We start from the raw sequence: 144,179 nt of genomic DNA, 5'->3' as shown, positions 1-144,179 counted from the left end.
TGACAAGGTTGAATATCAATGGTTCATCAAGGTGTGCTAGAAAACATTGCAAAAATCGCTCTGATTGGTTGTGAAGCACTTGATAGATACACTTCTGTAGAAACAGGAACAGAATGTCTTGGAGCAGCATCTGTGTTAAAATATACAACTTTGGTTGTAATATCCATGCAAAGAATGGGAATATACTATAATATTTAGAATGGGTGATGCTATCTGAGATTTTAAATGTTATGAAAAAAGTAGCAAATCCGTGTTATTAGTGATGTCGCTGTACTTTACAACTTGCAGAATTGTTATACTCTTACTGTAAATATCAAATCAGTGGCCAAGGAAATTTAAATGAAAGAAGTATATAATTTCCATGTTGTATAATTAACTCAAAACTAAGTGGGGCAGGATAGTGCAACACAAAGACACATGGCATGTAAACCAGGTAAGCCCACAGCAAATACACCAATGTCCACATGTGAACCAAAACTTTTAATTCATTAAATGGAATGGGAGAGTGATTAAGTTGATTGAACTACTCTCCAGATTCAATGACTGAATGCGGACTCTGTACCTTGGGTCATAATTATAGCATAGACATCATAAGACAATGCACGAGTAACAGCATGCTGAAAATGTTTCTGCTTGCAACAAACATAGCAAATCTGACCATGTAATATAAATACTTCCTATACACCTTATGAAATCACTTTACGAATAGGTGATACCTACAGATAACCCGAATAATCTGAACCATCTCACCAAAACTGCCAGCCTGCAGCGCCACATGCAACACACCACCGAGAACATCTCCATACCATACAGAGCCAGTAACAACAGCGAAGTCTGAAAAGCTCCGACACCGTGTGTTAGTGTACCAGCTAAAATCCTCATTGGCAAAGATGCTTGGAAGCGTCTGAGGTGGTGATGATTCCCCCCCCCCCCCTCAGTCCCCACCCACAAACTTCACAAGGAGAACTCTTCAAAGATTATAGCTGTCTGGTAGAGAATCAGCTTTGCAAAGTTTCTACAATGACTATTTCACTAAATAAAGTAATAATGTAATAGAAAATTGGACATGACTATTTAACATGCCACTTTCAAACTGCTTCATGGTCTTCAGTCAAGGATGACATTATCATTGATCTGTCAATAAATAGAGGAAACAAAGACGAAGAAAGGTTCAGAGTTTCAAATTGGTGAGCAAGTGTATGCCAAAAAATTCTCAAACAGTTTGTCAGTTGGATAAACGTGGATTATTGGCAGTCTAATCAAACAGATGGGAAATATGCTGTACATCATGAAACTGTCTTGTGGGACTGTCAAAAGGCGTCACAACCAACTCAGAAATTGCAGTGTCTTGAAAAATATTGACTAATACAGAACTGAAGATGAAAGACACTTCATTCAACTTTCTCCTGCGCCAACACTAGAGCGGAATGGAAATGAATCCCATGATACTACTTTAGAGACTGAGCCACAAAGTATACAGATTGAGAAGACATCTGTCGAACTTAAGAGATCAACAAGGATTTGACAAAATGTGGTACGCTACAGACCATCCTCAAACTACCTGGGGAGACAGGAAGGGGAATGCTGGATCTAAACTTTTCTACATTTTAATAGAACTTGTACAAAAGTGCCAAAATTGTCTGTTCCAAGTTCAGTTTTTAATTTGTCACATTCATGTATGTCACAATATAATCGTACAGACTTGCTGTTTTGAGTTCTATGTTAACAAATATGTATAGCAATATATTACAGTACTGGGCCAAAGAGAGAGCTGGTGCAGTTTGACTGCTATGTCACTGGTAAGATATGGGCTCACTGCTCCTTTTTCAGGCAATCAGGTGGACCAGTATATAATATCACAAGGTGGATGTCCAAAAAAAATGGTGTCAGAAAAGATGGCTGATTGTTACTTGCTTATCGCAAGCCTATATTTGAGCTCTGTACACCATTAGCTAATTATGCTACGACAGTGTAACTGTATTACAATGCAAGTGAAAAAATAGTAACCAAGTTGTAACGTTTGGAAAAGTGTGCAAAGCCTGACTGATAGCACCACTCACGTTCTGTACTCTGTTGTGAGAGCACTAGCAGCCACCATCTAGACAAACCCACAATTACGTCGATTCTTTGATTAACAACAGCAAAGCTGGGCTCTAAACATAACATGTAAAACTACATCAAGAATGTATTACTTTAAAAACGATTCCAAAAATTTTTATTTCCCTTCATTAGACATGTTAACCAGACAGAATAATTTTTTCTTACTAAAATATAGAGTGAGTAATGCTTTTTGCCTTTCAAAATGTAGTAGCCCTGTTGTTTGTAGAGAGAAATATAGCACAGTATGACATAAAAAAAACTCACATATTACACTGGTTAATGAGCACTTTAGCTGGGGTGTAATTACAAAGTTCTTACTACGCAAAGAAGAATTATTCATAAGCGCAATTTCACTGTTTAACAAGTTTTCGTTCACACTTCTAGCTGAGCAAACGGGGTGTTGCAGTTACATTTATCCCACAAATCATTACAATGCAAACACTCCAGAGACAGCTTGACAGCCATAACAAGCACCTACACATGCACACGTGCACCACTCTCGCTATGGAACACATACAATGCTAGCCCCTGCCGTCAGATGCTGTGGGCGTAGGACAAAGCAAGATAGCAAACATGTCGTTATTAAGGGATATCACACTTAAGAAAAGCCGCGCGGGGTAGCCCGTGGTCCCAGGCGCCTTGCCACGGTTCGCGGCTCTCCCCCGTCGGAGGTTCGAGTCCTCCTTTGGTCATGGGTGCGTGTGTTGTCCTTAGCGTAAGCTAGTTTACTCTCTTCAGAACCGAATTTTTTCTTGAGGGTGGATAAGTTTTCTTTATGTTGTAATGCTCTTAGGTGATTTATTAATCATTTTAGATGCAAGATTTATACAAAAATATACACCCGTTTTCAAAACCTACTTTGTACATTTGTCTTCATTGTATGTAGTAAAATAACTAGCTACGAAATAGTCTGCATTTTAATAAATAGTAAAACAATCATTCAATAATTACCATGAAAAATAATATTCTGTTATACAGAAGAATATAGCGAACCAGTCACATTCACGTTTTCTGGTGATCACGGGCTGCTGCGCACTGCTACATTGACTTGCTGGTATTTACATAATGGTGCCCAATAGTTGGCATCACTTGGACATGACGAAAAGGCGGAAGATTAACAAATATGTACCTCGGGCTTCCACTGCGAAAAATGCTTGTAATGCAGCTAAGACACAATTGTAGTCGCCGGCCGATGTGGCCAAGCGGTTCTAGGCGCTTCAATCCGGAACCGCGCTGCTGCTACGATCGCAGGTTCGAATCCTGCCTCGGGCATGGTGTGTGTGATGTCCTTAGGTTAGTTAGGTTTAAGTAGTTCTAAGTATAGGGGAGTGATGACCTCAGATGTTAAGTCCCATAGTGCTCAGAGCCAATTGTAGCCAGAGGGTCTGAAAGGGTTAAGTTAGATTTAATAGTGTGTGAGCCTAGCGACCGATTACCTAAACAGTTTGGTCCCATAGGAACATACCAGAAGGTTCCAATTTTTCCTTAAGAAACACGACCGCTACTCTGAAAGCTATGTACCAGGGGCTGTGAGCAGTCCACCGTAGCCGGCCGGCGCGGCCGTGCGGTTCTAGGCGCTTCTGTCTGGAACCGCGTGACCGCTATGGTCGTAGGTTCGAATCCTGCCTCGGGCATGGATGTGTGTGATGTCCTTAAGTTAGTTAGGTTTAAGTAGTTCTAAGTTCTAGGGGACTGATGACCACAATTGTTAAGTCTCATAGTGCTCAGAGCCATTTGAACCATTTTTTTTTTTTTTGAGTCCCCGTAGTACTTACTTACAGATGTCCAGCACTAATTCGTAACCCAGCCACTAGCGTCACCTGACACTTCCCGCTGATCACAGGTACTTTAGTGACAGATAGCATCCCCGTGGCTCTCGAGCCACGGCTTGATCTCTGTGCGATGTATTAGATTCAGTTTCAACAACCCTCTAGTGATAAATGAAAAAACTTGTGTGAAATTCTATTAAAATACAATTACGGGATCTCATTTATCTCGTTGCAAATTCTGATTATTTCCACTGTGTAACGCTTATTTCCCTAGGTGTCTATAAAATCATTCTAATATTACTAAACACGAAAAAACGCACTTGAAAATTGGAATCATTTTTGGTAATACGTCATGAAGACCTTGAATATAACGTTATTTTTGGTTATGGATTACACCTGAGTACAGAAAGAGGCAATCAGTTCTCTTCCAAACAATTCAGAGAGACTCTTTTCGTGAGACATTGTTGACAAAAGGTTGGAGAACATAACATTTACGACAGACTGCAGATTCAAGGAAACTGAACTTAATATGCCGCCCCCCCACCCCCCCTCCAAATCATTCCGTGAGACAGTCACCTCTGCAGTTACTACAGTTACCACAAACACTACATTTACTACTTTTTATCCACCTGGGTTTATTGTCTGTCTTTCTTCATATTGTAAATAGCTTTTCCAGCGGCTTATATCTAACCTGTGGCAATCACATCCACATAGTCATTTTTGTAATATCACAGTTTGTAGCATAGCATAATAAGCAGGAAAGTCTTTCATGTCATACTGTATCTCTAATTATACATTTCTTCATACAACCATATATTCTCGCTAGACGTAGCACACAATGCACAAGTACTTTAAAAGTACTGGAAGATTTTACATTTCAATTTTCTGAGAATTCAATAATGATACTGCAGTACCAAATCCCTGTAACAATCACCCATCTTCTGCAATCCAACATCTCCCTATAGACAGCCTTATTAGCGATACATACGGCAAAACCCTGATCTATGTAAAACGTTTTTAATGAGCAATCCCACACAGAAATTATTGTCTGAATGGCGAAGTGTTCTGAAGGGTCTATTATCTCTTATTGCCGTGGTTTTCTGATTACAGTCATATCGTGAGACGTATGTTGTCCAGAAGGTAATCTTAAATCTCATGTTGAAGGATGAGCGAAAGACGGCGTTTCGTTGTTAGAACCACTATCTAGAAGATGCCTAAGCACTTTATAGATCATCATCAGAAGCGTTTTCTATTCTCTGCATTGTGTCACTATGTTGAGAAACTTCAGTTATATGAACTTATACACTTTGCTAGCATCTTTACATTGAAGTGAAAAAAGGCATAGGATAGCGATATGCATATATATGCAGATGGTGGTTGTATGGCGTACACAAAGGACAGTGGATTGGAGGAACTGTCATCTATACTCAGATGACTCATGTGAAAAGATTTCTGACGTGATTGTGGCTGGTCGCGGGAATTAACATACTCTGAACATAGAATAGTACTTGGAGCTATAAGCATGGGACATTCCATTTAGAAAATCGTCAGGGAATTCAATATTCCGGGATCCACAATCTCAAGAGTGTATTGAGAATACCAACTGTTAGGTTTACCTCGCGCCGCAGACAACACAGTGGCTGACAACCTTCGCTTAACGACCAGGTGGCTGTCTCTGAGCACTATGGGACTTAACAGCTGTGGTCATCAGTCCCCTAGAACTTAGAACTACTTAAACCTAACTAACCTAAGGACATCACATACATCCATGCCCGAGGCAGGATTCGAACCTGCGACCGTAGCAGTCGCACGGTTCCGGACTGCGCGCCTAGAACCACGAGACCACCGCGGCCGGCAAACGACCAGGTGGAGCAGCGCTTGTGTAGAGTTGTCAGAGTTAACAGACAAGCAACACTACATGAACTACCATATAAATTAGTGTGGGACGTACGACGAACGTATCCGTTAGGAAAGTACGGCAAAATTTGGCGTTAATGGGGTATGGCTTTGCTAACAGCACGACATTGGTTGCAGCGCCTTCCTGGGCACATGACAATGTCAGTTGGAGCCTAGACGACTGTAAAACCGTGGCCAGGAGAGATGTGTCCCGATTTCACTTGGTAAGAGCTGATGGTAGGTTCGAGTGTGGCATAGATCATACCAAGCCATTCACCCAAGTTCTCAACAAGGCACTGTGCAAGCTCGTGGTGGTTACATAATGGTTTGGGCTGTGTTTATATGGACTGGACTGAGACCTATGGCCCAACTGGACCAATGATGGAGTGGAAACGTTTATATTCGGCTACATGGAAACGATTTGCAACCATTTATGAACTTCATGTTGCGAAACAGTGATGGATTTTTTATGGATGACAATTGTCATGTCACCAGGCCACAGTAGTTCATGATTGGTTTGTAGCACATTCTGGACAATTTGAGCGAATGGTTTGGCCGTCCAGATTTCCCAACACGAACCCCATCGAATATTTATGGGACATAGTCGAGAGATCAATTCATGCACAAAATCTTGCACCAGCAACACTTTCGTAATTATGGACAGCCATAGAGCAGCATGGCTCAATATTTCTGTAGGGGCTTCCAATGACTTTTGAGTTCATGTCATGTCGAGCTGCTGCATTACGCCGGAAAAAAGGAGATGCAACATGATATTAAGAGGTATCCCAAGGATTTTGTCACCTCAGGGTAGACTGTATGGTGGAGGGTAAAACATGAGCGGCGTTCAGTATGTAACGCAACACATTATTTTTCTCGGCCAATTTCGGTTGAAAAACTGCGACATCCTGAAATATCCCCATTTCGGCCCCATATTTTGTGAACTTCCATAAGATGGCAACGCTATAAGTAGCCTTCAAAATGGCATACACGGAGGTGTGTTTCAAGAAGAGGGCTGTTACTGAGTTTCTTTTGGCGGAAAACCAGAGCATCACATGATATTCATAGGCGCTTGCAGAATATCTATGGAGACTTGTCAGTGAACAAAAGTATGCTGAGTCATTGAGTGAGGCGTCTGTCATTATCGCAACAAGGTCGTCCAAACCTGTCTAGTCTCCCACGTGCTGGCACAGCTGTGACTTCTGCAATGTTGGAACGTGCAGACACTCTGATTTGAGATTATCGACAGTTCACAATCAAACACCTCGCTACTCAACTGGATACTTCTGTTGGCAGTGGTCACAACACTTCATTGGGCTGTTGTCCCTCATCCACCCTATAGCCCCGACCTCAGACCTTCCGACTTCCATCTGTTTGTCCCAATGAAGGATGCTTTCCGCTGGAAGCAGTATGTGGATGATTGGGAGGTTATTGATGCACCAAGTCGTTGGCTCCGACATCGACCAGCAGAATGTAATCATGCAGGCATACAGGTCTTCCCAGGAAGGTGGCGTAAGGCCGTCACTTCGCGCCGAACAGAGATTGTGTTGAAAAATAGGATGTTGTAGTCAAAAGAGTGGGAAATAATATGGTTTATTGGAATCCCGAATAAAACCAACCTGCTTTCAAAAAAGAATTGTTGCATTACTTATTTAACGCCCCTTATCCAAATAATTAAATGTACATCATATTCTATTGAAAGGACTCTGTGTACTACATCACTATAAAAATACTTAAATTACCTACTTGTTCACAAGCAAGCCCTAAATTAGATTTACACTGAATATATTTTAAGCTCCTAGAGTTCCATCCTTCTCATTACCGTCTGTGTGAAACTGCATGCGAAAGTATTTTTCGTTTTCCATTGGTAGCTAGCAGCATGGAACTTGCTGTCCGCTGTGGTCAGTCTGGCCAACTTTAGGTGTTCAGTCAAAGCAAAGAGGTTTGTGCCTTCTCAGTCGTCTTTATCGACAGTGGGTAGGTTGGTACTGGAAGCAACCCCTTTGGTCCATTCTGGCTACCTGCGGAGATTCGTTGTTCTGAGGGTGGTTAAACAGTTGATGGTAGGCAGTGGGTGAGTGTAGTCGGTAGCTGAAGACTGAGCTTAGAGTGAGATGTGCAAGTCTTCAGGCTAGCTGAAGTCTTATAGTTCACTTCTTATTACAGCGATAGGTTCAGTCTATGATATACAGTTTTGCGCAGGAAGGCCATGGTGCAATTTACCAATTTTAATAAGTGTCTTCTGGTACTTTCTTTGTGCTACCAGAACTTCTAGTGAGCAAAGGTTTCCCGTATAGTGATGCTGACATTACTTTACAGTAGATTTTCCTAAGTGTGTAGGCGTGGATGGACACATTCTCGTGTGAATGTTTTCATTTATTGTTGCAGTTTGAATTCTTTCGGTTTCACCTGTGATTTGATTAGTTTGCCTTTATGCTTTGCACCACATGGCGCGAACTTGCCTTATGTGTTGTTCAGCGATAACCAATCGTGTTCCCTAGAGTGAATTTAGGTTGTATATTTTACCAGGTGAAATTTCAACTGGATAGCGTGCTTGCTTTGTTAGCCTGAACTAGGTGCTTGGACGAGCCAGTTGAGCCCTCAGCTCTCTGTGGTCACGGAGGGATAAATTTCTTGCGGTTCATTTTATCTTTCTTTGTGCGAAGCGCATGTAATTTAACCGTTTTGTGAAAATATCCAGCCACTGGTAAATGTGCTACCTTTTTGTAATCTAATTTACACGTGGTTCCCCACCCCGCCACTCCTTCCCCACCCCTCGTCCCCTTCCTCACCTTGTATCGGTTTTATTTACGTGGGAATACTTTAAGCAAATGCATTTGTTGAAAGGTTACTACTTCGGAAGGCATGAATCTGTTTCCCTGACTCTTTGGTGAAGGCATAGTGTGTCTTGAGCTTTGTTCTTTAGTATGGATCTTGCGTAAGTACGTGAATTTATCCTATCCTCTTCCCAGAATTTTCACATACATTTTCCCTTTCATGTGGTCCATCACCATTCAACCATTTGAAACAGTGTTAAACTTAACTAAGACAACGGCAAGCGTTATTACAAACTGTTTATTGTATAGTGTTTAACTTGTGATTTTGGTTAAATAAATTGTGTTTATACTTCATGAGTGTCCATCAACGTAGCCACCCCTTCCGAAATCCATCTTAGTACATCCAATCTGTCGTTACCAAAGCGCAGTATTCTTGCAGGCCCGAATTCTGAATTTTAATTAGATTCTAAAGAATTATGTTTTAATTTAACTAACTGCTCATGCTTTTGGGTAAATTAATTTCAGTGTTCATTTGATGAGAATACTGACATCTTAATGGTTACTACACAACGACTTAATAATTTCCTTAATTAATTGTAACTATTTTATTCCCAACTTCGTTGGGTGGCGACCCTAAATAATTTAATATAAAAGAGAATATCAAAGCGCTTATTTGCATTAGCAGTCGGTAGTCCAGTAAGTTTAAAAAGTCCTCCATCCCATTTCAGTAGAACCCATTTACCATTCACATATTCATATTGATGTTATTCTCATGACAGTGGCATTGTACTGGTTTCACAGCCTTCATCGATTATGGGTTCTCTATGAGAGAGAGTCAAATGAAAACCTTAAATTTGTAATAACAAATCGAAATTTCGCGCCGTTATCCTGTAAGTTGGTAAGCGTGCTACAAACAGCGTGCAGAATGGCCTGTAGGTGTCAGCATAGTGCAGATGCACGCATAGCGTCGCAGTATCAGTATAAAGATGGGCACCCCACTTCCAACTTGCACCAGGGAAGAACAGCGTTCTGCTATTCGGTTTTTACGTAGTGAAAGTGTGAAAACTATTGAAATTCATCGACAAATGAAGGTTCAGTACTGTGATGCCTGTTTGTCACAGCAGCAAGTCTAAGAATGGAGTAGGAAGTTCGCAAATGGTGTGACTTCAGTTGAAGATGCTCCTCGTCTAGGTCAGGTACTACGAGTTGTGACTCCACAGAACATTGCAGCATTTGAAGATACAGTGAAGGAAAATCGCCGAGTGACACTGAATGACATTACAGCATGTTTGCAGATTAGTCATGGGCCAGCAGACAACATTATGCATGATGTGCTCCAGTTTCACAAAGTATCTGCAAGATGGGTGTCACAGCAGCTGGCTCCTGAAATGAGAGAACGACGTGTTAATGCTTGTGGAGACCTTCTTCCGCACTTTGAACGAGGAGGTGGTGCCTTTCTTGCACGAATCGTTACTGGGGACGAAACTTGGGTTCACTTCCACCAACCGGAAACGAAGAGAGCGAGCAAGGAATGGCGCCATTCCTCATCACCAAACCCAAAGAAGTTTCGAACAGAACCATCAGCAGAGAAGATTACGCTGAGTCTCTTTTGGGACGAAAAAGGCGTCATTTTGGAGCATTACATGCCTAGAGGGACCACTGTCACTAGTGCATCATATACAGATCTGCAGCCTGCAATCAAATCAAAGTGACGTGGAATGCTGTCAGCAGGTGTCCTTTTGCAACATAACAATGCAGGGCCCCACTCTGCCCGTACAACAGTTGCAACAATCACAGACCTGTATTTTGAGTGTCTTCCACATCCACCATACTCACCAGACCTTGACCCAAGTGATTTCCGTATGTTTGGACCACTCAAAGACGCAATGACAGGAAAGATGTTCCGTTCTGATGAAGAGGTACGCCACATGGTGCATGAGTGGTTGCGTGGACTACCAAAGGAATTTTTTTTCTAAAAGAATTTATGCACTTTGTAAGTGCTGGAGGACTTGCGTTGAGCGTGGACGAGATTATGTTGAAAAGTGATACAGCTTTGTACCACTTCTGCACAATAAATAACATTTTAAAAAATATTTAAGGTTTTCATTTGACTCACCCTTGTACATCTATCCAACAGGGTTTTGTGAGTCCTACGTAGTCTTCCTTCCATGGATTCCATTTCGAGTTTACCTAACATTAGTCTTACACTTTTATATGGACTAGACTGATCAGTTTCATGAGCTCTAACAGCGCATCTCTAAATTCATTCGATGTCTCCTGTTGTTCATAATTGATTTTGGTGTTGATTAATTAGATACATTCACAACAGCATCTTGTGTATGATTTACTTTACAGATTGATTTCACTTTCCCAGAAGCTGTCCTTCAGAACTAAATCTTCCGCTTGCCTGATCTTACGCCACTGCCCGTTTTCATATCACTCCTTAGTATTATCCCAAGATGTATATATGATATGACGTGTTCAAGATATTCATGTCCAATCTTGTACTCTAATACTATAGCGGTCTTTTCATTATAATAGCCATTACCTGATTTTTTATCCAAGTTGAAAGAGATCTGTGATTCATTACATCAAGTGGAAATTTTGTCCAAGTCCCTGTACATTTATTTCGATGGTGCAATGACGATACTTTCCTGTAGACATAACAACTGTCAATGAACAATGTAATAGTGTTGCTCATGCTATTAATCTTACGAATATGTTCACAGAGAACATTTAAGATCTTCTTACAGTTTCTTTTGGCACAGTCGATGTTACTTTCGTTTCTGAAGAACATGTGTCATCCAGTATAACTTATTGGATTTTATTAAAAAAATATTCACCGAGTCAGTCATATGTTCACGAAAATGGTGTGATCAGCTGTTATTGTTATCGTGAATAAGCTCCTCTGCATCTTGAAGAGCAAAATTGTTTTGAAAGGAGAGTTTCCCATAAACTTATCAGGTGACAGGCTCTCCCTTACAAAAGTATCTATTACCATTCATCACACCTGCAGAAGAATAACTGCCTTTGTTTCGCCATTTTCCGTCAAGTCATTTATATCTCATTTAATTTTAATTCAGTCAAAAAAAAAAACCCTTTACCACGCCCCACTCAACTGTTTCCATAGAGTCTTGGGCTATTCTGCTTCTTACAGCAGACCCTCTACATCAATTCATTGTCTCTTAACAGCAGGTTCGACTGTAAGTGGCAACACATTCCTGCTGATTCAGGTGGACTACAATATGGCAGCTCTTGTAAATGGTAGACTATGGTAGGCAGTGGCGGGCTCTGGCAGACTATGATGCTATTCCCCTGCCTTACTGGGCGTCCAGCAATCATGCTCTTTACACTATAAGTTCAACATCATGTGATTTATTACTGAAATGTGGCTCAAAGAAATGGCTGTTTCCCTTCAAAATTGGGAAATGTACGGAAATTTAAAATCGTAGTTCATGCGCTGTTCATGAACAGGTTTGTGCTCCTCCCAGGAATAATTTTGTTAGGCTGTGTTTGCCTTTTGAGTTTTATGTGCAAGTGAAGAAGTAGCAAACCGTTCATCTCTTTTGATGTGCCCAGGCTCTGAGCGACGAACGCAGACAAGTGGGACGCAAACGTTCTGACAACAAATTGGGCTCTGAGCGAGGTGGCGCAGTGGTTAGACACTGGACTCGCATTCGGGAGGACGACGGTTCAATCCTGCGTCCTGCCATCCTGATTTAGGTTTTCCGTGATTTCCCTAAATCGCTCCAGGCAAATGCCGGGATGGTTCCTTTGAAAGGACACGGCCGACTTGCTTCCCCATCCTTCCCTAATCCAATGAGACCGATGACCTCACTGTCTGGTCTCCTTCCCCAAAACAACCCAACCCAACCAACAAATTGGGTTGCACTGCAACTGGAAATGCGGACCTGTGTATGCGTGCGAGGTGCAAGGACAATGGTTGGCAAAACTGTTCTTGTATACAGGCCTTGTGTGTATAAACACTGCAAGTGAGCCACCCGTCCCCCTCAAATCCATTTCAAATAATATCCTAATTACGAGATGTAATCGTAGCTAGACCCTTAGGACCACTAGAACTGATGCTCTCAAGACCCTTCCACTGCCCTACATCCGAAGTGAAGCGGGATTCTCGCGCCTTCTTGCCACTTCACTTGTAGCTGTGAGAGAATTAATTATTTACTGTGCGTTCGGTCCGTTATTTTAGCGTGTGTTATAGCGAATTTTGAGGCAACCAGTGAATACATGAAATAAAGAATCAGGTAATCTCCTTGCTCTGTGAACCCCATCAGCTTACGCAAATCTGGAGAAAACTTATACATCGAAAGGATACGTGAGCCGCAACCTACTTTAACAATGTCGCTGAGAGTTATAATGAAAGGTCGTCAATTCAATAGAAAATTTAACTCTGAACTGTACGGAAAGCATGAATTACTGTGTGGTTGTGATTTGGCAAACGCCTTATTTTGTTCTCCTTGTTTATTGTTTGCAGGAGAGCTCCACCTCCATGACAAAATTAGGAAACATGAACGTTCTTTGGTCCATGTGAATAATATTTTGAATCTGAAAAGTCTAGTCAATGTAAATATTAGACTGAGATAGGGAAGGTCCGTGTCATTATACAGCCAAAAAGTTACCAACAATAGTTACATACTAAATCTAATTATTAACTGAATTCGATTTTGTGGGGCTTTGGAACGTTCCCTCAGGTGACATGATGAGATTGAATCATTTTCCAATCCTGTCATTTTTCGTGTCCTGATAAATTTTAATGCAGAATTAGATTTGAAACTGGTATTGAAATCGCATTTAGAAAAAGAAACGTTTTTTAAAGGCATCTCTAAATCCATCCAGAACGTACATTTCCAATGCTTGCTTCAAGTCTGCCAAGAGGAAATCTGAAAGGAAATTAAGGATGTGGAGTCTTTCGCTGTAGTAGCTGATGAAACCAGTGATGTAGAAAGCGTTTTCATGGTAGTTATACTATATATGTGCATCATTAATGGAAGACGAGTTAAAAGATTTTAGGACATCATAGCACCAGAAAAACATGATGCCCAGATTTTGGCAGCTTACATCATAGTAGCATGTTGAAAATTAGGTGGACTGTTATGGTAAGGAATGAGGAGGTTCTGTGCAGAATCTGAGAGGAAAGGGATATGTGGAAAACAGTAATAGGTCGAAGGGACAGGATGATAGGACATCTGTTAAGACATGAGGGAATGACTTCCACAGTACTAGAGGGAGCTGTAGAAGGCAAAAACTTTAGAGGAAGACAGAGATTGGAATACATCCAACAAATAATTGAGAAGGGAGGTTGTAAGTGCTACTCTGAGATGAAGAGATTAGCACGAAAGAGGAATTCGTGGTGAGCTGCATCAAAACAGTCAGAAGACTGATGAACCTATCAAAAAAAAATCATAGTACAGATAAATCACCATTTGGGTAACTGCCCACATGAACTAATGGCACAAATATATGATTGTGTCACAATAATGAGAGGTTCGTCACATGGTGTGCAGGCTGGTGTTAAAGAAAAGCTTTATATTTCACTGTACATTCACTGTTATGCCCACCAGTTGAATCTGATAACGCTAATAGCCGTTTTGGTGAATACAAAAGGGCGAATATTTATCACCAAAGTAGCTCCTTTCAGCAATTCTACAAACAACAGCAGTTTCCGACGAAATAATACGAAAATGTCTGCCATGTTGAGCGTTTACTCGTTGGAATTTCCAGTCAAAGGGTGTAAATACCGTTTCGAGTATAGGGAAGACATAAAGTGCATGAATACCATGACCAACAGAGAAAAACTGTGGAATGAAAATGTTCCAGCGTAACGACAAGCGCCAGCACGAACATGAAGACCGCTAGAGCAGAGAAGGCTGTGAGACGACGTCAGCCAATAGTACGCTGACTAGGACCGCACCGCGACAGAAGTAACCTCTATCCGAAGAGAATATAAGCGCCGCTCCTGCCAGCCAGACAGTAGAAGACGCACACTAGTAGAAACCACGCACTAGAAGAGCTGTCATCCTAGCTCTTATACTGAGACTTGTGCCTTGTATTAAGTGCTTGTATGGATATTTTATATAGAAAAGGACATTGATTATTTGCATGTCGGCATTTGCTTGCGACCCAAAATTAAGTATTGTCAATCTACTTTATTGTATTAAACTCCTTTAATATGATTTGCTTGTATGTTGTCTAGCTATCTGAGAACAGCTTCCTAGGCACCCCATAAGAAACGAGTGGGCAGGACACCACATTGGCGACGAGTTATACAACGTACCCAGTGCCTGACGGCCATGGAGTTCTATTTTTCTGCGCCTTATTCTCTCGTCTTTACTTTGCAGTGACGTTTACTTGTTTTAACAGTCTCTTTTGCTAATCAGTGTTTTCAGGTGGGCATTGCAGAAATTTTCTTTGCTTTTGTGCTTATTTTTCTTGCTTACTTTGTCTGCTTCTTGCATTTGTTTCTTTCAACATGCCCACCCTGCCTATCCCACCTCCTGCTCAGGCGCTACAACCACAAGCGTTAGATGCCAAATAGCTAAAGCAGATGTTTCAGTTCCAGAGGCAGCAGATATCTACACTATTCAACAAGATTCAGCAGCTACTGGCCAACGCTTTGCGCCCAACGGAACAAGTACCACCTACAGCAACACCTACTGCTGTATCGCCTTTTCGACAGTTTCGTGAACAAGAAGAGGAATGGCTCGAGCGGTTGTTCAAAAATGTTCGAATGTGTGTTAAATCTTATGGGACTTAACTGCTAAGGTCATCAGTCCCTAAGCTTACACACTACTTAACCTAAATTATCCTAAGGAAAATTCAAAGCGTTTGACTTTATCATCGGGTGTCAGGGCTTGTAGCAATTGTAAACGGTAAGGCTTCTGCTTTAGCCTTTTCCGTAAGATTTTCCAAACCGTCGGCTGTGGTACGTTTAGCTCCCTGCTTGCTTTATTCGTCGACTTCCGCGGGCTACGCGTGTAACTTGCCCGCACGCGTTCAACCGTTTCTTCGCTCACTGCAGGCCGACCCGTTGATTTCCCCTTACAGAGGCATCCAGAAACTTTAAACTGCGCATACCATCGCCGAATGGAGTTAGCAGTTGGTGGATCTTTGTTGAACTTCGCCTGAAATGTCGTTGCACTGTTATGACTGACTGATGTGAGTGCATTTCAAGCACGACATACGCTTTCTCGGATCCTGTCGCCATTTTGTCTCACTGCGCTCTCGAGCGCTCTGGCGGCATAAACCTGAAGTGCGGCTTCAGCCGAATAAAACTTTATGAGTTTTTCTACGTATCTGTAGTGTGTCGTGACCATATGTCAATGAATGGAGCTACAGTGAATTTATGAAATCGCTTCAATCATTTGTAATAGCCCTGTATTTTGACCAACAAGTGAATGTGGTAGCAGCTAGGTATCAGTTCTTTCATTGCAAATAATGGTCGGAACAAACTTATCGCGAGTAGGTAACAGATTTGCAGGGTGTGACAAGGAAATACAAATTCAGATGTCCTTGCAGTGCTTTATATTCACATGTTATGTTGCATGATGCGATCGTGTACATGTCCCCGATGTTAAACTAAGAGAACAGATCCTGAAACAGTACGATCCATCATTCCAGCGAGTAGTGCAAAAACTAGATCAGCACGATCCCGGTGCTTTGTCAGCCGTTAAATTTGAGTAGCCAGCTATTTGTCAGGTTGAGTCCCTTGTTTGGCCAGTCGGCGGCAATTTGCGCTAGCTACGCCAAGTAAACAACGCTTCACGCCGCGTAAGCGGCTACACAGGCGAACAGAATCAAGTCTTGCCCTCAGTGTTATTCACGGCACAAACGCCAAGACTGCCCCTTCCGACAAGCTCAGTGTTACGCTTGTGGCAGGAAAGGACATGTACAATCCATATGTTTGCAACGGGGCATACATAAGAATTCAGCCCACTCACAAAAATCTAGTCACAAGACCTATGTCATTAAAGCAGTATATTCAAAGTCAGCAATAGGCATTCGCAAAACTGGCACGTGAGCAGTTTCTGTAGTGATACGCCAGTCAAACAAACTTTTTGTTCATTCAGTTCTTTGTGGGAAACGTGTGAAATTTCAGGTGCACATGGGTGCCTCTGTCACAGTGCTAAATCGTCACACTTATGAACTATTAGGGTCCCCACGCCTGTCTAAAACTAGAACGCAATCGACTGCTTATAATGGACAAGATATTCCTGTTCTCAGAAAGTGTACACTGCCTGCCATGTATCGCTCACATAAGCGAAAATGACTTTTACGGTGCTACAATCACGAGAGTGTGAGAACATGTTTGGTCTTGATTCTTTTGATTTGTTTGGCTTTAACATTCAAGACAATGTGTTGTCAGTGTCTTCATTCCATGCAAAAGACAGTGTCGCTAGCTTGCTGAAGGAATTCTTGGTACTCTTTTCTGACAGTTTAGGCTACGCTATTTTGTTACACATATTACTCTGAAAGACAATGCTCAGCCAAAATTTTGCTGGGTCAGAGCTGTTATTGCATTAAGGGACAAAGTCGCTGCTGAACTTAAAGAATTGCAAGATAGTGGAGCTATTGCACCCATGCAAGCTAGTCAATGGGCAAGTCCACTGGTATTGCTCCCCAAACCTTCAGGTCACATGCGCCTCTGTGTCGACTTGAAGGCTAGTCAACCCACAAACTATGATTGATACTTACCCATTACCACACCCAGAGGATCTCATGGACAAATTTGGCGCTGGACGCTACTTTTCAAAAATTGATTTGTGCGACGCATGTCTTCAAATACCGCTTGATGAAGAATTTCAAAAAGTGTATGTAGTAAATACTCATTTGGGCTTGTTTAAATGTTTGCGGTTGCCTTTTGGCAATGCTTCCGCAACCGCCATTTTCCAGCGGTGTTTGGAACAGCTGACTGCGCAGTACCAAATTGTTCACACTATTTGGACGATATTGTCTACATCTAAATCCATACTCCGCAAGCCACCTGACGGTGTGTGGCGGAGTGCAGCTTGAGTACCTCTATCGGTTCTCCCTTCTAAGGAAAGAAAGATTGTCGGTATGCCTCTGTGTGGGCTCTAATCTCTCTGATTTTATCCTCATGGTCTCTTCGCGAGATATAAGTAGGAGGGAGCAATATACTGCTTGACTCCTCGGTGAAGGTATGTTCTCGAAACTTCAACAAAAGCCCGTACTGAGCTACTGAGCGTCTGTCTTGCAGAGTCTTCCACTGGAGATTATCTATCATCTCCGTAACGCTTTCGCGATTACTAAATGATCCTGTAACGAAGCGCGCTGCTTTCCGTTGGATCTTCTCTCTCTCTTCTATCAACCCTATCTGGTACGGATCCCACACTGGTGAGCAGAATTCAAGCAGTGGGCGAACAAGTGTACTGTAACCTACTCCCTTTGTTTTCGGACTGCATTTCCTTAGGATTCTTCCAATGAATCTCAGTCTGGCATCTGCTTTACCGACGATTAATTTTATATGGTCATTCCATTTTAAATCACTCATAATGCCTACTCCCAGATACTTTATGGAATTAAATGCTTCCAGTTGCTGACCTATATTGTAGCTAAATGATAAAGGATCTTTCTTTCTATGTATTCGCAGCACATTACACTTGTCTACATTGAGATTCAATTGCCATTCCCTGTAACATGCGTCAATTTGTTGCAGATCCTCCTGCACTTCAGTACAATTTTCCATTGTTACAACCTCTCGATATACTACAGCATCACCCGAAAAAAGCCTCAGTGAACTTCCGATGTTATCCACAAGGCCATTTATATATACTGTGAATAGCAACGGTCCTATGACACTCCCCTGTGGCACACCTGAAATCACTCTTACTTCGGAAGACTTCTCTCCATTGAGAATGTTATCTAGGAACTCTTCAATCCAATCACACAATTGGTCTGATAGCCCATATCATCTTACTTTGTTCATTAAACGACTATGGGGAACTGTATCAAACGCCTTGCGGAAGTCAAGAAACACCGCATCTACCTGGGAACCCGTGTCTATGGTCCTCTAAGTCTCGTGGACGAATAGCGCGAGCTGGGTTTCACACGATCGTCTTTTAAAAAACCCATGCTGATTCCTACAGAGCAGGTTTCTAGTCTCCAGAAACGTCATTATACTCGAACATAATACGTGTTCCAAAATTCTACAACTGATCGACGTTAGAGATATAGGTCTATAGTTCTGCACATCTGTTCGACGTCCCTTCTTGAAAACGGGGATGACCTGTGCCCTTTTCCAATCTTGCGGAATGCTTCGCTCTTCTAGAGACCTACAGTACACTGCTGCAAGAAGGGAGGCAAGTTCCTTCGCGTACTCTGTGTAAAATCGAACTGGTATCCCATCAGGTCCAGCGGCCTTTCCTCTATTGAGCGATTTTAATTGTTTTTTGATCCCTCTGTCATATATTTCGATATCTACCATTTTGGCATCTGTGCGACAATCTAGAGAAGGAACTACAGTGCGGTCTTCTTCTGTGAAACAGCTTTGGAAACAGACATTTAATATTTCGACCTTTAATCTGTCATCCTCTGTTTCAGTACCGTTTTGGCCACAGTGTGTCTGGACATTTTGTTTTGATCCACCTACCGCTTTGACATAAGACCAAAATTTCTTAGGATTTTCTGCCAAGTCAGTACATAGAACTTTACTTTCGAATTCATCGAACGCCTCTCGCATAGCCTTCCTCACACTACAATTCGCTTCGTGTAATTTTTGTTTGTCTGCAAGGCTTTGGCTATGTTTGTGTTTGCTGTGAAGTTCCCTTTGCTTCCGTAGCAGTTTTCTAACTCAGTTTTTGTACCACGGTGGTTCTTTTCAATCTCTTACGATCTTGCTTGGCACATACTCATCTAATGCATATTGCACGATGGTTTTGAACTTTGTCCACTTATCCTCAACACTATCTGTACTTGAGATAAAACTTTTGTGTTGAGCCGTCGAGTACTCTGAAATCTGCTTTTCGTCACTTTTGCTAAACAGAAAAATCTTTCTACCTTTTTTTAACATTTCTATTTGCGGCTGAAATCATCGATGCAGTAACCGCTTTATGATCGCTGATTCCCTGTTCTGCATTAACTGTTTCAAATGGTTCGGGTGTGTTTGTCACCAGAAGGTCTAATATGTTATCGCCACGAGTCGGTTCTCAGTTTAACTGGTCAAGGTAGTTTTTAGATAATGCACTTAAAAAAATTTCACTGGATTCTTTGTCCCTGCCACCCGTTATAAACGTTTGAGTCTCCCAGTCTATATCTGGTAAATTGAAATCTCCACCCAGAACTATAACACGGTCGGGAAATTTACTCGAAATATTTTCCAAATTTTCCTTCAGGTGCTCTGCCACAACAGCTGCTGAGCCAGGGGCCTATAGAGACATCCAGTTACCATGTTTGAGCCTGCATTAACCGTGACCTTCACCCAAATTATTTCACATTCGGATCTCCGTCAATTTCCTTCGATACTATTGCACTTTTCATCGCTATAAACACGACTCCCCCTTCACTGTCCAGCCTGTCTCTGCGGTGTACATTCCAATTTGAGTTGAGACTTTCAATACTGTTTACATCAGGTTTCAGCCAGCTTTCTGTCCCTAGTACTGTGTGGGCATTGTGACCGTTTATTAATGAGAGCAGTTCTGGGACCTTTCTATAGACGCTCCTGCAGTTTACTATTACCACATTAATATTGTTATTCCCTGTTGCGTTTTCCTTACTGCTACCTTGTCGCACCTCAGGAGGCATCTTGTGTGGCCTAGGGAGGGAATTCTCTAACCTAAAAAACCCACATTTGCACTCCACACGTACTCCGCTACCCTTGTAGCCGCTTCCTGCGTGTAGTGCACGCCTGATCTATTCAGGGGGACCCTACATTTCTCCACCCCATAGCGGAGGTCGAGAAATTTGCACCCCAGGTCTCCGCAGAATCGTCTGAGCCTCTGGTTCAAGTCTTCCACTCGGCTCCAAACCAGAGGACCGCGATCGATTCTGGGAACGATACTACAAATAGTTAGCTCAGATTCCACCCCGCGAGCGAGGCTTTCCGCCTTCACCAACTCCGTCAACCGCTTTTATGAACTGAGGATGACCTCTGAACCCAGACGGCAGGAGTCATTGGTGCCGACAAGAGCAACAATTTGCTGTCGAGTGCACCCAGTGCTCTCTATCGCCGCCGGCAGGGCTTCCTCCACATCTCGGATGAGACTCCCCGGCAAGTAGACAGAGTGAACCCTGGCCTTCTTCCCCGACCTTTCCGCTATTTCCCTAAGGGGCTCCATCACCCGCCTAGCATTGGAGCTCCCAATCACTAATAAACCCCTCCCCTCATGTGCCTGCTCGGACCTTGCTCAAGGAGCGGCCACATGTCCACTCACAGGCAGAGCGGTCGATGCAACACGACCAGCCTCCATATTGACCCTCCGCCTCCTGCGACGCGAACGCCGCTGAACCCGCCACTCCCCTTGGGGAGAGGGTGGCACAACTGCGCCCGGTACCGCGAAGATCTCTCGACAGCAGGGGCCTTGGGTAAGGCGTGTAACACCTGGCTTGTACCATTCGACGCACCAGACTCCCCACTGCCGCTACACTCCGAGGCAGCAGCCTGAAGACGGCTGACCGCGGCCATCAGCACGTTCAGCTGTTCGCGAACAGTGGCCAGCTCCTCCTGCGACCGTACACAGCAGTCACACATCCTATCCATCCTAAGAAATCAATAATTTACTATAGAGAGTTAATCAACTGTTAACTAGACTGCTAATTCACTAAAGGCGGCTGATAGTTGACTAACTGTGGTTACTAGACACTTCGTGTTGGAAACAATGAAAATAAGCACTAACTGACTCTGGACTGTATTCAAAACAAACACAAAATCTATGGAACCCTATTACTAGTACTCGAAAATTAAAGTTTCCTAAAAGCAAAAACACGGGTAAAAAGAAGTGGCAAGTAACAAAAACACAGTTAATACTTCAATTCAGGGGGACCTGCACAGAAGATGTGAAGCAGACGGCAGTTGTCTTAGTAGGTTGTACACCTGAAAAACATATTGCAAATTTACGTGCTTCCTTTCATGTGTTATCCGATGCAGGACTAAAGGGTAGATTGGACAAGTGTGTTTTTTTTTTTAACCTGAATTGCAGTATCTTGTTCATGTCATAAACAGTCAAGGTGTACATCCTCTTCCTCGCAATGTCACAGAATTGCAGTCACCTTTAGGTAAAAAGAAATATTATATTCGGTTCTTACCAAATGCTGCGCAAATCACAGCTCCATTGGATCGCTTGCGTCGCAATAATGTCCCCTTTGCACGGATGCGTGCCAAGTCGCTTTTCAAAAACTTTATGATGCATTGCTCAGTGATCGATGCTTAGTTCACTTTGATCCCGACAAACCAGTAGTATTGCAAGTTGACGCTTACTCTTACGGAATCGGTGCAGTGCTTTCATACAGAACTGGTGATCAAGACAGGCTTTCGCATCAAATATGTTGTCCAAGGCTCAGTGCAACTATTCACAAATTGAGAAAGAGGCTTTGGCTATTGTGCATATCGTCACCAAATTCCACCACTATTTGTGTGGCAGAAATTCTGCTTAGTAGCTGATCACAAGTCTTTGCAGCCCTTGTTTCATCCGACGAAACCGCTTCCTGTACGAGCTGCCCAAAAATTGCAAAAATGGGCTTTGTTGTTGTCTCAATACCAGTAGGAGATTGTGTATCATCCGACGGCTCAACATGGTAACGCAGACGCACTTTCATGTCTTCCGATTGGCCCTGACACAAACTTTGACGCCTCTGCTACATCTTGTTGTCACATTGACGCTCAGGATTGCTTCAATCTTTTCCGCTGAACTACAGTTAAATTGCACAAGCCACGGCAGCTGATTCAGATCAGAACATTTTGCTAAAATACATTCGCACATCTTGGCCTCGTTCCTTGCTAAAGAAATCTGTAGTGCGCCGATATTTTGCACGTCGGCATAGCCTCTATGTACAGAAAGGTGCGATTCTTGTTAAATGACAGTGAACAGTCACCAATATTGATCCCTAAAGCTTTGCAAAAAGAAGTGTTGCAGTTAAAAATACTATGTAAATTGTTTATTACGTTAAATAATTTTCTGATGACATTTTATATTAAAAATGTATGTGTCTATAAACTGTTCATATTTATGTAAATTTGACAAATGTAAGAACTAGCGACGCTTAGGAACAATGTAAGAAATAGGTTTTATGTAAAGGCCTGGGTGCTTTTATTTGAAACGAAGGTGTCTCTGGGGAGTGGAAAAGGCGGCAAGGGCGAATTGGCGCGCTATCTAGAGCTAGTGCGAGAAGTAAGCTACACAGTCTGTAGGCAGCGGAGATTGAGGCAACACCATTGTGGAGCAGGAGAAGCTTTGCCTGCAAATTTTCACAAAATTGCCTCGGATGAAGACCGCAGACGGCATACCAGCGAGTTGATGGTATTTAAAATTGAACGACGCCAAGAGGAGAAATTGAGCCCATACAGCAAGATACTTGCAGGCCGTTCTGTGGGTAGTGTAGCCGTCATAATTGTTCGCCACACCCAAGCCTACAGCCACCAGATAAGAATTTTTTGTATTTTATTTTTGTACAGCGTGAATCATTAATTTAAACTGTGTTTTAATGATTATTCTTAAACTTTAAAGATACTGGTTCACCCCGTTATTTCATCCTAATCATACACTTATATAGGGCTCCTTCCTGGTGTTTGATTAAGCCGAGTATCCTGGTTTACAGACTTATTAAGTGCCAAGTTAATATAAAGAAGCACCATTTAAATTGTTTTTGTGTGTTCTTAACAACTGCAAAGTGTTATACTAAACGTTTGCTTTCGTAAAATTCAGAGTGTAGCCAAGTTACTAGAATCTACACAGAATAACTACACAGAGTTAGTTGAAAGATAATAGCTTTTGGAAGTAAATTCCAGTAAGAAAGAGGTTTTCTTGAAGTGAAGTATTCAGTATAAAAAGTCTGTGCTTTATTATTTAAGTATTTAAGTTTGTTGATTATGTAAAGTGCTTTTCTAAAGGTTACCCCTGGCCAAATTTATTTAGCTTCCTTGAAGTTATCTACTGGTTTTTTTTCTCTTTTAGAAACGTAATGTATAAGGGTGTAGTATAACACTGTTCACGTGGAGTAATATTTATTTGAAGAAGCAACTTAAACAGTAGCAAGAAAATAGGCAAAATTCATACTTCTGCTTTTCCAATATTTCACTGTTTCATTGCCTGGATAGGCTGGCGAGCATTAATACATGTTTTAAACCACTAAATGAACTTCGTACTGAGTTGTCCTAGCTTCAGTATAATATTATTCATACTGCGTTTCTGTCTAACCGCTGGGTAAGATCTTAGGAAAAGAAGTGAATAGTCTGATTTACTTATGCATTAGACACAACACACGGTCAAATCCTGTAAAAAGGCTAACTCTTCTCCTATCAACAGGACTATCCTCCAATAGTGGGGGCTTATGGGCGCTCAACGTCGAATTACAGTAGTAAAGGTAGGGTTATAGAACACCAGGGATCAAGCATTGCAATTGTTTCCCGCCTCCTATCGTTCGCACCCACGAGATGGACCATCGCCGGCGGAATTGCTTCACGGCCGCCGCCATCGGACAGTGCTCCATCTGCTCGAACCTCCTCAGTATCCTGCGCCGAAGGAAGGCCGCAAGTACCGCTTCACGCCGCATGATATTGTCTTTTACAGGGTTTTTAGCGGCAGCAGATGGTGGGCGCGAGGCGAAATCGTCCGTCGTATCTTATTTCAGGTCCAGGTGGCTTGCAGTGACGACATCAAAATCAGCTTCGCCTCTGTCATATGCACGATGATGTTTCAGTGTCTTTCACCCCAGATTCACGGATCCAGAGGACAGCGCGGCCACAACTGCCGCCACAGGGTGTCATCACGACATCGCGAGAAGAGCCTTCACCACCTCCGCCTTCTCTCGTCTTACGTATGGAGACCCACATCGCTGCAGTCGGCGCATTCTTCACCTGGTCTGGTTCATGGCATCAGGAGATGGACGCCTACCCTTCTAGTCTTTTCCCGGGGCACATTTCCGCCAGAGCAAAGGCTGGATGGAATGGTACGACCGGAAGCTTGACGTCCCCTGCAGCCACAGCTTCCGGTCCAGTAGTGAGCCCACACTCCTGTCTCCCCCACCGTTGTCACACTCCCTACACGACAACGGCCAGTCGCTTTGGGGCGGGGGGGAATGTTCTGGCGTAATGACAAGCGCCAGCACGAAGATGATGACCGCAAGAGCAGACGACGTCAGCCAATAGTACGCTGACTAGGACCGCACCACGACAGAAGCGGCCTCCATCCTAAGAGAATATAAGCGCCGCTCCTCGGTCGGACAGTAGAAGACGCACACTAGTAGAAACCATGCGCTAGAAGAGCTGTCATCCTAACTCTTATACTGAGACTTGTGCCTTACATTAATTGCTTGTATGGTTATTGTACATAGCGAAGGACATAGATTATTTGCATGTCGCTATTTGCTTGCGACCCAAAGTTAAGTATTGTCAGTCTACTTTATTGTAATAAACTATTTTAATATGATTTGCTTTTATGTTGTCTAGCTCTCCGAGAACAGCTTCCTAGGCACCCTATAAGACATAAGTGGGCAAGACACCATAGAAAAATATCATTGTATAGGCTTGCAGCTTAACAACGATTTTGAAGGACAACGATTCGTGTTCTAGTTCTTGTCTTTTAATAAAATTGTGATTCATGTGGATATTTTGTAAATGTACAGAAAAAGGATACTGACCCAACTTACGCACAAGATCAGCTGACAGCTTTTGATCGTTAAATTACAAACATCAGGGAAGGCATGACTAAAAAGATGTGTAAGGAACTGCAGAAGGTAAAAGAAGTACGAATGTTGTACTTTACGAGGCTAAATGACTGATTTAAACTAACTGGAGACCTAGTTGCAGCCTCTATCTTTCTACCAGTTTTTCAGAAACATCTTTCAGAACTGTTACCAGTGACGAATTTACATACATGCCCACTAGGCGCGGGCCTAGCGGCGGCTCCTTAAGGGGGGGGCGGCATTTTTTGCTCTGTACTCATTTTAACCTTTTGCGTTTTAAAATAACTGCGCTTACAAACGACAAAATTTTTTAATATTGTCAACAACTTGCTATTTTAAATAAGGCTTAAGAACGAAATTCGACAATACACGCTTGGAAATATACGTAGTTTACTTGGTGACTGAATGGAAATTTAACATTGGATTTCTGTCTAGTATCATTTTCATGATTGTTCAAAATATTTTGAAGTAACCTGTCAGGATGGCAGTGTTTAAAACGCTATTATTCCGAGAATGTTGTCGGCTTCTACTTAACCCTACCATATTTTCCCCGTGAAAATACCAGGACCCCTGAAAAGCTGTGATAAACTAATCAGCAGTTTCTTAAATACCGTAACATGTGTGGGCCTCAGTATGTAAAACTGACTCTACTTACATTTATTGTAGAAATTACAGGGAAGTATATAGCCAGCCTTCCATTACTGTATTTAATGTGAAAGCTCTGTGGTCTTTAACATCTAAGCTTCGATTTAATGACACACGTTTAACAAAACCTGTTAACAATGGCAATGTTTTACATTTTTAAACACATGTTTATACGAAAAGAACATAAGTAGAATAGCTAATAATGTGTGAAACACACTTCATAACAGTTTAAAAATTTTATTTATTTATTTATTTACTTACTTACTTACTCATTTCCTTTTTTTTTTTTTTTGGCGAAAAAAGAAGAAGACACCAACTTTCGTTTGTCTCATTTAGTGAGCTGCAGCCTGCACGATATCAAAGTTCCCACTCTGTGCAATCGAATAGTATGTGGCATTGCAAATTTTATAATAACTTCTTAACTAAGGTTTTTTTCTTCGAGGAAAGGTTATTTTTGTTTTATGTTGGAACAAAAGGTGCATTTGCGTCTAGACGTAACAGTAGTGTTCACACAAATAACAACACAACTGCCAACGAGACTACTTAAACTTTGTAGTCATCTTCTCTGCCCACAGAAACCGCTAAAATGTTGTATGAATAACTGGAATAAGAGTCGATCCAGCACAGCTCACTGCAAGAAATTGCAAAAATTATTTGCTTTTTAAATTAGAAAGACAGTGTCAAGAATATTCAGAATATATTTGCGTCCCAGCTAAAATTCTTGCGACGCGGGAAACAGAAGCCAAAAATGGGACTGTTTACGAGACAGCCGGCAGGTGTGATTCTACTGTTCAAAGACAACAGAAAAACAGGCGACAATGAAATTAAATTATTCTGCATTTTCGTTCTTTCATAGCACAGTTACGTCGAGTAATCCGAGTTGGTCGGTTCATCGCTCCGTGTTTAAAGGAAAAATCTTTGTGCTCGTGTGGTGTGTTTAAAGTAAAAAGCTTTGTGTTCATGTGCGGTGTAGTACGATTGTAGAGATGGGTCGAACTCGTTCATTCCCGTGAACTACTTCATTCATTTCACTCTTTGCCGTGAAGCGTTCAAATGAAGTAGTTCGTTCATGAAGTACGGAAGCCTGGCGAAGTTGCCCAGTTCGCCGCTCAGCTGCGGCTACGCTCGCTTCGCCTCGCTCGTACAATAAAGCTTCGTAATACTTCATAATTTTACCAACAGATGGCCGAACTATGCAGTAACGTGCACGCAACGTTTTACGCCCTTACAGCGTCTGAGTAGAGTATGGTCGAAGGGGACAAAGGAAAGATAAACAGAGAAGCCTGTCACATATAAAGAAGGTATTACATTTAATCTTGCTCGACATATTCTCACGAAGCGCCCAAATGAAACATTATTTGTTGTATTCGTGGACTGAAAACTAGGGCTACCAACGAAATGCAGTCCAATTTTATGATCCTTTAAAAATTTAATCCAATATGGAATGAGTATGTTTCCCACTGTCACAAAGTCTATATACCCACGTTAAGTAATTATTGAGAAGTTTTCCTGTAGATTTTATTTTTGTTGAGAATAACAACCTTCCAGATTCAAAACGTAAACTGTCACCTGTAGTCATTAGTACGATTTCAGGTAAAATCCCTCTTTCAGTGTTATTAACAAACCTTTTATTTTCATGTTGGCTGTGCGTGCTCACACAGCCAGCCTCTTCGTTTGTATCTTTTAATATTCATTTGTCTGCAAGCGCTGCCAACGGTAGGCTACCCGTAGACGCGAAGAATAACTGAACTGCACAAATAGTCACGGATAATGATGTCAGCACTGAAGGAAGGAGCTCCCCAACCCTTCCTAAACCTGTCGTTCCCCACGAACACCGCGCGATTCGCCGACAGGCAGTAGAGGGAGGGCTAAAGGGAAAGGAGGATGAGTGACGTAGCGTCGATGTAGTTGGAGAGGGAGAGGGGAAGAGAGTGAGTGAACTAGAAAAAAAGTGTGGAATGTGCTATCTGTGAAGAGTTTGAAGTACCAGTTCATTGTAATTGAGTGGTTAGTTCACACTTCAATGGAGTGAAGCGTTCATTTGAACGACTCATTCACGAGCTCCCCATCACTATACGATTGGAACTGGATACAGTCTTCCTTCCTTTCATTTTACAAATGTTTTTCCTTTGTTTCGAATGTTGGTTGTCAAGTTTGTAAGTGCCTTAACATTAATAACAGTGAAAAAAGCAAACGTGTAACATTAAGTGGGGCGGCAGTTCGGAAATTATCGAAGGAAACGTTCTAAAAACGCTTGGCAGAGTAGATAAATTTTTCGCAAAAAATGTTGCTGGTCCGACTTAAGAGTTCAAGTACTTCGGATGATATTTCTGGCACTGTAGCTGTTGTGAAAGAAGTAAATACAGACGAAACAAAAGTTAAAAATGAAGAAAAGCAAATTGTTCCTGATTTCGAGTTTTACGAAAAGCTAAGTGTCGAGTCAGACATTTAAAAAAAAAAACCCTAGTTTGTGATGATCCTGCGGAATGGTGTGTCAATGAATCAACAATTGACATTCTCTTACAATGTGGCATTAATCAAAATTGTAACTGCGATTTTTCTAATTCAAGAAAATGAATAGACGATAAAACCAGATATTTGAACAAAAATGAATTTCATTGTAAACTTTTAAAGGGTGAATCAACTTTGCGTGATTTTCTAGTATACTCCTGTACCACTGATGCTCTTTTTGTGCACCATGCAAAAAGCTCGGAGGTAAGGCCACGATTGCTACTAATGGTATTGCAGATTGGAAAAATATTTCTAATAGTTTATCTCATCACGAGAATTCACTTGAACACAAAAATTCTGAGTGGTCACTCTTAACAAGAAAAAAGTCACTAGGAACAATAGATAACCATTTCGAGTCATATGCTGAGACAGAAAAAATGTACTGGCGCAGTGTGTTGAAAAGGGTGTTTGCACTAGTGGAGAAGTTAACAAGTCGTGGACTTCCCCTACGTGGACATGTTGAAAGGTTCCATTCATTACACAGTGGTCAATTTATGATGTCTCTTGAACTTGTAGCAGAGTTTGATCCTTTTCTTCCAGAGCACGTTGAACGATATGGAAATCCAGGGCAGGCACATATAAGTTATCTTTCTTCAACAATCTATGATGAAATAATAGAGCTTCTTTCTGAACGAATAAAAAGAATTATCGTAAGATAAATAAAACAATCCAAATATTTCTCAATAAGAATAGATTCTACTGCGGACATTTCACATATTGATCAATTATCTTCGTATTAAGAAATGTGAACGAGAATGGTGAACCTGTTGAACGTTTCCTCCTGTTTTTTACCAAACCTGAGGCGCAAGTCCGAAAGCTTAGCTGAGGCCATACTAAAAGTCCTATCTACAAATTCCATTGAATTACTGACTGTAGAGGCCAGTCATATGACAACGCAAGCACTATGTCAGGAACCTACACTGGTTTGTAGGCACGCATGAAAGAACGAAATCGGAAAGCACATTGTCTGTCTCGTACAGCACATTCTTTGAGTTTAGTCGGCACTAGTTCTGCAAGCTGTTGTTTGGAAGTTGTTCATTTTTCTATGTAGTGCAAAACCTCTATAATTTTTTCTCTGCTTCTACAGAGCACTGAGAATTACTGATGCCACCAGTATCAAAGCACCGTCAGCCTTTTTTTTTTTACTTCTGCAGACGAGACTTTCAGCGGCAATAATCTATTTTACACTGATCAACATACTGCAATGACAACTAAATTTCGCAAAGTGCCATATATATCGTCAAATACGGAAAGACTCTTACTCATTTACACTGCTCTCCCACCGAGGACAGGAGCTTGAATATTAGCCTGTGAAACTGATCTTCAACGCAGCAATATATCACCGTGTACCGTGTCGATGTAGTAAACATACAATTCATATACTCCACCACACAAAATCATCCCTTGTACATGATTCGTACGTACACTCCTGGAAATTGAAATAAGAACACCGTGAATTCATTGTCCCAGGAAGGGGAAACTTTATTGACACATTCCTGGGGTCAGATACATCACATGATCACACTGACAGAACCACAGGCACATAGACACAGGCAACACAGCATGCACAATGTCGGCACTAGTACAGTGTATATCCACCTTTCGCAGCAATGCAGGCTGCTATTCTCCCATGGAGACGATCGTAGAGATGCTGGATGTAGTCCTGTGGAACGGCTTGCCATGCCATTTCCACCTGGCGCCTCAGTTGGACCAGCGTTCGTGCTGGACGTGCAGACCGCGTGAGACGACGCTTCATCCAGTCCCAAACATGCTCAATGGGGGACAGATCCGGAGATCTTGCTGGCCAGGGTAGTTGACTTACACCTTCTAGAGCACGTTGGGTGGCACAGGATACATGCGGACGTGCATTGTCCTGTTGGAACAGCAAGTTCCCTTGCCGGTCTAGGAATGGTAGAACGATGGGTTCGATGACGGTTTGGATGTACCGTGCACTATTCAGTGTCCCCTCGACGATCACCAGTGGTGTACGGCCAGTGTAGGAGATCGCTCCCCACACCATGATGCCGGGTGTTGGCCCTGTGTGCCTCGGTCGTATGCAGTCCTGATTGTGGCGCTCACCTGCACGGCGCCAAACACGCATACGACCATCATTGGCACCAAGGCAGAAGCGACTCTCATCGCTGAAGACGACACGTCTCCATTCGTCCCTCCATTCACGCCTGTCGCGACACCACTGGAGGCGGGCTGCACGATGTTGGGGCGTGAGCGGAAGACGGCCTGACGGTGTGCGGGACCGTAGCCCAGCTTCATGGAGACGGTTGCGAATGGTCCTCGCCGATACCCCAGGAGCAACAGTGTCCCTAATTTGCTGGGAAGTGGCGGTGCGGTCCCCTACGGCACTGCGTAGGATCCTACGGTCTTGGCGTGCATCCGTGCGTCGCTGTGGTCCGGTCCCAGGTCGACGGGCACGTGCACCTTCCGCCGACCACTGGCGACAACATCGATGTACTGTGGAGACCTCACGCCCCACGTGTTGAGCACTTCGGCGGTACGTCCACCCGGCCTCCCGCATGCCCACTATACGCCCTTGCTCAAAGTCCGTCAACTGCACATACGGTTCACGTCCACGCTGTCGCGGCATGCTACCAGTGTTAAAGACTGCGATGGAGCTCCGTATGCCACGGCAAACTGGCTGACACTGACGGCGGCGGTGCACAAATGCTGCGCAGCTAGCGCCATTCGACGGCCAACACCGCGGTTCCTGGTGTGTCCGCTGTGCCGTGCGTGTGATCATTGCTTGTACAGCCCTCTCGCAGTGTCCGGAGCAAGTATGGTGGGTCTGACACACCGGTGTCAATGTGTTCTTTTTTCCATTTCCAGGAGTGTATATCACGAAAATGGACAGTACCGTATATATACTCCTCTCAGCACTAGGGCATCTACGACCAACGGGTGCCCACAGCACCTCAGTGGGCCGAAGTCGCTCTCAGAACTGTTCTACAAATTCGGGATTGTTTCCCCTTGGCACAAATGCGCTACTGTTTCTGCTCCAAACCTGCTTCCTTGCTTGCTCGCTTTTCTTCACAGATCTCCAGACTCAGGGATTACAAGAACACATGTATTTTTTTCACATGGGCCACCATAATATTATACCATTTTCGCGGTACTTCTCGATGTCAAGCACTAGGCAGCATCCTAACGATCGCTAGCACAACATAATTCCCAAGATATAGACTGGAAATTATTTCTCTACAAACCCCATGCTTTAGCAAGGTGCAGCGTGCTGTAAGCCACTGAGTAACTACAAACAAATAGAGGAAACTTATATTTCCACTCTCGAATACCGATGTCGGCGATGTACCAGATTCCAAGTCATTCTTATAATTTACAAGCCGAGTAAGGTCTTTCTGATGTCTAGAGAACAGGCAAACGTGTCTTCCACATGCTAGATCCACACACCACAATCGATCTTCTATCAGCTAAATAAAGGCGTGAAATGTGCAGCAGTCAACCGAACAATTTACATGGGAGGGAATAACGATCCAGCACAAATATACCCAAATCTTTGAAGTATCATATAGGGAAGTGGGCTACTTAATCATTTGCATCTCTTGGAGCGAGCTATAACCACATTCTGTTTATCTTCTTATTCGTTGAAACTCTCAGAATTAATTTTTCAGGTGTTTTTATAGATGTATTAGTACAATCTGGTACTACACACTATTCCTAACTCATTTTCCGAAACGTAAAATCCAAAACACGATGTCAGTGTGAATGAGAATAAGATGACATAATGCGGCATTTACGACAATCTGCGCAACACAGTCAAATACGCTATCTTTCGATACTTCGAAGAAAAGTGCGTCTGTGTCGTCTGCTAGCCGCTTTGTGTTTGTGGCCCTGTGCGCGCTGCAGTGCGCATGCACGGATCTGTGGCCGCTTGCTTTTGATTTGCTTGCGCGATGCGAACCGACAACAGCGCTTCGGTTCTCTAGACCTGAACGGTATCGGTTCCGAAATGCATACTGAATAATGCAGGGGCTCTAATTCGAGTACTAGACAGTTCGGTGCTCTTGAGTACCGAAACGATCGGTAAAATAGCGAAAAGATACAGAATAGGCAACCAGACCGTGGGCAACATACCTTTCACCAATACTGCATTTTCGGCATCAGAGGCATCCTGCTCCACCCGCACCAATCTCCAGCTGCCGGTGCAGACTCAACATGTGTTACCAGGCAGGTTCCCTAAGCTATCTGCATTACAAAAGGACAACCCAAAAACTTGGTTCGCCTTAGTGGACCACCTCCTGGATATCCACAGCATTTCCAATGATGGTGCCCATTTTGTCTGCCTGATGAGCCATCTCCATGCACATACAGGCCTCATCAGCGACTTGCTCCTCTCACTGCCCACATCGCACAATATTTGATGGCCATTGCTCATCGAGCACCTTTGCTGCCCTCCAGCGGAAGCTATTCATCACATTACACATGAGGACCATCTTGATGACCACACCCCTTCGCAACTTGGACAGCGTCTATGTGCTTTAATCAACGACCATGGATTGCCGGACGCCACTCGTAGGACATTGTGGATGGTCAAAATGCCTTCGGATCTGCAGCTTCCTCTGATGTCTCACTTCACTGACCCACTCAAGGTTCGATTACATTTGGAGGATAAGACCTACGCCATTATTTGTCACCTATACCACCTGTCATGAATGACATCTCCACCATCCTACTCAACTGGCACACCTGTGCCTCCGGTTCAGCTCCCACCCGTCAGAGGCTGGAGCACTCTGCCTTGGTGCCTCAGCTGCCCATCAGGAGCTGCCACCTAGTGGCCTACAGGATGTACTGCCAGCAGGTTCCTGACAGCCGCTGACCTCACCCGAGCAGTGACCCGATCTGCTACTGGGCCCACCGCAGTCAGCCACTAACCCCGCCAGCACTGCACTATCCTGCCACCCAGCCTACCCACTGTGCTGCTTCGACGCTATTAACAGGGATGCTACCTGCAACTGATGCGCACCCTGTGCTAATCCGAACGAGACTGGCGTGCACGTTTAGGCACTATGCCCCACCATGTACCTTCATGGCACCTATCTTCTGATGCTGTATCACCCACTTCAGCAACGCAACACCACCCTGCCACAGATACCTCGATCGGCATCTGCTTTCTTGTCGACACTGGCGCCGACAGTGTCATCGTGGCCAAGCACACTGTAAGGGGTTCATTACTGTTCGCTAGCGCACTTGAACAGATGTAATTTCGATGGACTGCTCATGCGCTGCCTACGATATGGAATATCTATGCTACAATAGAATCGCAGGTCAGAGCAGTGTTGGCAGTAAGTCGAGTTTAGTAGCTCACAGAGAGCAGTCGTGTTTTGTAGCTTGCACAGAGCACTTGAGTTCTGAAGTTTGGACAAGGCAGTCCAGTGGTTGACTTGTGTTGGGCCAGTCGTGCAAAACAATGGTCGTGCCTGAGAGATGTAGTAAAAAAAAAATGTTCTGTGTTGGCATTCGCATATGTTAATTGCCAAACTGATTTAACCACAATTGTGATGTTAAAGTCCCATGTAATTCCTTGCAGAAATGTTTCAATAATAACTTTTGTTCTGAAGAAAACTTTTGCCAGTCATTTATCTGAGTTTAAAGATTTTACGAATTTTTCCTGTGCTTACTCATGTTGATTAAGCAAAAGAAAATCAGTTGTTTTCCTACAAATGAAAACCTAGAGGCCAGCATTGCACTGGGTTGTGTCAAATTTCTCATAGGAGCACATATATAGATAGCATTATCTGGCGACATCATTGTGAGGTCAGAATTTTTCAGTTTATTCAGGATGATTTCACAGGGCCATGATGCAGCCCTGCTGACATCAGAACTTATTAATCTCGATATGCAGTCAGTCTTTAATGGAAGGTCACATTAAAACTTGAAATTTTATTATTGGAAGGACTTTTTTCTATTGGGAACTTAAACAAGAATTTTCTGTTGGGAGGTTACACTAAATGTGAATATTATAATTAAATTTTTCTTTTGGGAGGTTACAACACTGTTGATGTGCTATTCCCCACTATCCTTGCATTGATCGCCACCAACTGTTCTCTCATTGTGGTCCTCTGCTCCATCAAGATGTCACTTCATCTCTCACCAGTTCACACCTTCCCTTGGACCTTCCACACTGCTAATGTGGATGAACCTGTGATGGGGTTGAATTTTCTACACGCAGCGCAGAGAACATTGTGGCAGACTACCTTTCCCACACCTGCGTGCTAACTGCACTGCTAAGATCAGACAACGGTACATCACTCTGCCCATATACTACCTGGTTCAGCAATCCCTGTCCTTTGTGACACTTCTACAGACACACTTCACCCCCTGGTCACCGCCGCTTTTCCCCATAGGGTCTTTACTGCCTTGTGTGGTTTACCTCACCCTGGGACATGGGCCATGATGCGGCTGGTTATGGAGAGCTTTGTCTGGCCTGGTGTCAAGCAACTGTCGTGCTTGGAGCCATGCGTGCATTCCGTGCCAGCACAGCAAGGTCGGCAGGCACGCCAAACCTCCTCTGGGCGAGTTTGACATCCCTAAGGGGTGTTTCCCACACATCCATATCGACATCGTTGGTCCCCTTCCTCCGTCAGAGCTACAGATATTCTTGTCAGTCATCGACCGTGTGGCCCACTGGGTTGAGCCAGTCCCCCTTACTGACACCACGGCCGAGACTGTTGCCCATTCCTTCATCTCGGCGTGGTTTGCTATCTTTGGCTGTCCCCTATCTCTCATTACCAACCAGGCACACTAATTTGAGTCCACACTCTTCGTATGACTGTGAGCTCTGCAGCATCGCCAAGTTCCATACCACAGCTTACCACCTGCAGGCAGTGGCCTCTTCGAGCAGTGGCACCACACTCAAGGCCCCCTTAATGTGCCACAGAGGCCTACTGTCGGAGGCCCTCCTGTGGGTCATGCTGGATGTTTGCTCGGCTCATAAGGAATATCTTAATGCCTTGCTCGCGGAGGTTCTGTACAGCGAGCTTCATTGAGGATTCACCTCCCGCTGCATCAGAGGGTCTCCCCACCCTGGTGGAGCATGTCCACACACACCTCCGCACCCCCCCTGCCCTGCTCCCATACCATACCATTCCCTTGTCCACAAAGCTATAATTGTCATGTGTACAAGTGTACAATAAATGTATATTTCATATCGAAGTGAGTTCTCTCTCGACTAATCTCCCTTGGTAACCACAGACCTATGTACTGGCAGAAGTTATTCCAAGAATGGTGGCAGCAAGCAAATCAAATCTTCAGGAATCAATCATTCTGTCGCATTACACAGCGTGTATCTCACTCAAAAACCGCATTTGAATGTTAGTTGATGCTGAGATAATCGTGTTGTGTCCTGTGCCAAAAGAAGAAAAGTCTGCCCACATTTGTTGGTATTCGACAGCAGTGACATTTATCATTCCGCGGCATTGCTACTCGTGACCCATGACTGTTGCGAAAATATGGAATTGATACATTCAGAAAACCATACTCAATACCATGCAACATCTATATCAATGTCTTCACAGGACTAGCACCTGAGAGGACAGACATACTGTTGCTTGGACATACATGACTGTACATTCTTTGAGTCAGGTAGGAGTTTTATTGTAGCACGACAAGTATCCACAGAGATAGTGGAATGATGTCTGGAACACCAGACAGTCAGTACAGTTGTGACCATTATTGCAGTTCCCTTCATGCCGATATTATCTGGAACTAAATATCACTTAATCACTCACAGCAAACTATACCCTGCTCCATTCAGACGTAAATCCAAGCTGTCTTATCGAAATACCCAATGACTTCAAACTTTTTAAGCACGCACTAGTATGACATTCGTTACCATACATCATCTCAAGATGCAAACACAAATGCTCTCTCCCATCTCCTCATGGGTCCTGACCCTTCATTTGATTCTCAGGAGCCCACGTGCTTTCAGACAGATGGTACACGCAGTGCAACTGTTGAGGGTTCAAAAATCCATAAGGAGGTCAAAACCATAGCCACTGGCAATGACCCTCTACTTCATCCAGCGTGCCATTTTGTCACTAACGGTTGACCCATATATCCACATCCAAAACCAGCAGAGTGCTTTTCACATACCTTTAATAAACAGCTTTAGCAATCACAACAAAGAGGATACCCTGATGGAATTCCACTCTTTGTAACAGACCATTCTAATTCATGGACAGTCCCAGAACGAGATACTTCATGGCTACTGCTGACACACCTTGTTAGATCTCTTGCATCCCATGATGCATTCATCAGCTCACGCATGTTACTCAGTGGTCTCACCAGCACCTATAGCCAGGTGCCAGTTTGGATCCCGGACAGTTACCGCCACCTACAGTACGGTGTATTTTGAGGTAGACCCCAATGGGATGAATCTCCAAAGCCACACCAATCAACTTCATGCCCAAATACACCCTGTTGTCTGGATTAAGACCCATCTCCCTTTCTGTCTTTACAATTCAACTTTGGACAGCACAAATCGGGAACCTATGGAAATGGAACTTTTGTGACTGCTGCCAGGCATATACATTGAGTAAACAAAATGATACTTCCCATTCCTTGGCATTACATAACTGCAATCTTTAGATTTGGAAAGATGAATTATTTCTATTTTTGTGACACGAGTCAAATAAGCCTTAGAAAATTGTTCCTTGAAACACTGAATTCCAATATGTAAAACTACAAAATAACTTCTCCAGTAATAATCATGGCCACTGGCAGAAGCACAGGGTAGTGCCATCATTCAAGTTTAGAGAAATCTTTTGAACTTTTAGAAATTTCCAATCTTCAACATCAATTTTTTAAATTCCAAGCAAGAGCTCCATACTTCATCGAAACTTTCATCAATTTGAGATAACTGCACAATTTCTCGGACACTTAATATTGTCCATGGCTTTTTGGAGCTGTGAAGAAGAATTTTGCAGAAGAGTGCTCAGAATTTCAACTGGTTCTAAAATTTTAATAAGAAATGTAGTGACAAAGATAAATTCAAGGCACAAAATTAAAGAAACTTATCTTTAGCACCAGCATCTGAGATTTTTCGAGTCCAAGTTCCTCAAAGGACAAAACTAACGATTCGTAATTCTGGAAAATAGTTCGCGATGAATTTATTCAACACCACCTAACAGGGTCAAATGACTGAAGAGCTACAGAATGAACCAAGCTAGCACCTTGGGCAGCTTGTAGAAACTCAATTATTGTTAGTCACTTGGGAGAACCGCATACAAACTTGGCCATTTCTTTCTCGTTTGAAGGATAGTCCCCAACCATGGTCTGATTTTGCATTTTCTCTTAGGCCACAAGGTTCATGGAATGGGCAAAACTGTGAACATGCAAAGCTCACAACCCAATTTCTCTGATATTTGCTTGCAACCCTGGAAAAGCACTGGTCATATTGCTCCATCAGCAGCAATATCTCGGTATGACTTGATATTTAGAGAAAAGCAGGGAGATCATCCATTATGATTGACAACAATACTTAAACTGTGGTAGATTCTGTATTATTTGATAAAATTCATTAACTTGAAAATTATCACCACTGACACACCAAAAGCAAATTCAAACCTGCTCCTGTTGACATATGTCACTAGTTTCATCCACAATTATTGAACAGTACTGAGAATACTTTACAAAATTTAGCAAATCTGTATAAGGCTTCATTAGTCATAATAGAACCTACTTTATTTGTTATGTTACGTGAATGCCATCTGCACTTTGTACGCCAAAATCAAGAGGAAAAAGCAGAGTTATCTTCAGCAACTAACTCCAACAATCCATTATAGTTAGAATGTTCATCTGTGTGACCATGGATTGCTAACCCCTGTACCATGAGATAATGCGGTGAAGATAACATTTTCAAAAGAGTTGTTCTTGTAGACTTCATATCTCCCTCCCTACCATTAGGCATTAAACACTGTACATTCACACCTTTCTCAATTGCACTTTTCCTATACACCAAGACATATGATAATTCGACTTTTTGTGACAAGCAAACCTTTCCAACACTTTGTTCGAAGCAGAAAAACAAACTTAAATGAATACTTTTGTCACAATGTCATCTTATTTAGTTTCCTTCGCAGAAGGCCTACTTGAGGAACTTGTGGTTATCATATAGAATTAATTGAGAGATAACACACACTAAGTACTCAATACACATTTCTTAATAATGCGTATATAACAAATATGGCAGTTGAACATGTTATGCGCCGAAAGTGAACACTCGAACAAAGCTGTCCAAAGAAGCAAAAGTCACAAAGATAGGGCACTCTGCGTCAGACATGCCACAGAGCCCCCCCCCCCCCCCCCAACCAACCATCAGTTGTGTGGAGCACGGCAGAGGGAAGCCTCATTTGTTATCTCGGTGCCAACGCGGCAGTTGTAGGCGACGGCTGGCGCAGGAAGTGGAGGCGTCAGTGTCGGCGGTGCAGCAGTGCCATGGTTCAAACGGCTGCACAGGCAGAGACGAATCAGCTGAAGGCAGGTTGGTTGCATCAGGAGGCAGATCGGTGAGTGACACTGCCGGTTTCAGTCAATTAACAGACACTGTCTGTGGCCATCCGTGGAGCTGGATGATGAAAGTGTTCATACCACGATGTAGCACATGGTGAGGGCCTGAATAAGGTGGCTGCAGGGCTGCTAGGACAGTGACGTACTGCAGCATAACAAAGTCGCATGTAATGAGGTCCTTGTGGATGAACACATGTGGGGTGGGGTGGGGGTGAGGTAAGGGGGTGTGGAGGTGTGCGATGTGTGTGCATACCCATTCAACCAATGCGGTGATATCCTCAGATGCGGCTGAAGGTGAATCCTTGACGAACTTGGTGGGGAGAAGGAGAGGCTCACCATATAGAACCTTGGCGTGCAAGGCATTAAGATCTTCTTTATGAGCTGAGCGAATACCTAGTAGGACCCACGGAAGAGCTTCCGACCATAGGCCTCCGTGTCACATTAGAGCAGCCTTGAGTGTGCGTTGCCATCACTTGACCAGGTTGTTCGCCTTTGGGTGGTAGGCTGCGGTATGAAATTTGGCAATGCTGCAGAGTTCGCAGAGGCTTGTGAAGAGGGCAGACTCAAACTGGCATCTGTGGTCTGCCGTGAGAGAGAAAACAGCCAAAGTGAGCAATCCACGCTGAGACGAAGGAGGGGGTGAAGGTCTCGGCCGTGATGTCAGTAAGGGGGACCACCTCGACCCAGCGGGTCACATGAGATGATCGATGAGATGTATCTGTAACCCTCGGAAGGGAGGAGGGGACCAATAATGTCAATATGGATGTGCTCGAAATGCCCCTTGGGAATTTCAAACTTGCCCAATGAAGGTTGAGCTTGCCTGCCAACCTTGCTGCGCTGGCACGGGACACACACAGGGCTCCAAGTGCGACAGTTGTGCTTCACACCAGGCCAGACAAAGTGCTCTGTAACCAGCTGCGTTGTGGCTCGTGTCCCAGGGTGAGCTATGACGTGAAAGGCAGTAAAGACCCTATGACGAAGGGTGGCAGGGACCAGGGATCGTTGAACCAGATGGTATATGGGGCTGGATGTAGAGAGACGAGTCACTGTCTGATATTATTCACTGTCTATCATCGTCGTCGACTTTTAGTCGGGTGAGCTTCTCCAGATTCAGCGGAAGCAGTTAGCACACAGATGCGGGAAAGGTAGTCTGTCACAATGTTCTCCATGCCACGGATATAACATGCATTGGAAGAGAGCTGACAGATGTAGTCCATATGGCGGATACACTTCGGCGGAAGGTTCTTAACCGGATTACGAATAGCATCCACGAGTGGCTGTAGTCTGTATAGATCGTGAAGGGTTGCCCCTCGAGGTCACTACGGAAATGTTTAATCGCCTCGTACACAGCAAAGAGCTCACAGTTGAAAGCCAACCACTTGCACTTGCTATTAGTTTCTTGGAAGAGAAGCGGAGGGGTTGGGTGGAGTCAGTGGCATCAATCGTGATCGCAACATGGGCCTCAGGGTCAGAGTGGGCGAGTGTGACGGCTTTGGTGAGGGTAGTTTTAAGGTTACCAAAAGCATCGAGCATTGGTTTGGTCCACCCAACTTGGGTTTTCCAGTTGTGTTTTTGCTGGAGAGAGTGATGGTGAGGGCCATTTGGATGGAGGCAGCTTGAGGAATATGGTGGTGATAAAAGGTTGCCATACCCAGAAAATGACGGAGTTGAGCATAATCCTCAGGGAAAGGAAGTTCAAGAATGGTTTTGACATGAGAACTCGTCGGTCGGAGGCCATCGGCAGAGACAGTATGGCCGAGGAAGGTAACATATGTGGAACAGTTGAGATTTATCATAATTGATCACCACGCTGTTGCCAGCGAGGGCCAAACGGACTGCATCAAGGTTAACTTTATGTTCCTCAGTGGAGGAGGAAAAGATAAGTATATCATAGGCAACTGGCAGAAGTAGCAAAATGGAATGAATGAATTGCTGCCAAATCTGTGCAGCATTTTTCAGTCCATAAGGCGTGTAACACTATTCAAATAGGGCGAAGGGGGTGATGATGGCCATCTTTGGAATGTCCGGTGGATGCATAGGAATCTGATGATAAGCCTTGGAAAAATCTAAAACGGAGAAAACATAGAACCATGGAGTAACTGCATGAAGTCTTGGATATATGGAATGGGGTAGTTACAGATAATGGTGCAGGCATTAAGGGACCTGTAGTCCCTGCATATATGTAAGGTGCTGTCCTTTTTGGGAACAAGGTGAGTAGGTGAAGACCAGTTGCTATCGGAAGGGTGGAGGATGCCCAAAGCCAACAGATCCTGAACATCCTCTTTGGCACACAGAAGTTTGGAAGCATTAAGGCCCCTGGCCTTATAATGAACAGACGGACTGCTGGTAGTGCGTATCCTATCCTAGTGCGATACTCCAGTAGGAGGGTTGGCAAGAAGGATCAAGAAGGTATCCGACAGGCAAGGTTGGTGAACCAGGGTGGTGTAGGTGGGACCTTGGCTGTACTCGGCGATGGAAGGCGCGATGCAGGAATGACATGATGTGAAGAATCAGGACGAGTGCATACAGATGTGTCTTGGAGATTTGTCCGCAGTGTTGCGAAAAAAACAGCAGGCTGTGGAATGCTCGACACAGTAGGAGCTTGATGAGGAGACACAGTAGCAGCTTGATGAGGAGACACAGTAGCAGCTTGATGAGGAGAGACAGTAGAGGCATGTGATGGGTCACCTCGCTGCAGGACTGCAGATAGGCAAAGTGTGGTACGCCGTCCATGTGACAATTCAGCGGAGCCAGAGGAGATGTGGGTGCACAAGGCATCATTCTGGGTGCGGAGTTCGTCTATTTGTGACATCAGCGAGCCACATGGTTATTCAGTCGACCAGGGATGCACACGTGGAAAGCGTAGCCAATGAGGCGGAGAGTGAATTCATGCTGAACTCGTGTGAGCACGGAACTGTAGAGCCAAATGTGGCGTCCTGCAGGTCTGGTGAAAGTTCATAATGGTATAGAAAATCCATACCGTTCTCAGGTTCATCCACATCGGCAGCGTAGAAGGTCCAATGGAAGGTGTGACCAGTGATAGATGAAGTGACATCTTGATGGAGCCATGGACTGCAATAGGACTACAATTGGTGGCTACCATGGTGAGGGTGGAAGGGGATAGTGCATTGACAGCATGCTTGGTTACATGCTAACATCGGCACCAGTGTAGACAAGAAAACGGATGCCCATCAATATGTCTATGGCATAGAGGCATCGCATCACTGAAGCACTTTGGCGGGATGTGGCATCTAAATGTGCCCGCCAGTCTTGTTCGGGTAAGTGCAAGGCACAAGGCAGTTGTGAGTGGCGTCCCCCTAAGTTATGTGGAACCAGCACAGCGGGTAGGTCGGCTGGCGTGGCGGTCGGTATGGGAGGGGGTTGCAGCTAACAGCTTCGGAGCCAGTAGCCGATCGGGTTGCTGCTCAGGCAAGGTCAACAGCTGTTGGCAGCCCGCTGGCAGTACGTCCAGTAGGCTGCTAGGTAGCAGCTCCTGATCGGCAGCTGAGGTGAGCGCGCTGGCCTCTGCCGACAGGGCGCAGAACCGGAGGTGGACCAACTGAGGATGATGGAGAAGACGTTCGTGACAGGTGGTGGCGGTGACAAATGATAGCATAGGCCTGATACACCGTGCGTAACTAAACCTCGAGTGGGTCGACGGTGTGAGACAGTAGATGAAGTTGCAGGTCCGAAGGCATTTTGACCATCCACAATGTACAAGTGCAGTGTCAGGTGAAACTTGATTGTCGATTTATGCAAGTACGAGTCGCTAAAGCTGCGAAGGGATACGGTCGTCGGTATGCTCCTCATGAATAATGTGATGGATAGCCTCCGCCAGAGGGTGGGAAAGGCACTTGATGAGCAGTACTTTGGACACCGAATATTTGTGCGACATGGGTGGTGAGACAAGCAAGTCACTGATAAGGTTCGTATGTGCATGTAGGTGGCTCACCAGGCAGACAAAACACGCGTTGTCGTCCGAAATGCCGTGGATGTCCAGTAGATGGTCCACTAACACGAACCAAGTTTTTGGATCGTCTCTTTGTAATGTAGGTAGCTTAGGGAACCTGCCAGGTAACACATGTTGAGGCAGCATCGGCAGATGGGGATCAGCGCAGGCACAGCAGGACGCCTCTGATGCTGGAAGTGCAGTAGCGGTGAACGGTGTGTTGTCCAAGGTCTTTTCTGGGGCAGTGGCCACATGCAGCACACGGTGTGGAGTGAATGGGCATATAAGTCAGCACAGTATGCCCAATCTGCAAGCCCAACGAAGAACGTGGCATGAGTGTAATGACTGATGCCGCTGCAACAGTGGGTGGGGTGTGGTCGCGGTGGAGCCACGGGGTGGCTGACCCAGTAACTGGCGCGTGTGGGACGGCTAGTGCAGTTACGAAGGCGAGCAGAAAGCAGTTGTGGTACAACCATTGGTGGGGGGGGGGGGGTGTTTGCTGTGACACCATGTATGTTAGAATGCGCTACCCCATGCATAGGAATGTTCGACTCACGGTTCTGGAGCTTTGTCCTTTGTCGGCACGTCAAACCATTCCGAAGGGAACGATGTACATGAAGGATAAACACAATGTCTTTAACTGTGTCATCCATGTTGTGGCCAGGCATAAATAATTGTTCACTTTTAATGAAATTCGAAGTAAGTACACTTTCCACTCTTGGTCGCAAGCGGCATAGTTAATGGGGCCCGTTACACTTGCACCAAAAGACACTGGTAGATCCACTGTGGCGGAAACAATGTGGGCTGGCACATGAAGTTCGTAAATGATGAAAACAAGCACAAAATAACTCAGGATGAGACGACGACAGCATTGGGGTCACCACTGTAGTTATCATGGAGGATTAGTTTGGAGATAACACACACTACGTATTCAATACACATTTATTAATAACTCATATATAAGAAATGTAGCAGCTGAACATGTTACACGCCGAAAGTGAACACTGGAACAAAGCAGTCCAAAGAAGCAAAAGTCACAAAGACAGGGCACTCTGTACCAGACACATCACAAACTCATTTCCTCTCATACAGGACAAAACACTATGTCATATTTCTCATTGTATAACATCCGCTTATCTTCATCTTTCTGCTGTTTTTGGGAAGAACAACCAGCACAAACATGACCAGAGCCACCAGAAATAATATCTGCATATGTTGTACCAAACCACTTTTCTTCTTTGACGAGCAAACAATGAATTTATCCATTAAAAAACCAACAACAACACAGTAATAAACAAAATAAAAAGGAATTGCAAAAATGTAAACTAAAGCTTACTGCTCCACAAAGAACGATACTGAATGAGTAAATATTTGTTCAAGCAAAGCAGGTGGTTTAAATCTCTGCTGGCCATTGCCAGTTGTGTGGGATGTTCAAAAACTTATTTGATGTTTCTGTGAAAGAGTAGAGCTGAGCAGTTGTCAGTTGTTTCTGGATGATTGAGAAGTGCTGGACCATGATGTTAAAATTGGTGTTAAGTGACAGCTTTGAATTTTTCCCCATTTTTTAAAAAACCCTATTGCATTTTTCTTCTGAGGCCGTGAATTGTGAAGAGAGCAAATATGCATAAAATCCCCTAGCTGCATAGAATGAGTGCAAGGAGAATCTCACATCTGGCCACGCTGTACCAGCCAAGAGGAAAATGGGACATAGGCAGACCCATTATGAGCTGTCAGTGAAAAGTGAAGGTGGAACAGGCACAAGTGCCTAAGCCTTGATGTGCAGAAGAAGAAGGAGGAGGAGGAGGAGGAGGAGGAGTAGTAAATTTCTTTCCCCATTTGGTATCAGTGCTGAGCATCCCAGAAAACTTTTGGGGGAGTGAGGTGGAGGGTGTGTGAGCACCGTAGCAGCCACAGTGTCGGCGCCGCTGATTAGTATACCTCTACATGTGAACCATTTGTAGTATGAAAAATATTGAGTCTCTACTCATTTCCTTGCCACATTCGCTGTCACTTAGCAATTGCATCAATGATATGACAGTGTAACATATAAATATTGTCCACTTTGATCACGTACATGCGGTCTTTCATAAAGAAATCCAGCAGGTTACTATTGGGGAAATGTGGTGGCCAGACGATGGGTCATCTGGTTCCAATTCAGTGACAGAGAACATTTGCTGATCTATGCAGCAGAGCTCCATCTTGTTGAAACATGATGCTGGGTTGCAAGTCTTGCACCTTCTCCAACATGTGCGGATACACTGTCTTGCTCACTGTGTTTTCAGCAAACAAGAATGATCCAACAATCGTGTCATGCATTAGCCCCCTCCCCTTCTCCAGGCATTCAGTTTAGGGCTATCACAACATGTTCAATGATAGAACGCGGATGTTGCGAGCCCAAAATCCGATCATCATGTCTCTTAACTGTTCCTGATACATGAAAGCTTGTCTTATCTAATAATAAACCTTCCCAGGAATGTCAATAAGCCACAGCATACCTGTAGGAAATTTTTTGTGGCATTGCTTGTCATTCAGCATCAGATGTTGCAGAAGTTGCACTTTGTAAGCATAAAAATGAAGACGCTGGTGTACTACACGATGCAGTGTGGCTTGGCATACATTGAGTTACCTAGATGCCAGCTCAACTGACAAACAGGCTTCTGAAAAATGTTTGTTGGATGTCCTCCATTGTCTCTTCCAAAACACTACGACATGCATTTCCAGAATGTTTCAGAACATTTTCAGTTGCCAGAAACTTGTGAAAACAATTAAGAAATTGTTTCTTACCAGGTGAATCAGATCCGTACAACCTACGATAATTTCTTTGCACAGTAATTGGTGATTTTGTTTCTGTAAATCACATTTCTGCTTGCGTGCACTGCTGTGGAGTCGCCATTTTCACTTCATATGATCATGCTGCATTCTGGCGGCAATGGTTGGCACATCTGACGTGGAAATATAAATTCTGTGAGATCTAGCATACAGTGCAGTTTCATTACCATATCTATTGTAGCCTTTTCTTCTGGGTCTGTGAAAAGTGGGTGGTTTGAAAGGGATACCCTATACTTCAGTAGGTGGATGAGGAAGTCCTTTAATGATCAGCTGAGTTATTTCTTGCAGTACAGAAATTTATGAGAATCCAAAAATATGTTCCTGTAAGTGGGAGAGGATTTCTGTCAGTCCAGTTTTCTAGGCAAGTGTTGGCATTAAATAAGTGTGCAGAGACACAGTATCCAGAGCAATTAGGTTATGGATCCAAGGAGCTAGCTGGATAGTGGTATTGCTTTGAAGCCAATGTATTATATTCATTTCCACAGAAATTTGAGTGTGAGGTTTTCTGTGACACTTTCCATATTGACTTTGGAATGTACGTTTTGTTGCTGTGGAGATTATCAGCAAAAGTTGCTAGGAGCCAGTTGGAGGTAGTATATGAACTGTTAGCACCGTACATATTCCATTCAGTGGTTATACCTCTTAATGTTTCTGAAAATGGATTGCTACAGAGCTTCTAAGTATTGACTTTGGAGTAATTAAAAGTTAATCACTGTCTAACAGGTCAATATGAAGCCGGAGACCATTATTTAAGCTGACTGAGTAGTGTGGCAGATGAAACCAGTAACCCATATCCACCAATAAATGCTACAGATAAAAGTTGCAGAGCACTACATCACGTTACTTGTCTTGCGCACCACACTTCACTAGTGCAATGTTTTACAAAACAGTACACAACTAACTTCAAACTCTCAAGTTCACTTTAGGAACTGAACCAATTAACATCCAGCAAAGGGGATTTTACTGCAGCAGAGAACACTGGATTAAAAGTTATTGATGTCGTAAAACTATATGGAACTTCGTTTTAGGTTATGACCACTAACGAACTCAAGTAATATACTCGAAAATAGCGGAAATTTGCGATAAATATAGGCACATTCCTGTCGAAAGGGGAAACCCAAATAGCAGTGTTTATTTTAAAGCTATGTAGTAGTCATGTATTATAAATTGAAAATACCTTAATCTATGAAATAGTTAACTATTAATAGCAAATAAACAGCAGCTATATAGTAAAACTGATGAGGAAGCTGTTATTATCAAAGTAGCAGCTTTCTTTCTAATTTATTCAGACTTATATCACTCAAGAATGATTAGTGCTAAGCAGTATAGTGATGGTTTATTATGCTGTCCAATCAAATTAATGTGACCATCTGTCAAAAGCTGAATAACCACCTATCACAGCACACTGACCATTGCGTGATGAACAGGAAGAGGTTCAGTGAGTTCTGGAAGGTACCGACACAGCTGTAGAGCCATGCCACTCCAGTGTTGTGGCCAGATGCACTACATTTCTGAGGTGAGGAGAGACTGCATGAACAGTCCAATCAAAATGGTCCAACAGATTCTCAATTAGTTCTCAATTCAGGGAGTCTGGTGGGCGGAGGAGTACAGGAAATCCATCCTGCTGTTCTTCAAACCATGCACATTCACTGCGAGTTGTGACACACATTGCACTGTTATGCTGATAGAACCCATCGTGATGAGGAAAAACAAACTGCACATAGGGGTGGACATGGTCTCCGAAGATATACGCACACTCGTATTGAATGACTGTGCCTTCCAGAATGATGAGATCACTCAGGGAATGTCAAAAGAACATTTCTCACACCATAGTACTCTCTCCTCCAGCCTGGAGCCTTCACTTTCAGAAATTTCACGCTGTAAATGCGAGTAGCCATTTATCTAATGGAATCTGTCACCACTCAGTGGACGTCCAGCTGCAGTATGGTGTGCAAATTCCAGCCTTTGTTACCAATGAACGGTAGTCGGATTGAGTCCATTTTCCAGGCACCTGCTGCGAAGGTCCACACGCAGCAACATTCGTTGAACGGTTATTGAGGAAATACTGTTGGCAGCCCCTTGGCTCATCAGGGCGGTCAGTTGCTCAACAGCTGTATATCTATTCACTCGACAGCTATTATTTACCCATTCACCCATGCACTGTGGTGCACTGCAGTTGCACCGACACCATTTTGCCACGAGTGGTATACTTCAATCACAGTGGCTCATGAGCATTTTACAGACTTGTTTGTTATGGTCTTCAGTCCTGAGACTGGTTTGATGCAGCTCTCCATGCTACTCTATCCTGTGCAAAGTTCTTCATCTCCCAATACCTACTGCAGCCTAGATCCTTCTGAATCTGCTTAGTGTATTCATCTCTTGGTCTCCCTCTACGATTTTGACCCTCCACGCTGCCCTCCAGTACTAAATTGGTGATCACTTGATGCCTCAGAACATGTCCTACCAACCGATCCCTTCTTCTAGTCAAGTTGTGCCACAAACTAATCTTCTCCCCAATTCTGTTCAATACCTCTTCATTAGTTATGTGATCTACCCATTTAATCTTCAGCATTCTTCTGTAGCACCACATTTTGAAAGCTTCTATTCTCTTCTTGTCTAAACTATTTATCGTCCATGTTTCACTTCCATACATGGCTACACTCCATACAAATACTTTCATAAACGACTTCCTGACACTTAAATCACTACTCGATGTTAACAAATTTCTCTTCTTCAGAAATGCTTTCCTTGCCATTTCCAGTCTACATATTATATCCTCTACTTCGACCATCATTAGTTATTTTGCTCCCCAAATAGCAAAACTCTTTTACTACTTTAAGTGTCTCATTTCCCAATCCAATTCCCTCAGCATCACCCGACTTAATTCGACTACTTTCCATTATCCTCGTTTTGCTTTTTTTGATGTTCATCTTAGACCCTCCTTTCAAGACATTGTCCATTCCGTTGATCTGCTCTTCCAAGTCCTTTGCTATCTCTGACAGAATTACAATGTCATCGGCGAACCTCAAAGTTTTTATTTATTCTCCATGGATTTTAATACCTACTCCTAAATGTTCTTTTGTTTCCTTTACTGCTTACTCAATATACAGATTGAATAGCATCGGGGAGAGGCTACAACCCTGTCTCACTCCCTTCCCAACCAGTGCTTCCCTTTCATGCCCCTCGACTCATAACTGCCATCTGCTTTTCGCTCCCTGTATTTTACCCCTGCTACCTTCAGAATTTGAGAGAGAGTATTCCAGTCAACATTGTCAAAAGCTTTCTCTAAGTCTACAAATGCTAGAAACGTAGGTTTGCCTTTCCTTAATCCTTCTTCTAAGATAAGTCGTAAGGTCAGTATTGCCTCACGTGTTCCAATATTTCTACGGAATCCAAACTGATCTTCCCCAAGGTCAGCTTCTACCAGTTTTTCCATTCGTCTGTAAATAATTCGCGTTAGTATTTTGCAGCTGTGACTTATTAAACTGATAGTGCGGTAATTTTCACATCTGTCAACACCTGCTTTCTTTGGGATTGGAATTATTATATTCCTCTTGAAGTCTGAGGGTATTTCACCTGTCTCATACATCTTGCTCACCAAAGAGTTTTGTCAGGACTGGCTCTCTCAAGGCCATCAGTAGTTCTAATGGAATGTTGTCTATTCCCGGGGCCTTGTTTCGACTTAGGTCTTTCAGTGCTCTGTCAAACTCTTCACGCAGTATCATATCTTTCAAAATGCTTCCAACCTTCGCCCGAAAGCCAATGATGTTGCCCTTCTGGACATCAGATAAATTTCTCCGTTTCTGCTTTAAGACAACTGCACTGATCTCCCACCCCACCCCGAACACTATAACCCTCCACTACTTATGCAGCCACCTCCGATCTGGAGTGGTTATTACACACTGGCATTGAAAATAGGTGGTGGTCACATTAAAGTGACTGGGCAATTATTAATACATTCCTGTTCCATTTGCAAATGGAGTGAGGGGAAAAACAACTGTCTAAATGCATCTGTGTAAGTCCTAATTTATTTTGTCTTGACTTATCACAGTAATTATACAAGACATATGTTGATGGAAGTACAATTGTTCTGCTATCAGTCACACATACCAGTTCTCTAAGTTTCTTGTTAATGATTTGTAAAAAGAACATTTTCTTTTCTCTGGGGAACACATTTGAGTTCATGGAAATTTTCCCTAATACTGGCCTGTTAAACCTACTGGTAACAAATCTAGCAGTAGCTGTCTGAACTGTTTCAGTATATTCCTTTAATCTGAGCTGTTGGAGATCCCAAACATTCAAGCAGTACTCAACCACACGTGTTCTTTGAGGTCTTCTTTGTAGAAGAACTACACTTTTCTAGAATTCTCCAAATAAACCAAAGCTGACCATTCATCTTCCCTTCAACCAGTCGTATATGCTCATTCCTTTTAATTTTGTTTGCAGTGTTATGTCTAGATATTTACTCAATGTGACTGTCAAGCAGCATGTCACTAATACTGTGTTAAAACATTACAGGACTTATCCCTACTCATCTACAATGACTTACATTTTTCTACATTTACAGCAAGTAACTACTCATCACATCAAATAGAAATTCAAAGTCATCATCTATCTTTTACATTCACTTAACACTTTGCTGACTATTCTTTAGTGTACAGAAAACAGATGCAGACTTGTTCACCCTAACCATCAGATCATTTATGTATATAGAGAGCTGTCCTATAAAGCTTCCCCGGGGCACACCTAACAATATCCTCATCTATGGTGAACAATCGCCATCAACATCTTAATACTGGATCCTATTACTTAAAAAGTCTGAGCTATTAACATATGAGAACCTACTCCCTATGCTCGGATCCTCATATGTGTCTGCAGTCTGGCACCGTACCAAACATTTTCTGGAAATATCGGAATATTGAATTTGCCTGCTGCCCTACAATCATGGTTTGCAAGATATTGTATGAGAAAAAGACAGGCTGTTTTGTGCAAGTGATTCTTTCTAAATCTGTGCTGATTTGTAGACAGTGGCTCATCTGTCTCAAGGCAATTTATTGTATTCAAACTTGGCATATGCTCCATAATTCTGCAACAGACCAATTTTAAGGGCATTGGCCTGTAATTTTGCAGGTTCGTTGTTTTTTCCTTTCTTATATATGGGAGTTATTTGCAGTTCCTTTGGGACATTTGAGGCTTTGCACTAAGCGAGAATTCACAATAAATACAAGTAAGGGGACGATGACGAAGAGCACTTTGGACGTGGCAACTTATTTGTTTTCAACGATTTGAGTTTCTTCTCAATGCCAGGGATACCCACTTCAAAGTCTTCCAAACAGGAATTTGCGCAACTACAAGACATTGATATTCCTGAACAATTTTTTGAATGCAAAAATTTGAAACTTCAGCAGTTCTTTTTGTCTTCTATCGCTACGCCAAACTGGCTGACAATTGACAGGATACAAGCCTTCAATGCACTTGGTGATTATGTAGAAGCAGAATTTTGTCTTGGTTTCGGCAAGATATTTTGCTAATTTATGACAGTTGTATGCTTTACACACGGAAATTTTCAAACACAAATGATTTCAACTAACTTTTGCCTGCCGAGTGTGTGTGTGTGTGTGTGTGTGTGTGTGTGTGTGTGTGTGTGTGTGTGTGTGTTTTCTTCAATTGAGAGTACAATAATCAGTTTCCTCAGCATTTTCAAAATTTTGTAATGAAACCACGGAGGATCTTTATCTTTAAGCCCGTTACTCGGCACATCCTGCTTCAGGAGAGTTATTTACAAATGGTTCAAAATTTGCTGATAAATGATGTCCTCTCACTGTCTGACAAGGGAATGGTCAGACTTGTCATTTTGAAAACTGTTGCTTTTTTTTTTTACTGCTGTGAGTTAGCACTGAGAACAGTGCGTAAACAATATTTTATCTGCTGACATGGCCTGGAAGTCTTTAAAAAACCTTTACAAAGTAAGATGTTTGTCGCATGGTTCTTGCACATTTAACTGCTTACTATACAGCCCTGACATCCCTTGTTCTGCTATGCCAGTGCCATCTACGGTGGCTTTAGCTACATGTCACACTGTTGCCACAGCAATGAGAAAGCCGATTTGCCCAGTGAAAGCAATATTAAGATAATTAAACTTTCGTTGACGAGGACAACTGCAAAGACGATGCACAACAGCCCTATGAGTCACAGACGTTAGACAAAACTAGGTCGGTGTTTGAAATGAGTCAGGCCTCATATCAGCATATTCTGAGGAGTGCCACACACATTTAATCAAATTTTGAAGCCTTTGAGAGGGAAACTGATGATGTACTGCTAGCTTGCAACTCTAGAACGTTGTCACGCTGATAGACTGGAAACTGCAGTGATGTACTCACAATAATTTCTCTGTTAGTTTTCTGTAACATTCTTTCCATTGACGGAAAAATTGTCTAACAGTTTATGTTCATTGTGCTGAGTGACATCTGAACTATCTCTGCTTTGTTGGAGCTCGAAATATTGCTTTTAATGAATCAGAACATTTTTGACCTGACCACCAATCTAGAAGAAGAGTTGTTCTCACAGAACAGAAGACAAGCATGATGCACGAGACTTTTTCATTTCCCATTTTTTATAAATTTCAATGGGTCTACCACAAGATTGTCTGCATAGAACTTTGTTGTTCTGCCACATGGTCTGAAACATTCAGTTTATTCCTTAAGACATACATATAATTTAGGCAGCAATGAAGCATCCATTCTAATTATGCACCTTTTAGTGTATGAATGGTTGAGTGCAATCGCCTCTGTTTTCCCCTTTCTTTTAGCACCTACTTTGTTTTGAAAACCAGACTAATCTGCACTTTAAACTTAAAATTCACTAAAACTAGTGATTGATCTTGTGCTTTGCATTCATTCATAAAAAGCTTTCATTTCTGTTTGAATCGCTTCATTTTGCAACCTGTTTCTCAATATGTATTTTGTTATTTTTCTTGGCACAATTTTGTGTTCTACTGAAGTGATAGCTCAAAAAGTCATACATTTGACTGTCTCAATCTCTAGTCAACTCTTATGTCATCTAGTGACTTTTTCCATCTATACAATTCACGTTCAGAATGGACAAAGCAATATGTATTTCGAACAGTACTGACATACAGCAATTTCTTACCACTTTCAACCAACCAAAACATTGCTGCTTTTTGTCTGATACGTAATTTTATTTACTGGTGTTGCTTTTGGAGATAACTAATGATTGCATGTGGCATTACTTTTGGAGATAACTGATTATACATGACACTATCACTCCAAGAGTCTTCACGAGTAAGTTTCTTTACCGTCTGCAGATTTGCAATCTGCAACATCAAGTGTTTCAGTCATTTCTAGCCACATGTCTGCACTATTTCCATGTTCGTCTAGAAATTTAACTACCATTTCACACAGTATATAATCTTCACACATGTTTTCTGTTGCTGGCTTCATTTGACATCTGATGTCTATCTCCATAGTGAGCAGAAAAATATTTGCAGTGCTTGCTGTCACCTGTGATGGTAGACTATGTTCAGCATGAAATTGCTTGTGGAGTATAGATGAAGCACAGAATTGCTTTCACAACTAGCACCAGAGCTATATTTTTCAAAATATGTACCAGGAATTGAAAACTTCTCAAAGAAACTGATATTAGTTCCCCTTTTTCTTGCAGCAATATTCCTCTTTAGTGAATGCCGCCTAGAATGAGCCAAATGAAAAGAAGCTTGGAAAATTATACAACAAAACTGACACACCAGTCACAATACAATGTTTGTTCATTCATTCATTAACCAAGCAGTGGCAGAACAACACACATGAGGATATTTAAATCTGCACGATTTTGGAGCCTGGCAGAAGGGTTGAAGGAGCAGGGCTGGTGAGGTTCAGGAAATGGGATAGTTCAGGAAAGTCTCCCAGAGCACCGGGTTAGGAGTGTAACCGCATGGGGTAAGAAGTCTGGTGACTGCCATGACCCAGGGTTCTGGGCAATTTTTACAAACTCTCCCCATTCCTCAACCTCACCCATCTTTTTCCTTCACCCTTCTTACTTCTGCTTCAACCCTCCTGCCATCACTTGGTGATTAGATTTTTTATAAATCCAGTTCCATTATAGTTTCAAAAATTGATTATTTTCATTAACATTTATTTATTGTTATATTCAATAACTTCGTGCATACTCAAGGATGCTCCACAAATTGTGTTTTACACAAATTTATTTTTCACATAAATTACAAAAGTAGAACAGTGAAATCTCCACTTACATTGTTAACATTTTTAAGACTTTGCACTCAAAGTTTATTCAACAACAATCTTTGTTGCACTTCTTTATGATGATATTACTTGAGTTGTCATCAAAGTTATATTTGTAAATAGCCAGTTTTGATCATTAAATGTGGTCACACAATATTATAACATTAACAGCAAATTCTTACTTTCAGATGGACTCTGGAGCATGCATTTTCTACTTGCCTTATAAGATCTTAGATAATTTGCCTATGGATTAAGAGAGGCTTCTGTTCCAACGATAATGACCCCATCTCATACCTCATTTCTTGAAGATATGAGCAGTGAAGTTTTACATGGACAGATTCAAGTCCCCTACATTTTGTATTCAGAACTGAAGGAACTGCAGCCATCTTGCCTACATTTTATTTACATTAATTACGAACTGCATAATTTTGTTTGAGGATAAAAATAGTAATAATAATTATTTACTGCTAGAATCAGCTTTTTTACCCTACGAGATTTAACTATTTTCAGAAGAGTGGTACGTCATCGGGGATGTCATCTTGAGGATTTGAATTAACATTATATTGAAGTGAGGCATTTATTTTCAACATGAAAATATAGAATTTTTCAGATATTCCCTACATGTTTAGGTAATGATTCGACAGTTAACAACATTTCTTAACTACAAGGTGACCTGTTGTTTATTCAGTTTGCTGAATATATCCTCAAGCACGCTTAGCTGCAGGAGGAGTCTGTTTCAACTGAAGAATAATGGAACGCATGCGGGAGACATCCTTACTGGTCTTGCTTGATTTAGGGTTGAAATCACACAGCTTTGCAATCCTCTCCCACTCAGTGCCTGGCTCAATTTCTCCTGCTTCAGCAACAAATTGTTTCTCAGCATTCCTGTAAAGTTAATGAAATGTTATTAAATCGATCTCTGCTATAGGGTGCTTAAATAAATATGATCAGCAGCTGTTAGTAATTATGCAAATTATTTTAGCAAAATATATAGCACTTACTTAGCTGCTTCCCTGTGTCAGCATTAAAAAAAAAGAAGAGAATATTTAATATTACATTTTCATTACAACTGATAGCATATTTTCAGCATAAAAGTCTTTGTGTAATGGCAAGAATAAATTACAACAGTGAGTTACACCATGTTAAATATGCAGTTGTTCCATAATCTTCCCAAGAGTGATAACGGCGGGGAGGGGGGGGGGGGGGGGGGGGAGAATGGTGGCCCACCTATTCCACAAAGGATGAACATTTTAGAGCAAGGAAGCCCTCCAAGAGGAAGCAGGTAATATAATTGCTTTTCCAAAATTAACAATAGACTCTTTAGAGCAAATCATTCCAACTTACCGATTTGCCGCCTTTGTTTTGGCTATCTGCTCCTCATGATGCTTATACCATTCTTCCAGCTCTTTCTTAGCTTGCTCCCGTAGTTCTTCCTTCCGTTTTTCTTCATTAGCATCTAAAAACAGGAATATATTGTTCTCAAAACAGACACAGAAGATTAGTACTAATAAATGATTAATTTGTCAGTGTAGTCTATCCAGTGTAGGGCTATCCACAAAGTACATTATGTTTTGGAATTAAAAATAAATAAAAAAATTGGAAATTTTTTTATTATGTACAGATGAAAGCCACACTTAAATACTACTTTTCTACATAGTTGCCATTTAAATTAAGGCACTTATCGCAGCGATGGACGAGCTTTGAAATTCCTTCATCGTAAAATTCGGCCGCCTGCGCCTTCAACCACGTGGTTACCTCTTCTTGAAGCTGTGCGTCGTCATCAAAACGCTGCATAGCCAACCGCTTCTTCATTGCTGGGAATAAGTGGAAGTCGCTCGGTGCCAGGTCGGGACTGTACGGCGCATGAGGAAACAACTCCCACTTAAAAGATTCGAGAACTTCACAAGTGGCATTTGCCGTGTGGGCCCGGGCGTTGTCGTGAATCAGCAAGATCTTTGAGCCCAACTTTCCCCTGCGCTTGTTTTGTATTGCTCTTCTGAGGTTGTGCAGAGTTTGGCAATACCTTTGAGAGTTTATTGTAGTGCCTCTTTCCAGGAAATCCACAAAAATCACACCTTTTCTGTCCCAAAAGACAGTCGCCACGTGGTTGAAGGCGCAGGCGGCCGAATTTTACGACGAAGGAATTTACAAGCCCGTCCATCGCTACGATAAGTGTGTTAATTTAAATGGCAACTATGTAGAAAAGTAGTATTTAAGTGTGGCTTTCATCTGTATATAATAAAAAAATTTCCAATACTTTATTTTTAATTCCAAAACGTGATGTACTTTGTGGATAGCCCTCGTATCTTATTTTGCAGTTGCTAAGTGTTTAGCAATACCAAACTGAATTAAAGATAATATGTTTAGTTTTTTACTGTACAGAAAAATTAGAAAAACATGTTATGAGAGCCTTACATTAGTACGTAAACAACCTTTAAATTGTGGCAGGCTCCTGCATCCAACCAGACACAGATTTTCCATGACAACTTGACATTTCAGGATGCACTGCTTATTGATATTTACTTACAAAAGCTACTTATGTTCTACTGATCTGTGTATCATATATTTCAGACAAATTCAAATGATTTAAATGCCACTACTAGAACTCCAAATACCATCAATTTTCAAGATTCTTTGCAATGAGCTTCAAGGAAAAAAGTGGAAATCAAATAACATCTTTAGTAAGAAAGGGATTCAGTGACAATTTCCTAGTCATCTATACTGATCTGTAGTGATTGAGTCAGCTGACAGAGTGATGGAATATCAACTGAAGATTTGATTATTCTTTATTACTAAGACAACAGTAACCAAAAAGGGCTACTGAACCTTTGGTAAAATCTGTCAATTTGCAGGCAATGAACTAGTGTGTATAAAATATTAGCCCCATTTCTGTGAAACTATGTTTAAACCAAACTATTATTTTTCCACAGAAAGAAAAATCTTTTGCTGTATTTGTATAAAAGACCTTTCAGTACTTTTAAGTCTGTGTCATCAGTATCACGAAATTTCAAAACAAAGAACTGTATACTAACTTTAGTACCTGCAAGTGCTACCCATACAGATATGCCAAAGGCATTTATGCAATCAGAAGCAGTATGTCTAAAGAGGATGCCACACTGCCACACAAGAACAAGGTGACAGTCACTAGCCATAGGTGATTAAGGGTCGAGGGCATGTGGGGGGGGGGGGGGGGGGAGGAGTAGTGCAGCAGTACGAGCACTCTTATTCTCTTATTACACCTATGCTATCTACAGTAACGATCTTCCACATGGACTGTGTTGCTTACGAACTGATTTCTGAATTGTGTTGATTAACACTACACAATCTAATGCACATAACATTCCATCCTGCTAAATATTTTATATCTGCAACAGCAACAACTTCACCAACTGCAGCAGCCAAAGCAGTCGAGGGAATTAATTATGCAGAAGGAATCATCCTCCACCACCAATCAACAGACGCAAGAAGCACTGCAGCAGTTTGCAAGTCCTGTTACCTGCATTACCAGCACTGAATTATGATTGAGAACTACGAATCCTGTGCCAAACGACTACCACGGCACTTTGCAGCATTTAAGGTAAACAACAAGCAGGGTCAGAAAGCATTCACTATATTTGTGTGGTTGGTTGGTTGGAGAAGGGACTAAGCTACGCAGTCATCAGTCCCTCTTATCTTAGATTAACTAAAAATGATAAAAGCCCACATAAAAAAGAGGGAACTACAATATCCATAAAACTATGACCTATTGACAGAGAAGGAAGGAAGGAAGGAAGGAAGGAAGGAAGGAAAAGGATGGAAGAAGAGGTGAGAAAGAAAGTGACTGATAGGGGCACAGGAGACAAGAGAGCAAAGGAGTGGGGAGGCAGAGGGCTGGGGTGAACCACCACGCCCACTTGAAGCCAATCCAGTCAGGATGAAGGAGGAACAAGAGGGCCTGCCATCCCTTCCACTCACCGATAAGGTGGAAGGTCCCTCCCTTAAATAAAGTGATAAAAACCCCCATCATGAATAAAACGTGAAACGAGATCCGCCATTGAGGCATTGTCAGCCAACACCAGGGATAGCGAGTCTGGAAAGCTAAAAGTCCTTCGCAGGGTGGCTAAGTTGAGGCAGTCCAATAAGATGTGAGCCAAAGTCAACATCGACCACAACAACAGAGAGGGGGGTCCTAACCATGAGTCAACCAACTATGGCCAATGTGGAGCCGGAATAGAATGACAGAGGCCTTCCGAGGAGCCCAGGAAGAGGACCGCCACGGAGTTTTAGAATCCTTAATCGCCCTGAGCTTGATCGACGAAGAAGGAGTGTGCCATTCTGAATCCCAAAGGCCCAAAACATGATGATGTAATGCCGAGTGAACATCTATTTCCGGAATGCTAATAGCAAGCGATGGCCTGGTAGTAGCTAACTTAGCCAGCCAATCAGCAAGTACATTGCCAGGAATCCCAACATGGCCTGGGGTCCAAATGAAAACCACTGAGCATCCACGTTGAGCAAGGAGAGAAAGGGAGTCCTGGATAGCGATGACCATTGGGTGGCGAGGGAAGCAATGGCCGATAGTGTGCAAACCACTCAATGAGTCACTACAGATAGTGAAGGATACTCCCGAGCAGGAGTGGATATGGTCCAGTGCGTGCAAGATGGCTACCAATTCTGCAGTAAAAACACTACAGCCTTCAGGCAAGGAACGAAGTTCTGTGCATTGTGCATATGTGTAAGCAAAACCAGTGCAGCCAGCAACCATGGAGCCATCAGTATAAATCACTTCTGAACCCTGAAATGAACTGAGGAGACAGTAGAATTGGTGGCAAAGGGCCATTGGAGGGACAGAATTCTTTGAATCTATTGAGAGATGACGACAGAGCTGTGGCCGAGAGACGCACCAAGGAGGGGTACTTGCGTGAGCAGAAAAGAGGCGGTAAAGGGAATTGCTTGAGCTCAGGAAAGAGTGACTGAATGCAGACAGCCATGATAAGCCCACATAGTGGCTGCCGCTGTGGCGGGGTGATCTCCGTGTCTGCATAAAGGAGACCATACTTAGGGTGCTTTGGGGTGCAGCAAATGCGGAGCGCATAAGATATCAGCTGTTGTTGGCGCAAAACTCGCAGTGGTGGAATCCTTGCCTCTGCGAGAAGACTAAGTACGGGGCTAGGCCGGAAGGCACCAGTCGCAAGTCAGACCCCACAGTGGTGGATGGGGTCTAGGGTCTGCAGTGTCAAAGGCGACGCAGAACCATAGACAGGACTTCCATAGTCTAAACGAGACTGGACCAACGCTTGAGAACAGAGCGGTCTGCACCCCAGGCTGTATTGCACAGACATCTAAGAACTATGAGATGGGACCAGCATGTTCTCTTTAGCTGGCGAAGATGAGGGAGCCATGTCAACCAGGCATCAAAGACCAGACCCAAGAAGTGAATGGTGTCCACTACCTTGAGGGGCTGGCCATCAAGGAACAGTTCCAGATGGGGGTGGACTGTACGGCGACAGTAGAAACACATGACACGTCTTGGCTGCCGAAAACTGAAAGCCATGGGAGAGAGCCCATGAGTGCACCCGGCAGATTGCCCCCTGTAGATGGCGTTCTGCAGTGCCCATTACAGAGGAAGAGAGTTAGATACAAAAATAATCAGCATACAAAGAGGGGGACACTATCGGACAGCTGTCACCAGACCATTAATGGCTAAGAGAAGGAGAGGGACACTCGGCACGGAACCCTGTGGAACCCCGTTTCCTTGCCAATGGGGAGTGCTGTAGAAGCACCTAACTTGGACCCGAAAAGAGAAAGTTCTGTGCACCACACTAAGTGTGTGGGAGTGCCTGTGTTTAGTAAACAGAGGTCAAGCCCTGCCAGAACAGCTTCAACTGTCCTGCCGAAGGCAGTAGTCATATGACTACTCCAAAGAGGGTTGTGAGCATTAAAGTCCCCTAATAGCAGGAAGGCAGAAGGGAGTAGTAGTTGAAGGGTGGTGAGGGTATGGAATGTGGGCGGCCTGTCAGGTGGGAGGTAGAGATTACAGATCATGATTTGAGTCGCCAGATGGACCCTGACAGCAATAGCTTCCAGAGTGGTAGGAGGGGAACCCATTTACTAACAATGTCCTTGCGGACCAAGGTGCAACCACCACCAGAAGCCTGCAAAGGGCCAATTCGGTTCTCACCCACGAAGGGCGCGTGAGTAAGAATTGACAAAATGGGGCTCCTGGAGCGTAATACAAGTGGCAGAGTAGAAGGAAAAAAGGGGCTGCAGCTCTGGAAGGTGATGCAAATAACCATTACAATTCCACGGGAGGATTCTCAAGCCGTAGTCCAAAGGGGAATCGAAGGGAGCAGAGGCTGTCACGCCACCGAGTCGCCATCTGTCACCGGTAAGGATGGGATAATATCCATATAGGTGGGGGTCAGACTGTTGGTTCATTGACTGGAGGGGGGAAAGACTGCACCTCACAGGGTACCCGAGGGGCCTTACCCTTATACTTGCGTTTCTGCTTGTTCTCTTGGGAAGGAAGAGAAAGGCAGTCTTCAGACAGGGCGGGCACGACATTACACTGGGCAATCTTGGTGCCCACCGGCCACAGATTTCAGAGGGGTGCCTGGAAGACGAGTCCCAGGAGGGAGCTCCAGTACCGGCAGCTGCCGAAGGAGGGGAACACTTCTTCGGTGGGGGAAGGGGGAGCAGCACCCGAAGGTGTGGGTATGGGTACTGACAGGGAGGGAGTGGGGGGGGGGGGAGTGGGAGAGGAGGCTGAAAGTATGGGGCGAATGGGGAGGGGCTGGGAAGAGGGGGGGGTAGGAGGGGGGAATGGATGCAATGGAAGCAAAAGTAGAAGACGTAGACACGGGATGGAGCCAGTCATACTTTCGACAAGCCTCAGTGTAGGTGACCGATCTAAGGTTTTGTACTCTTGAATCTTTCCTTCTTTCACAAACACCGGGCATACAGGCGAGCATGAAGAATGCTGTCCATGACAATTTACACACATTGGTGGGGGAGCACAGGCACTCCCCTCATGGAGAGGGTGCCCAGTCACTGCAGAGGGGATCAGTGGTGCAGCGGGAAGACGTGTCTAAACCGTAAGCATTTAAAGCATCTCATTGGTGTAGGAATATAAGGTTTTACATCACACTGATACACCATTACCTTGACCTTCTCCGAGAGTACATCCCCCTCGAAGGCCAGGATAAAGGAACCCATAGCAGTGCGATTGTTTGGATGGCCTCGCTGCACACGGCGGATAAAATGAACCCCTCGCCGCTCGAGGTTAGCACGGAGTTCCTCGTCAGTTTGGACACGAAGATCTCAGTGGAAAATAATGCCCTGTACCGAGTTCAAAGATTGGTGGGGCGTGACACAGACTGGGACGTCACCGAGACTGTCACAGGCACGCAGGGCGTCTCATTGGGCAGCAGAACATATCTTTATGAGCAAAGCACCGGATCGCATTTTATTCATCGATTCCACTTCGCCATACTTATTTTCAATCGTCTCCACAAAAAACATAGGCTTGGTCATGGCAAAACTTCCACCATCCTGTCCTGGCACAAGCCAGGTACCAAGGGAAAGGTTTCAACCCAAGCCAGTGAGCTTGACCCTCCTCCCAGGGGGTGGCCAGGGAGGGGAAGGCCGAAGGATCAGAAGGAGTGTCACATCTGCTACCACTCAGACACAGCCACAGAATGGCCAGGATGGTGAAACTTTTGTCGCTTCATGTGCATGGCGTCCGCCCTAATACCACCCACTCCGATCAGGGGCTCGTCCCATGGGCGCCACCCAGCCACAGCAAGGGCCATCTGGCACAGCAGCCACTGCTGGGAGTTCTGGTGCCCCATAGTGATGAGCATCTACTCCTGGGCATACATGAGGCGTTAACAGCTCAGGTACTAGCAGTGTGATCCCTGTGGTTTCAGGGGGCTCAGCCAAGATGGTAGTTAATAGCCTCACCACATGGACCGGCTACCATGCTGGTGACCTAGCAGAAGGACGGGCGGGAGGGGGGGGGAGGGGGGGGGGGGCGGGGGGGGGGCAGGGTGCAAAGGGAAAGAGGAGGGGAGGGGGAGAGGAACCTTCACCATGGAAGCTAAGTAGGGAGTTCATCCCCAAATGGCTCACAATGAATGGAAAATTTTGGGAATGGAAGTCAAACCCCAAGGGGGCCAAAAATGCTGAAAAGGAGATGGAAACAGCAAACTAGACAATAGCACAGACCAAAACAAAGCCAGGAGGGTAGCCAGGCCGACGTGAAGTCCAGTAAGAGGAAAAAGAGTGGGCAGGGACAAAGGAGTAAGGATAAGGAGGGAGAGGAACAGGGATGGTAATGCAGCCTGGAAAGGAAAGGAGACTGCAATAGCTCGGGGCCCCGTGCACGCCATACACGTACCCACAAAAGGACTGTGGGCCCCCTGGGGGGTGTATCTGTGTGGTCCAAATATCTTTCAACTCCTTGCAAGCTGGCCTCAGCAGCAGAACCCTAGTCATTTTCATTTTGTAATGACACACAAATTGATAACCACATTTTATACGAGGGTTGGAACTTTAATAGTGGCAACCATTTATTTACAGCTCGTACAAAACAGACATATGTTTCAAAGTTTTACTGACCTTCAAAGTAGTCACTAGCATTGTTTATAACTCGTTGCCAGCAATGTGGAAGTCTTAGGATACTCTTAGCAGTGCGTTATGTTGACAGTTCAAATGGTGCGGTCTATTGCCCGACGAATTTGTAGCAGTTCTGAAGCGAATGCTGTGAAGTGTTTCCTTCAGTTTAGAAACAGTTGAACTTGCGTGGGCTTGAGTCAGGGGAGTGCAGTAGGTGGTATAGCACTTAGCAGCCCCATCAGCCAAACAAATCAGTAGCAGCTTGCACTTACGTGCTGGAGCATTGTCCTGCAGAAAGTGATGACACTTTCCGCAGGACCTGACGATCATTTTGCAGGATAATGCAATGAACTGATTCTCGAAGTGCACAGAGTAGCATTAACTGTTAAGTGAACTCTTGGGTCCATCCTGTTATTTACCATACCTTTACTCTGAAATGAAGTGCAGCTGTGTGAGTCAACATAACTAACCTTTCTCCTCAAGGCGTTTCTTCTGTTCTTCCCTCCACTTCCTAATTTTTTCTGGTTCTTCCTTTACAACCGGTTTTGGAGGTGTTGGTGTCGAAAATATTTCTGGAAGAAACATACAAATAGCTTTTAGTAAGTGAAGAAGATATTCCCATACAAATATGGGCATTCCAGTAACAGAAAGAATAAATGAGTGATTCAAAGTTTAATCTCTACTTTGCACAATACACTTTAATAGAAGACAATGACTCTGCACTTTGCCTCAAAAAATAAAACTGGACACTATGGAAGATACAGAATGTATCTCAATGGTTTGCGCAAATAGAGAATGATTGGGGTGGGGGAAAGAAAACAAACATATTAGAAACAATACAGGGAGAAGCCAGGATATTTCATCTAAGCTGCCGTTCTCTAATATTTTCAGCACCACTTACATATTTTTTAACGAGATGAATTTTGAGAAAGCTTTCACTAAATGAATGACAGCCTCATATCATTAGCCACACGTGAATCAACTTTTCTCAAACTGTACTCCAATACTTTCTAACACTACTACCAGAACTCAAGAGTTTAATTCAATTCTGTTTTACTCCGCAAAATAATTAGTAATTTCAGAGACCTTATAGTATCTAGAACTTCAAAACAGATTTCTGTCTTGCCTGGACTTTAACGGCTTCTTCCATAGATTGGCAACCTTTCATCTAAAGTAGGCAAGATCCTAAGGAAACATCAAGTTGAAGTAGTTTTCTGGCCACTGGCAACAATCAATGCTCTTCTCAGTTCAGTAAAGGATGATATGGGATTGCAGAAGGCTGGAATTTACAAAATTCCTTGCCAATGCAGCAAAGCTTACAAATGTCAGATGATTCACACAGTACATGAAAGGTGCACTGAACGCGAGTGCCACCCTCGCCTTTTGCAGCCCAGTAAGTTGGCCATAGCTGAGCACAATTACCACAGGACACTATGGATTATTCTGCCACAAAAATCTTGACCCCCCGTGAGGTCCTTTTGGGATTCAGTAATTAAAGAATCTGCAAATATCTCTAGAACAAGAGTTTTAAATCTTGACAGTGGTTTTCAGTTGGACAAGGCTTGGGACCCGGTGATCTCTAATTTCTTATAAGAAAAAGTATTTTATTCATAATGACATGTCTGGTGACATCTGACGTTTGTTTTTAGCACGGCGAGTGCATATCCTGACAGAGGGGTGGCCATTTTTATGCATGCGCCTGGGTGCCACAGATGAAACAGTATTTGCAGTGGGGTAGATTTCAATAGAGAATGCTACTGTGAGGGCCACCAATGCACATGTGTCTCCATGCCAGTTTTTTCTATAAAGCTAACATCTTGAATTAGCACTCTTCAGTGGTGGACACTCATCTGCCAATGGCTGAAAGGTTGCTAGCCGAATATTGTGGCAAGGAGTCAACATGATCTGGTTACACTCCCAAAACCTCATAGAATATTTAGTCATGGTTTCCACATCAAGACAATGCACTGGCTTATACTGATTTTTTCTGTTACAAGGTTCTTTGTGACTTACAGCTTCCCAGTGTCAGACCCCCTTATTCACCTGGCCTATCACCATGTGACTCTTCTATTTCCCGAGGTCCAGTTTACGTGAAAACAATCAACATTTCAGGTCATTTAAGCAGAGGAAGAAAAGTGACAAGCATCATCAAGGATCTCACGGAAGATGACTTACAGCACTATTTCCATCAATGAAAATTCACATGAGCATTGGACAGCTAGAGTTATATTGATGGCGACATTTGTACATTTTTGAAATAAAATTTTTTACAACAACAGTCCTGTTATTTTATAGCCGCACTGTACATTTTGGTGTGTGATCTGCACCCTGTTTCTGCTCTCATTTCTATTTCTTTCCCCACAGAGACTAGCCAACAGATTTGTGAATATACTGCCTGACAGTGACCCACACTGTTGGACGAGTTCATATGAATTAGTAAGTTCCATGGACATCATGAAAGTAGCAGGGAGAGTCAACATGTTGATTGAGACAGAGCACAACTTATTTGGAGAAGGCTGCCCATGACATTGCCTCTGAAGAGTCTTGCATTAGCAGCTATCCATCCCATAGTCACTTGCCCAACACTGAGGTAGACGTATATTGTTATCAAGGGATTTACCAAAGAACTATACAGCTGTCTCTGAAGACTGCCCATAGTTATGATACTAAGCAACTAGTGTGCTGACCAGCTTTAGCTTGAGAATTCGGTGTGTCACAAATCTGCACCAATATAAGGCTGGTTTCTTTTTTTTTTTGGGTGCATAAACATCTAGGGTCATAAGCCCCCATGTCAGAACTGTATAACAAGAAGACAAAGTGAAGAGTTAAAAACGACTCCATTTTAATCCCAATCGACGGAAAATAAGACAGCTAAAAACAGGGTCATCGAGAAATATCTACAAAATACACTGTAGAGAAATGGAGGTCCTAAACTAAAAATTAAATGTCCTTCACCATATTGCTACAACAGATAAAAAGTAAAATGCAGTTGACAGCCCACATGTCTTCATTAAAACAGTTGATAACTCAGAAGGCAAACACAAATGAGAATGTAAGTGGTCAAAAAAGGGCATTCTATCAGGAAATGGCAGACCGTCAAAGATTGAGTGCAATGAGCACAAAGTGGTGGGGGAGAACCACTTAAATGGCAATAAAAAGACAGTGCCTGATATGCAACCTAGCTAAAATGATGATCTCATAGCCAGAGGGCTGAGGAGGCAGTCATCCAAGCCACTGAGAGGGGCTTAATAACCCGGATGTTGTTCCCATGAAGGGAAGACCAGTGGTTTTTTCTTTGTGGTTTTAGGGCGCACAACTACAATGGTCATTAGCACCCAGACTAAGTTAGGAATGCACCGTGGGGCACAAGGTTAAAACAGCAACTAAAAGGGACAATACTATAAAAGACAGACAGGCAGAGGATTAAAAAAAACAGCATAATCAAATGTCCTTAGACAGGTTTGTCAAGTTGATAAAAAGAAGAACGCAAGCAGCTGCTCCTGGGTCATCCGCTAAAGTGGCATCCAGAGTACATGGCAGGCCAAGATCAACACGCAGTGTATTAAAATTCGGACAGGACGTTAAAATGTGGCAGACCGTCAGTAATTGCCCACATGGGCAGAACGGCGCCGGTGCAGCTGTCAGCAGATGGCGATGGCTGAACCGGCAGTGTCCAATTTTTAACCAGGCCAAAACGACCTCCTCCTGCCGAAAAGGGCGTGAAGAGGACGTCCAGTGGCGATGCTGAAGTGAAACCACCTGCTGACAGACATTGGAGGGAATATAAGAACTAGCGGGCTGAGGTAAGAGGACTGCAGCCTTGGCAGCGACCTCATTTCCTGCAAGACCAATGGGGCCAGGAACCCACAACCCTACAGTGGCTCCACGAAGAGTGAGCAAGTGACAGCATTTGTACACCCTTTGCACTAAGTATGGACGGTGTTCAGCACACAGAGGCTTTGAAGGGCACAGAGTGTCAGAGCAGATGACAACTGAAAAGCCTGTGCCACCGAATGTAGTGCACGGCCTGATATAGGGCGAAGAGCTCTACTATAAATACTGAACAATGTTCCGGAAGATGATACTGAAAAATGTCAGTGCCAATGACGAAGGCACACCCGACACCACAGTCAGTCTGCAAGCCATCAGTGTACACAAAGGTACTACACGAAGTTCTGTGTGAAGGTTGTGAAACTGAAGGTGATAGAGTAAGGCTGGAGTAGTGTCCTTAGGGAGCAAATGAAGGCCAAGGTGAACACAGGCTGCTACACGAAGCCACGGTGATGAAGGGTACATACCCATCGGGAAAGTGGCAAGCAGCATGAAGTTAAGATTAAGACCCAAAAGCGAGCTCCAACAGATAGCAGAGAAGAGAGATGCACCCCAGTGCCGACTAAAGGAGTCATCAAAGGAGGCATAGGATGGGTGGCCACACATTGCAGACAAACAGCACACATATCTGTTGAGGAGAAAGTCACGAAAGTATGACATCGATAGTTCGGCATGCAGGTACTCAACCAGGCTAATGTAAAAGGTGCCAGTGGCCACATGAATGCCACGACAATGGACAGCATTGAGACAGCGTAAGAGGGACAGGTGTGCAGATGCACAAACAAAACACCCATAGTCTAGTTTCGAATGGACAAGGGAAGGGTACGAATGGAGGACGTTAGTTCGATCTGCTCTCCAGGTAGTACCACTGAGGACACTTAGGACATTGAGGGACCACATACAGCAGGCTGCCAAGTAAGAGAAAAGGGAGGACCAAGAAAGTTTCCTATCGAGCACAAGCCCCAGATTTCCATAGTTTCAACAAATGGAAGAGCAACAGACCCAAGACGTAAAGATGGTGGAAGAAACCAACTGCACCGCCAGAAATTCGTACAAACACTTTAGTCAGTGGAAAAACTAAAACCATTGTCGATGCTCCACAAGTAGATGATCAAGACATCGCTGAAACACGGCTCAATGAGACAAGTCCACAGAGAACTGCAATAGAAGGCAAAACCTAGAACAAACAGGGAGCCAGAGATGCCCAGCGGGAGACAGGCGATTAAAGGGTTAATGGCGATAGCAAAGAAGATGATGCTCAGGAGAGAAACCGGAGCATATGGTCTTCCTAGAAAAAGATGACCGACAAGGAGAAACACACACACAAAAAGTTTCTAAAGGAAATTGGGCAGGTGGCCACAGAAGACCCACATGTAGGGTGTACACAGGATACAAGTCCTCCAGCAGGTATTTTAGGCTTTCTACAAATTCAAAAACATGGACAGTGTGTGGGATTTCTGCAGAAAACCATTCATGACATGGATGGACAATGTGACGAGATGGTCAACTGCAGAATGACGAGCTCAAAATCCACACTGTGTAGTGGTTAGTAAATTGCAAGAGACGAGCCACCATACCAGCCGACCATGAATCATACGTTCCATTGCATTGCAAACACAGAAATGGAGCGGTAGCTAGAAGGAAGGTATTTGTCCTCACTAGGCTTAGGTACGGTTATGACAGTGGCTTCACGCCAGTGTCTGGGAAATGTGTCCTCTGCCAAGAAGCAGTTTTATGTATGAAGCAGAAAGTGCTTGCCCACAAGAGAATGGTAGACAACATCTGAATGTGAACATTGTCTGGCCCTGGAGCAGCAGATCGGGATGAAGTGAGAGCATGATCTAGCTCCCTCTTAGTAAAGGCGGCATTGTAGCACTCTTAATTCTGCGAAGAGACGGGCATCACCCGAGCCACCGTTTCTGATGGAGGAAGGCAGGATGATAGTCTGAGCAGCTCCGAAATCTCCCAAAATGGCAGCCCAAGGTGTTGGAGACAGCAATAGGGTCCACAATAATATTGTCTGCTACTATCATGCTGGAAATTGGGGAATGGATCTTGGTCCCACAGAGCCATCGGAGGTTGACCCAAGTGACAGAAAAAGGAGTGGAACTGTCAAAATAACTAGTGAATGAAATCCAGTTAGCTTTTTTTTGCTAGCCGAAGAAGGTGACGACACTGTGCACACAACTGTTTATAATTAATGCAGTTTGGCATCATAGGATGATAGTGAGAAATGTGGAGAGCATGTCTTTGAGTGCAAACTGCATCGTGGCACACCTCAGTCCACCAAGGGGTGGGGAAACAGTGTGGTAAAGAGGAAGTGTGAGGAAACGAACATTCTGTGGCAGTAAGGTTTCCAAGATATTCTACCCAGTCATCTCAACTGGGGAAATGATGTTTTCGAAGGTCACTATTGAGGTGTAAAGCCTCTAGTCGGCTTTAGTAAATTGCCATTTGGGTGGACATGTAGTTGGGGTAGGAGTCAGCAAACAGTTCACAGGAAATGGTCGCTCGAGTATGTGTCAGATGGAACAGACCACTCAAGATTATGGGCAAGCTGGGCAGTGCTCAAGGATACGTCCAAATGGAAAGAGGTGTGTGTGGAATCTGAAAGGTGCTCTTGTGTTAAGGCAGAGGAGGTCGAGCTGATTGAGGTCAGTCAAGAGGGAGTCTCCCGACAGGTTCTGAGAGAAACTCAAAGGGATTGTGTGCATTAAAGTCACTGAGCAGCAGAAAGGGGTGAGGTAGCTGTCCTATAAGCCAGAGGAAGTCTGCCTGGTGACATCAAGTGACAGAGGGATGTGAATGGTATGGAGGGAAAAGGTCAAGTGAGAAAGGGAGAGGTGAACTGCAACAGCTTGAAGGCAGGTAGTCAGGGAGACTATGATCATCATCCCGTACGAGAAGCACGACTCCCCATGAGATAGAATGCCATCCTTGGAGTGGAAGCTCAAAATGAACTGGAAAGAAATGCAAGAGCTCAATGCAGTTGTGAGGACACAATTGTGTTTCCTGGAGGCACGGAACACTGACACTGTGATTCTAAGGGCAGCCGCAAACCCTCTCCGATTTCTGTTAATGGAGAGTCATAACGAAGGGGTGTCACCTCGGCGGCTGCCTAGTGCTAGCTTTCAAAGACTCAATGCTGAAGGGCACAGAGGCTGGGCGATCCTGCTCCACAAGATCTATAGAGGCATCATCACCCGATGGACTGCAATGACACCCTGATCAGAGAGCTACATTTAGATTTCTACCTCGATCAGACCATCTAGCAGCCTAGTGTAAATAACACCACGGGAAGAATTCAGAGTTCTATGGGCCTCGACACAAACAGGGTAGCCGTGGAGAAGTAAAGCAGCAAGCAGTTGTTGTACTTCAGAATCAGAAGTAGTCTCCACCACAAGCAAACTGCCATAGTGTAAAAGAGCTGGATTCCCAGGGTCAACAGTTGCACCATCACTTTTCTGAATAAGAAACGGATTTACCATTGCAAAGGACTGACCATCTCCAGTACGTGAAACAACGAGGAACTGTGGTGCAGCTGGGAGGGTCTTTGCATCAGAAGCTTCATTCCATTTACATTTAGCAGACACTGACTGTAAAGAAGATGATAGGCTCATTGCGAGGAAATCCCCATGATTGCCATCATATCCGATGGCACGCTCTTTCCAACTTGCCCCGCCCCCTTCCCCCCTTAGAGGGGGGCTCACCTGCCTTACGTGATTGTCCACACCTCAGGTCACACCTCCCGAACACCTGACAGAGGGACCAATCGGCAATCTAGGAAGGTAGCAGCCCAGGCAATCATCCCTCCCTGGGCCTGGCCTGTACCAGATGGTATGTGTGAACCCTACTTGTTGACCCAGGGCTGAGAATTACATGTTACCCTGTCACATGTGACGTACTAAACATGTGACGTACTAAACATGTGACGTACTAAACATGTGACGTACTAAACATGTGACGTACTAAACATGTGACGTACTAAACATGTGACGTACTAAACATGTGACGTACTAAACATGTGACGTACTAAACATGTGACGTACTAAACATGTGACGTACTAAACATGTGACGTACTAAACATGTGACGTACTAAACATGTGACGTACTAAACATGTGACGTACTAAACATGTGACGTACTAAACATGTGACGTACTAAACATGTGACGTACTAAACATGTGACGTACTAAACATGTGACGTACTAAACATGTGACGTACTAAACATGTGACGTACTAAACATGTGACGTACTAAACATGTGACGTACTAAACATGTGACGTACTAAACATGTGACGTACTAAACATGTGACGTACTAAACATGTGACGTACTAAACATGTGACGTACTAAACATGTGACGTACTAAACATGTGACGTACTAAACATGTGACGTACTAAACATGTGACGTACTAAACATGTGACGTACTAAACATGTGACGTACTAAACATGTGACGTACTAAACATGTGACGTACTAAACATGTGACGTACTAAACATGTGACGTACTAAACATGTGACGTACTAAACATGTGACGTACTAAACATGTGACGTACTAAACATGTGACGTACTAAACATGTGACGTACTAAACATGTGACGTACTAAACATGTGACGTACTAAACATGTGACGTACTAAACATGTGACGTACTAAACATGTGACGTACTAAACATGTGACGTACTAAACATGTGACGTACTAAACATGTGACGTACTAAACATGTGACGTACTAAACATGTGACGTACTAAACATGTGACGTACTAAACATGTGACGTACTAAACATGTGACGTACTAAACATGTGACGTACTAAACATGTGACGTACTAAACATGTGACGTACTAAACATGTGACGTACTAAACATGTGACGTACTAAACATGTGACGTACTAAACATGTGACGTACTAAACATGTGACGTACTAAACATGTGACGTACTAAACATGTGACGTACTAAACATGTGACGTACTAAACATGTGACGTACTAAACATGTGACGTACTAAACATGTGACGTACTAAACATGTGACGTACTAAACATGTGACGTACTAAACATGTGACGTACTAAACATGTGACGTACTAAACATGTGACGTACTAAACATGTGACGTACTAAACATGTGACGTACTAAACATGTGACGTACTAAACATGTGACGTACTAAACATGTGACGTACTAAACATGTGACGTACTAAACATGTGACGTACTAAACATGTGACGTACTAAACATGTGACGTACTAAACATGTGACGTACTAAACATGTTGGCCGGCCTTCAGGACCTCACAGGGAGGAATAAGGAAAAGAGAAACATCAAACGCATAAGTGGAGGAAGGATAGGAGAACACGAATAAAGAAAGAAAAATGGAACGAGAAATAATGGGAAGGATGTTCTTATTTCAGCCACTGAAAATGCGGAACATATTCCAAAAAACACCCCCGATGTGTTCCCCAAGAGCGGAGAAAGAGTAGCAAGAGGATAGACAAGCAGCATGGAAGGGGAAAGATGCAAAGGCTGGGGCCCTGTGGTAGCCAAGCACGAACCCGCCAAAGATCAGTGAACCGCCTGGGCGTGTATGGGTATATAAGGTGGTTGGTGGTGGTGGTGCGGGGTGACTAATGGAGTGAACAGTGAGGTCATCAGTCCCTCATTCATGGTGTGTTCCATCTGGAGTTGATGACATCACCCAGGAATTTGGTCGAATTGTTATAGTATTTAGGAGAAGTGAAACTGTTGAGCAACTTACTGCCCAGATAAAGCAAGGGGCTACCAACAGCATCTTCTCAATGACCACTCGGCAAATGCTGCTGTGAAAGGGTCTCTGCAACAGGAACCTGGTTCATACACTCACACTGACTGCTGTTCATTGGCGATGATGGCTGGCTTTTGCATGCCAGTACAACAACTGGATGGCCTCTGAGTGATGACAAGTGACCTTTTCAGATAAATCATGTTTTTTGCCCCATTGGCTTGAAACATCAAAGCAAACACCTTGCAACAATCATCGGAACACTGCAGGCTGGAAGGCATTCCCTGCAGGATCTCATCATTCCGGAAGACATAATCCATTAACGTGGATCTGCATCTATTCTTTGAAATTGTGTCCAGCCCTACATAAAGTTTTTTCTTCCTCAGCGTGATGGCACCTGCCAGCAGAAAAATGCAACATGTCGCACAGCTCTCAGTGTAAATGCATGGTCCGAGGAACACTAGGATGAGTTTACCATACTCCCACGGCAACCAAACTCCAGATTTAAAACCAATCTAGAATCTCTAGGGCCATCTCAAATGGGGCTGTTCAGACCACCAAGAGACCTAGACCAGTTGGCCACAGCTCTGGAGTTGGCATGGCTCCACACCTCTGCTGATACTTTCCAGAACCTCACAGACACACTTCCTGTGTGTCTTGCAGTGATCCAGACTGCAGAAAGGGTTATTCAGGCTTTTGACATGTGGTCACAATGTGACTAGACAGTGTACATTCTGCACATATAAGGTAAGATTATTGAGAGGGCTTCTAATTCAGAAATCCCATTTGAATTATGATGTTTGTGAGAAAATTGTGTTATGCCTTGTGCAAAGAGATACTTCTACCAGCATGTGTCTGAATTCATCATCATCATCATCATCATCATCATCTATTATGACTGGTTTATCATTGTGCAATATTGCTGCTTGTGATCAGATAACTGTCATATGAATAAGGAATCAAACAAGGAAATCTCCCCAAAGCACCCATCTCAGATTTAGTGGTAAGATGGCCCAGTGGATTGTACTGTACTATTAAAAAACAGCAAAACAAACTGTGAAGGATCCAGACTTAACAAGCGCAACATCAGGAGAATGTGAAAGCCATGGCATCATGCTCACAGGGTTGGACTAGGAAATAGGTGAGCCAGGTTCTAAACCCCATCGTACCACTTCTTTTTTCACAACTTTATAAACTGTCTGTCCAGTTATAGAAATATTTGTTCTGTTACTCTAGTCTTGGCAGTTGTCATACTACACATTGGTTATAGAATATAAGTCATGTGGTAAGAATATTTTACTGTCACAAGTAAATGTGATGAATGGTGAGAGCAGGCTAGATGCCACATAGATGTTTCAAAGAAATGAAAACAAATGAACAATGGAATTCAAGAGTCAAAACTTCCAAAACAGAACGCAGCTTGAAAAATGTTAAAAACATACATTTTGACAGAACACAAAAACTGTGCTTAGCATGAACAGTTGCATTCATTTATTGCAGCTTATGTGACAAACTAGTATGTTTTCATCATTTCCTTATGAGTGATCACATTCACTTTCATACAAATACCTATATCAGGTAAGGAGGCCTATAGGTCCTATCATATGAAATACACATTGTCACTAATGTTGTGTATGACACACCAGACATGTTTTGTTGTTCCCATTTGAAACCCACTTCCTCTTGGATGCTAACAGTAGTGGTGCAGACGCAACTTTCATTATAGGTACCCTTCTTCCACCTCAGTGTTGCAAATGGACATTACACATGACAGACAAATTTGAATACAGCGAACAGTGGAAAAATAAATAAATAAATAAATAGGCACGAGGGAGCTTTGAACTCAGCTCCCCCACTTAACAGTCCAACACCATGACCACTTACCCACGACACCGTTGCTCATTACGGCTGCTCTTTATTGCACCTTTTGTTCTTGGACCATTCACTGTTTCTATTTCACTTTTTTTACTGTTTTCATGCTTAATCTGTGTTCAGTTTTTGACAAGCTGTCCACTATGCCCTCTTACCACTAAATCTGAGGGCGGTGCGATGGGGGGTTTCCGTTGTAAGGGTTGAGGAGAGCCACACTTCAACATATAGGATTTCAACAACCCGACTAGACTAGAATCTGAAAGGACATACAAATCATTTTTTCAGCCATTTAAGATTGTTAAGATGACATGCTCTGAGTCGTTAAAAAGGCACTCTTACAATGGGGCATACAATGACAAAACTAGAAGAAAGAATGGCACCATGTCATGTTCTGGGCAAATCTCAGTTCTACATGCAGCAGCACAACGGATCTATTTAAATGTGGAGGCTCTGAGGAGACAGTCACCAGACTGCATTTTACATTTTCATATGGCACGATCGCATGATGTATCATTAAGTACACAACACCATAAACTGATTCACAAAGCTGGTAATTTGGACAAAAAATGTCACATTTCAGGTGTGTTACAGGCAGTGGCTTAACCCTGTCTTTACAGACCGTGTTTGTTTCACTGGCCAACATGTTCTTGTTCTCTCACCTACTGTAAACATCTGGTCAAGGCTTGGAGAGCGGTCGGCACACCACCATTCACGTCACCACCATTGATGACAGCAGGCATAGGATTGAAGGAGCATAGAATGGTGTACCAATATCGAATCAAACAATGGAAAATCCAGGATGGAATGTAACAATATTGTGAGAAGGAAAGTTGCTATTCACCATATAGCAGAGATGCTGAGCTGTAGATAGGCACAACAAAAAGTGTCACTATCATGTAAGCTCAGCTTGACTTAATGCCCAGTCACGTTAAAGCCACTGTTGCTGCAATAGGCAGAAACAGTATGTACTAAATTTCACCCCCTGCACACCCCAAAATCACCTACAAATATAATAAATGTGTTACTCTTACTGTATTGCATACCCACAAAGTAATTTTTTTATCTACTATCATTCCCAGTATTAAAATTTTAATGATCAACAGTGTAGCCCTCCCACTAAACTAATGATCTCCATGAGATTACTCTAAGAACAGGAAGAAAAAGAAGCTTTGGAAAATAGTTAGGATCTGTATAGTAACTAAGAAGTTGACACACACTGTGGGAGTTTGCATCAGGTAATATGGAATAAAGCAGGGAAAATTTAAATACTGTTAATATTGTATTATTAGGACACCACTGAAACTGAAAATTAGGGCCATGTAGTGGAGCACAAGAAAGTTGAAGAAAAGGTTTGAAGAACAGAAGTACCAGATGTACTTGCTCTAAATCATTCCTGTAGCTATTTCATTAAATCTCAGCATCTGTTCCTCAGCACTAATTTCATCTCACTTCAGTATATGCAGGTCTCGGCCAGAAATTAAAGTGATAGAAGAGGGAGCTCCAGATGGACAAGTGTTTAGAAAGGCCACGGGGCCATGAGCCATTTATGATTGTGCAGTTTCCAAGCAGCGGTTGGCACAATGTAAACCATGCACAATGGTAATCTGAGGGTCATGGGCTAAAGTCTATGTAGAACTTTCTTATTTAAAATTTTTACATTACTGAAAATAATCCACTTAAGACTCAATATTTATTAATATTTTCATAAAAGACTTGAAAAAGAACAGAAAAATGCAATTGCAAATTTCCCCTGGAAGAGATTTAAGGGGTACACGAGAACTCCATATGTAAAATCACTTTTCATTTCACAGTTGATGATATACATGCAATGGCGTGATATTGACTGTAAAAAATGGGGGAACTTAGTTCAATATTCTTATTTAGAGTCATTATACACTTCACTGATTCCTGTATTTACATAGCATATTATTGACAATCACTGTACTACTGTACCTGCAATCATACAATGCAGGCTTCCATAGTCAATATCCACGTATTTGGTGACAAATATGGTATGGAAAGTTCTGACAGAATGTAAATAATTTAGGGGTAAATGTACGCTTACCTTATTTCATGTGATCAACTCAGGACATCTTTTTGAAATTAGTTAAAGTATTTTACTGAAACATTAACTTTATTCAGCTGTATTTTTCACTGGAAATTATTTTATTCAGAAATGGTGTTCATTAGAGAAGTGTTCAATGACATCAGTAAAATATTGTCAACCGGGCTGACAGAAAACCAAGAGGTTTTGGTCTCACCCTACAGGAACAAAAATGAAAGATACAAAGAGACAAGGCTGAAATACTGAATTTGGTCTTCTGAAATTGTTTCACTGTGGAAGATTGTAATGCAGTCCTTCCTTTCAGTTGCTGTACAAAAACAAATGGCAGATATTGAGAACCAATCACAGAATAGAAAAGCAACTACAATCTTAATAGTGGAAAGCAGTCACACACCTGTAATATTCTAGAAAGATTATGTTAAAGAATTTGCTCCCTTTCAGCAGCCGTTTATCATAGTTTGTTGGAACAAAGAAGAGTATCTAGTGATTAAAAAAAGAGCAAGTCATTCTTTTCAAGAACTGCTGTAGGACATATGCACTTAATTGTAGCCCTCTATCATTGAAGTCAATCTGTTTTAGAATTATGGAACATGTCTTATGCAAGAATTATGACATTTTTGAAAACTAAAATTTCTGTAGAAATCAACATGGATTCTGCAAACAGGGATCTTGCAAAACTCTGTTCGCTCTGTTCCTCAATGAGATCCGTAATGCTGTAGACAATAATCTCAGCTTGATGCCATGTTCACTGACTTCCGGAAGGCACTGTCACACAATGCCACTTAGTGAAAAAATTACAAGCTGATTGAGTATCAGATCATATTTGTGACTTGATTCAAGACTTCCTTGCAAGTATCACTTAATACGTTGCTCTTAACAGAAAAAAATTGACAGCTGCAGAGGTAATTCCTGAAGTACTGCAAGGAAGTGTGCTAGGACTGTTACTGTTTACGAAGTATGTAAAATGATTTAGTAGGAAGTGTTGGAAGTGCTTTACAGCTGTTCATATATGATGCTGTTATCTATAAGAAAGCAGTAATACCAGAGGAGAATACTGATTTGCAGAACAATGTACAGAGAAATGATAACTGATGCAGATTCTGGCAGTTGATCCACAACATAAATTAATGCAACATATTGTGCATATGAAGGAAAAGAAATCTGCTACTACACAACTACAATATTGATGACAAATTTCTGGATACAGCATCTGTCTTAAAAAATTCTAGGAGCAACTTTGAAAACTATGGTGATCTGAAATGATATCATCACATGAAACAAATAGTAGGAAAAGCAGATGTGAGACATAAATAGGAAGAATCTTACAGAAATTTAACTTACCCATGAAAGAAGTGACTTGCAAGGTGATTGTTCCACTGATTCTTTAGTATTGTTCATCAATCTGGAATTCTTACCAAGTGAGAGAGAGGGTCAGAGACAGAGGCAGGCAGGCAGACAGACAGACAGAGGAAGGAGCCAACGAAGAGCAGCACGTTTCATCTTGAGATGAGCCGACAAGTGTGAGAATTGTCACACAGTAGAATGGAAAAGAAAAGTGAGCATGTGTTGGATGACGAAAAGTTTAGCTTTAAGTAAAGTAAAGGCATCAGAGAGACAGTTCTGATGTTGACATCGACGACAAAGCGAGAGCTAGCACAAGAGCATTAAAGAAATGCTTGACAAATTCCACTGGCAGTTGCTACAAGAGAAGCGGTGTGCATCACAGAGATTTACTACTGGAATTTTGAGTGAATATTTAATGGGGGGTGGGGGCGTATAACAACACATTACTTCCTCCCAAATATATCTTGTGAAATTTCAATGAGAAAATTGGGGAAATTAAAGCTAATAAAGAGGCTGAATGACAGTAATTCTTACCGTACAACATTCGCAAATGGAACAGGGAAAGGGAATCAGTAGTATCAGAAGTACCCTCCACTTTCTATGTAGATGTAGACACGGTACGGAAACGTAGCCTTTTTAGCACTACACTGCATTGTTAATGTCATTACACAACTTTGAAAATTTCTTTTCCTGTTACAGGTTAACATAAACAAAAAATTATCAAAAATGTGTAGGCACACTACTTCATGCATGAAAACAACATGAACCCATTATACCAGTTGTGTTGCCAAATTCCGAAGTGAAAAGTTGTGGTACATCCGTTAACCACACGTCCCTATCGATGTCAGCACTTGTTCCACAGTCGGGCGAGATATGTGTAAGAGAATGTTAAAAAACCAAATGTCTAACATATAGGTCTCAGACTAAGAACTATATCCTCACCATTCATAAAATTCTAAGACCCTGAACATTTTTACAAACCCAGACAATTAGTACTAAAAATCCATGCTTATCCCGGATGTTTGTTAAATCTGAGTAAAGGTGACAACTTACTGAATAGTAGAGGTACTGTGTCAACAGGATAAAAACAAGACTGAAAATTCACTAGCTTTGAGAAAAATCTTTATTTAGAATAAATGTAACACACATATACACATGCCTGTAACATGTACTTGCACCAATGGGTTTGCATGATATATGTTGACAAGAAATGAATTGGGAGTGAGGTGAGAGAACAGATGAAGGGGAGACTGTGGGGAAGAGCGTTGGCTCATGGTGAATTAAGCAACACAGTCTTCCCTTCCTCTGTTTTGTCACACCTTCCAATCCAAACAACCCCCCCCTCCCCCAAAACACTGTGTGATGCACTAACTCACCAGTGTCAATGTGTTGCATTTCTATACTATGCACCTACCACCTTTAGCTCCTGTATCCCTATCATGTGTACCTCTTGCCTCCCTCCTAGGCTTCACCCAGTCTCCACGCACTCTCCTTCCCACTCCCCCAGTCCTTTCACCCCTCGCCCACTCCAAGCCCTTCACCTGAGCTGGCACAATGTTGCAATACTGTTTGTTTGTGTGTGTGTGTGTGTGTGTGTGTGTGTGTGTGTGTGTGTGTGTGTGTGTAATACAAAAAGGTAGTGAAGCTTCCAGTCTTATTTATGTTTGTGTTAACAGCACAAATCCTCTACGATCGGTGAGTTTTTACTTTTAATCAAATTATTTTACATGCTTAGTGATACAAGGTTTTAGACATTAGGCGGTTTCTGTGCCTAACATTTTAAAATGTAAGCTTTCAGAATTAACTAATTATGTCTTTATAGCATCTGATGTCTCCAGCCTTAGAAGACTGAACATTCGGCACAGAAACATGGCACAGACCTTTGCCTATGTCCAATAAACTTATGAGGGTGGTTTGAAAAGTTCTCTGAATCGCTACAAGAAGTCAGCGCTAGCACAACGAGTTGTTCACATGATATTCATTGGTCTGTTGCCTGTAAACACGTGCCACGTCAGTGCTCTTAGAAGAGAGCTGTGGCAGTGATCAGTGATGTCACTCTGTTGTTCCTGTGTAGTGATTTCTGAGGGGGGGGGGGGGGGGGGGAATCAAGATATGAGCAGCGATGAAGTACTTCGTAAAGAAAGGTGTGAAAGCAAAGGACATTCATGCTAATTTCCAGAATACACTGAGGGACTCTGCTCCTTCATATTCAACTGTTGCTAAGTGGACAAATGAATTAAAAACTTTGTTGGGGGAGCTAAGATGATCCGCACATTGGTCAGCCAAAATGTGCCAATACTCCGGAAATCACCGTAAAAGTGCACAAAATGGTCATGGAGGATTGCAGATTGAAAGTGCATGAAATTGCTCACGCTTGCCAAATGTCACGTTTTAACTGAAGAATTAGAAATGAAAAAATTATCTGCAAGGTGAGTGCCACGACCCTTGACGCAGGTAAACACATGAGAATGGACATGGCAAAAATACACGAACTATGGTATTAATTATTGCCACACCCACATTCACTTGATATGGCTCCATCAGACTTCCATCTCTTCCCAAAACTGAAAATTTTTCTTGGTGGATGGAAAATTCACTTCAAATGAATTGATAGCCAGAGCTGACAACTATTTTGTGGGCCTGGAGGAAACTCATTTTCGAGATGGGATCAAGGCACTGGAACATCACTGGACCAAGTGCATTAATTTACAAGGAAACTACATTAAAAAATAAAAAGTTTCAGTGATGTACGTACTTTTTTTCTATTCCGTTCCAAGAACTTTTCAAACCACCCTCGTAATATCACCAAATAATCTGTAATACCAGTGATACTAAAAGCAAAAGATTTGAACACCCTCAGATAAAGAAAAATTAAAGGAATTTATTCAACATATGATTGTAATTCTGACAGCATTAACAAAGGAAGAACAATGAGCATCCAAATAATATAATAATATGGTATCAAAGCAAACTATTGTTGGAGACATTTTAAGCACACTTACTTGGCTGACTAGTTAAACCATCCAGCTGAACTTTTGCTTGTAAAGAAAAAACATTTCATTTCAGTAAACAAAATATTGAAGAAAGAGCCACTAATTGCATTAATGTTCACTTCATAACAATTTTTCAATAATGCTGCAATACAGTTTTTCCAATACAATTCTGTGACCATTAGAACAAGTATTCTTTTATATACTTGCAGACTTTATTACATGAGAGAAATAACATTTACTTGAATTTCTGAGACAACCGAGCTTACTGCTACAGGAACAAACACTTTTGAACCCTGATGTTTACTACAAGTATCCCTGTCTGAATACAAGATTCATGTGAGAAAGGGAAAGAGATACACAAAGAAATACTAAGGAAGCAGTATACTGACTGACTTTTGCATCTCCTTTTGCCCCATGGAGAGAAGTTGCTGTTGGGTAATTCTCTCATAAGGCCAATACCTTATGGAGAGCTCTGCAAGCTGGTGCTATGTCTGCTTTAAAAATATGACCAACCACTATTTGAAATGCTCCTGTGGTGTAAAATCTTAATCTGAACAGCAACATGCACACTGGAGTCAGTGGTTGGTTTCATTAGATAGTCTGAGCCTTAGTTTCAACTGCTCTACAGCACTTTTTTGCAAATGAAACTTGTTATTTATCTCCGAGAATGGGTGCACCCTTTCACGGAATGTGTGAGCAGTTCACTGATTCTCATCATTATCCTCAGGATCTGAATGCTCAGATATTTGAAAAGTAAATGAAAGAAAACAATGTAATTCACATCGCTTAGTGTTACGGCACACAGAATTTTGCCAACAGTGGTCCAGAACAATTGGAAAATGGAGAATACGGTGTGGTTTCAATGGTATAGAATGGTTTGGTAATATTGTTACAATGATCTTTACGACAAGTGAAGTAGAGAAAGTAGTAACAAATGGAAAAAATTTCAAGAACTGACGTGGGTTCGAGCATGTGATGATCTGCACTGCAGTCTACAATGCAACCTCCAACCCAACTAAATGAACGGAACAAAGTATGTGGTTAGAGTATTTCAAAACTCTTTCCTACATTCTATTTATAAACACACATGGAATTGTCAGAGCAGTTTAAGGACTTGTTCGGTAGTTACAAATTTGATTTTAATTGCATGGTTACTGCTACATATGTAAATGATATTGAATCATTATTGGCCACTGTCAAAATTCCTGTACTTCACTGTTGAACGCAAATATTTCGAATTTTGCTTTCTTACTTTACTGCTAAGTGTGCTTTGAGTTAAAACTTTATTATTTCATTCGATATCTGCTAAAAACAAAAGCAATGAATAGTAGCACTATAAACTGATAATTAGAGCTGAAGCTGACTTTGAACCGCGAATTTTCACGTCAAATATGATCCGACTTCATGGTGAAATGGTCTAGAATCAACATATATATACAATGCAGATTTCCAGGTTAAGCTTCATCTAAGGTTGTTTTCTGTCTTAACACAAGGTTCAATGCTTTATACAATTGGCTCTAAGTGGAGCACAATACAAACATTTTGCTGCAGGCAGCTTTGTAAGGAAAAGAATGAGTTGGCAGAAACAATTTCTATGTTTTGCAACAAATGCTTGCCTTAGTAACAATGTGAAAGAATCAGAAAACTGAAGTAAGATTCTCCAACTGGAGGGCCAACTGCCCACAAATAATAATTAACATGCAGAGCATTACAGCTGCAAGCAGTTTACAGAAAATCTTTGGGCATATTCAGACAGTGACCCACTGTCAGAGACCTATCACTGCACAGCTTCTAGGCAGTCAAACGATTTGAGTTTGGTGAAACTAGTGCTCTAATGCTGTCTCTGCTCTGCACCTGAACTTGGGAACCATCACTAACACAGCTATTTAAACTTCACTAGTATGTTGTCAAAAATAACAGCTCAGCTGTAACATGACTAGTGGATGTTTCCATAACCTATGGTTTTTAGATATTGTCAAAATAACCAATCCACACAGCTGACAGCATTATCCAGATAATAGTTTTAGTACAATGTAACATCAATAGATGCTACAGTGCAACAATACAATACAGTTCACTTTCTGAAGGAAATTTATTCTTATTTAATATGAGACTTCTGAAAGTAAGTTATTTCTTCAAAGAAAAATTGCTGATATTGTATCAGCAATGAGAAAGAACAGAACTCACAAAACCAATAATACTTTTATTGGACCAATCGATATGGAAATTGGGTGACATCACAATTCATTTTGTTAAAGGCTACTGCTGATGCACATAAATTTGGAGAACACTTAGTTGTAAGATTATTAATATTCAATTATCACTGTATATTTAACTGTATTGTAACTATTGTTAACCCTGTGGTACCCATGCCCACTGTGGTTGTGACAGCTGTTAATGTCACTTTTTTGCAATCAATTCCGAAGCTGCAAATGCACATAGCCCACTTCAGTGGACACTCCCTACTGGTACTGTGCCCTGCACGCATTTGCAGCCTTACGACTGATTGGAAACTCCAAATAAGTGACCATTAATAGCTGTCCACTGCAGTGGACATTAAAAAAGAACATAGATGAACTGGCAGCAAGGAAACACACTGATGGGCCAAAACATTAATGGCATTTTAGTCCACTCTTGACACAATCCAGCAGAAATTCTGCATGTCATCGATTTGCTAAGTGCTTGGTAGGTTTCTCGAGAGGGAAACATTCCACGTGGGAAAATTTATCGAAAAACAAAGATAATGAGACTTACCAAACAAAAGCGCTGGCAGGTCGATAGACACACAAACAAACAAACAAACACACACACAAAATTCTAGCTTTTGCAACCAACGGTTGCTTCGTCAGGAAAGAGGGAAGGAGAGGGAAAGACGAAAGGATGTGGGTTTTAAGGGAGAGGGTAAGGAGTCATTCCAATCCCGGGAGCGGAAAGACTTACCTTAGGGGGAAAAAAGGACGGGTATACACGCACACGCACGCACGCACACACAGACATGTCTGCTTGTGTCTGTGTATGTGCGGATGGATGGATGGATGTGTGTGTGTGTGTCCCTTAAAACCCAAATCCTTTCATCTTTCCCTCTCCTTCCCTCTCTTGTGATGAAGCAACCGTGGGTTTCGAAAGCCTGAATTTTGTGTGTGTGTGTGTGTGTTTTTTTTATTTATTTATTATTACTGTGTCTATCTACCAGCTCTTTCTCGTTTGGTAAGTCACAGCATCTTTGTTCAATTGCTAATCTGGTGCCCAAAGAGCTGGCACCCAACAGTGTCCCATATGGGTTCTATCGATTTTAGAGAAGGGGGAAACCTTTGGCTAAGACATCCACCAGTGCATTATCAAATGCTTCTCAAATAACTGTAGCATAGTTCTGATCTTGAGATATGGTTAGTTATCCTGCTGTAAGATGGTATCGTTGTGATGTTCTGTGATGAGACATGGAATTCTAATACCTTGTTGCCTACTCGTGGATTCACCATCCTTCAACCAGTTTCCACAGATGCTGACTACAATAGCACATCATCCACTTACCAGCTTCACTGCTTCTGTAATGCTTGTTCCAAGGAACCATGCCATTATCTGCCCTTTCTCAAAGTCCCTTATACCAATGGATTTTCCCCTGTATCACTAGAATGATTCCCCATTAGGCTCTGCTCTGATCACATACTTTCCTTACTGTGTCATGTGCCCACAAGGATACCATGAAGTATACAATCTAATGGTTAGCAATGGTCAATGTTTTGGCTCACCAGTGTGTGTCCAGTACAGATCTTCTATATCTACATCAACAGATTAGTTGTCATCTAAATTAACACACTAAAAGCCACTAAATAACTGTAATGCCGAGTTGTCTAAGAGGCAGGAAGACAGGAGGAGTGCACGTAGTACTTCATTCTTTGACTCTCACACGGTGCAATTGCTTTCTTTTACTGCATTCTTTACGGCTTGCTGCTCAATTATAGTGTTCTTATACCAAATAAAACTATGTCTAACAGTTCATCTCCTTTAAAATTTTCATTACCGAAAATGGTGGCGTGCAAACAAGTAAACAAAGATCTCTATACATAATGTGTACTTGACACCAATTAACTGTTTTACATTTAGAGAATGTGATAAAGGTAATAGAGAAAGTGTAGAAATGTAAAAATGGTTTCAGTCAAGGATATTGATTGTCATTGGTACGACTAGAGTTGTGCAATGTTTGTGTAGCAGATGTGGTAATGAGGAACAGTGGACTTTACTTAAACAGATAAGATGAACTGCATGAAGATTTACTACAGAAGATTGTTGGAGAATGTGATGCAACTCTCGAATGATCCACTAAAAGTGGTAAAGTGTGAACAAGGAGCTTCAAACAAACAGGAAGAGTAAACACTACTTTTGCTCTAGTTCCTACAAATTCTGATGGAGTATGCCACTATGAAACAGACAAAGTTCTGTCTATGGACTATGAAAACATGTGAAAAAGACCAACATAAAATACCAAAACAAAGAAATCTCATTCATGATGCAAACTGGATCTATGACTCCCAAATGCACACTTTACAGCATGAACTGTACAGATGGAAATCTGTAAATCAATTACAGAGGTAACATCTACATAAAAAAAGGGATGAACTATTTTATCTGCAACAAATTGGGAGGGACTAACCTTTATTACAGCAGAAATGCAGCTAGTACTGAGTTAAAGTACAACACTAGAAATATCACTACACAAACTTCTCAGGTATTGAAGGAATCAGTTAAAGGGGCCAACTGTGTTACAACTAGCACAGGAAATTATGTTTTTCATATTAAGAGTTGGCTAGCATCATGGGTACTAAAGAGTACTAGAAAAAACTATGCAAGCTTTTTTGTTTATAGCATTCCTTAGAGGAATTTTATGTTCACAAAGAAAATAGCAGCACCAAACAAAGTTCAAGAAATGCGTCTTGACTTTTCACAACCTAATAATTCATCCAAAAAATTTTGGCAGTGCAGATGCATAAACTTTACTTCTTTTTTTAAATTTCAGCTGTATATCTGCCATCTTCAGAGCAAGAAGACGTACACTACAGTACTTATTCCATCATTTTGAACCACAGAAAACAAAAATGGCAGCAAAGACTACCGTATTTACTTGAATCCAAGCCACACTCTAATCCAAGCCACACCTGAAAAATAAGACTCGAAATCAAGGAAAAAAATTTTCCCGAATCTAAGCTGCACCTGTTGAGACTAATTTAAAGGGGAGAGAAAAGTTTTAGGCCGCACCTCCAAATCGAAACAAAGTTGGTCCATTGTAATATGAGACAATTTAGGTCGAATGAATGATGATACAGCTACAGTAGTTTGGTTTGAGTCTTAAGCTTAGCAGTTAAGACTTATCAGGTAGCCACTGCTATGTGTCAGGTGTTCTGTCCGTATTTATACAGGTACCTTTCCTTTTTCACGTGCTTCGTCTGGTTTGAATTGATTGCTTATTTTTCTTTGATCTGATAAGTGCCGTTCTCTTTGTTACAGGTGTTTGTGTCACAAAGCTGAAAATGCATTACTGTACTGTGTCATGCATTGTTTGTCACATTCTGATAATGAGTGTTTATGACCTGTCGCCGCTCGCGGCATGGCTTGCTTTTGTGCACGCTACCGCCGCTTACAATTAAAATAAAAAGAGCAATCGTCTCATTAGCGAAACAATGGCAAGAGACTGGTATTTGTTGTTACTTACACTGCTGCTTTCTTTGATAATGATCAACAAGAACCAAATAATAGACTGCATATCATAGAAGATGTTCTGACCGAGAGTTTAGCAAAAATTTTTCTCCATTTGAAAATCTTTGCCGACGCCTCTTTAGTACATTACAATCTGTATAGAAATTAGAGTCATCTTAGATTTAAAAATCTAGTCAACTGCCGTGCTTCATTTCTGACTGTATCACTATTAGGCATAAGAATAGTATGAATATAAACATGACCTGATATGTATATTCTTCCGCGTTTGCTGTTGTCTCACTCTAGTTTCGTAGTTTATTAGGCAGGTAGGATTTAAATGAGATAGCAGCAAACATGAAAGAATACATGGCAAAATGTTTATATTCGTATTATTCTTATGGTGAAGAGAATACTGCATATGATTCACAATTCAAAAAAGTTCCTATTAGCAACCATCTCTTCTCACAGGTACGAAAAAATTCAGAACGTAGAGTTGGCCATATTGACAAACATCCCAAACAGTCTTGCCAGTCTGATTTTTGTAGTACATTGAAATGCTGCTACATCAGTCTTGCCAGTCTGATTTTTGTAGTACATTTAAATGCCGCTACATTCAAAGATGAACAATACAGAATTTGTATTTACTTCATTGGATAATGTATGAAAACGCAGTGGTCGAAACTGGAGGTGGAGAAAAAAGCTCTTCTTCCACCGTTTTTTAAATTTATTTACTGACGCAGAGGTTTTGGCACCAGTATTTATCTTTGTGCCTGCAAAGCATGTAACACTACATATATTCAATGGCAGAACTTAGTTGTGACAGCACCTACCAACATTTTTCAGAACTTCCGCTTACTTTGCACTCTATTCTAAGCTGCAGGCGGTTTTTTGGATTACAAAAACCAGAAAAAAGTGCGGCTTAGATTTGAGTAAATACAGTAAGCATAAACTGAATCTGACTGCATGATCAATCCACTCTGGAATACCAATGTATCATTACCAGCACTGAACTGATGTCTTTCCAAGTTTACTGCAGAAAGTGCTGGATTTCATGATTTGTCTAGGCTGAAACCACTATCTTCGTTAAAGTTATTCATAAATAAATTTCAACTGCTTCTATTGGGCAGATGACTTACCACATAGCAAGGATGCATGGAACACTAGGTACACCCAGCTCTTACAGCCCAATAAATCAGCTGTTACAGAGCACTGTACTGATGTCTGTCTCTCAATGCAGCATGACAATATCTAAATTCTAGTGTGTGCTTCGCCTTTTTGGGACTCTGGTGAAAGAATCAGATGGCATCCTTCTGGTAAAGATTTTAATTAAAGATAGTGTTTTGACCTAACAAATCATGGCACTTTCTTTAATAAACTCAAAAGATGTTACTACAACACAGCTAATAACAACACATTGACATCCCAGCATTTATCTACTGCATAGCCACATATTCAATTTCTGAATACTCTTTGCCACCAATCAGTGTACCTGGTGTCTTTTTTTTTCTGCAATTTAAAATGATGCCGCAAATACTGCAGCTCACCGTAGCTTCTGTAGGCTCACCCAGAAGATAGCAGAAATATATGCACCCAAAATATTACAGACAGAAGAAATAAAGCTTACATGACTGCACTCCTGAAATTTCAGTTCATGAACATTCGAAAAGATTTGCACGAGAATACAGCACACAATGTCTGTCAAAGTGACAAGTTGTGTGAGGAATTGTTTTACCAACCAGACTACATCCTGTGTCAACATACGTTACAGGTTATTATGGGTAACACCCTAAGTGTAAAGCACAAAACAATCACAATGCCTTCAAAGCCTACAGCTGAAGCACTATCAACCCCAAAAATTAGTAGAGGAAGAATTACCATCACTAGCCACAGAATCATCATCAACAGTAGAATCTATTACAGAGGCAAAACCTTCAGCAGCAGCTACAGAGCCATCACACTCCACAACAGCACCTCTGTCTGTGGCAGCAGTTTCACCATCATCACATGTAGCAGAGTCGTCACCACCACCAGCGTAATTATCAACATCAAGAACAGCAGCTGCAGCATCTTCACTACCTGCACGTCCATAACAACCATCGTCATAAGCAGCAGCAATTGCTGCTGCTGCTGCTCCTCATCCAGAAAGAGGCAGAAGTAGTGGCCCATATGCATGAAGGACCAGGATTTTTTTAAACACAGGAAGCAAAGAAAGTAAAAAAACTTTGATGTAAACAATCCGATTAAAAAATAAAAAATTACATTGAAACATTCATAATGTGTCAAGTAAATTATGAAGCAGAAATTTCACTGACAGCTGAGCTACCACATGTTTCTATTACAACAGAGGATGGTCTGAAAGAGAATGAAATTAGTATTTGCTGTGTGCAGGATTACGAACAATTTCAATTTCTGCAAGCTTTAAAGGGGAGTTGCAGGGTAATTAAGTAGCAAAAGCTGCTATGAAAGTACTGGAAGGAAGTGTGATATTAAGTCTGTACTGATCACTTAGCTAAAAAAGTGTTCTGAAAGAACTAGAATTTTTTGATAAGGCTATCAAGGAAACATGGGCACCCACCCCAGGGTAAGAGGAGGGTTCGAACAAACCCCTTCCCCAACTCTCAAGGAAAGGAAAAGGAAAGTATAGTGTGGTTAGGCTTTTTCTTTCAAGAAAATTATTTAAAAGTCAAAATTGAACAGGTTTTTAACAAGGTCGGAAAGGAACTTTTTTTAACTTGCCATTCATCTTCCATAATATTAATACTTCATGCACCCAGGTATAACCCCCCCCCCCCCCCTCCCACCAAGTATCGTATGGGTGCCCCTGATAGTAGGTGATCTAAATGTTAAAATATTAAAAGACAGTAGCTATAAAAGAAGCTTTTATAATTACTACCTGCAGGTTGATTGGTACCTTAATTGCAAATATACCTCAGAGTAAGGGAACAGAAGATAATAATTTCAACTATCAATGATTGTGATCAAGTAGCTGAAATATCAGGCAGCAACATCAGCTCTAAAATTTACACTGCTGAAGTGAGAAAATATAAGTAAACTACTAATATCACAAAAAAGCTGAAGACTGGAGCAATAGAAAGTATTAGAGATTGGAATGTTTTTGTTCCACATTAGATTACTACAGAGGTATTAAATGCCCCATAATAAGCAGAAATCTAACTATAAAAAATACTAAAAGACTGATCACACACAGCAAATGTACATAACAGTTCTGTGGTGCTTCAGAGAAGTGAAAAATTTGATGCCTTGACAATCTTGCACAAATAAATTCCAAAAAATTAATATCCCAAATGGCCCCAGGATATATCTTTGCAACAACTGTGAAACTGGGAAACTACACTACTATATTGTTCAGTTGGGGGGGGGGGGGGGGAGACTTTATTACAGTAAGAGTAACAGGGATGCCCATCTAAATGGGAAACTGCCTGAACAACTAAAAGGATTCCGTAATTTCTGGGCTCATTTACGTGCCAAACTATCTCTCAGAATAAGATGTAAAAGAAGTATCCATGTTTAGAAATATGAATTTACTTAGTGTCACCTGTGTAACCTCACAGAAATCTAGAATCTGTACATTAGAGAGGATCTCCTTCGAAACAAAAAATTATCAAGCTTGCTACACATCCAAAAACCAATCAACATCTGCATAAAGTGACTGTTCCTTTTTGTAACACACACGTCCCAGCCCTCTTTGGACATAATCTATTCTACAGAAGTGAACCTATGTAAGACTAGCATTGTGAAGATGAGAGGGTGATTTGTTTTTGTTTTTATTTTGTTTAGGATGTGGCTATGCAATCTTTTACTGAATTTGAGAGCATGTTAAAGGCATGTTTAATTAATTTTAACTTGATATACATAGTTTGTTAATGTTATATCGAAAGAAAATGGAAATAGTGCAATGTAAATACTGTATATTTTGGCTCCATCCTATAATGAAGATTGTTTACAGATGATGCTGAAGAAACGAACTGGCTGACTCTTAAATATGTAGTTTAGAAGACCTGTTTAAAAAAATTTCAAGGACCAGCTTTAAATGATGACTCTAGGAATATACTAGAGCCCCTACATATTGGAGGGAAAGACTGAGGAAAAGATTTGATAAATTACAGCATGCATGGGAACATTTAAACAATCTTCCTTCCTGGACTTCATATGTGAAATGGAATGGGAAAAACCATAATGATGGGTATAATAGGATGACCCTCTGCCATGCACTTTGCAGAGTATAGATGCATGAATAAATAACCAAATATGATAAGTCTAGACATGTGGAAAGCAATCTACAATGTGTGAATGAAGTATCACATAAGACACTTGCACATTCCAATAACTATATGCACCACAAGCATCAACAGTTTTATGTGAACCACAGAGCATTAAGGTAACAGAGCACAACATGACAGTTCAATTGTAATCAGCACTATCTCGTACAATACTCTAAGCTGGTCAACACTATCTGGTCAACACCATTCTGAATAATTTCCAATGCCCAATGTTGCAAAACTGACATACCCTTTGCTCAACAATGAAACAAAATTAAAAATGTAGGCAAAAAATTAAGGAGAGGGAAATCCTACAAATCAGATGCAGCTCACCTGAATTTTCTGCTTCAGTTTCCTTTGATTCTGCTGCAAGAACATGAAAGTCATGCATGATGAAATTTTATGTATGGAATTCAGTATATTTGGAATATTGTTGAGTAACTTACCATCAAGTGGCTCTGATTCTGCTTTCACCTCTGAAGGAACACCTTCTGAATCAATACAACAATGACATAAGCAAACAATACCACATGGCACAACAAAAAGCACATGCAAGCAATAAGATATATAAAAGCAGCCACTTGATACATTTAAACAGAAAAAATAAATGAAAACAGAAAAAATATATACTGAATGGAAATTGTGTTTTAAATACTTTTCAACAAACTAAAATTGACAGATTTGTAATAATTATTAATTAAGGGAAAGCATACAAATGCTGTCTTCAGTCATTTGGGTCTGCACCTTCAAATTAGAGACCAGAGAGTAAAAATAATTATTCATCTGAACAATATTTTGAGCCCGCAAGGAGGGGACGGATGAAGGGGGGAGGGGGGGAGGGAGAGAGGGAGAGAGGGAGAGAGAGATTTGTCATGTAATGTGGTCAGCCATAGCTGATTTTGGTTTTGTCTAATTTACTAAATTTTAATACAGTAAATGTTACATGTACAAACAGATTGTGAATGTATGTGAAAGAGTATACATAAATGTGATAATCTAACAATGACAAATGATCAGAATAGGGAGGGGCAGGAGTTGGAATTTTGGTACAGAGTTCTAACTGACTGTTCAGGGCAAATTGTGCCCTATTCAGCACAGTGGGGATTTTGGCACTGTTTTTCATTCAAGGCAGATATTATTTACAGAACAGTCAATTTACAGTCCTGAAACTATTCTCTATCCCCTCGTAAAAGTCCTTATCACGGTCCAGAAAGGCATTCTGACAGCTATTCTCTGCACAAAATTAACACAGCTGCAGTAACCTGCCCAACAACTGTCCCAGGTCAACTTCTTCACAATAGTAGTTTACCATTTGTATGTGGTCAATGAAGATACATCATGGCTTTTTGAGACCACAATTTGTATATCAGCTGCACAATGGGAAACATATGGAGAAACCACTTCAAGAAAGAGGATCTGCTCAAACTCCATGGGGTGCAACATAGCACAACACATCACCAGAATTACAAATTCATCAATCCAGTTGGCATGGCTGCACAAAGATACGTCATACTAGGAGGAGGACGGACGGATAAGACTGATCTTGGGTCAATCTTAGGCTATGAAGAGTCAGCTGTAATGGGCAATTTATTTTGGGAGGTTTCTCAGTCATTTTTTCAAATGATAGCCTGTGTTATACTTTATTCTAACAACTTCAAAAATGCAACTTTCCAAACATTTTGTTAATATTTAATTATTCTAGTCAACTTTTAAAACTAGAAGAAATGAAAGTAATGCAACAAAATCCATTAATGTCATTAGAGGTAAAGTTATTGTAAGTAAACAGTAGTACAGGACAAGTTGAACAGGTGTTTTTGAAGTTAGATTGTTGTTTCTTCAATTTGATGAATATTTATCAGTGGCATTTTTGCTGGCTAGTTGGTTGGTTAGTTTTATGTTCCATGGATCATAAATTTTAATGATGTGAAACAAGATATTTTACATTCACATTGCAAATTAATGTGTAATGTGGTTACATGCTGAACAATTAAGTTTTTTATGTATAGTTTTTAGTTAATAATTCCTAACCACCACCTTTCACACATTACAGTAACAGATTTCTTCTAAGGAATAGAAGGAGCTCTTATGAAGAAACTACTACTGTTTGTTTTCAATTTTCATTTTGCTGTCTGTAATGCATTTTATGTCACTGGATTAGTGAGCAGAACTTTTAGTTGCACTATTGTGCATCCCTTTTCATACTAAAGACAGTTTTACTGTGGAATAATGAATGTCAAGTTTCCTTGCAGTAATGAAATTATGTACATCATTGTTCCTTCTGAACTTTAGTGAGTTATTTACAAAAAGCTTCATGAGGGAATAAATATAATGTAAAGTAGTAGTCAGAATACCCAACTCCTGAAACAAACTGCTACAAGATGACTGTGGTTAAGTCCCACATATTATTCTTAAGACACATTTTTGAACACTGAAGATTCTTTATTAAAGATGAGTTACCCAGAACATTATTCCTTACAACATTACTGAATGAAAATATGCTAAATATCTCAATTTACTGATTTGCCCCTCCAAGATTTGCTATGATTCAAATGTGTCTGAACTAAGCTGTTTTAGGAGTTCAAAGTGTGTGTTTTCCACTTTAAATTCTCATCAACATGGAGAGCTAAGAATTTTGAAGTTTCTACTTTATTATTTCCCCACCATGTGTTACACTTATTACTGGCTTGGTACCCCTAGATGTGCAGAACTGAATATGCTGTGTCTTTGTAAAACAGTGTGAGACCATTCACAGAAAACCAGTCATGATACATTTAAAAGGTGGATCACCATATCTTTTATTTCTGTATGTACACTTTGAATACAATACCAGTGTCATATGCAAAAAGAACTAATTCTGTTTGCTGCATATTAGACAGAACATCTTTTACATACATGAGAAACAATACTAGACCTGAGATCAAGTATTGTAGAACCCCATACACAATTTCTCTGCAGCCAGAATAATGTCCTTATACTACACTGCTGAGTCACTAAGTACAATTTCCTGCAGCCTTTTGGTTAGATATGACATGCATTGGTTGGCTATATCTTCAATCCCATAAAACTTCAATTTATCTAGGAGCATATTATGATTCATGCAAATGCTTTAGTTAGGTCACAGAAAATACCAACCAACACTGTTATATTATTTATGCTTGTAAAATTTGGCAAATGAACATGTAAATGGCATTCTCAGCTGAATATATCTTCTGAAATCTAAACAGTTTTGCTGCGGATATTATTGTTGCTCGGGTGAGATATTACAGTATACACCACCTTCCCAAAAATTTTGGAAACTGTTAGCTGTGAAACATGTTTGTAGTTATTAATGGCTCTCCTATCATTTTTCTTAAAGAGATGTTTGACAACTGCATATTTCAATCTGGAAAAATGCCTTCTGTTGGTGATGCATTACATATTTCACTTAAGACTGGGCTTATTAAATGGAAAGAAAATCTTTAGTACTCTACTGGAAACACCAAAACTAGATGATGCTTTCAGTTTTGAGAGAATAAGTGCTCTTGGAAGAGAGCTGTGGCAGTGATGTTGCTCTGTTGTTCCTTTGTAGTGATTTTGTTTTTTTTTGGGGGGGGGGGGAAATCAAGATTTGAGCATTGATTAAGTACTTCATGAAGAAAGGTACGAAAGCAAAGGAGATTCATGTCAATTTCCAGAGTGCACTAAGGGACTCTGCTCCTTCATATTCAACTGTTGCTAGGTGGACAAGTGAATTTAAACTTTGTTGGGAGAGCTTAGATAGCAATCCACGCACTGGTCAGGCAAAATGTGTCACTACTCCGGAAATCATTGCAAGAGTGCACAAAATGGTTATGGAGGATTGCCGACAAAGTGCCCGAGATTGCTCACGCTTGCCAGATGTCACCCGAAAGGGTTTATCACATTTTAACTGAAGAATTAGAAATGAAAAAATTATCTGCAAGATGGGTGCCGCGACTTGACGCTGGATCAAAAACGCATGAGAATGGACATATTGGAATAATGTTTGGCCCATTTTAGGAGAAATGAACAAGATTTTGTGTGCTGGTTTGTGACCACAGATGAAACTTGGGTGCATTACTATCCCCAGAGACGAAACCGCAGTCAAGCAGTGATAACATGCGGATTCTCCGCTACCAAAGAAAGCAAAGACAATTCCTTCGGTGGGAACGGTCACGGCATCAATGTTCTGGGATGTGAAGGGGACCGTTTGTAGATTATCTTCCCACTGGGCAAACAATTACTGGGGAATACTGTGCTAACCTCCTGGACATATTGCAGCAAAAGATACACAAAAAAGGCCAGGTTTAGCAAGGAAGAAAGTCATCTTCAATCATCACGCGTGCCGTCGCCATGGCAAACTTACATGAACTAAGGAATGAATTGTTGCCACACCCACCTTATTCACCTGATATGGCTCTGTCAGACTTCCATCTCTTCCCAAAACTGAAAATTTTTCCTGGTGGATGGAAGATTCACTTCAAATGAATTGATAGCCGGAGTTGACATCTATTTTGCAGGCCTAGAGGAAACTCATTTTCGAGATGAGACCAAGGTACTGGAACATCACTGGACCAAGTGCATTACTCTACAAGGATACTTCATTGAAAAATAAAAAAGTTTCAGTCATGTAAGTACTTTTTTTTCTATATCATTCCGAGAACTTTTCAAACCACCGTCATTCATTCATTTAACTGAATTTTAGACAACAATTTTTTCAAAATGCTCCTGTGATTTTCCTCTAATTCTTTGTCCCAAGACTTTCTAATATATTTAAGAAATTATTAAATATATTTGTTACCTGTGACTTATTTATTGCCCCTTCCATACAATTCAACAATGATGTTATCCTGTTTTGTGGCTGGTTGTCTCGTTTCACTACATTATATACAGCCTCAATTAGGTTGTAAAAATTGCTGATTTCTGACATTATGTGCATGTTCCTTGATTTTTTAATAACTGTTCTTAGTATTGAGTAGTTTTGGTTATTTTTGTTAATGTTGTTGTTGTTGTCTTCAGTCCTGAAACTGGTTTGTTGCAGCCCTCCATGCTACTCTATTCTGTGCAAGCTTCTTCATCTCCCACTACGTACTGCAACCTACATCCTTCTGTACCTGTTTAGTGTATTCATCTCTTGGTCTCTCTCTACGATTTTTACCCTCTACACTGCCCTCCATTACTAAATTGGTGATCCTTGATGCTTCAGAACATGTCCTACCAAACGATCCCTTCTTCTAGTCAAGTTGTGCCACAAACTTCTCTCCAATCCAATTCAATACCTCCTCATTAGTTATGTGAACTACCCATCTAATCTTCAGCATTCCTCTGTAGCACCACATTTCGAAAGCTTCTATTCTCTTCTTGTCCAAACTAGTTATTGTCCATGTTTCACGTCAATACATGGCTACACTCCATACAAATACTTTCAGAAACTACTTCCTGACAAATCTATACTCCATGTTAACAAATTTCTCTCCTTCAGAAACACTTTCCTTGCCATTGCCAGTCTACATTTTATATCCTCTCTACTTCGACCATCATCAGTTATTTTGCTCTCCAAATACCAAAACTCCTTTACTACTTTGAGTGTCTCATTTCCTAATCTAATTCCCTCAGCATCACCTGACTTAATTCGACTACATTCCATTATCCTAGTTTTGCTTTTGTTGATGTTCATCTTATATCCTCCTTTCAAGACACTGTCCATTCTGTTCAACTGCTCTTCCAAGTCCTTTGCTATCTCTGACAGAATTACAATGTCATCGGCGAACCTCAAAGTTTTTATTTCTTCTCCATGGATTTTAATATCCACTCTGAATTTTTCTTTTGTTTCCTTTACTGCTTGCTCAATATGCAGATTGAATAACATCAGGGATAGGCTACAACCCTGTCTCACTCCCTTCCCAATCACTGCTTCCCTTTCATGCCCCTCGACACTTATAACTGCCATCTGGTTTCTGTACAAATTGTAAATAGCCTTTCGCTCCCTGTATTTTACCCCTGCCACCTTCAGAATTTGAAAGAGTATTCCAGTCAACATTGTCAAAAGCTTTCTCTAAGTCTACAAATGCTAGAAACGTAGGTTTGCCTTTCCTTAATCTAGCTTCTAAGAAATGTCATAGGGTCAGTATTGCCTCACGTGTTCCAATATTTCTACGGAATCCAAACTGATCTTCCTCGAGGTCGGCTTCTACTAGTTTTTCCATTCGTCTGTAAAGAATTCGCATTAGTATTTTGCAGCTGTGACTTATTAAACTGATAGTTCGGCAATTTTCACATCTGTCAACACCTGCTTTCTTTGGGATTGGAATTATTACATTCTTCCTGAAGTCTGAGGGTATTTCGCCTGTCTCATACATCTTTCTCACCAGATGGTGGAGTTTTTTTTTGTCAGGACTGGCTCTCCCAAGGCCGTCAGTAGTTCCAATGGAATGTTGTCTACTCCTGGGTCCTTGATTCGACTCAGGTCTTTCAGTGCTCTGTCAAACTCTTCATGCAGTATCGTATCTCCCATTTCCTTTTCATCTACATCCTCTTCCATTTCCATAATATTGTCCTCATGTACACTGCCCTTGTATAGACCCTCTATTTACTCCTTCCACCTTTCCGCTTTCACTTCTTTGCTTAGAACTGGGTTTCCATCTGAGCCCTTGATATTCATACAAGTGGTTCTCTTTTCTCCACAGGTCTCTCTAATTTTCCTGTAGGCTGTGTCTATCTTACCCCTAGTGAGGTAAGCCTCTACATCCTTACATTTGTCCTCTAGCCATCGCTGCTTAGCCATTTTGTACTTCCTGTCGATCTCATTTGAGACGTTGGTATTCCTTTTTGCCTTTGTTAATAATCACCAAGAATTTCAAGTTTTATGATGTCAAAACTGGAATTTTAGATTTTTGCTTTCTCTTCCATAAATTTCCATGGACACCCATGGAAAAGCATAAAAAAATTTAAAGCTAAAATTGGACTAGAAAGTATAAAGTATCAGTTTTTCTGCCTGATTAAGACAGTGCTAAGCATGTGTGAACAGTGAACATTGTTTTCACAAATTCCAGGATTAAATAAATGGTCCAGCAGATCAGCAAACTACTATTGACAATATGAGAAGGAAAACAAAGATAGAAAGAAAAGAAGCAAGCAAGGAACGTATGTAAGAGTTTACCATCCTACTGACATTTAGGTACTTTGAGACAATGCTCTGACTGTGGAAGGAAGTGACCTTGGCCTTGTAAAAATACTCCAGGCATGCACAAATGGAAATTAAACTGAATAAAGGTGGTCTGATAGGTATCTGAGCACCAATGTTCTCAAACACAATTCCAGTATGTGTGCCTACGTATCACAACAGAGCTGACCACAAATTAGCACTGTGCTAAGAGCTTCACAATACAAAACTTAACTACTGTATTTAATGATGAACTGTAAGCTTCAACTTACTAACCATTTTCACTAGACACACAGTTCAAAATCATTTTAAGACTGACGCCAAACAGCATTATGTTAAGATGACAAGCAGAGTTCCACCTCCTGCACAGAACTCCATTCGATGTCACATTCCATTTAACTATCTAAATCTTGCAGTATTCTTAGTACTTAAATCTGAATTGATATGTTTTGAAAGAGGTTAAGGCTCAAGTTTTACTTCCTTCACCCAGGTAATACAAAAGTTTACATAACTGCACTCCCAGATATGCTATGGAATTAAATGTTTGCACTTAAAGTTAATGCTGTGGAATATTTGTTATGGTTGAAACTTCCTAGTTGTTATATTTAGATGAATATAATATTAAGAATCAACTTCAAACTAGAATTCTGTCATAGGTCCTTAACACAAGATAACATGATTTAAATCAGATGCATAATAATGTTCTGATGTATGTACAGGCTAGTCTGACACCCGATTGCTTGATATATCACCACATTTTTTTAGTTACCCATATTTCCAAGATGATAAATGTGAAATGAAAATATTTAATAATCAATTTAAAACATTTCTTTTAAATACACACAACAAGAGAACTCCCAACACCAGAAAGACAACTTCAGTATTCCAAACACCTAATGCAAGTAAAATTTTGCTTACTTAGTGTACGGCAAAACTACGTAAAACTGTGAGATGTAAATCTGGAAGGTAAAATACCGAAGAAAAACATAAAATTATTAACAAAACAGTATAAAATTATAGTAAGTGAACATTTAGAGATATTAGTAAGATCATAGTTCTGTTCCATCCATACAAGCTCATTTCCACCATACTTTATCGAGTAACCACTTCTACAGTGGGGCCTTTAAAAAGTCTTTACATATCCTCAAAACTTTTTTATATGGCATCCTCTGACAATGTGGCTTCCTGTGTGTTACACTGCCACTTACCACTGGAAAAAATGCACTTCAAACATATTTCTGCACATATCACTTTGCAAGAGCGAGGCCAATATGCAGCTTACACCAGTCATTCATTTCTATCATACCTGCATCTCATAGCAAACACCTTGAGAACTGAATGGCAAGGAACACTATCAAAAGAACTGATGGTTTTTGCATGTTTGGCATCACTGGATTAACAAACCATTTATTAGAGGGACAAAATACTATCAGATGCTGATGAAATAAAAAACACTTCAGTTTTAAGTAATTTGTCTTTTTTATTACATGAATTATATCTGAAGTCTAAAGCTCCATCGCCACATGCCACCAAATAATCATAAATGTGTAGCAGTCAGGCCAGGCAGTAACAGGGATCAAACACACCCAATCAACACAGAGGAACAGTGAACACAGCACTGACCTCAACAGCCAACAAGGAATTCCTTACTGGCTGTCGAGGCAGGTGCCATGGTTGCTGCTCCTACATTTCCATGTGTTGTTTGGTATATGTTTGGTCCTTCATGACCAACTGGCCCAACCACCACATATTTATGATTATTTGGTGGCACTTGATGGAACTTTAAGCTTTTGAAACTAGTTACATCAACCAAGAAAAATTACTCAAAACTGAAACATGGATTTTTATCTCATACTATGTTCCTCAATTGCAGATGTTCGTCTGATCAAATATTTTATACAACAGATGGTCTACCTTTGAGAAGAGGTTTTATTTGCACCTGCAAACCCACACCTTGGATCATCAAAATGAATGTTGGGCAAATAATTGTTTCTCTAGTTATACAGTTAATCATTTCGTTCTTTGGAGGTACCCAGAAGACTTGGGAGCAAGAGAAAGACAACTCAGCAGGCAGTATGCCTAAGGTCAGAGAGAAAGTCGTGAAGTGCAGACAACAGAGGATGACAAATTAACGCTGATTAATAGCCTGAAAACAGACCATTGAGTTCATACCAATTAAAACGAAGTTTAGGGAGATCTGAATAATGAAATGCACGGCTCTGTTAATGGCTATTACCCCTGTTGTAAACTACATATTCCCAGCAACATATATTGCAGATTGACTAGAGATGTAAAAGCAAATCTTAGTCTATCCACAGTTTTAGAGCTGGAAGTGACAATGATGCGAGCTTCCTGAAACTCCGTAAGAGCAAAGAGGAAAAGATACTTAAACATAATGAGGGAACAAAAGTAAGTTCTTTGAAATAAATTAGACCTAATTTGTGGCGTGGGTATTAACCTGGGAGGGGGGGGGGGGGGGGCAGAACACAAGGATCACATTCTAAGGAGGTTAGGTGGAGGTCCTGGCAGAGTGCCTTGAGGTGCATTCCACTTGGTAATCTCACCTGAGAGCAAGTATTAGCACAGTGATGCCCCTTGTATGCAAAAAAGAACTTGAATATAATAGGAAATTGTCAGATGACAATTGCACAAATTAACAAGAAGTGGTACTGTTGGAACTGAAGAGGTAATAACCCCATCTCAGGAATGATACTGTGGGACTAGTCCTGAAGGTGCCAGTGGCCAGAGTGATTCCATGATGCAGAACGCTATCAAAGAATTTTAAAGCTGAAGGTGTTGCTGAGCCATAAACCGGGCAACTATATTCCAACTGAGATGAGAGCAGGATCCAATAAATAGGGAGGAGATTAGAGTGATCTGCAACCCACGAGATGTAGGCACGAAAGCAACCAGATAGGATTTCTTATTAAAGGGAGTCCCAAAAATTGGGTACCCACGCAGAGTTCTGGATGAGGGATGGACTGTGATGTAAGAACAGAAATGACTTTCTCATGAGAAACCTGGAATCCATGGGAAAGTGTCCAGTGGTGTTCAACCAAGACTAAAGATGGAAGCTACAATACATTCGAAAGTAGTTGACATACAGCACAAGGATGAGCAGTGGTCCAACAGGATGCCAATGAAAGAGTAACACTCAGCAAGGAGCCCTGCAGAACACTGTCCTCTTGAACCCATAAGGAGCTAATTGGCATACCAACTCTAACCGGAAACAACCAACCGGTGGGGTAAAAATTGACAAATAGCAACATGTAGGGAGCCTTTAATGTGCCAGTACGGAAGGTCAAGTAAAATGTGATTGTGCCAAACAGTGCCCCATGTCATACATAGGTCAAGACAGACTGTAATGAGATGTTCCCATTTAGAAAAATGCCTGTCAGATTGTTGTTGCCAACATAACCAGATTGCCAGTTGTGTACCATCTGTTGCAAAAACCATGCTGATATGGAGACAAAAGGCACCATGATTTTACTACTCTGCATCATTGTCAGGCTACCATAACTTTCAAGCAGTTTTCAGATCTCTTTTGTGGGGTCAGTAGCTGTTTATGGACATTAGGGCGATACTCTCTCATGAAACACTTCCTAGTCCAATGTTACCATACTTTACAGACTAAAATTTTTAAGCAATTTTTTAAACCATTTTTATTATTGGCCTGCTTACTAGATTGCAAGACCAGACTAAAAAGAATTCTTTGTTTAAAAACTGAACTGACCTTTAAAATCACTGAAAATAGTCACCTGAACTTTCTCCTCCTCCTCATTATCACCATCATCGTCCTCTTCATATGTAAGATGGTCTCCATTGTCACAGAGCGTTACTTATGCCGCACTTCTCGAAAGATTTAACAGTAATGTCTTCTCTCACTCTACGCCATGACTGTTTTATCCTCTGATACTTCTTTTATTGTGGGTCACTTTGAAGCTCCCTTCAACATGAATTCATGTTGGGTTTCATCCATCATCCATTTGTTCCTTTCCTCTCCCGTACACACTTTAAATAGATTATTTATAAAGATGTCAAGGTTTAGAATTGTGAAGTGAGTCCTCCCAAAACAGCAGCAAGCTCTGCATTTCACTGTCTGAATTTCTCTTTCACAGAATTTTTCAAATGACTACTAAGCTGATCTAGCACAAGAAGAGACCTTTTCTTCAATAAAGAACCTTTCCTTCTCTCCCACACTGTTGATCCATAATTTCATCCCAGCATCATCCATCCAACCCTTGCCACATACATTACCATCATCTGGTGGTATTTCAAAACGTTTTGGCATTGCATTGCACGTGATAACATTCACTGGATGAAGTTCAGTACCACCAGCACAACATGAAAGGACAACAATGTAGTGCATTTTTTCATGTACACTTGTTTTTATAACTACAGTTTTAGCACCTTTCATGGCAACAGTTCTGTTATTCAGTACACCAAACGTCAGGAGTTTCATAAATATTTGCTATTTGGCTTAGTTCCATACTGATTTTCTTTTGATGTTTAACAATAAAATGACGGAATGATAATATTTTCTCTTCATACTCTTCTGGCATTTGCGGAGATATTATTGTTTTGGTTCGCATGCTAAGCCCACGACACTTCATAAACCTGTAAGTACCAAGCAACTCTACCATTAAAGTTCATTAAGTATCACTATAGCGATAGATTATGAGCATGTTTTTTAATCATTTTTGTATTAATTTCAATGCCGTTTTGATGGTGTACTTGAATCCATTTCAATATGTCATCTAGTTTTGGCCACTTTGCATTCAGTTCTCTTATTTGCACATTAAATCTTCCTCACTTTTATTAAGTTGTTCATTCCTAGCCCGCCAATCCCCCGAGTGGTTTTTTCTTTTGGTGGAAGGCCGAATTGCTGCTCAGCGCCTGTTTCCACATTGTTCTGCATATGCTATTATTTTCAATTTATATCTCACATCGTATGGATACCATTTATTATTGTGAAATTAGCTATTAACAAAAATATTGTACTCTTACCAATAACACAAATCACTTTCAGTTCAATTTCACTGGCACGACAGACTGCAACGACACGTCACAGGTTAGTGTTCTGGTTTTGTGGTGGTGGGGTGGGAGGCAGAAAGTGTTAGCAAGCTTCTGAATCCCTGGAACTCATGTTCATCGCATCAATGCACTGCTGCTGCCGCCGCAAGTTGAATCCAATGCTGCCAGATAGAAAGAGGTTTCCTACGGCATTGAATATATGGTAATTTTTAAACTGGTGTAGTTGCTGGGGGGCAACAGTCTGAATGATTGATCTGACCCTGTAACACTAACCAAAACGGCCTTGCTGTGCTGGTACTGCGAACAGCTGAAAGCAAGGGGAAACTACTGCCATAATTTTTCCCGAGAGCACGCAGCTTCACTGTATAGTTAAATGATGATGGCGTTGCCTTTGGTAAAACATTCCGGACATAAAATAGTCCCCCATTTGGATCTCCTGGCGGGGACTGCTCAGGAGGACATCGTTATCAGGAGAAAGAAAACTGGCGTTCAATGGATCGGAGCGTGGAATGTCAGATCCCTTACTTGGGCAGGTAGGTTAGAAAATTTATAAAGGGAAATGGATAGGTTAAAGTTAGATATAGTGGGAATTAGTGAAGTTCGGTGGCAGGAGGAACAAGACTTTTGGTCAGGTGAATACAGGGTTATAAATACAAAATCAAATAGGGGTAATGCAGGAGTAGGTTTAATAATGAATAAAAAAATAGGAGTGCGGGTAAGCTACTACAAGCAGCATAGTGAACGCATTATTGTGGCCAAGATAGACACGAAGCCCACGCCTACTACAGTAGTACAAGTTTATATGCCAACTAGCTCTGCAGATGATGAAGAAATTGAAGAAATGTATGATGAGATAAAAGAAATTATTCAGGTAGTGAAGGGAGACGAAAATTTAATAGTCATGGGTGACTGGAATTCGAGAGTAGGAAAAGGGAGAGAAGGAAACATAGGTGAATATGGATTGGGGGTAAGAAATGAAAGAGGAAGCCACCTGGCAGAATTTTGCACAGAGCATAACGTAGCTAACACTTGGTTCAAGACCCATAAAAGAAGGTTGTAGTCACGGAAGAATCCTAGAGACACTAGAAGGTATCAGGTAGATTATAGAATGGTAAGACAGAGATTTAGGAACCAGGTTTTAAATTTTAAGACATTTCCAGGGGCAGATGTGGACTCCAACCACAATCTATTGGTTATGAACTGTAGATTAAAACTGAAGAAACTGCAAGAAGGTGGGAATATAAGGAGATGGGACCTGGATAAACTGACTAAACCAGAGGATGGCAGAGTTTCAGGGAGAGCATAAGGGCACAATTGACAGGAATGGGGGAAAGTAGTACAGTAGAAGAATGGGTAGCTCTGAGGGATGAAGTAGTAAAGGCAGCTGAGTATCAAGTAGGTAGAAAGTCGAGGGCTAGTAGAAATCCTTGGGTAACAGAAGATATATTGAATTTAATTGATGAAAGGAGAAAATATAAAAATGCAGTAAATGAAGCAGGGGAAAAGGAATACAAACATCTCAAAAATGAGCAACAGAAAGTGCAAAATGGCTAAGCAGGGATGGCTAGAGGACAAACGTAAGGATGTAGAGGCTTATCTCACTAGGGGTAAGACAGATACTGCCTACAGGAAGATTAAAGAGACCGTTGGAGAAAAGAGCCACTTGCATGAATATCAAGAGCTCAGGTGGAAACCCAGTTCTACGCAAAGAAGGGAAAGCAGAAAGGTGGAAGGAGTATATACAGGGTCTATACAAGGGCAATGTACTTAAGGACAATTTTATGGAAATGGAAGAGGATGTAGATGAAGATGAAATGTGAGATACGATACTGCGTGAAGAGTTTGACAGAGCACTGAAAGACCTGAGTCGAAACAAGGCCCCGGGAGTAGACAACAATCCATTAGAACTACTGACAGCCTTGGGAGAGCCAGTCCTGACAAAACTCTACCATCTGGTGAGCAAGACGTAAGAGACAGGCGAAATACCCTCCGACTTTAAGAAGAATATAATAATTCCAATCCCAAAGAAAGCAGGTGTTGACAGATGCGAAAATTACCAAACTATCAGTTTAATAAGTCACTGCTGCAAAATACTAATGCGAATTCTTTACAGACGAATGGAAAAACTGGTAGAAGCCGACCTCGGGTAAGATCAGTTTGGACTCCGTAGAAATATTGGAACACGTGAGGCAATACTAACCTTATGACTTACCTTAGAAGAAAGATTCAGGAAAGGCAACCCTACATTTCTAGCATTTGTGTACTTCGAGAAAGCTTCTGACAATGTTGACTGATATACTATCTTTCAAATTGTAAAGGTGGCAGGGGTTAAATACAGGGAGTGAAAGGCTATTTACAATGTGTACAGAAACCAGATGGCACTTATAAGAGTCTAGGCACAGGGTTGTAGCCTCTCCCAATGCTATTCAATCTGTATATTCAGCAAGCAGTAAAGGAAACAAAAGAAAAATTTGGAGTAGGTATTAAAATCCATGGAGAAGAAATAAAAACTTTGAGGTTCGCTGATGACATTGTAATTCTGTCAGAGATAGCAAAGGACTTGGAAGAGCAGTTGAACGGAATGGACAATGTCTTGAAAGGAGGGTATAAGATGAACATCAAAAAAAGCAAATCAAGGATAATGGAAAGTAGTCTACTTAAGTCGGGTGATGGTGAGGGAAATGGATTAGGAAATGACACACTTAAAGTAGTAAAGGAGTTTTGCTATTTTGGGAGCAAAATAACTGATGATGGTCGAAGTAGAGAGGATATCAAATGTAGATTGGCAATGGCAAGGAAAGCGTTTCTGAAGAAGAGGAATTTGTTAACATCGAGTATAGATTTAAGAGTCAGGAAGTCATTTCTGAGAGTATTTGTATGGAGCGCAGCCATGTATGGAAGTGAAACATGGACGATAAATAGTTTGGACAAGAAGAGATTAGAAGCTTTCGAAATGTGGTGCTACAGAAGAATGCTGAAGATTAGGTGGTTAGATCACGTGACTAATGAGGAGGTATTGAATAGAATTGGGGAGAAGAGGAGTTTGTGGCACAACTTGACAAGAAGAAGGGACCGATTGGTAGGACATGTTCTGAGGCATTAAGGGATCACCAATTTAGTACTGGAGGGTAGCGTGGAGGGTAAAAATCGTAGAGGGAGACCAAGAGATGAATACACTAAGCAGATTCAGAAGGATGTAGGCTGCAGTAGGTACTGGGAGATGAAGAAGCTTGCACAGGATAGGATAGCATGGAGAGCTGCATCAAACCAGTCTCAGGACTGAAAACAACAACAACAGGTATTTTAAATCACACGCTGGACATTATATTAATTTCGAGTATAAATGCACCTGAATTATGGAGGCATTTTTTCAAAGAAATAAGAGCATCATAGTCTGTAAAATATGGTATCAAAGGCCGTCAGTAGATGGTGTCTGAGTAACAGTCAGATGTTGGATCACCTGATTAAGACTAATTAGGGCCTGAACAATATTGTATGGCGAGTAAAGAGGCTGAAGCAGTTCCCAGTCAGATAAAGGCTCATTATGTAGGCATGATGGGAGGCTAAAGGAAAGCGGAATGTTTTCAATTGTCTTTTATGCTTTCGTTATGTAGTAGGATAAGAAGAGGGCATCAATGCATGCACAAAATGGGTCATGATATGTTTGGCAAGATCCAATGCACCGTTGGGTATACCACCACCAAGGAGAAGATCTGGGACAGGCTAATAACTAGCATCAAAATGGATACAGGGATTAGTGAACACAAGATTGTCATAGCGAGACTGAACACCCTAACTCGCAGAAGTTTCAAAATAAACTAAAAATATACCTATTCAAAAAAGCAGATAAACTTTCACTTGACACCTTCCTGAGAGACCATCTCCTTCCAAATTAATAATGTAAATGTAGACCACATCTGACTTGAATTCAAAGAAGTAGTATCAACTGCACTCGAGAGATTTATACTAAATATATTAAAAAAACGACTGAGCTGATCCCCTTGGTACACAAAACGTGTCAGAACACTGGTACAGAAATAACTAAAAAAGCTTGCCAAATTAAAAAGAAAACAAAACCCCCAAAATTGACAATCTTTTACAGAAGCTCAAAATTTAGCACAGACTTCAAGGAAATATAATAGTTTCCACAATGAAACTGTCTTGAAACCAGGCAGAAAATCCAAAGAGATTCTGGTCACGTGTGAAGTATGCTAGCAGCAAGACAATCAATGCTTTCTCTGCATGATAGCATTGGAAATACTATCAAAGACAGTGCTGCTAAAGCAGAGTTACTAAACACAGCCTTCTGAAATTCCTTCGCCTAGGAACCTGAAGTAAACATTCCAGAATTTGAGACATGAACAGCTGCCAACATGAGTAACTTAGAAGTCTATATTCTTTGAGCAGTGAAGCAACTTAAATCACCTGATAAAAGTAAGTCTTCCTTAATGTGTACCAATTAGGTTCCTTTCAGAGTATGCTGATACCATAGCTCTACACTTAATCATATACAACTGCTTGCTCCACAAAAGATCCACACCCAATGCCAGGAAAGTTGCGTAAGTCACAACAAGATTCAAGAAACCCAATAGGTGTAACCCACCAAATTACAGACTCTTATCATTAATGTAAATATGCAGCAGGATTTTGGAACATTAGGAATTACCTTGAAGACAATGGTTTATTGACACACAGTCAACATGGATTTAAAAAACATCTTTCTTCTGAAACACAACTAGCTGTTTACTCACACAAAGTGTTGAGTGCTGTTGACAAGGGATTTCAAATTGATTCCACATTTCTAGAGTTCCAGAAACCTTTTGACACTGTACCAAATAAATGGCTTGTAATCAAGTTGTGTGCTTATCGAATATCATCTCAGTTATTTGACTGGATTCGCATTTTACTGTCAGATGCCACAGTTCATAATAACTGACACGAAGTCATCAATCAAAACATAACTGATTTCTGGCATTCTCCAAGATAGTGTTCAAGGCCCTCTGCTGTTCCTTACCTATCTACACTGTTTAGAAGACAGTATGAGCAGCCGTCTTCAGTTGTTTGCAGATGATGCTGTCGTTTATCACCTAGTCAAGTAATAAGGAAATCAAAACTGCAAAATGATTTCTAAAATACATTTGTACAGTGTGAAATTAGCAATTGACCCAAAACAGTGAAAAGCGTGAGGTTATCCAGGAGTGCTAAAGAATCCATTAAACTTCAGTTACTCAATAAATCAATCGAGTCCAAACGACACAAATTCAACTAAAAACCTAGGGAGTGCAATTACGAACAACTCAAATTGGAAAAAAGCAAAAATTGTCTGTCCTCCTTTGGAGCACTGCTGCACAGTGTAGGATCCTTACTAGATAGGATCAAAGGAGTATCACGAGAAAGTTCAACACCGTATGCTGTCCACTTTATTTCTGCACAGCACATTTATTTCTGCACAGCACATTTATTTACTACACAAATTTGACACTGCTGCGTCAAGTTTTTTGTCCATGCCATATCTTAATATTTTCAGCTGGTAGTTTTGTGGGGAAATAAACAATTTGTTTTTGCAAAGTTTAATTTCAAATTATTTTTTTACCAATGTCTAGTTCCGTAGGTTTCTGCTCAAAATTAATTAACTGTCAGGTTCACAATAGACTATTGCTGGTGAGTTTTCTGCACACAGGGCAGTATTAACCCATTAACTGCTCTGGATGTGTTAGCGCCCGTGCCTTTGTACCTGTCCCTGTGTGCCCAGAACATGTTTATGGGCACCACCAGTCCTACCTGGTACTCTGAGCGCGTCTACGCGTTGACATGTCCAGAGTACCAGGTAGAAGGACTGGTTGCACATGCAAACATGTTCAGAGCACACAGGGACAGTTACAAAGGCGTGGGTGCTAACACATCCAGAGCAGTTAAAGGGTTAGACAACCTGGCACGGCATATATACTGATATAATACAAAAATATTGGTGGCCCTAATATTTGTCCTAGTTGAACATCTAGTTAAAGTTTCCAGCCACTGTTATGAACAACACCTCTGCTTTCTGTTCACTTTCCTATTAAATGACTAATATAGAAATACTAATTGTTTAGTTAAAATGTATATCTTCATATGAAAATTTTTTTTGACAAATCCACAGTCAGATTTAAAGCTAAGTCTGCAAAGCTTGGCTATGAGGCATTCAATATTACAGCATATGACCAGCTGGTCGAGTGTTATGACTGACAAAAATTTGTTAACTTTCCCAAAAATTACAAAGGATTGAACCAAAAGCCAAAATGTATGTGGACTTCCCTCTCCTCCTCCCCCCCCCCCCCCCCCATTTTAATTCCTAACATCTGTAAGAAATACCAACCAAAATAGGTTATCTTCCTTTAAAAGTAGAAATGATAAACCAATTTAATTAGTGTTTCATGCTTCAAATTCTCCACTTATCTTACTCTTATTCTATCTAAATGTCTTGTCTCTTTCCTTGAACCGTAAGACATAATCTGTTGACTGACATTCTTATTTCTATCACCCTATCCCTACTTCTGAAATCATGAAAAATTGGTAGAGACCAAAACAAATGTTTTTTTATTACTATACATTTGATTTATGATTATCAAAATAAGATGAGATATACGAATCAACTAAATGCGCAACCAATACATACTTGGAAGAAGTGAAATCCATTTTATTTCTGATTCGCAATCTCAGTGCTGCACAAAATTATTAATTTTTTAGAAGTTATTTCATCCCACAAAAAAATTGAAAATCTATTCTGTCATACAAATGTATTCAATTTGACAAAAACTGAAATATAAAAAGCAATTAGTATTGATGAAAAATATTTCTTTCACTATAATAGGTAAAATGTGCATAGCAGAAAGTTTTTTTGTGGAGGTGTCTTAAGCTGCTTACCTGGAGCCGATGATAAAAGGTCTGGTCCTAAGCCATCCTGTTGTCCAAAATTATCAATCATCTCAAAACTACCAGTGAGAGGGGCGGAACCTTGTGTACCAAACATGGCATCTGTAGGCACATCAAAATTATCAGTAACTTAAACAGATAGTACTATATATCACAAGTAATGTTTATACATTTATGTGGGAAGAACAAGAATTTATATGCAATTACAAATATGCATAGCATGAAATAAACAGGCAAGGTAAACATGGCAGAAAAAGCTAACCGACTCCAAAGATTTCTTCATATTTCATTCACTATAGCAGTGCATTGATGGGCAAGTGTTAGTTTCAACACTACAATTACAGTGACATTACTGCATTGAATCATAGATACACTGTGTCTAGGCTATACAATGAGAAACAGATACATGACAAAGAGGGTATAACATACCTGCTTCTCATGTCTACAACAGTCTATGTAAAGTGATTCTGTATGTGTTTCCATGGCTACACATCAGCGTTGCTGCAGTTCTATACACAACTGTTTTCAGTCACATAGCTTCAGTACCACCAGTAACATTTTGTACTTCACAGTTTAAAGCCAGCAACAGCATTGCTAGGCATCAGGTATCTTCTTTTGCCAAATGAAGAACACAGAGAAACTGAACCACAACTGTTAAGTGACTGCACATAAGATGTGGAGATTTCTTGGTTCCTAGTTCACAGTGTGCACTTCTCACTTTATAGCAGTACAGACATGAGTCCCATGGTGGGTATTAGCTGACACTGATGATCCAAGCAGATACAATCAATGTCTGGAGCATTCATCAAAACCACGATTGTCTCTCAATGAACATAAATATTTGCTGGGGCAACACTGTCCCACTGTATAGAATACTATTCCATCTCAGTAAATATTGCCATTTTCTGATGTGTTCAAGCTAGCATGCTGCACTGTGCTATTTGTGTTTTTGTATCCACGAATTAGCCTCAATGCAAGTGCGTTTACACCCAGTCTTACAGTGGTAAACTTGCACTTTTTTCGATTGTGCAATACTGTCAGATGTACTCTTGTGCAGGTAGCTTTTGTATTTCATGTCATGGAGATGTTTCTAGCTTGTGTAATTGTCCATATTTTTGTTTGGCAGCACTGGCCTCTTAAGCTGTGACCTTCCAGTCTCACCACAGTCATGGCTATCAACAGAGAATCAGTTTACCCATACTGTTATTACTATAATACACCCAGGTGGTAGCCCTTTTACACAGAAGCTATTCAGAGATAAAATTTCACTTTATGACCCCCCCCCCCCCCCCCAAAAAAAAAAAATCTAGATCTGATGCGCAAGACTTATCTAAAGTTATGCAACTGGGTAATGTACAGAAAAATCTCTTACCACCCTGAAAGCATATGCTCACAAATTTTGGTTTTACATCATGGGGATCTAATTACTTTTATTTCCCCTTCCATTTGAAACTGAGGACCCCTGAAAACAGACACTTCTGCCATTTAATATGGTTAATAATTGTCAATCTAAAAGTTCACATCCATTTTGAACTTTTACATACTACAGAATTAAGAATACTGAAGGAAACGGTAAGCTGCATGCAATGATCATTCCCTTCTAATTTATCATAGTTCTAGATATCTTTCCTTCTTAGTTACAAAAAAAGATCTTAAAAAAATTATGAACAGTTATGATACTATACAAATCAACACTAAAACTGAAAACAACCTTGTCCTGTATTAGTAACCATGCAGTACCAATATTCAAAGAAATGCCTAATAGCATGCATATACAGGCAAACCACTGTACATAATTGTAAATATAGTGGTATTTGTATTAATCTTCTCCATGATCAATACTTCTTTTTCACAATGTTTCAAAATCCTTAATAGAAAAAACTTCCAAAGAGTTGACAACCTCACTCACTATACTAAACTGAATGATCAACATAAGAGACCGAGTACTTCAGTGTACTATGATGAAGGGATAAAAGGTCTCAGTTCCAAACATGGATGTTCATCACTTTAAAATGATTAATCTGAACCATAGCGTCTTCCAGGAACACTGTACAGTTCTTCCCATACATCTTACACTATCTCAAAACTGATTTCTTCTGCTCACTAAGAACTAAACTCCTTCCTATGTTAAAATTTATTATATTTGAGACATCAGTTATGCCACATCGTGTTTACTCTGTTGCCTGTACAGTAAAAAAATTCACTGTTGAGAATTTAGATTGCAGTATGTAAAGGAGGATTACCACTATCCACTAATCAGAGGAAGCACTTCACATAAGATGGGCACAGCTAAACAATGTGACCTGCAAAAGCTTTGGTCAAAGACTGATATTTGTGAACCACAAAAAATTAAAGAAGATTGGGTTATAAATACTGACTCCATGAAGAGGCCGACTGGAGACATTACAAGCTTAGATATTATGAGAATGGGGCTGACACCTATCACACCTCCACAAAAGAAGCATTCAAGCATTTGCCTGAATAGATTATGGGATAAAGAGAAAATCTGAATACGGATGGATGTGGCATACTTGGTTGTAGGATACCACCCATCTGCTTTAACCTGGGATGTAGTTGCACTGTGCCGCGATGTGCTATGGGACATCGAGCTGTGGTTTGTGATTTGGAGTGCAAGTAACACACTGTAAAGGGTATGGTGTGTGTAGTGGTGGCACACTATAGTAGTTTTATTATGTGGTGGTGATGTATTTCTGAGGAACGTTATTGGGTCATTTAGTGTGCTACAGTCATCATGATATGGACTGTAGGAAATTACATGGTGACAATGGAATAAACTGCACAGAATGTTGTCATATAAAAAAAACAATATGTCATAAAATTTAAATTGATTCTTGGATGTCCGAATAACCACTGAATAAGTGGATCAATACTTTTAATTAATTCACAGGAGCAGGTAGGTCGATATGTTTATTAACATATCAAACCTGCAACTATTATTAATAAACACTGATCCACCTACCTTCTCCCACAATTTAATTAAGAAAACATTGATCCACTTATGATGTTCATTGTAAACTATTTTCTCACGGGTTCCACTGTCCTGTCCTATCTGACTCATTTGTCACGTTCACTTCCTATGACACAACTTGCATACAGTTACCAACTGTAAAATGCAAGAAAAGCTGCCCACACAATAACTAATACTTTTTGGTATAGAGTTTTCAGTAAGTCCCCATCCAAAATCCCCTTTTCCCCTGGTTGCCCCACTAATTGAATTGGGTTTAGTCAGTGTATTGGTTTGCACAGTATTTGTATTTTTGCAGCTTTAACGGTTAAGAGATCAGTCTTGTTAACTGGCAATTAGAAATAAACCACCAGTTCAATGTAGTCTTACAGACATGGCCATGTATAAAACTAACTACGTACGGGGTTAGATTAGATTAGATTAATACTTGTTCCATAGATTATGAATATGACACTTCGTAATGATGTGGAACGTGTCAGGTTAATAAAAGATATCTGTACAATATATTACATTACACAAAATATTGCATGATGCTAATGTTTAAGTTTTTTTTCTTTTTTTTGCCCCCCCTTAATTTATATCTAAAAATTCAGCCAATGAGTAGAAGAAGTTGTCATCTAGAAATTCTTTTAATTTATTTTTAAATGTTGGTTGGCTATCTGTCAGGCTTTTGATGCTGTTTGGTAGGTGACCAAAGACTTTTGTGGCAGCATAATTTACCCCTTTCTGTGCCGAAGTCAGATTTAACCCTGCATAGTGAAGATCATCCTTTCTCCTGGTGTTATAGCTATGCACACTGCTATTACTTTTGAGCTGAGCTGGATTATTAACAACAAATTTCATAAGTGAATATATATACTGTGAGGATCCCTAGATCCTTAAATAGATGTCTGCAGGATGACCGTGGGTGGGCTCCAGCACTTATTCTGATTACACGTTTTTGAGCAATGAATACTTTTCTACTCAACGATTAATTACCCCAGAATACGATGCTACACGAAAGCAGTGAATAAAAGTAGGCATAGTAAGCTAATTTACTAAGAGTCTTATCACCACAATACATTAACATAAGAAAAACATACTAAATGAAAACTGTTTAGCACCATATATATGTATGTCCATGTACAAATGATTCAGTATTTCTTTAACGGTATCACGCCAAACGAAACTTCTCACATATACAGTTTTTCATTGAAATTCTTGCTGATGATTAGGTACATATGCAGAAACTAAAATGCTAAAAGACAAATACAGTCCTGACCACACCAACATAAATTAAATTTCGAAAAATAGATGCTCAGATGTTCATTAACAGTTGTTCATTCTCATGCAACAATACTACTCTGATCTATCAAACTTACAGGTAGAGTCACCGCAGCATTTTAAGTAGCACAATGATAAAAAGAAAAACAATATCATTAGGGACAATATCACACAGCTTCTATATTGAATGTTTCAAATCTCCTGTAATTTCACTGTGCCTTGATCTAAAAATTAGTTAAAGTCATAGACCAAGACATCAGTAAATCAAACGTCGAAGGTAACTTAACTGATTATGAAAATTAAATACAAATTATAGAGCCTACAGAAACATACGATTGGAAAAAAACAAAAACAAGGTTAACAACCTTGTCTAACGCTCTGGTACATAGTATCGTTTGCAAAGAAAATTAGGTTTCCACGTTAATAAATCCAAAAGTAAACACACACACACACACACACACACACACACACACACAAATCGCTGCAAAGTAGGTAACCACATTCCAACATTACATTTAATGTACTTCCTTCTTACCGTCTGCAGCAGGTGGTGCATTTCCAGGATTTAATTCATCCTCCAATCCGGCAAGTTGATCTTGTTCTCTAGCTAGGAATTCTGCTGCTGGATCAACTTCAGGTTGATCGAAATTATCACCAAAACCATCCATAACTAAAAAATTGAGATACGAATCAGTTGTGCGCCAAAACACTACGTAAGCTTTTTATAAAGACATGGTGTTTTACCTGCCAAGCCACTACAGTAATTCTTCAGAAATCGCCAATTAACTATCTCTCACGTTCCAATCTGCTCTCTTTAACTTCACACTACTACACGCAGCACACAGCATATGACGTACATTGACAGTTGGATACACCCCACCAGCAATGCAGCCACCACTTCACAGGAAAGTTACAGTAGACTGTTGGCAGTATGAAATATTTCCCAATGTCCGTCTAGAACTGATTTATTTCTTAACCACACTCTCTCGTTGAAATATATTCTGTACAAAATAAAATTTATTTTGGAACAAGAAGTGAAAAGAATTGGTAGGAGATGTTTAGGAAAAAAAATGTTAAGGCTATTTCACATTGCCGTCAAGTCACATCACATGAAGACATTCCACAATATTATTTAAATGGCGGCATTTGCACATGCCGTCAGCAGATCTTCACGCGACCGCCAAGGTTTCACGGGAAGAAATTTTGGACGGTGACGTCGCTTGCTAACATTGGAAATTAATCTATTTTGGCCGTTCAAAGTCATGTTACAATAGTGGATGTTGTGCTGTTATGTTTTCTTAATGTCTATTTCTAGGGATAAAAGTTTGGACGATTTTGCTTTTGTGGAAAATTGCAAATATTCCACGACGAGTTGGTTATATTTTTCATTGAGTGTTCTTCCATAAGCAGTGTCAGATATCTGAGAGAAAAAAATTATTTAGGCTTTACAATTACGAGCAGTTTATTCTGTACCATTACGGCACGGTGGATTCACACTGTCCGTCATGTCACGTCACGTCAGTTAGCTTACGCGGTGAAAGTGAGGTTATAAGTTAACCATTTCACACTGGCCGTCATATCACGTCACACCACGCCACCGTCAACGTTTCTCGGGAAGAAAGTTTTGACGGCTGATGTCATCATCCATTGTTGATCGCGTGACCCCGAATCTCATTTCCTTCCGATACACAGCCATGTGCTCAACTCCATGTTTCATTTTGTAATGCTTTTCGTTGTTGGTATCAGTTGTTATTGCAAGTCTCTGTTTTCGCTATTTTTTGTGTTAAAAATTGTTTTGTTTCGGTACTTCTTTTGTAATTATTTATAATTCTATAATGACGGAACAGTGAGGCATTATTCTGAATTGTATGGGCTGAGTGTACGAAGTACTTGTCCTCTAGTACATCTATAAAGTCGATTATTGCACATACTAGTACTGTACTTAGTATTTTAAAATGAAATGAATCATATGGCTGCAACTCGAAGTGGAACAAGTGCGTAGAATCAGACAGATTATGAAGTGGAATTTGTTTGTATGTTATCAGGCATTTGTAATGTTTGATAAAGAAACAAACTGAAAGCTTCAGACACTGAAAAAAATGTAAAAATGCTCTTTTTCCATACGTTACAGTTATTTGCTTCAATATGTGATTATTTAATGTTAAGTATCTCTCTGGATTGTGCATGAAACAGTTTTGCAAGAATCAGTGGTCAATATATATGCAGTTTCCCTAGCTAAACCTAGCACAAATAAGGCACTTCAGCTGTCAAAATATAAGATACAAAGAAAACCTCTTCAAGGGAAAGGTATTGAGGGAGATATGACTATTGCACAAATATTTGCACTGAGCTGGTAATATTCAGGGAATGATGATGCTGATGTCATTGTCATTGCCTGAGCACTGGATGCTGGCGTCAGTGATTCAGGGAACGTTAATATTCTCGATTCCAGGAATGCTGATACTGATGTCATCAAAATTCTTGCCTGAACCTACAGTGATCCACTATTTATGAAAACTGATTCAGGGGACTTCATTAGACATTAGCAAGAGAACTGTATACAGCAGACTGGATGAAGTTATATGTGCTGATTCACAAAGATAACCCTAGAAGGGGTTAACTAACTCCTGCTGCCTTGAGTGGGAAGGAATGACCAGTTGTACTGCATGTTGCCTATACCACTTTCTGCAGACTCTCTTACTGAAATTAGGAAAATAATAAATTCACCCAAAAGTGAAAGCTCACATGGAATTGATGGCATTTCCAACAGAGTACTAAAAGCTTGTTCCCAACAAATAAGTAGGATTCTCAGCACCATATGTAGTAGCTCACTGAAACAGGGCATTTTTCCAGACAGACTGAAATACGCTATTGTTAAACCATTGCACAAAACGGGGGATAGATCTAATGCTAACAACTACAGCCCAATATCACTTCTGACAGCTTTATCCAAAATTATTGAAAAAGTAATGTATTCAATAGTAGCATCACATATTTGTAAAAATGAAGTACTAACAAAATCTCAGTTTGGTTTTCAGAAAGGCCTATCAACAGAAAATGCTGTATATGCTTTCACTGATCAAATATTAAATGCATTGAATAACCAAACATCACCCAGTAGGATATTTTGTGATCTCTCAAAGGCTTTTGATTGTGTGAGTCATGAAATTCTTCTAGATAAGCTTAAGTATTGTGGCATGAGTGGGACAGTGCACAAATGGTTTAATTCATACTTAACTAGACGAATGCAGAAGGTTGAAATTAATAGTACAGATAGTTTGCAAAAACCAGCAGAGTCCTCTAACTGGGGAGGTATCAAGAATGGTGTCCCACAGGGTTCAGTCTTGGGTCCCTTATTGTTCTTAATATATATTAACGACTTGCCACTCTATATTCATGAAGGTGCAAAGCTAGTTCTTTTTGTTGATGATACAAGTATAGTAATCACACCCAAGAAGCAAGAATCAGCTGAGGAAATTGCAAATAATGTCTTTCAGAAAATTATTAAGTGGTTCCCTGCAAATGAATTCTCACTAAATTTTGATAAAACATGGTTAATACAATTCTGTACAGTAAATGGCATAACACCATTGATAAATATAGACAATGAGCCGAAGTCTGTTGCTAAGGCAGAGTACTTAAAATTTAATTGGAAGAAACACATTGATGATCTGCTAAAACAGTTAGGTTCAGCTACTTATGCTATTAGGGTTATTCCAAATTTTGGTGATAAACATATCAGTAAATTAGCCTACTACGCCTATTTTCATTCACTGCTTTCATATAGCATCATATTTTGGGGCATTGTGTCAGAATAATAGCTCGAGCCCACCCGAGATCACCTTGCAGACATTTATTTAAGGAACTTGGGATATTCGCAGTACCTTCGCAATACACATATTCTTTTATGAAATTTGTCATTCATTCCAGTTCAAAAATCACAGTGAAGTGCATAGCCACAACACTAGAAGAAAGGATGATCTTCACTGTCCTGGATTAAATCTCACTTTGGCACAGAAAGGGGTGAATTACGCTGCCACAAAAATCTTTGGTCATTTGCCAAATAACATTAAAAGTCTGACAGATAGCCAACTATTATTTAAAAGCAAATTTAAAGAATTTCTGAATGACAACTCCTTCTACTCAATAGATGAATTCTTCAATATGAAGTAGTAACTGTAAAAGAATTAATTAATTAATTATTTTATCTAAAGAAAACTTATGTTACAATGACACATTCCACATAATTACGAAATGTCATATTCATGATCTATGGAACAAGGATTAATACATTAATGTATGTATGTATGTAATGTTCATCTGATCGTACTGTGGCAGTAGTGTCCTGTGACATGTATGCCCATTGTTGGTTCAAAATAAGTTACACAATCCTTTTCTCTCTGACTTCAGACCTGGTAGGTTACTTGCAATATCGTTCATTACAGCTGTCATTCCTGCAGTGCCAGTCAAGTGGAAGGGCTTATTAGACAGATTGCGACTCACTGATAATCAACGCTCATTGAGTGCTAAGATTTTCGCTTTTGTCATGTGCCAAGAGCAGGGTGCAGTCGGTCGGTTTTTCAGAGGAAAGCACACTGAGCTGGTGGCAAGTGACCCAATTGTGTGTTGGTGCTTGTGACGCAGCTTGCCTTGGCTGTCCCAGAGTGAGAGCTAGCAGTGTGCCAGGCTGTCGACAGGGACCCTGCTTTGTCATGCCAGGGTTTGCCATTTTGTCCCTTGCTGAGACTCTGATTCAGCTTGCCTGTTGCCATGTATACATCTTCCATGTAACGCTAACATGATATGAAACATGGTTACAAATGAAATAAACTTAGTTCCTCCAACTGTTTCCATACACAACAGTTCTTATCTTCATTAACAATTTATGACGATTAAAGAGTATAAGAAATGAGAACTGACTATCCTAATATTCACCAAATAAAAAAAAATTCTTATGGTTCATGAAAAGCTAGCAATAAACTCCAAATTTACACAACGGAGAAGAATGCTTTACAGAAATCTGCTGTTCCTTATAGACATTAAAAGCAAGATCAAAATTTATACAAAGGGCATAGAATGCAGCGCAAAACATGTTACCCCCATGTTCTACAACATGAAACATATTATTATTTATGTACATCTTAAACTACAAAACGTATTTCCTGTAAGTATAGTTTAGCGAGACAAGAACAGAACACACAGATGGGGATAGATATTAATGGATCAGGTTGAAGTGTTCTGGCAGGGGTTTCCAGTCAAATTACTGCAGCATGCCATTATTGGGCAACAAACGATAGTGTACCACCTGTCGATGCAGTGAAGCATTGTATACTATCCAACATCAACCAATCTCACTATAGTGAGATCAAGACCCACTGCACAAGGTGGCACAGTGGTTATCACAATGGATTCTCATTTGGGAGAGTGATAGTTCAAACCCACGTCTGGCCATCTAGATTTAGGTTTACTGTGATTTCCTTGAATCGCTCCAAGCAAATATCAGGATGGTTCCTTTGACACAATTCGAGCTTGTGCTCCATCTCTAATGACCTCGATGTCGATAGGACGTTAAAGTTAATCTTCCTTCTTTCTACCTTCTGTGAACAAGACCATTTACTGTCTCCTGAAGATAGATATTCCACGCTACCAAAAGAATGTAACCAATGTGGGCACCCATTTTCTATGGTAAATTCCATAGTGAAAGGTTGTTGACATGACCAATTGACCAGAGATCAAGCCTAATTGTCCTGTTGATCATTTTTTACATGTATAAAGAAAACTTCAGGTGGTGGACCTGAAACAAAAGCTGAAATCACCACAGAAGGACAAAAATCCAATCAAAACAACAATGTGTACTCTTTTCTTGGCTCTTTATTACTGTGAGGAGTGGGACATACCTGATTCCAGCATTTTAGTAGTCATAACAGTTGCTTCCAGTCAATGCTTGGATAGTAACTACTTATCTTTATCAGTTTGAACAGCGTATTCAACCAGCTATGTGTTGCCACTGCCCAGCAAATCAACAATCCATCTAGGAATCTGCTCTCATTTACATCAAGGTATCCATTCCTTAATGTAACAGAGAGCTCAATTATTCATATAAATACAGGAGACACATCAATAATGACGAATCTCCATCATCTTAATTATCCTAAGCGCTTTCCCAGCATGGCTTACTGCATACACTACCTGTAATCATCACATTTACATTACAGCTTCCCTCAAGCTCAATTAAAATGCACTCACGCATGACTCCTGACTCAGTTAAGTTAAAGATACCAACTAAATGATATATGTCATCACTGTGAACAAGACCTACTACAACAATCAAAATTTCGCTTAACCAAATGCCAATAATTATAGTACACCTTAATTATCAATAGTTTATCAGAGTACAGCAGGTATAACATATTCACAAACGCAGACAAGTACCTAATACGTGTATCAGGTTGGGAACCCTTTGTCTCTCTACCTTCAATCCTGTGCTTCATTCTCGGAATATCTTCAGATAATTAATATGTTGTAAGGCCATTACGTTACCAGTTCTCAAAGTTTCCACCTCAAAGCACATTCCTTTTGACTCTGAAAGTTCCTGTATGAGCACTGAAAATTTGCTATAAATAAACTGATGCTTCATGACAAATAATATGTTTTAATTAGGATCTTCTGTCCTATAGTTAAATTAATCTTCCCAATCCCTCCTGCAGGTTTTTCTTTTACTTCCTTTGTTTGAACCTTTATTCCACCAATTGCCAACCTTGTTATATCTCGGTACCTTTGCACTGGGGTAGGCCGCTTTCTCCCTGAGTCTATCTGTTCTGTTGCTGTATACTAAACCTATATAACCTACCTCTCCTTCACTCAAAGTCTATTTATAAAATAATGTTGCATTATCAAGAAACTGCTGACTCTGTCTTTTAATGTTTCTACTGATACTCTGCCATTATTTAGCTTTTCCTCATGTGGGACAATCTGATGGGGTTCTGTCTAATGAATGTCTGTTCCTCTCTCTACAACTTTCTCTACTCGTGCCGGACTTGGGTGGTCAATGTTTCTTTGACCACTGTACACTCATATTCAGAAAAAACAGAACACCTTGAAGAATAGAGATAGGACATTCATATTCACAGGATATGTACATCAGTATGTTCTGCAGAAATGGTTAGCATTTCAGTCCCCTCAGTTCAGAAACTGTCCTGTTGCCTAGTAGGCATATGGTCCACCATGGGCCCTGATAATTTGTTCCATACATGATGGCATCGAGGCGCATAAGGCGCGAATGGCGTCGTGTGGTATAGCCATCCGTGCTGCATTCACCTGGTTCCAAAGTTAATCTGTGGTGGTTGGTATAGGGTCACAGTGCTGCACATTTCACCAAATCCCACACATTTTCGATTGGCAACAAGACTGGTGATCCGGCAGGATAGAGCAAAAGGCTGACATCCTGTAACACCAAGGAGGCACATGTTCATGCAGCAACATGTGGTGGTGCAATGTCTTGCTGGAAAGTGATGTCTGGGATGTTATGCAGAATGGGTATGGGTACAGCTCACTGGATGTCATTCACGTAAGTGACAGTGATCACAGTGCCATGGACACACACCAACTGTGATTTGTGGTTGTATCCAATAGCACCTGCACCATAGGGCCTTGAGTTGGCGCTGCATGTCTTGTGGGAATGCAGTTATTGTGATGCCGCTCCCCCTGTCTGTCGCTAACCAAATGCGCCCATCATTTTGCAAACAACGAGAACCTGGATTCGTCCGAAAACACTATCTGACGTTATCCCTGTTCCCACTGACGTTGTTACACACACGACTGCCATCTAGAATGTTTTTGCACATAAGTCAAAGGTAGGTGGAGAAGTGGACGACGCGCACGTGACTCATGCCATAATAAACAGCGACGTACTGTCACCCCTGATAGTGTAAGATGTGTTACACTGTTTCACTGCTGCACCAGAGCCGCGGATAATGCAGGTTTGTCCATTTGGATGAGGTGTCAATCTTCTCTGGGCGGGGTAGGGGGGGGGGGAGGAGGGGGTGGCCTGGGTGATGTGACCTGGCTCATCTTGTTGTAATCTATGGCCTTCTGTGAACCATTCTGCACACACCCACTGCACTGTCGAAACATTTCGTCCCACACTAAGCAGCAGTTTCCTGGATGGATCCAACACATTCTCTCACGCCAATAATGCGTCTTCAGACTGATTGATTTAATAGTACAGTTCGCACATACATCTGTGAGGCATCCTGTACGTCTGCTCAGGTCACTCTGATTGGTTAACTTCGATTTACAGCGACAACGAGAGCCGCAGGCACATATTACTGGTAGGTAGTGTCAAAGTGCGGTGTCGATGTTGACCTTGAACCCGCCCGCCGACATAGTTTAAATGCTAATCATGTCTTCAGAGCGTACCAATATACATGTTCTGTGAATATGAACGTCCTATTTCTAGTCGTTCAAAGTGTTCTGGTTTTTTCTTTTTTTTCTGAACAGGTCGTGGCGTCTGGAGTCCCTCCCTCCATTACAGCTTTTTCATCCATTTTTCCACTTAAAATAATATGGCTGTGGACCTCCTTGTGTCTCATGGAAGTGACAGTAATTGCAGATTGATTTCTCTCTTTGGAGATAATGACAAACATAGTGTTGCAGTTTGGTCATAGCCTATTCTTGTAACAGAGATTGGAAACCTCGAATATCACTCATATACCTTCCAGCAATCCATTTCTCTTTGCACTCTGTGTGGCAGTTTGGTTAAGCAGATCACAATTAATTTCAATGGAACCTCGTGATACTGGTTACATTGCATCATAACCCTGAAGCACTGTAATAGATTCTGACATCTCGCATCGTGATACGCATCACCAGTCAGGATGCTACGTTTGACTTGATTCTGCGTACTCTTCGATCAATATTCATGTAAGAATGCTGTTTGGAACGCTGTGTATGGCTTACAACCTTACAGGAGAACGTATATCTGTGGTGATGAGTCACTTCTTAGGTGTATGTATACAAAGCACATTTTTAGTGGTGGGCTGCTCCACGTTACAGGAAATGAGTTCTTAACTTGACTTTCATAGGATCTAGAAATTGACAATATCTCTGAAGTGTCAGGAAATGCTTCCTATTTTCATCGTCTTCTGACTCCTCTATCGATCCATTTGGGGCTCCACTGTTATAGACCTTTGGTCCCCGAATCCTAGTCAATATCTCCTCAGATTATTTGAGCATATCAAAGAGCGTTTTCTCTTCTTTGTATCAACGTTATCTGAATGCATAACTCCTTGTGGCTCCCGCAATTTCTCACCCTGTGTGGCTAATTTATGCAATTCGTCTCGCACTTCGCAGTGACTCTTATTAATTTCAATTTGATTTTCCTTAAAACGATGCAGATACTGTACTTCTTACGATTGTGATACGCCTACTGCACGAGTTCTGTCCGAATCATTCTTCTCTCGAGCAGCCAACTGCTCAGCTGCCTGCGTAAAGACTTTGGTTTGGCTGTTTACCTTACAAATACTACCCCATCATGTTGGTTTAAGATCTATTCATGACTCTACACTTTCTGGCACTCTTCACGTAACATTACATTTTTTCTGTGTTGACCGGTCCCGGAAGTTCTTCTACAACGGCTGGATCAAACGCAACAGTAACTGCACTGTTTCCCTCAATACTTTTGACCGGTGCAACTCGTTTCTCTAGATTTTCACCTACGACCACATTGTGTTTCTTCATTTCGTCTCGCCGCTGGTTGATCACATCTAATTCCAATTTGACGCTTCACAATTGTTGCTGAAGGTTTTGAATTTTTTTTAAATGCCTACGATTACTGTTTTCAGGTAACTTCTAATGTTTCCAAAGTATCTTGTAATTTTTTGAAGTATCTCCTTCTTGCAATTTTATGTCCCACAGTAGTGTTTGCAAACTAGTCATGTCAAAGACAGACTGGACTTTGTGCCATGTCTGATCTATTCTCCTCCGTTGTTGGTTCTTGAACCTGGGCCTGAAATTGTCCCTGAACTACAGGAAGCAAACAACATTCTGGACTCCAGCATCTTGTGTCTGTCTTTTTTGCTACAGTTTTCTCACTTATGCAGCCACCCTCGCTATTGGCTCGCTCCAGACCCGTCCAAACGGCTTCTGCCATATCCGAGTCCGTGGCGCTCTCAGCTGGCATCGTTTTTTGGCCTCCTCAGAGACTGAGCCTACAAAACTTTTCGCTCGCGATCGTGTAGCAATATTCGTGTTTAATCTTTACAGTTTAACAACAATAGATGATGTATTTCCCTAAACCACACACTGAAATAAATTTAAATCTGCAACTGCTATCTATACCCAATTCAGCTACACAGTTTATGTAAACCCCTTGAAATATTTGACGAGAAAAAAAGAAAAACTGGTACAAACAATTCTGCATAATCATCAACGTTGTATAACAGAGGTGAACAATTCAAACATAAGGCGACACAGAATTGCTTAATTCCTGTTCAGATGGAAAGAATGTCAATTTCACTAGCAAATTTAGATCTAAGTTATCCTAACTGATCTAGCCATGAGGAAAAAAAGATGCCATAAAGCCCTGTTCTAAGGAAGAGTCGCAATAATTGGAAGGTATTTGTTATTTTATTATGTTTAATGAATGTCTGGGCCTAATCATAGCCAAAACTTGTGATGAATTAACAGATGATAGTTTCTAGCTTATATAAGTATATCAGTATTGTCTCACGTCACACTTCCCAATCTTTTTTGTTATAATTTTGAATCGTGCATCGACCCTGTGGTGTCACCGCCAGGCACCACACTTGCTAGGTGGTAGCCTTTAAATCGGCCGCGGTCCGTTAGTATACGTCGGACCCGCGTGTCGCCACTATCAGTGATTGCAGACAGAGCGCCGCCACACGGCTGGTCTAGTCTAGAGAGACTCCCTAGCACTCGCCCCACTTGTACAGCCGACTTTGCTAGCGATGGTTCACTCGCTAGATACGCTCTCATTTGCAGAGACGACAGTTTAGCATAGCCTTCAGCTACGTCATTTGCTATGACCTAGCAAGGCTCCATATTCAGTTACTACGAATGTATTCTGAACAGATAATATTGTGAATCATGTACCGTCAAGAGCGACGTTCATCATTAATGGATTAAAGTTAAGTATCAAACTAATTACGTCCGCTTTCTGAATTCTAATTCCTTGTCATGTTCCAGACCTCACGTCAGTATAGCCCTTCCCTCCTCACGCCAGCCTGCGTGAGCTAAAACGCGTGCATTTCGGCCTCCTCTCGTAACACGGTGTTGGCTCTTCTGCCAACACAACAAACCCTAAATGCAATGGCTCTGCCGAGTTCTACCTACAGAAAACGAAGTATTTAAGCCCTGATTTACATTCATGCTGAATAAAAACAGAACACCTCGAACGACTAGAGACAGGGCGTTCATATTCACAGGACATGTACATCAGTATGTTCTGCAGAAATAATTAGCATTTCAGTCACCTCGGTTCAGCAGGTGTCCTGTTGCCTAGTAGGCACAGGGTCAACCATGGGCCCTGATAACTTGTTCCATGTGTGATAACATTGAGGAATATAGGGCGTGAATGGCGTCCTGTATCATAGTCATCCACACTACATTCACGTGGTTCCAAAGTTCATCTGTGGTGGTTGGTATTGGATCACAGCACTGCATCTGTCATTCCACCATGTCCCACACATTTTAGATTGACGACATGTCCGGTGATCTGGTGCACCAGGGCAAAAGGCTAACATCCTGTGACAGCAAGAAGGCACGTGTTCATGCAGCAACATGTGGTCATGGATTGTCTTGCTAAAAAATGACACCTGGGGTGCTGTGCAGAATGGGTATGGCTACAGGTCAAAGGATGTCATTCATGTAGGTCACAGTGGTCATAGTGCCTTGGTCAGGCATGAATTGTGATTTGTGGTTGTACTCTGCACCACCCCACCCTAAAGGCCTTGAATTATTGGAGTTGTATGTCTTTCGTGAATGCAGTCACTGTGATGCTGCTCCCTCTGTCTGTGGCTAACCAAACAGTTTCAAACAAACAGAACTTGGACTCGTTTGAAAACACTGTCTGATGCCATTCCTGTCCCCAGTGATATGACATTACACAAGCGATTGATGCCTAGCATGTTTTTGCACATTCGTCAAAGGTAGGTGGAGAAGTGGACGATGTGCACATAGCCCATGCTATAATAAGCGGTGACGGACTGTAGCCCCTGATAGTGTATGACGTGTTTCACTGTTCCGCTGTTGTGTCATAGCTGAGAAGGATGCAGATCTGTCCTTTAATGCCATTTGAATTAGGTGTCGATCTTCAGAAGGGCAACAGGGGCATCACCTGACGTTACATTGTTGCCAAATTTATTCAAGATGTTGGATTCAAGACGGCGGCGATAGATGTGGCAAAGTCGCAATGATGTCATGACGGGAAGTTCAAATTTTGGTGGGAAAATAGGTCAATTGGGCTACCTCCACTACCTCCTCCCCTCCCCTCCCCTCCCCTCCCCTTCCCTCCCCGCCCCACGAAAATGATGGGCTACCTCTACTAACCTAATTCATCCATCCACCATCTCTCCTTTGGAATTGGTGGGAAAGGGACTCATTGTGTGCTGGGGTGCTGGATAGGATGGATGTAAGTCTTTACTTTGCATGCATTGTTTATTTAAACAATTTGAGTTGTCAAAAGCAGTAACTCCATCCAGTGTGTTTACCATGAAGTCCAGAGTCCAACTGACCTTATACACATTAACACCACCAGAGGGCGCTGTTGTCCCTCCCCCTCACCCTTTCCCATTATGTAATCCAAGATGGCGGTCTGGATAAAACGGCGGGAAAAGGACTCAGTCTGTGCCCAGCTGCTGCAGAGGAAGGAGTGTACTTTAATTATTGTCTGTGGGAAGTTGGAACAATCTATTTAAGGCCGGATTTCACGTAGCTTATTTATTACACTGAAACAGAAAATGCAAAATAATGGATGTATAAAGCTCTGCAAACGCGCTCAGAACGCTTAAACAGCCTAAATAATGCAGTGCAAAAACACTCACTGCATGTAAAAACGCTTTCGAACTATCATTAGGAAATTCGACTGCAATGTATCAGTGAACTGTTCCCTACATAGGTCCAAGTTGGAGTGATGACCGGATATGTCGTGGGCGCACGCCAGTCCAGCCTGTCACACATGCAAGACAACTCTGGGCGCACGCGTGTTTACCTGGCCACTGTGACTGGTGCGCTGTCGCATCGCCTTTGTATCTGCGGGTCCAGTGCTGGCCTAATTGCCGAGCGAGATGTTTGCCTAGTGACCCACCCTCGCAGGTGCAGCTACAAGGTTATCAGTGTTATACTGACATCTCATGTCTATGTAAGTCCGCCTCTGGGCGCGCTATATAAATCTTTTACAATGCTTTCAGAAACTGTTTACGAAAATATCCCAGGATAACACAGGATGCATTCTCCTTAGCAATCCTAAGTGGACAGCTCATCCATTACACGTCAGCCATTCCCAGAAATAGTAAAGTGCCATAGAAATAGTTAATGGTCGCTTTTGTTGTTGTAGGTGCTTCCGTGATGTCTCAGTTTATCTGCATAGAAATACTAGTCCTAACAGGACCTACCGACGAAAATGTCCCAGAATAACACCAAATGCATTCTCCCTGATGGCCCTAATGAGGCATCCCATCCATTGTGTGTTACACTTCCCAGAAATAGTAAAGTTTTACTTTCAACATATGTCTCAGGAATGGTAAACGTTCGCTCATCTTCTCATCGCTAAAAGCCTTCATCACGTCTGTGCATTCTTGAAAAGACACCGTTAATCATAAAAGCATTCCTTTTGTTTGGAAAGAGAACACTGTCTAAGCACAGACGGGAAAATAAGAACAATTACGCAAACAGAGTTCGAAGCACTGCCCTACAGAAGAGAAAAATGTTTGGAATTGTCGGTGTCGTACAGCTGCTGGTCTGGAGATGTCCTATTGCCACAATGGGGGATGAGGGACAGCATCCTACCAGAGATGGATGGTCCGCTTCAACTTGTCTTTGAACACTTGAACAAAGAAGACATCACGTTACTCTCAGAACTTTCTGTAGATACCTTGCCCCGATCTTGTTGAAAGCAGTCTGTAAAGGCTCCTATGATCCAGCACAAAGGATGTCTTGTAAATGAATGGAGCATTCTGATTGGCTCTTACTGAATTTACCTATCAAACTGCTGCTGCTGCCGGTGTAGGAGCACTGTCCGCCACAACAGACAAGACTTTCAGCGGCAAAACTGTTTTGTATAGATCGCCATATTGCCTACAAAAGTGGTCTATAGATCATTAAATACGGAAAGACACTACCTCAATTACACTGTTCTGCCATTGTTGAGCAAAGCTCAACATTTTCGGTGTGAAATCCGCTAAACTAATGCTCCTGGTGTGAGAGCACTTTCCGCCATTTTCTGCAGATGAGACTTTCAGTGGGAAAACTGTTTTGCACAGATCGGCATATAGCACTATCAGTTATACCTTGCAGAAGTGGTCTACAGATCATGAAATACAGAAAGACACGTCCTCAGTTACACTGCTCTACTAATGTCGAGGAAAGCTAGAATATTTCAGCGTGAAGCCGATCTCCGACCAGGCTATATCACCACATACCTTATCTATGTAGTAAACACACAATTCGTATCCTGCGCCATACAAAATCACCACTTCTGCATCCTGCATATAGCTATTGACCACCAGACACTCGTACATATACCACAAAGACAGATAGCACGAGCACATGCACTGTATATAGTCCTCACAGCACTAGATATTTCCCACGAAGTCGGGCGGTCATCCACCGCAGCCAACGGTCACAAGTCATCTGCCCCCACACACGACGAGTGACCAGAGCACCCTCAGGTGACCAAGGCCACTCTGTGACTGTTGTACAAAGGCTGGTTCGGTTTCCCTCGGCTCAAAGGCGTTGCTGTTTCACAGCCTGACCTGCTTTCTTGCTTGCTTTCTACACCCATCTCCAGATTCTGGGATTACAAGAACATATGTATTTTCACATGGTTTACCAGAATATCATACCATTTACGCGATACTTCTCGATATCAATCACATAGCAATATCGTTTGCATAGCAGTATTGCTTGCACAGTATAATTCCGAAGTTATGCACTGGGAATCATCTCTCTAGAAACCAGAAACGTCAGCGAGGTGCAGCAAGGTGGAATATGCATTAAACCACTTATCTCGTCTGCGAAGACCTTTACATGAAAACTAGTCTGAGAGCATTACCAAGAAGGTACTGGTAAGAGAGAACAAAAACACGAGCACTCCTAAGGCTACACGAATCTGCACTTAAAAAATGCTATAATATTAGATCGTTGTAGTTTCTGGCCTATTAGTCATGTGAAATGCAACGTTGTTAATATTCCAAAGTAAGAAATATATTTCCAGAACATGACATACATCCTTCTTGCAGGTTTCTCTACGATAATCTATGATGACAGACTGTAAAATGAAAAAAAACTACTTTCTTAAAACATCGATTCTGTGTGATACAAGCACACTGTAGCTTTCCAGATGTGTGTAGCGTCCACTGTTCACATCCGATCACAGTTGAGGAGGATTTCTATTATGCTCTCATCACACCTATAAAATGATCGTTAGTAACGGAGAATACCTTTCACAAGGAAACAGACAAACGCATAGCAGCGGCGTTTGACATGTGAAATTACACGTGTCGCCACTAACTCTGTGACCAGGACGTCTGTCAAGCAGATGTATACTCGGGGATTACAGTGCCGTACAAACACGTGTCGCTCACTTAGAATCACCTTAGTTATGAAACTGAAGTCTCGATTTTATACCGCAGATGCGACAGGGGAATGGAATAGGTCGCATAAATCTTTTTTCGTTTAGAGGAATGTGTCGAAACAGGATTGTCACGTTTCATCACACATGAGATGGAAGTCCCCTGATGAGCGAGAGGTTTGCTGTTAACGATCGCAAGTAGACAGTACTCTAAGCCACACACAGAACACGCGGCTGTATGTGAGTCGAACGCAGGTTATGTCACACAACTGATGCACTCTGACAGAATAACGAAAAAAAATAGTCGAATGACCTGCAGCAACATCTCCCTCTTTCTCTATAATGCATCATTAGTCTACCATTAAATCGTATCTCTTTACAGCTCCATCTCAACCGGTCACTCCATCCACTCTCAGTCAACCTTTAACGCAGATGCAAGTAAGTTTAGAGGCAGATGTTTCTCTGTTTTTCCAGGAAAGCATCAGAGACAGCAGTCAACTCGTGTGTATCACTGTTATCTCAATAGACATAGAGTAGAATTCTGCCTTGACGAAAAAAATGACATTTTCCCTGCTTTCCGGTGATTTCATGTCAACGTTTACTCGTTTTTCTCTTGCTGTTGCATACTCATTCTCATGTACAAGTATTGTTCTGCGCCAACCAGAAGACACGCAAGTACTTCCTCAATTTCCCCAAATTTCGGTGTATCTTCCCTCAATTTATACGTATTTTCCGTCATTTTTCGTAATTCTATCGATTTTATGTCACTTCTACCCATGCGATCATGACCATTTCTCGTTCCGTGTTCTAAAATTGCTTGTAAATGTAGTACAGCTGCCAACACCTAGCTCAAATGCACTATTTTTCTGTTCGAGCGGTATAGTATAGCACTGTGCTCGATTACATCCAGTCACCTCCACCCACATATTCTACAGTTGCAGTGCATTTGCTCTGTTTTCTGTATGTCTGTGCTGTCCTGTGCGGAACAGCAGTTACAGACTTGGCACAGTCCATTCCTTCACGAGACGCAGCATGTAGTGGTCTACTTCTGGTCAGTTGCAGATGAAATCGATGACAGTGTGCAGGGCGGGTTAGTCAAAGACAATGCAAGGAGATCTTTCAATCTCTAACTTTATCTTATGCGAAAATGCCCTATGTCTTCCATCCACATAGAGAAAGATCGTGAATTACGCATTACGCGCGAAGTGCTAGAAATATGTAGGTCAGTGTCTGGTATACTTTGATACGTATATATGTTCGAGAATTAACAATGAATGGAAGTAGTGCACAGTCATCTATCTACATTCGTAGTGGTACTCGCAAAGTAGGGGAGGGGCGGTTTAGCGATGATACAGAATCTGGGAAGCATGCTGCCACGTCATTGGCTGATGGTGAAATTACAGTAAAATTGCTAAAATTGTTCGTACCATCAACCGTGATGCTTATTATTAGAGTACATTGATGGTGTCTTTTCCATCTCATCCGTCCACTGGTACACTGTTGATTACCACGTAATGATTGACTGACATCGCTTGTTTGAGATGGAGAAAGAGTCATGGAGGATGGGCAACACGTTTAGGGGATGGCTGGCACCAAAACAGTGATCGTGTACATGACTACAATATGAGGAATCAATCGAAACGGAACACAGAGCCATCAGCTGTGGTAGATGGGTTTAAATGTAGAGGTCGTCAATCACCTTCGGTTAGAAGTTTAGAAAAGCTCCACAAAGCCACAGAACTCTTCCATAGACCTTATGTTGTGACTGTCTTTTGTTTCAATCATCCAGAGTGTGTGTGTGTGTGCGTGTGTGTTTTGTGGGGGCAGCAGCAAAACATGATTTACGATGTGCAATGTCTAGTTTTCTGTAAGAGACAATGGATTGAAACATGTTAATGTCAGTTTAAAACCTGACACAGACCTCGAAGTCGTGATGGAAAAAGCAAAATGTATGGCAGTGTACTAAGCATGCTACAGCAGAAAAAACAACATTGTTTCAAACAATGACACAGGGTCACTGGGAGCCTTTCTTGCGACTAATAGTCTGTGGGATATGGACCTCCTCCTCCTACAGCACGGGTGTTGACACTTTACACTGGTTTGTGCAATGGATCAATACTTGCATATTTAATAGGATCGCTGCATATGCTCGATGTTTTAGATATATCGGATGAATGAGATGTGGTAAAAATCTTATCCAGTTCTCTATCGGATGATGTTAGCGGAGCTTTTATAGTTCGTAATTTTTCTCTGTTGGATGGATAAAATAATGATGATAGAATGTTGGAGTGATAGACCTGAACAGACACTGAGGGAAGCGGATCTGCTTCAGACTGCAATACCTGTATGATTTTCAGTCTCCCTAATTTTCCCGATAAGAAACACTATCATAACTATTTGTGCTATCTTTTATACTACCTCGTGTTGCAGGAGCGGGCTTTGATTGGTGTTGACCTTACGCATCATACTGAGTTGGCGGAGCTACGACAACATATTCCCATTTCTACTGAATGGTCAAAACACGGTCCTGTCACACTAACTCAGCTTAGGCTGTTTCTACACAGGTTGCAGAATGTGGCAGATATCGCTCTCTCCGACTTCTGCTGAGTTCCGACTTTAGAACGATAACATGCACAAAGCTGCAGGGATGGCAGGGCAGAGTCTGAGACAGGTTCGGAAAAGGTGACTCGTTTCGAGATATGAGAGTGCCGCGACTTCTCCATAGGATCAAACTCTGGTATGTGGTTGAATGGAAGGACTTGATTCCAAATCGCAGACAGCATTTCAACCAGAAAGTGTAACACTAGAGATCTGAAAAGCCTGTGTACATTTCTTACGACATCAATCAGCACATCATCTACTGTATGTGATAATTCTCAATCAATCATCGGCTAAAACGCACTAGACATATCACAGAACCTCTGTCGGGGCATCGAGGCAGAATGTGTTACAAATCCTGAAGTAATATCTAGCGGCAGCATGAGGCAGTTGCAAATACCGGCTTCATACCATGTTCCTTAGCCGAATCACTTTCTAAATTTGGTGATTTTATTACGAGGTTACACCGTCGGCGACGAGTAATTGCATTGTTGGTCTGTTAATGTACACTTCGGCGATCACCGTCTCTAATAAGTCGCACAGTATTTGTATGGAAGAAAACAATGCCATTCGAAGGTAATGCCATTCCTTGATTTATAAGACTAGCATAATTTTTAATGTGGATATCGTTATCGATACTTGTGAGCACCTGTGGAACTAAGACCGATTGTGACAGTAACATTGTCGTTGCGATCGTGATTTTAACATCTGGCGGCTTGTAAGACGATTACGCCTCTCTTTCTAAGACGCAGTGGCACCACTCGCAAGAAAAACATATATGTCCACCCATCGCTCAGTATTGTTTCGTATCGTCAGCATCCAGTTATTGGCAAACTATTTTTCTAAGTAGTAGAGGATGCATGATAGATTCACCTTGAGCTTCGGGCTTATAAAGTATGTGTGTGTGTGTGTTCCAACATGTGCAAAGAGAATGGATATGTCCTGTCGTAAGGGATTTGATGTGGAACACTGCGACAGAAGCAAAGGGAATGAAAAACTTTTTTTTACTTGGAAAATTATGTCATCATAAGAACGGTACAGGTATTTCTATTTCCACAGCCACAGTCGTCAGGAGAGGGTATTTCCGATACTTCACTCATTGTCGAACGTCATCCGATTGAGGCTGAATTGTAATATTTAATTGTAAGTGCAATGACCAAATATATGTGGCCGGTTTTGTAGGACGGTTCTGTCTGGGAGTGTGTGGCGTGCGGCGACGGTGGCCTGTGGAGGGAACGATTCACGTTTCTGGCTTACAGCAGGAGCTAGCCAAATGGAAAGGCCACTAGCGGTACAGGAATACAGCGACCTAACCGTGTCGCTCCCTAGACGGCTGAATAGCGAACTAATAATCAGTATGTGTTGGACAGCCTTCGTGATCACGTGTGTTCCCCGTGGAAATTTGAGAAGATTCAGTATGGGTGTGTGCTTGTGCTGGAGCACTATTCCCTCCCATGTAAATTGCCTGGTTGACTGCTTCTGCACATATCCCGTCTCTATTTGGTGGGCAGAACATCAATTGTGATGTATGTTGTGTGCATCCAGCAGGTGAAAGACGGGTGGAAGACACGTTTGCTGGTTCTCTAGACATCAAAAACACCTTAGTTGACTTTGTAATTATAAGGATGATTCGAAATCTGTTATATCACAGACATTAGTGTTCGCGAATGGAATTATCAGTTTCCTCTATTTTTTTCGAGTCTGTTGTGGCGGACAGTGCTCCCACACTGGCAGGAGCAGCACTTTGACAGGTAAATTCAGTAAGAGCCAATGATAATGCTCCATTCATTCACAAGACATCCTTTATGCTGGGGTGTAGGACCCTCTACAGACTGGTTCGAACAATATGAGGGCAAGGTACCTACAGAAAGTTCTGGGAGTAATATGATGTCTTCTTTGTTCAGGTGTTCAAAGACACGTTGAAGCAGACTATCTGTCTCTGGTGGAATGCTGCCCCTCATCCCCCATTGTGGCAATAGGACATCTCCAGACCAGCAGTTGTAGGACACTGACAATAGTAAATCTTTTTCTCTTTTGTAGGGCAGTGCTTAGAATTCTGTCTGTATAATTGTTCTGATTTTCCCGTCTGTGCTTAGACAGTGTTCTCTTTCCAAACAACAAGAATGCTTTTTTGATTAATGGTATTTTTGCAAGTATGCACAGACATGATGAAGGCTTTTAGTGGTGAGAATATGCATGAACGTTTACCGTGTCGGAGATGTATGTTGAAAACAGGATGTTACCATTTCCAGGAGGGGTAGCACGTAATGGACGGGGTACCTCATTAGGACCACCAGGAAGAATGAATTCGGTGTTATTCTGAGATATTTTCGTAAATAGTTTCTGAAAACATTTCAAAAGATTTCTATAGTGCATCCAGAGGAACACTTACATAGACATGAGACATCTGTATAACGCTGACAACCTTTCGGCTGCACCTGCAAGGGTGGGTCGCTAGGCGAACATCTCGGTAGGCAATTAGGCCTGCACAGGACCCTTAGGAACAAAGGTGATGCATCTGTGTACGAGCAACAGCGGCCAGGTAAACATGTACATGCCCAGATGTGTCTCACATGGGGGACAGTCTGGACTGGCGTACACTCATGACACATCAGGTCATCATTCTGCCTTGGATCTCTGTAGGGAACAGTTCGCTGACACATCATGGTCAGATGTCTTAACAACAGTTTGAAAGTATTTTTAAATGCAGTGAGTGTTTGTGCACTGCATTATTTTGGCTGGTTAAGGGTTATTAGCGAGTTTGCAGAATACTATAGATGCATTATTTTGCCAATTTGACGCGTATTGAACGTGACTGTACATCAGTGTACTGCATTATTTTGTGAACATGTCTGGTCTGTAGGCTGTGCAATGCATTATTTCGACAGTTTACAATCAGTGAGTGTGTTTGCAGAGCGTTTCACACGCATTATTTTGACAATTTACGAGTTCTTTGTGTGTCTGTGAGTCAGTGTATTGCATTATTTTGGTATTTTACGGGTAGTTTTCAGCTCTGTATGCTGTTTATTGTGACCCCAAGCGCATCAGGGCAATGTTTTGTATCAGTGTAATAAATAAATTACGTGAAATCTGCCCCAAAATAAAGTAATCCAACTTCCCACTGAAAACAATTATACTCCTTCCTCTCCAGCAGCTGGGCACAAACTGAGTCCTTTTCCCGCCTTTTTTTCTCCAGACCGCCATCTTAATTACGTCGTGGGAAGGGGAGAGGAGGAGGGATGACAGCGCCCTCTGGTGGCGGTACTGTGTACTAGGTAGAGTTGGACTCCATACTTCATGGTGAACACACTGGATGGAGCTACTGCCTATGACAACTCAAATTATTTAAATAAAGAATGCATGCAAAATAAAGGCTTCTGTCCATCCCATCCAGCAGCCCAGTAGAGACTGAGTGCTTTTCCTGCCAATTCTAAGGAAGAAATTTTCCCGTCACTTTCTCTGATTGGGGGAGGTAGCCAAAGTGATCATTTTTCCCGCCATTATTTCGCACCATTTTCTTGGGATGAGGGGAGGGGGGGTGGGGCGAGGGGAGCGGGGCTTTAGCTTAGTAGAGGTAGTCCAAATGACCTATTTTCCCACTAAAATCTGAACTTCCCACCACGACGTCATTGCGAAGCTGCCACATCTATCGTCACCATCTTGGATCCGCATCTTGAATAAATTTGGCAACAATTCATTTGTCCTACTACTTCGACTTTTCTGGAGGTTGTCTGGGTGGTGTGACCTGGTAGTTACCTCTGGACTTCTGTGAACCAATCTGCATGTACCCATTGCACTGCCGAAACACTTCATCCCACATGAGCAGGTGTTTCCCAGATGGATATATCACATTCTTCACGCCAATAATGCACCCTCTTTCAACTCACTGATTTGATGGTATGGTTCGCACTTACGTCTACAAGACATCCTGCACGTCTGCTCAAGTCACACTGATCCGTTACCTTCAGTTTATAGCGACAACGAGAGCCTCAAGCATTTTTACCAGTAGGTGGTGTTGCGCCGCGATATCAATGTTGACCTTGAACCCATGGGCCAATATGGTTCAAATGCTAATAATTTATGCAGGACATTTTAATGTAGATGTCCTGAGAATATGACCGCCCTATCTCTATTCATTCAAAGAGTTCTGCTTTTTCTGAACATGAGAGTATAAACGAAAGATCCTCATCCAACCCTTCTCATGGTATTGCGACTACAAGATCTCGGCATGCAGTTGTTACCTTTCTGATTTATACTTCCGACTAAAATTACTTGGGACTAGGAAACTGGTAATTTGGAAGAATCATTGGAAAATACAACATTTATTAACATTCTCTTGTCGAGTTGACATGGAATTTGACAATAAACAAACGGAAACTTAAGTGTTCTGTACACATACGCAGCTGAATGAAACTAAATGCGAAAAAGACCAGCATGGGATGCACTCTATGCACTGATGGTACAGTAACTACATTAGACAGCTCGTTAATCACGCAAACACGTGACTTGTTCCGTTGAAGGAAACTATGAGAAACAGAAGCAAATCCAGATATTTTAGCAATGAAAGCTACGGAGCATGTATGAATCAACTGATGGAAGCCAGTTAAAGCTTCACTAATTAAAGCTTTAGTAATAAGTAACAGGATGGACTATTTTGGGAAAAAGTAATTTTGAAAGAACAAACCAGACACTTGCACGAGCTGAAGCAACTTATAGTTGCTTGTTTATTCATATTTCAGTGTGCTGGCTGGAACAGCTTTGGATGGCAGCTACCTTTGTGGTCTTCCATCTTTCATTTACTGCTTGCAACATGGATCTATTTTGTGCAGCAACTAAAAGTTTATCTGAGAACCTCAGCATTGAATGAATTACCTGTTACTCCCGGTTACTGACTATATGTGTCAATGAAATTATTCTCCATACTGTCTATAATTTCCAAACGCAACCTGACTGAACTTTGTGATTATTCAATTACCTGACGGTAGTTTTAGAGTCTCCCAAAGTTATCTCAACTCTACCCTTCGTGTTACCAAAGCTATCTGCTTTCACTACAGCGACCATGATGGTACCTTCTCCACGTTTTTCGCAGTTCACAGCGACCAGTCCTGTCTCTCACTTTTCTGCGCGACAGTACAGGCTACTTAGACTTCGAGAAGTGCATGTGGGAATGCACCTTATTTGGAGCCTTTCTAGCAAGAGAAAGCTATCGGAAGCTTCTAGAAGCTCTCGCGAGGAAGCGGACGAGCCAATGAAGCATCTTCCCTGTAAGCTTGGCGGGAATATCTGTTTCGACGTGGGCACACGCCGGTTGAGTCGTGTAGGCCGCAAAGGAATGCGCTGTTAGGCCTCCTACATCTTCTTCTTCAGTGTGACCATCCCACTGTTGTGTGTGATGAAAGCTAATGGAACCTCCCTGTGCTCTTTCGCCAAGGCAAAGCCGAAATCCATCCAAAGGGTTAACTAAACTTACACACTCATGCTCTACAGTGACCCATCACAGAGTTAGGATTTGCTGATCAAAAAGGAAATTTAAAAATAAAAAATTAAACGCAGATTACACATATACTTCCTTTGGGCATCGCTATTATTCCACAGAATTGAAACAGGCAAAAACGATACCAAGTTAAATTAATGGATTGTAGAATCAGTGAAAGATAACAAAACAACATATATCTTGCATGAGACACAATTCCTAGGACATACAGTTTCAGTAAAAGGCACCACTCCAAGTCCAGAGAAACTGAGGCAGCGAGAGGACTTCTGAAACCAGTGAGCAGAAAACACAGAAAGACATTTCTTGGTTTATGTACTTTCTATAAAAATTCGTAAATAAACAAATTTTGAATGCAACAGCTTTACTTAGCACAATGAAAAAGAATGCTGGCAACAACGTTAAATGGAGTTTGAAAACATTAAGTAAGCCATATGCAAAGGGAATATAAGGGATTGGGGCCCATCTGTTACAGTTAATAGAGACAGAAAAGACGGCAGAACAGCAGAATGCTGAGTGAATGTGAGTAAAATAACACAGTCACTGTGAAGGAAGAATTGCCATAGTATGGGCTTTCTGTAAATTTCGCTATTATCTAATTGGCAAGAAAGTCAGTAGATATACTGATAATAGAGCTTTTAGAAAAATGTGGAAGAGGAGTTATAGTTCAGGGGAAAGAAATAAAAACTTTAAGGTTTGCTGATGACATTGTAATTCTGTCAGAGACAGCTAAGGACATGGAAGAGCAGTTGAACGGAGGATATAAGATGAACATCAACAAAAGCAAAAGAAGATGATGGAATGTAGTCAAATTAAATCAGGTGATGCAAATGGAGTTAGATAAGGAAATGAGACAATTACAGTAGTAGACGTGTTTTGCTATTTGGGGAGCCAAGTAACTGATGATGGCCAAAGCAGAGAGGATATAAAATGCCACCTGGTAACAGTAAGAAAAACATTGATGAAGAAGAAACATTTGTTAACATCGAATATAGATTTAAGTGTTAGGAAGACATTTCTGAAAATATTTGTCTGGAATGTAGCCATGTACAGAAGTGAAACAAGGAAAACAAAAACTTTAGACAAAAAGAGAACAGAAGGTTTCGAAATGCAGTCTTACAGAAGAATGTTCAAGATTAAATGGGTAGATCACATAACTAATGAGGAGGTACTGAACAGAATTGGGGAGGGAAGAAATATGTGGTATAACTTGACCAAAAGAAGGGACTGGTTGACAGGACACATTTTGAGACATCAAGGGATCATCAGTTTAGCATTGGATTGAAGTGTGGTAGGTAAAAATCGTGGAGAGAGACCAGGAGTTGAATACAGTAACTAGATTCAGAAGGACGTAGGTTGCAATAGTTATTTAGAGGTGAAGAGGCTCACACAGGATAGAGTAGCATGGAGGGCTGCATCAAACCAGTATTTGGACTGAAGACCACAATAATAATAAAATTTTTAGCTCTCATAAAGAACTGTATGCTGACACATGGTAGGCTTACTAGTTGGCTCATAGCACTCCAATAACACCAATCTGATACACAGTTCCGACCAGGAAAGATATAATTGTAACATATGAGACATCCATTCTTCTATGTCAGAAATGCAGAGCATATGGGTCATCTTAAAGTGGTTACAAGAACTATCAATGGAGTATGGCACCATGACATAAAATTGGAAGGGAACGAAGAAGGCAAAGGAAGGGAATATTATTTCGTAGAAAGTGGCGAATTATACTGTAGATATAACCTAATTTAGGGACATTAGAAGCTGTGCATGCCTGAAAATGCAGTAGATCAGTTTATCTAGTATACTCACTCAAAGTATTGCCATTTTGGACCTAAGGCGTGTAGACACCTTAAATAATATGGCAAACAGTTCTAGGGAGGTTCTTGAAAGCTGTCACAAGTCTCAGAGAACGAAAATATCTAAAGTAGGTAGTAAAGATCAGCAGTAGGTCAATGAATTTTATTATTCCTAAAGATGTAGATGAGTTAGGCGATGCAGATTTATTTGAACCATTCCCAAAAAACCAGAGATGGTTTTAATTGCATTTTAGTGATTACTGATATTTTTCGAAATTTTTGAGTGTATCCGTGTATTGGAAAGACAGTGGTTATCAAATCGAGCAAAGATTATAGATCAACTGTAGGTAACCTAAGAAAATACTCAGTCGTAATAGTCCTCAGTTTTTGTCCAAACCTTCGAAAGACATACTGGTAAGGTTAGATACAAAGACTATTGAGAAAGGTGTCCATAAATTATCATTACAACTTAAGACCTTAATAACTTTAAAACCATACTAGATATTATCAAATGGTTTGCAACATGTGATAAGGTGACTCATAAAGTATTTTTTACCTTTCAGGTGACGAGAAATCGAACTTCAAAACCTGTAAAATGTGGACGCCACAGGAGAAAGCTCAGTGCATGGCCCGGTTCATACAGGCAGCATCTGATACCAAACTGCAATGAAACTTTTGAGCACAGTATGGATGGCAACCACCATTCCAACCAACTATCTGGGTGTGGTATATGTCATTTATGAAAATAGGTAGTTTACTCCATATAAAAGGTGCGGGTTGCCTATCTGTTTCAGATGCCAATGTGAGAAGGTATGGCAGGCGTTTGCAATGAGTCCAACTAGATATTAACAAATGGTTTGCAACATGTGATAAGGTGACTCATAAAGTATTTTTTACCTTTCAGGTGACGAGAAATCGAACTTCAAAACCTGTAAAATGTGGACGCCACAGGAGAAAGCTCAGTGCATGGTCCGGTTCATACAGGCAGCATCTGATACCAAACTGCAATGAAACTTTTGAGCACAGTATGGATGGCAACCACCATTCCAACCAACTATCAGAGAGCTATAAATGAGACGATTAACAGTGCTCAATATCTTGTATAAAAGGTTACAGCCACACCCCTACAAAGTGCAGCTGTTTCAAGCAGTAAAGTCTGCAGAGAAACCCGAACATGAACATTTTGCAATAGGTATCATTGGCAAGACTGATGCAAACAATGAGTTTCTGGAAAATATCTGTTTGTCCCAAGAATCATCATAATGTTGGTATGTGAGCTTCACTGCATCCTCATGTCAAATGTGAAATGGAAAGACACAGTCCAAAGGTAATTGTTTGGTGTAGACTGATGCACATTTGCATCATTGGTCCATTCTTTTTCATTGAATCTGCCATCAGCAGTGGTATTTACATGGACATCTTACAAGGGTTTGCTGGGCCACAATTGAAACACCTGCAACATATTCTGGCACAATGAGGCGCCATCCCAATGGTCCCTAAATGTCTGTCAATTTCTAGATGAAAAGCTTTCAGATAAATGGATTGGAGAAAATTGTCCAATTTGATAGCTGCCACGATTCCATGACCTCACACCACTCCACTTCTTCCTGTGGAGTTTTGCAAAGGATCTGGTTTATCAAACCAATGTTATAAACTCACTGTACTTGAAGGCACACATGAACAATGCATTTGAACACGTCACCATGGAGATCTTGAATCATATGTGGAGAGAAATGAATTTCTGTCTAGACACTATCTGTGCCACTAAGAGTGCACACACTGATATGTGTGAATGAGGAAACAAAACTTCATGTGTCAGCACATATTGAAAACCATTTATTAATATATAGTGTAGTATTGAAAGTATTAAAGTCTGAAGTTACAAAGATAATTTATGTACATCATGTGCATTCAGAATGGTTCCAAACCCAGTAGAGAGAGCTGGGTCTACTCTGCAGTGTTTTCTGTTATGTGCACTATACAACTTGGGGACTTTACATTAAAGATTATGAGGAGTGCTTAACAAACTACCACATTCAAAAACAGATATATTGCTCTATGAAACCTTAACAAGCAAGAGGCCTAAAACTTTGATTGAGAATTTGCTGTAATTACCAAATAGAACTAATATTAGTTTAGAGTAGAAATGGAAATTAGCCTTGAAAAAATTGTAGAAAAAGGCGAATCATAAAAGCTAGATATGACAAGAAAATTATTCCAAAAGAGTATATGGTAGAAAATACAGTTATAATTAGAATTCAGCAGAAATGATCAAAGATTAATGCAAAGGTAAATAAACGTTACGAGATTCTTGAAGATCCATATGTGGCGAGAAGAGCCCACAATGGTAACGACACTGCTAGCCACACAGAAAATGATTTAAATCCAAATAGAGGTGTTTTGCAGGATATGCTTCCTGCAACCACTCTAGAAAGAAAACAAAGACAGAGGATGAGATGGTCAGATGAAGTTAACCGACACCTCATATTCTATTATTACCAAGCAACAAACTTAGGGACCAACACAACTGGATACAGATCACAAGTATACACAACATTTATCACCAGATACCCAAAATTAAAATTTTTAACAGAACAGTGACTAGCTGATCAGATCCGTGTAATAATCAAAAATAACAGGATACCCCAGTCAGAATTAGAAAACATCAAACAACAAGTACAACAATTACTGGAACAAAATAATGTGCAATCAGAAGAAGAAGAAAATACAGTAATGGACTCAAACATCCCAAAGCAAACAAACAAAGAACAATACACAACAATTTAACAATAAGAGGAAAACGAAATCTTAAGACAGCCACTACAAGCACAAATAGAACACGAAGTGACACACATGTTAGATATAGAAGAAAAATTTTAGGTGACATATATAGAATACAAAGACACAAATACAGACATTAGGCCATTCTTGCATAGACCACCAAATAACCCACAAGTCGAAACAACAATAACAACTATCAACACAATAATACACAACAAAATAAATGAAAATACTACTATGGAAGTGTTACAACTACTGGTTTATATAGGAGCACTCACTACACTAAATATACACACTAGGCAGAGATCAGAACCAACCAACACACAGAAGAAACCCACAAAACCAGCATTGCAATACAGGCTACAGATCAGAATAGAAAAACTGAGAAAAGACATCAGACAGCTAACACAATTTATAAGAAATGAAATATCGGACAAAAAACGAAAGAGGTTAAGTAAAACCTCACAACAAGAAGCGATAGAGCAAGTAGATGAAAAGAAGCAGAAATTACAAGCATTGGCCAAACGACTTAGAAGATACAAAAAAAGTGAAAATAGAAGGAAACAAAACCAAACATTCAACACAAACCAAAAGAAATTTTACCAGACAATAGATAACACACACATTAAAATAGGCAATCCACCGAACATAATAGACATGGAACACTTCTGGAGCAACATATGGTGAAACCCGGTAAAACATAACAGACATGCATGGTGGATACAAGCAGAAACAGACACATACAAGATGATACCACAAATGCCTGAAGTGATAATTTTGCAACATGAAGTCACCCGAGCAATTAATTCTACACACAATTGGAAAGCCCCTGCAAAAGATAAAATAGCAAATTTCTGGCTAAAGAAGTTCACCTCAACACATACACATCTAACCAAATTATTGAACAGTTACATTGGAGACCCATACACATTCCCTGATACATTTACACAAGGAATAACTTATCTGAAACCTAAAGATCAAGCAGACACAGCAAACCCAGCAAAATATCGCCCCATAACATGCCTACCAACAATATACAAAATATTAACTTCAGTCATTACACAGAAATTAATGACACGTACTACCCAGAACAAAATTATAAATGAAGAACAAAAAGTCTGCTGCAAAGGAGCAAGAAGATGCAAAGAGCAACTGATAATAGATGCAGAGGTGACGTATCAAACTAAAACTAAACAAAGGTCGCTACACTACGTGTACATTGATTACCAAAAAGTTTTGATAGTGTAGCCCACTCATGGTTACTACAAATATTGGAAATATACGAAGTAGATTCTAAATTGATACAGTTCCTAAACATAGTAATGAAAAATTGGAAAACCACACTTAATATCCAAACAAATTAAAATAATATCACATCACAGCCAATGCAGATTAAGTGTGGAATATACCAAGGAGACTCATTAAGTCCTTTCTGGTTCTGCCTTGCTCTGAACCCACTATCCAACATGCTAAATAATACAAATTATGGGTATAGTATTACTGGAACATACCAACACAAAATCACACATTTGCTATACGTGGATGATCTAAAACTACTTGCAGCAACAAATCAACAACTCAACCAATTACTAAAGATAACAGAAGTATTCAGCAATTATATAAATATAGGTTTTGGAAAAGACAAATGTAAGAAAAATAGCATGGTCAGGGGAAAACACACTAAACAAGAAGATTACATATTGGATAACCACAGCGACTGCATAGAAGCGATGGAAAAAACAGGATACAGACAAAAAATAGGAATAGATAATA

The 144,179-nt window shown here is 41.3% G+C and overlaps 1 protein-coding gene across 7 annotated transcripts; it reads right to left on the bottom strand.

The window, feature by feature from the left end:
* Window positions 1-54,697: 54,697 nt before the first annotated feature.
* On the bottom strand, window positions 54,698-114,969 carry LOC124804797 (clathrin light chain). Of its 7 annotated transcripts, none has more exons than XM_047265128.1 (11): window positions 114,665-114,969; window positions 114,456-114,590; window positions 109,663-109,773; window positions 91,013-91,054; window positions 90,900-90,932; window positions 88,162-88,410; window positions 80,605-80,640; window positions 63,202-63,303; window positions 55,481-55,592; window positions 55,138-55,149; window positions 54,698-55,021 (listed from the first exon to the last, which is right to left on the bottom strand). In XM_047265128.1, exons 2-11 carry the CDS (start codon window positions 114,586-114,588, stop codon window positions 54,841-54,843), a joined length of 1,011 nt encoding a protein of 336 aa, XP_047121084.1. In that variant the 5' UTR covers window positions 114,589-114,590; window positions 114,665-114,969; the 3' UTR covers window positions 54,698-54,840. The 7 variants fall into 7 exon arrangements, with proteins under 7 accessions (XP_047121084.1, XP_047121087.1, XP_047121083.1 ...); XM_047265131.1 differs by having other exon boundaries at window positions 88,162-88,362; window positions 114,665-114,966; XM_047265127.1 differs by having other exon boundaries at window positions 91,013-91,057; window positions 114,665-114,965.
* Between the last annotated feature and the right edge of the window lie 29,210 nt (window positions 114,970-144,179).

Source organism: Schistocerca piceifrons, chromosome 7, assembly GCF_021461385.2.
Source record: "Schistocerca piceifrons isolate TAMUIC-IGC-003096 chromosome 7, iqSchPice1.1, whole genome shotgun sequence".
Lineage (NCBI taxonomy): Eukaryota > Metazoa > Arthropoda > Insecta > Orthoptera > Acrididae > Schistocerca > Schistocerca piceifrons.
This window is presented reverse-complemented; position numbering and strand designations above follow the sequence as displayed.

Excerpts from the sequence above, each read along its gene's own strand:
- LOC124804797 (XM_047265127.1), bottom strand. The coding sequence starts at position 114,588 with ATGGATGGTTTTGGTGATAATTTCGATCAACCTGAAGTTGATCCAGCA. Across the intron at positions 109,774-114,455 it reads TGCACCACCTGCTGCAGACG|ATGCCATGTTTGGTACACAA; the intron begins GTAAGAAGGAAG and ends ATGTGCCTACAG. Across the intron at positions 80,641-88,161 it reads TGATTCTGTGGCTAGTGATG|CAAAAGTTCAGCTGGATGGT; the intron begins GTAATTCTTCCT and ends TTTCTTTACAAG.